A 116,231-nucleotide genomic window follows, 5' to 3' on the forward strand; every position below is an offset into this window, starting at 1 on the left:
CACGACACGTTTTGCAGTTTCCGAAGTGCTGAGTCTATGGGCTATCAAAATCTGTTCTTGATCAAACTGAGATAAACTGAGCGCCTTTCCCATTCCACATATGAACAACATGCTCACTGATACTACAGGGACCATGTGTTTGTCTGACTAGCAGTTATTCCTCGCCAGTTGGCATTGCTATCACCTGAATTGGCTTACAACGATAGTAGGTGGTTATCATAATGTTCTGGCTGATGTATGGTAACAGATAACTTCACTGTCGCTCTCAGATTCGACCTCAGGATTGACAACATTTTTGTCATCTGCAATGAACACACCTGTCCTATGGCGTCTAATCTATCTTTTCCATACATGTTCCAAGAATCGCCAAAGATCTCAGTGCTTCGTAGTTCAGATTTCAGCCAACTCTTGGTCCCAACAATAATTTGATCGCGCATAGTTCCCTGAAGGACAATAAATTTTGGGAACTTTAATAAATGTACTTCGACAACTAACTGTTTTGATTTTGACAGTCAGAATGTTTTTACTCAGAACGTGAGTCGTCTGGGAGACATTCATCACAGAACATCAACCTATCATCTGTCTTAAGATCCCCCATGTGCACTCCACGAGTCTCTGCTATCCGAGTAGCTGCCTCCTTTGTGGAGTGCACACATGTCCTATCAACGGGAGTCCTACAATTCCACACCCTCTAACGCAGGCCCAGAAATCGGCCACCGAGTCTATCACAGAGTCGATAATGATTTCGGTGAGACCTTCCACTTGGCTCCAGACGAAGGAACCCCGAAGAACTCTGGGAAGAAAGCTGCAAATTGCGAGTTCTGGATGCACCCCACAAGGGATGCCAGTAGCCTCCACTAACTACACCAAACGCCCATATGAACTCAGGATGCCCTCAGGACCCAAGCAACAGGCATCTTTGGTGACAACATGCAGATGAATGCACCCTTTACACTCAATAGCCACAAGTAATTCCTCCTCCACATCCTGGATGAGACCCCCAGCAGAAATATCAAGTGCAGATCTGACTAACGTTGAAGTTCCTCATGACTAGTAAATGCCTTCCTATGTGTGCCTGCCAAGCCTTGTTGAAGGGGCAGCCATCCGTCCACCCACAGGGTGAATGGATGAGGCCAGACAGCCACCCTCCGGATTGGCCCTCTGCCTTGAGCATCATGCACGTGTTACAAGCCCATAATCATCCTCCTGTGTAGGCACATCCACTACGAAAGGTACACTGGAAAATGCCTCGCAGGAGAGCCCATCTGCGAAACAAATTGGACCTGAGACGTCTGACTGCAATATGCCTGCACACCAAACTGGCCGAACGGCTCGAGGGGCTTCAGTCCGGAACAGCGCTGATGCTACGACTGCAGGTTCGAATCCTGCCTAGGGCATGGATGTACGTGATGCCCTTAGGCTGGTTAGGTTTAAGTGGTTCTAATTTTAGGGGACTGATACCCTCAGATGTTAAGTCCCATAGTGCTTATAGCCATTTGAATTTAGCAATATGCCTCATTATCTATCACTGCTGCACACCGAGGCAGCAGCCGGAAAACAACTGTTTCCAACCTTGCTCTTCTTGGCATGTAACGACTATGGTATTCTATAACTTACGAAAATTTTTTCATTAATTACGTGTTAACTATTCGACACGAGCTGTTTACCTGTCTATAACCGTTAATCCATAATAAAAATTTTGTTGCCAATATAAACAGACTCCGGCAGCTAGTAACATTTACTGAAATTAAAATCTGCACTACTAATATTTGTACCATAATACAATGTATCTTCTGCCAAAGACTGTTATGTAGTAAAGTGTAATATCTATCATATCCATATTTTTTAGAAACATTGAGATCTTCCATTCTGTGAATCAGTGTAAAACCAAATGTAGCTAAATACTGTGTATGTTTGTGTACATAGCTTGATACTGTAGGTTCCAAGAAGCAATCAGATATGTGGATACCACAAGGTAGTGCACTGTAAGAACCTAAAACATAAAAAAGCTTTCGTGTTCGTAAGCGTGTCGTCAGCGATTGCTAAATTTCCATCATTAACGCCAGCTGCACAAACATTGCATCTAGCTACGCTTCGTCAGCAACATAATATTCTTGTGACACCTTCATCTGATGATGACCGCCCCGGAGTGGCTCTAAAACTTGTTCATGGTTGAATGAATCTTAAAAAAAGCGAATGGTTGCATATTTATTAAAAGATAAATCTCCAATAAGAAAAATCTCGTAGGCAAATCACTACCGGTGCAAAGACTGTCATGGAAAATTTTTGGTACACCCCCGGACTGGAAAAGATAATATGCGTTGTCGATATACTGATTGATTAGCCACAGATGCTGATCCTAAGAACGCACTTTGTTACAATTACCTGCAGTCTAGAAGAATCTTCAGAAAGGAACGAAAGAAGCAAAGAAGGCAAGCAACGCTATAGCGTAATGTCTCAACGGTTGAAGATTTTCCATAATTGATTATGTCTCTGTCACGATAAGTAGTAGAGTAGGTTACGCTATATTGCTCGAATGAGTGGATAATAATTTTATTAGATTAAACATATTTAGCAAATGTTACAAAATGTGTTTTTTCCTGTTTGTTTCATTTAAAACACGGGGCCCTGACGGCAATGCTGGGATCTTCTGGTTGGTGTTGAAATGACAGACCAACGTGCTTCCAACGCAACAGCCGTGCACCGCAAGAAGATGCTTCCTGCTGTGTTAAGACGTCGTTGAAAATTACTATAAAACTGTGTCAACGAATATATTTCATGCCTCAAAGATGTGTTATCAGCTATGCTCAAGGTCAGCAACGTTTTATTGCACTCCTATGTCAATTAACAAAAAGCACATTACGTGGCCAGAAACGTGTGTAGTGTGGACACGCAAGAAATGTTATGAAGTATTCATCACTATTCAGTGGTCTAATTGAAGACTTTTTATGTGAAATGATTGATAAGTCCCTAAAGAGAGGGTTTTTTCAGATCATACTGTTCGATGGGGATTGGCTTATTTGTGTCCAGAGAAGAGATACCAATGTATTACTATGAGCTGAATTCTCAAATATGGTTATCTCTTACAGTAGTTGCAGTACTCAGTAATTAGCCGCTTACCTTACAGCTATACATATTTTCCAGGATTTCTAGACTTATGCGCATAGCTCAGTTGCAACGGGAACATCTTTTTAATAGATTTTACGTGGTTTTACTGCACACATACCACATTACTTGGCCTGAGCTTCTATGCCCTGAAAATTGTCGTTGCAAATATGTGATTTTACATGGAAGTAACTTTTGTTTGTTATATTTTTATCCAGTGACTTTGTACTCGTATATCCTTTGCACCTTGATAACTCAAATGAAAATGAATAAGTCGGTATGTTCATTTACTTCTGAAAACGACAATTCTACAGTTGTTGAAATTATGGTCATGAGTTATTAATAAAACGTTATACCTGTAACTGGTTGACTGATTTTCTCAAATCATTCATAAACTGTTATTATTTTAAAAGTAACTGCCCGAACTGTTAATAAATTTACCCCTTTGTAAGAGAAGAAGGTCGGTGCCTTCATGGGAGAAAATGTAAGGTGTCTATGAGACATGAACGTAGCTACGCGCGCATCTCTTTGTTCCAACCAAATCGACCGACGACCACGAATGTCTTGCTTCCGTGTTCCTAAAATATGAAAATCGCATTGGGAGAGATTGAGACTGCGTGAAGAACGCGTAGGGACTTCCCACTACAACCTCTGCAGCTTAATCAAAACAACATTGGCAACAAGCTTGTAGGTACTATCATGTAACAGAATGATACAAATGTTCAAGGTCAACGTCGTTTTATTGCACTCCTATGCCAATTAACTAAACTACCAACATCCCTGGGCATTTGGGCTAACATGTTGAAATTTTGCTGCGATACGCTTACACATCTTCTATACTGTACCGTTCTCTCACCAGTGATTTTTGTACTTTTGAAACACTGAAGAAAGACATTCGTGGCTTCCGATTTGTGTCGGACAAACTTTTGCACGTTGAGGTACAATCATGTTTCCATAGGCGACTATAATTATCCCATGGAAGTAATGACTGTCTCCCTTCACAGTGGAATGAATGTGTTCACAGTTATTGCGATTACTTTTCAAATATCAAGCAGTTTACTTACTTTTTTTAAGTGTTTCGTTTTCATTTGACTGTTCATTAAAAAAACAAGATACTTATTAGCTGCTGTGGGGCATCTAATACGCCAACGTACTGTGATGATTAAGTGCTGTACATGTCCGGATTCCTTGGTCCTTACCGTATGCATCTCTGACACTAATCGAAAAATAGTAGGAAGATGTAGGAAGTGGCTGGAGAACAACGTTTATTCTGAATCTGCGGCAATAGTTTACAATTACTTTAATTAGTATATTACGTGCTCTAAAAACACACAGCATTCAGTGACTTGGATTGAATGATCGAAGTTGGTTAAGCCGAATCCCTAACCACACTTCAGTTCATTTAAACTCTTTCCAGCGTCCACCGGACTATAGGAGCTCTATCAGTTTATTGTAAGAACTCAAGTTCATAGTCATTGACGATGCTAATGTTGAGACCCCTTGCAACAGGTAGTGGATCTTCAATGTACATTAAAAACAACATTTTAATCTTTCGAAAATACATCGAATTTGCTACAACTCATTAAACGTGTCATCGAAAATTCATTGTTGATATTACTTTCTCGCTTACAAAAAAAGACACAAATTGGAAGAAGGGTGGCTTACTGAACCGTAGGAATTTGGCAAAATACACTTTCAACTCCTGTCATCCCTATGCACCTTTATAATGTGGGTTCATTCAGCCCAAATTACTGAACTCTGCTCAAATGTACCCCTCAAGGAATGCGTATTGGAAAACGGGAATACTGATATGAATTCAACCATAAAAATCCCTTATTTGTTATGACAGTATCACATTATTTCCATACTTTTGGTGATTTTGGTTGATAAATTCTTCCACACACACACACACTTCGAAAAAAATCATAGAAAAAAATTGTCTTATACGAAGCAAATGCTGCCTTAGAACAATTTTTGGAAACACTTCTTTATTTCGTGGCGTTCGATGCGATTAAACTTCCTGTGGCTTATTTATATCAAGATCTAATTATCAATTAATTATCAATAATATTGAAACTTCCTGGCAGATTAAAACTGTGGGCCGCAGCGAGACATGAACTTGGGACCTTTGCTTTAAGACAAAGATCCCGAGTTCGAGTCTCGATCCGGCACACAGTTTTAATCTGCCAGAAAGTTTCAAATCAGCGCACACTGCTCTGCAGAGTGAAAATATCAATAATAGTGCCACCCATCGTGGTACTAGAAGTCTGGCGTAATGGTTAAGGTCACTGAGACGCCTGCTGCACGTCGTCAGTCCAAATCCGATCACCAGCAGTTAATTGTTATTTGGCAATTACCGTTTCTGGAGGGTTCTCTAAATATGTTACATTCGTAATGTTCTTATACTTCTGAACATTCTATGTTTGCACAAACAGCATTATTCCGGAATACTCAGTATTTGTGAATAGTAGCACTCTCCGTCCAGCTTAGTTCTGTTATTGCTATACTTCGGTGTCAGTTATAAATGTGTTTTCGTTGCAGAGCATTGTATCTGAATGACGACCCTGCTTTATTATTTAGACATGGCTGTCGTTTCGACGTGACAATATATCTAGATCCATTAGGCCGTCAAATAAAGTTTAAAAAATCCAGGGAGTTCCATTGCGCGTCTGTTGTCGATATTTGATACCGCATACATTCCCACATTGTCTTAGATGGACGCTAACATGAAAGCAATCAAATGAGACTGTACCGTACGCCTGCATTAGTGTCGCACTACTTAGCCATTGCATCAAGGTCCTCTGTACCCAAATCCATCTTTTCAGTCTGCTCCTTCACCTGATACCACATAAATAAAGGTACTTGTTATAGTTACAAAATAAATTTCATTATAATATACTCGAAAAAAAACGACCCACCACTATGGAGTTATGCGAGTGGGACTGATATTGGTGCATGTGATGTTTATGTACACAAGAAAATGATTATAATTCCAGGAAAATTGGATGATTTATTCAAGAGAAAGACGTTCACAAAATGAGAAAGTGCTTAACGTGTTGGTCCACTCTGACCCTTACGAAAGCATTAGTTTGACTTGGCATTAATTGACAGATATATTGGGTACCCTCCTAACGAATATTGTGCCAGATGATGTCCAATTGGCCAGTTAGATCGTCAAAATTCCGAGATGATTAGAGGGCCCACCTGTAAAGTTCCAAACTTTTTCAGTTGGGGAGACCAACCTGACTGTCGCCCGCCTTCAGTTTAACAACCAGCAGTGATGGTCTGGGATACAATTTTTTTTAATGGCAGGCCCTCTTTGATTGTCATCAGCGCCACCATTACCGAACAATGGTTCGTTGACAATATCCAACGCCCTGTTTTCATTCTCTTGACGGCATGCCATCTTGGTCATGTATTTCAGCAAGATAATGACCACCCACAGGCGCGAGAGGCTCTACTGCTTGTCTTCATTCTTTCCTAGCCTGGCCAGCAAGATCACCACATCTCTCCCCATTTGAGATCTTTAGGAGTATTTTGGGCAGTGTCCTCCAACTTCCTCGGGATTTTGACGATCTCACGAGCCATTTGGGTAGAAATTGTCACAATATCCCGTAGGAAAGCATCCACCAACTCTATCGATCAGTGTCAAGCGTAACTACTTGCATAAGGGCCACAAATGGACCAACACTCTGTCGACTTTCTCAGATGCCTTTCTTTTGAATAAATCATCCGGATATTGTGAAACTGAAATCGTTTGTTTGTTTTTTTACCTTTCTTTAATTTTGTCATTGAGTGTATTTCATCATTCTCGTCTACCGATAAAGTGTTAGCCGGACTACCCTCATCACCTCCAGAATCTACACATTCAACTTAGCTGCAGAACTAAGGCACCCGTAAGCCGTCAGACACAATGGAAGTGATATTCTCTGGTAAAGCAGGCAGAACTAAGCCTTTTAGTTTAATTAGTCACATGCTGGAATCACCTAAGGTTACCTGTTATTGATATGGGTTTCTATGATCACAACAAATAGTGCCTCATCCATTGCGTGCACCTTAATGTCTGATAAGTCACTTTAATTTTTCTGTAGCTGTACAAGTTCTTTGTAAAACAAGGTTTTAGCTGGTTTCTGTGAACCAGTTACTTATTCTCCTATTTGTGTCTGTTATAGACGTCTTGGGCCCATTCCCAGAATTCTTGTAACGGAAACAAACGTTACTGATCTACAATGTTCCAGGTAACTCATCTACAAGGATATCATCCAGCCAAGCACTGCCAGTGCGGGATACAGCGTTTTACATTTTCCACTCCAACATCAGTTTCATTCTAAGGGCCCCCTTTAATAATAAGACTCTTTGATTGTTAAGAATTTGCTTTGTTCTACGAAATTCTTTGTGCAAGGTATTTCGTCCAAGGTTGACATTATAAGGTTGACATTATAAGAACTTTAGTAATAATGCCTGTAATTCGTCCTTAAATAGTCATTTCAGTTAGTTCTTCAAATTAACAAAAGTACTTTTTCGGACGTAAAATACTGTGCGCTTCAGCTGTAGTCATGTTCGACATAATCTGGAGGAAAAGTGGATTCATATATGTATAAAGTATATTTAGATAAGAGTTAAATTTATCTTCTACTATGTGTCCTTGGTAAACTTTCTCCCAACATTCATCCTCCCATAACTGTTACTTGATCAGTGTAATTGAGTCAGGATTTATGCTTCTGTGATATCTCACTTTTCCTTTGAGGGCTACGTTTGGTTGATGGATATGCGTTATTGCTGTCAGTTAATCATAAAGGCCAGATATTCATTTACTATGGGGCTCGTATCTGTTTCAAGGGAATGTTATCTTGGGGACCAAACTGAAGCTGGACATTGGCATCTATAGTATTAACAGCGATTAAATCAATACTGAAGTCGCCACATTCAACTTCGCAATTAATTGTACAACGTATTATTAATACCCATTACAACTGCTTCTTGATATTCAAACTGCTTGCAATGTACATTGTTAGAACCGCTGTCAGGTATGTATTCTTAGATAAGAATACTGAAATATCTCACTCAGAGGCTTCCTCAGTGCGATACGTAGAGCTGTGGGGTAAATTTCATATCGATTTTTGTAAATATAGTGACTCATTTTTCTTATATAGTGTTTACAGTCGTAAAAAACATAGCCACCAAGTCACATCTCGACAATTTCTGTAATTTCTAATTAATGTTGTGTTATTTGAATGGCGTCTGGAGAAATAGCATCATATTTCATATCTGCGCCATCATACGAGCTTACATTTGTTATTCAAAAACTTCCTTACGTTTCGATGGAAAAATGAAAATGTTGCTAGGTTTTTTTGATTTGCAATTTTTTGTCTGTTGACTATTTACGGGATTTATGGTTATTCGGTAGCTCTATCTCTCGGAAACACTTACCCTAAAAAAAGCACTATCAACGAATGACGGAACTTCTTATAATAAAAGTATAGCGTTTGCTCATAACTGTGGCATAATTAACAAACAAATAGGGTTTCCTGCGATCTGTGTCTTTTGTAATTACAAACTTAGTTAATAATTTTAGCTATAAGTAATGGCGATTAGGCGCTTACGTCATTCACCCTTCAGCACTCTGCCATTAGCCAACGGTCGATCTCACGTTTTAGAGACATCACACAACACCCTTACCTGGCTAGCCGCCTTCGGCGACCTCTGCAATGTGCTCTCCTCTCATGGGGGAGTGCGAGAAGTGATGCCTTTAAAGCGATTTCGCACTACAACAAGAATACCTTCGACACTGCTGCAAAGGACGGAGGAAGGAAGATAAGAGTTAAACTTACTGTCGATGAATATGACACTATAGACTGAGCACGAGCTCAAGTTGGGGAAAGGTGGTCAAAGATATCGAACATGTCTTTTCGAATTAACCTTCCCAGTATTTGAAAAAAAATTTCGCTCTCAGCGGAATATGTGAATTCAATTAAATGCAACGGCGACATGTGAAAATATGTGCCAGACTGGGACTCAAACCCGGATCCAACGCTGATGTTTAACGGTTGCCTTAACCGCCTTTTCTGTCTCTGAAATTATTGACTTTATTGAACATTAACATGTATTACAATTAACTGAAAATTCATAATTCAGTTCAGCTAAAGCTTAATTCATCACAACGTCAATCATATAAATGCACTTTTACAACTTGGACATATTTATGTATTTTTCCCCTATTCTTGCCAATACTGTCAGGCTGCTCTACATAAATGCCCTGCAAATTACATTTCACAGTACTCAGTGCACGAACCACTCTTAAAGACGATAAATGCAAACTACATAACCCTTGCTCGCTAAGACACTTCTGTAGCTAGCATGGAACTTCAGTGCCAGACTAAGTTCTAAGGATGTTGTTTCACTCTGTCCAGTGAAGTCAAAGACACTGTTCATAGACGATTCTGGAAGAATTTCGAATCACTCTGTCCAGTGAAGTCAAAGACACTGTTCATAGACGATTCTGGAAGAATTTCGAACGGATCATTGTGTTTCACAACAGAATGTCATTTTGTTTTGTGAACTCTTGCAATTCAGGCGGTCGGAAGGTTACATTCTATTGTGCTAGACTTAATCTTTACCCAATTCTGATTCGCCTCAAAAAATTATATGTGTCCATATCACTGATTCCTGTAGTGTAGAGCGTCTGACGTTCTGTATAGTCTTCTAATTCTGTCCACATTACGTGAACCTTTCGAAGGAGTGTTGTACGTTCCGCTGAGCCGACGCAAATGATTTGATAAATCGACAGTGAGTGCGAGAAACATACTTTCCAGAGCTTCACAGTCGGTTTCATTCCTTGGCGATGAAACGAATACTTTAATGCCAAGTTTCAAGCTTTTTTTCTATCTTCTGAGGTGGTCCCCGTTTGTGTGTCACCATCAAGACGCTGAAGTTTTACTTTATCCACTCGTCTCTTGACGTTGTTGTGTACATTATATGAGACTGGAGACATACCGTGAGACTTTCTGAGAAACGGCCGAAGATTGCAAGAGCCGACAAGTGGGAGAATTATCGCACAATCAGCTTAACAGCTCACGCATCCAAGTTACTGATGTGAATGATATACAGAGAAATGGAAAAGAAAATTGTGGGATCTGCTGGATGACGATCAGTTTGGAAATATAAAAGCATCAGAGATGCAAATGTAGCGTTGCGGTTAATAGTGAATGCAAGACTGAAGAAAATTAAGACCGTAGGAACTGTTGACCTGAAAACAGCGTTCGATTAAGTAGAATGGTGTAAGTTGTTCGAAATTTTGAGAAAAATAGTGGTATACTATAGAGAAGGATGGGTACTATACAATATACACGAGAAGCAAAAGGGAATAAAGAGAGTAGAAGACAAAGGGCACAGTACTCCGAATAAAAAGGGTTTCGCCCCTAATGTTCAGTCTATGCATCGAATCTGTGAGGGGAATAAAAGAAAGAGTCAGCGTGAAGGAACGCCAATGATAAGATTCACTGATCAAATTACTATACTCAGTGACGGTGAAGCAGAATTAATCGATCTGTTGAATGGAATGAACAATCTAATGAGTACAGAATTCAGACTGATAGTAAATCTAAGAAAGACGAGAGTTATGAACGTAGTAGAAATGAGAACAGCGAGAAAATTAACTTTAGAATTGAGGATCAGGAAATAGACGAAGTTAATGGATTCTGACACCTAGGCATCAAAATAATCCATGACAGACGGAGCAGGGAAGAGAAAGATTACGGATTAGCGGCAAACAAGGGCAGTCCTGGCCAAGAGAAATGTGCTAGTATCAAACACAGGTCTCAATCCGAGGAAGAAATTTCTGACAGCATACGTTTGGAGAATAGGGCAGGTAAATGTGGAACATGCAGCGCAATCACCTCAGCAGGCAATCATTCAAGCCACTGACCCAAACAATATATGCCTCTGACACAAACAATATATAAAACACTGTAACGAAACCTATGCTACATAAAATTAAGACATCCGTTCAGCGTTGGGCGGTGGAGCTGGCGTGCGACTAAGTTCGGCAACCGCTCTGTGTGGACTGCCTCATCAACCCCCAGGTGCCTCAGTAGCGCGTCCATTTACTGCGCAACTGCTATCTCACGAACATTCTACTCGTGTGAACCTAGCCCAATGATGAAGTTTACAATTATGAAGTTCCAACACACTGGATTTGCTGTGGATAAGCAACTTTTGTTAATCAGTACAACGAAAAACCAGTCCAAAGATGCAAATTTTCTATTTCTGTTGTGTCTGATGTTGTTCCCATCTGGGCATACGTGGCAAAGGCTAGAACGTTTTATTTTACTTTTGACTTGAGCATAGCGGCCCCAGATTCTGACTGTTGTTTCTTAGGAGTGTAATTTTCCGATTTAGCAACATTTCATTCTGATGAAGACGCCTATCGGTCAAAGTAGTTACGGTTTATGCGCAATCTGTTTAATCCTCTGATGAAACTAGGATATGGTTGCTGAGTAACAGCCATGTTCAAAACTTTAAGTATTCTGATGTGTAGTTTCATCACAGACACTAGAAGTTTCTAACGCAGGTATATATATGTCTGAATATGATCCAGTGAAATCGAAACCAGCCACGCTGTAGGAAATTGTGCAGTTTGAACTTAAACATAAACGTTAAGTAAGGTCCTTTAATATATATGAGTTATTTTACAACACATTAAAAGTTACAGGCATTACTAAATGTGCATACAAATGACTTACCACATACAAAATACAGTTTCCATTTGACTTTCAGTCTTGCACAACGATTCTAACTGCCAAATAAAATACATAAAAATGCAAATATCTCACAAAGTGGATGCTTAATTACTATGAAACTCTACTAAATATATCACCTTTTACTGGTATTATTAAACTTATTCCATAAACCTTATAAATCTCCTCTAAAATGATTAAACTGCAGCCTGTGTATAACCTCTTTATTCTGGGTGCAGACATTGTAAGAAACCTGTGCTTCTAATTACTTAAGAAGCCTAGGGAAAAGACCATATTTGCTGCCCCACACCTTTAACTGCCAAATTAGTAAACTGGATTTGTAGCTGTATATTGCATTAATATTTTACAAGAGATAAGTGAAATGATAGCTTACTAACGGTGTGAAAATGGTGTTAATCAGATAATAACATGAAGTGCTTACACTGTTAATTCACAAAGCCTGTTTACTTCAATGGAATACTGAAAATTGTAGCAATAACAGCAATAACAATCATTTATATTCCAATTTAATCTCTCAAAACATAATAAATAGGTATAATTGCTCAGAAGTATTTAAAGTGACCAGATGGTCATACAAATTTTCATTTTTTCCATTATTTAGTCAAGTGTTGTAGTAAGTACTGTTTTTGTCCAATGAAATACAGAATATAATATTGAAGATTAACAGAATTAATAAAACTGAATGAAACATTTTCACATAAATCAGTTTTTTATACTTATACAGTAGAGAATAATATATTATTTCCAGTTTCATGACATAGCAGAAATGTGGACTAAGAAATAATTTAAAGCCGTGCAATACATAAAAAATTTGAATCTTTTGCAAAATCCATTCTTTGATGATGTTTATGCAGGTATGAAAACCAAATGATAGCTGGGAGTTCAGAATACAACTTGACGTTCAAGTATTGAGGTAAAGTTGAATAATTAAACTGAAATGAATAATAATAAATTGGTAATAGAAACTTTCGAAAAAGTTTAAAATTTAAAGAAAAGTGAAAGTATGTTCTTTGCAATGTCAGAGGTAAGGGACTGTCAAGGTTTCTTGAAGATTTTTTGTTCTTGTAAGGTGTTAATGAAGAATGTGACTGGAGATTTGCGAAAGAAAGTAAGTGGAACTGATACATGAGATTATTTAAAACACAATTATATGATCAAATTCAAAATGAATGAGCTTTTCAGAACATATTGCTATGTTAATGGTAAAATTCTTTTACATTATTCTCATGTTATTATTCCAATAAACATTAAATTAAAGATTCAAAGCAGGTAAATGCACCATCAAAGCAGTGACCACATCAAGAATGAACAGCTAGTCATATAAAATACCAAATTTATGTTTGACCGAGGAATAGATTCTTCCATTTCCAGTTCTTGCACGTAACTTAGAAACTTCTTTTTGACAAAAGGGCAAATAATATTGAATATAGTGACATAAAAAATAGGAAGGTGAACAATCTTTATCTGTAGAAGACAGTGAATAAGGTAATATAATAGCAAAAAAGAATAACTTCTCATCAAATGTGCTTGCAGTTTAAGATGTAGCAGTTCATTTGCAGCTGCTGGCTGCACTACCATACTTTTAACCTGCAGCAGCAATATTCAGGAATGCACTAAATTTGGCTAATAATTATGATGGCACTTGCAAACTGGCTACTTGTAATTAAAATTCAATATACATAACATTTTTGCAGTTATACAGCACCAACACAAAATGAGTAATAATACCAATCTAATGTAGCAACTCGCAATTTTTTTCTGAGGACTGTTACATATCACGTATAAATGTCCTTCTGAAATGTTAACATCAAACAATCAATGATTTAGAATATCCATGTTCCTTCAGCTTGTGTTTCCAACGTTGATTTGAATTCTAGCGTTTGTTTGTTTGACTCAAAAGCGCATAGTATGAATAAGATGCATTTACAAGCTGGAAAAGAGATGCAAATTGATTAGAGTCCATTAATGATGGTGTGAAGGACTGTAGTCAGTGTCATCAAAAATGACACAGGACAAATATTACTACTCTGTTCCATTATGGGATGAAGTTATGTTACTAGAGAACTATATTTATTTTCAGTAATATGTTGTAACATAAAACCACTGTAATTAATAGTGAGAGGTATCTTTAAGAACATGGAGATATATAGATTGATAAATATGCTATTTGGCAAATAATTTGTACTCTATCATCTAAATTTTCATTGGACATATATATCTATGATAAGATGAATTACCATAATGTACCATATCATATATATGAAAATTTTCAAAATATCACAATTTTCAACTACAAAAAACACAAATGAAAATAACATTGAAGAAAATAATGAAATATCTCCATCTCAACTTCATCAGTCTAAATTAATTAAGAAGTAATAGTAAGAACTGTGCCAAGTGCCACCATAATTTCTCGGTAGGAATTACAACATAATTGGTCTGGAATAAACTGATAAAATAATCGTAGTCCATGACTCAATGGCTGGATCAGATAAGAAATAGTAGCTCATTAGGACATGGACACGTTTTCCCTTCTTTTTGATTCATTCTAGCATATTTACTCACGATATGTATAGTACACTCAGTGGTGAACGCTAAGTCCTACATTTTCAATTCAATTTTGTGTTTCACAATAAGAACAATATGAGTAATCATATCTTAATGTGTTGATACATGACAGTATATTCATATTTTATACTCATTTTTGTGAATTACTATTTACATAACTAAAATGTTTGTGTAAGTAATAATCTACGTTTACAACGAATATGAAAATCATGTACCTCATTATCAATAAATAGGTATCCAATTTAGTGAGACCAATATTGAAAGATAATTTTAGAAATTGGGTTTTGTTTAGTAATGAGATTTTGTAATGAGAAAAAAAAGTGAAAGATCGGCAGAAGAGCCAATTTACAAGTGAGATATATACGTGACCATTTTCTAAATGAGAGACCATTTGTGTGAGTTGGAAAAGCAGCAACTCCCTCTAATATAAGACGGCAAGTTTTTGGTATTGTACAATAATTTGATACATTGGAAAGTTATCGATTGAAAATTCAAACAATTTCACATTAAAAAAGGAGCAACATTTGTAGTTTATTATTCTGGAATATGAACACTGTCTTTAACTGCAGAGTGTTAATTTCTTATGAGAAGACTTGCAGTGTATTTATCACGCAATAATGTATTTATTGGAATTTCAGATCATAGAGCACAGCAATCAGATGTCCTTCTCTTACAGGTTTTATCTGGCAAATCTAGATTTCGGCTAGTGCCCAACCATTATCGGTGCTCTATTTCATCGTCTCTAAGCATGTCCCAGCATGTTAGTCTCCTGTTGTGCGGCCTCCTCTCACAGATCTTTCAAGAATGCTGCATGATGAAGGTAGGCTTGTCTGCAAAGTCTACCTTCATTATACAATAGTCTAGAAACAACTGTGAGAGAAGCTCAAACCACATGTGACTAATGCACTAGAACATGCTTTGATATGACGAAATGGTGCATTGACAATTGCTAGGCGTTAGCCAAAATCTTAACACCTGCAAGAAAAGGATGACTGATTACTGTGCACTATCATTTGGAAGTCATATCACAGTCGTTGAATGCACTCGCACTCCTAATGGAAAGTAACCTGATTATAATTATTGGAATCTGAGCAGAGAAACCTATCTTTGCTTCTCACTGCATAGTATCGAAATTACGCACTTACCTTGCAAAACTAAATATTTCAAGAACATGTCTTTGATGAACAGAAAGCCTGCTGTAATCTCTCACTTCTGTGACCACAAATCAAAATGCGCCATAAGATTTTGATTATGCTTGTTACACTTAGTTTCTAATGTAATCTAAATTATGCAAATTAGTTCTGTTCATGAATTATTATATACTTTTTACTTTCTTCCTTCAAGCCTCTGTCATAGAATTAATATATCCTACACCCATGTTATATTTGTGAATTTATGTGCACATGTCATCTGTATGATATTAAATTATGTAAATAAACTGTACATGGAAGTAAATGACTTTTACAAAAATATATTTAGAAAGTGGGTCATGGAACATATCGGACAGATACAAAATTACATGGGAAAAACAATCGTACTCTCATTTCAGCTTATCTGTATCCATTCTCAAGTCAAGTCAAGACATTTCTTGCATATAACTGACGTGAAAGCCGGCTGTGTTAACTCTAGGAAAACGTATTAATATCACTCTGATGTGAGGAGCGAAGAACACCCCTGTTGTCACAGAGGTTTGCATCCAGAGCCATCGAGACAGACCACCAGTAACTCACTATGCAGCAAGCTAATCAGGAAACTCCGCAAAACTAGCTTTGTCGCAAACTGGAAGCTGTGTGCGTAATTCTACAAACCTGGGCAACATCAAATGCTGTAGTGCCATCGTTTAGTATGAGACCAGACTGCAATACTCCCTGTATCTCGCAGGAAACCGGCGTCAACTGGGGTTGTTAATGAGCATTTTGGCACACGTAATTTACATCCTACAAAACGCATATGATGTGATACCTCACGAAGGACGATCCACATCGTCATGATCAGATTCCAAAATGGATGGGACGTAAGCCTTCGTTGCCCTTATGATGTACCTTTTATGTGTGTAGCCAATTTGTACTCGTATGTGAATGGAGAGGTAAATAAGCACAACACCAGATATAGGCAGATGTCAACCATCACTGGATAACTCTATCGAAGTTCGTTGTCGCATTTAAAAATAATGGTTTCATGTTGGAGATAGGGTTCTGGTACTGTTGTCCCCTTTTACATTATGGAAACACTAACAGCAGCCAGTTATAAACATATGTTATGGGTTGTCGTCGCTGCTGTCGTGTCATTTTCATCTTTCAACCTGATGGACTACAACCTCATTATGGCCCAGCTGATCCGGCAAACGTCAGTATCCAGTTTCGTCTGAGATAGCCATGCCTTTGAGGCACTCCACAGCAATGACAGCCACATTCCCAGGATTTAAATCATTTAGACTGAGTATGTGGTGAAGATTAGAAACCTCCAGCAACTCAGAGACCAGACTGCGGATATTTCTGCTCACATTTAAGTACATGTGTCGGTTAAAGTCCGTGAGAAATGAACGAGGCGGAGGACAACGAGCCTACAACGTGTTGAACATCACATCAAGCACGCTATAGACTTCCTCACTACAAAATGGTATGCTGAAATGAAACGTATCAAGTTTTTCTTGTGTATCTCTACCAATCTGGTGAGCGCTTAAGGTTGGCTGTTACAGCAATTCTACATTCTATTAGTTTTGTAATCTGTTATTCAGTCTGTTGCACCACCAAGTAATGTGTATGGTACACCCTCCTCAGCAATGCAGAAAGCACAGGAAAGCAGGTGAAGCCGTGACAGCAGAGCAGCATTTCAACGTAGGTAGTCTGTTGGTATTGCGGTGTGTCTCACAGTGTCACCAATATGGGCAGCATGGACGCCAAATTGTGGACGCAACACAAGGGTGGAAAAACAACGACTCGGATGACCCACTTTCTCCATGCCCAGGTCACAGTGTGTTCCGACTTGGGACGTTGAAACGTAATAAGCTTGGGCCATTTCTCTGTGGAGATATCTTAACCTACAACTGACCAGTATGGAGGAGGGACCTATGACAATCCACCGTACGGAGCATCTAGCTTCATACGAATTCTTAAAGGTCAGAAAGCCCCTCCTGGGAGGCTGCAGCGCCCCATCGATACAGAGACCGACGGCAAACGTTTTGGTGCCTGCGACTGGTGAGGCACTTGGTGGCCGACCTTACAGAGCCAGACATGCAGCCGGTCTCCCGTCGCTGAAAGGGTGTATAGCCTTTGATGCCCACGTCTGCTCCAGTGGGCAGACTCCACTGCTGTTGGGCTCTCCTGTCTGCAAGCCACAGCGTGACTGAGGACTCCTTCTTCACACAGGGCTACCGCCTGCCACTGGCGTCATGGCTGATGCATTGAGTCATCTGACACACCTCAGCAGCCTTGTGCCATACCTGGCGTCATTGCAGCGTCCACACAGCGCATGTGCTGGCATCAGACGGTACTGGCAGGGTGTACGCTGCGTACACTGTGCTGCCACGGATAGCACAGTATATCATTGCAACATTTGTGTATTGTTGAATAACTGTTCATACTGTTTCACTATAGCCTGTGGGTCTCAGAAAGGCATCCACTCATGAAACTGCGACATCTTGACCTCGATCGGCTCTCAGTAGCCACACTGAGTAAAGCCTGAATTACAGGTGTTACAGACCCGAAGCTTTTAAGTAAATGCATAAAAACAGATTAACATGTTGTTTTCACACGTATCACTTTTCAAATCTCTGAGATAAGTAGTGAACTGTAAAATAGTAAGAGATTCAAAAACTGCGTGTCTTTCTAGAAACTATAAACTGTATTCAGCACAGGATACTTTTCATTTGCTTGGTTGAGGGCACTAGTGGTCTGACTGCCCGCAGAGTATATTACAGCCTGGAAAAGGTGCAAAGTCACGGGCTGATTGTATGTGCTGAAACTCTGATAACTCCGGTTGTATCTAAGTGGGAAACCAATAAACTTGAAGCTAGCTCCACCCAAATGGATGCATGATGCAGGATTATAGCTCAAACCAACCGAAACCCAAGCGGTACTGCTTGGTCTTTCCGGTCTCCTTAACCCCACATATCGGGAATCCTATCTTAAACAATAAATGGGACAAATACCAACTTCTCTCCCTCAGCAAACAATGTAGAAGTAATAATAGATCAAAATCACATTTGGACCGAGCAAATAACTGTAGCACGGAAGAAAGCATCAGCATGTCTCCATTCATTAAAAATATATAGAAAGCTTCTCCCTCTGTATCTGAAAAAGAAGTACAGACACTTACGTTTCTAATTATTGATTACATTGAGGAATTTTTCAGGAATGCTTAAGGCACCTGGAAGTAGTCATGATGGCCTATGTTCGTTATGTCACATTCGACTCTTTGATCATATTTCACCATAATATGCACAGCTATACTGGTTGCATGCAGATAAGCGCAGAGATTTCCATACAATTTGGCTTCACTAATGTGTTATCAACCTACACTGTCAATTTCTTCTCACCTAGATATTAACACTCTTCTCTGAAAAACGCAGCAGGACCATCAGTTCCCAACAGAATGCTTTCTTTCCTACTCCATCATTCATCCTTTTTCTCGAAGTCCGTCTCAGGGGACCCGACTCTACTGTAACCTCCCGTATTATATTAAGGAACTGAAGAACATCTTCAGCTTCAGAAGACGATTAGTGACATATCATTTAAAGCAAGAATGACTATTACCATTGTCCCTCGACGCACCCGTTGCACTTTACATCCTTTTTTCCAACCACATATTCCTCATTTTCCAGTATTCTTCGGTGTTCAGTCTCCTTCACTTTTTGTTTCCTCCAAACTCGCCCTGTTTCAGAATATCTATGTCCTAAACCTATAATTCTTTTATATCTGCCTCTTTTATTATTGTCATTATTATTATTGTCATTATTAGTGGCACCAACAGCAGTAGCAGAAGTACTGCCAGAATTATTACTTCATATCTGTATTACTTAACGATACTGACACTATAGAAACTTAAATCACTTTAATATTATTTGTTAGATTAAAATTGCTATTTCTTATGTAAATTAGAAAACTAAGTACGTATGAAACACTGGTCCGAAGTGTGGGAGTGCCTGGTGGCTTAATAAGATCAGTTTAAATAAAGAAACAAAAATAATAGTCTACAGACCTGTGTACTCAATCACACTGTGAGGTAAAGTACTGATAAAGATGAGCGCAAACATAGATCTTGTACTGAACAAAATTTGATAGTTTGTTGTTGTATTTGTTACATCAGTTTCATTACTCATGTACTTCTTAAGTTTTAGGATGTATGCTCTGCAAAGTATGTAATTATCATAATTGTAATTTGTTAGGACTTATGCTAAAGCAATGAAACAAATTATAGCTACTGTTATTACTACTACTACTATTATTATTATTATTATTATTATTATTATTATTATTATTATTTTAAAATCGTGTCCGACCTCATGTTGGTCGGGGTATGTGAAAACTCGACGTGGCACGAACTCAACAAGTAGTTGGGAATCACCTGAAGAAACACTGAGCCATGCTGCCTCTATAGCCGTCCATAATTGCTCAGATGTTTCCAGCGCTGGATTATGTGCACTAACTGATCTCTCAGTTGTGCCCCTTGTCGAGCGATTTGGGTTTCCAAAACATTCGCTGGAACTGTCCAGATATTCTTCAAGCAAGTCGCCAACAACTGTGGCCAAGGGACATGGCGTATCGTCGTCCATATAAATTCCGACGTTGCTTGTGAACATGAAGACCATCAATGGCTGACAGTGGTTTCCAAGTACCCCAACACAATCATTTCCGGTCAATCATCGTTTCATTTGGACCAGAGGACCCGGTACATGCCATGTAAAAGCAGCCCACACCATTATGAAGGCACCACCAGCTTGCAGAGAGCCTTGTTAATAGCTTGGGTCCATGGGTTCACGAGATCTGCGCCACATTCAAACCCTATCGTAACCTCTTACCAAATGAAATCCGGACTCATCTGACCAGGCCACTGTTTTCCAGTCTTCTAGGGCACAGCCCAGGAGAGGCGCTGCAGGTGAAGTCGTCCTGTTGGCAAAGGCACTCACGATGCTAATCTGCCGCCATAAGCCATTGACACCAACATCTTTCTGCACATTCCTACGAACCACTTTGATTTCTGTGGCTGTTACACACCGTGTTGTGTTGTCTGTTAGCACTGACTACTCTACGGAAACGCCGTTGCTCTCGGTCGATAACTGAAGGCCATCGGTCACTACGTTGTCAGAGGTACGACATATTGTCTTAAAATTGGTGTTGTCAGCACACTCCTCACACTGTGGATCTCAGAATTCTGAAATATCTAACGATATCTGAAATGGATGTCGATGTGATCTAGCTCTAACGACGAGTCTGCGTTCAAAGTCTCTTAGTTCCGACAGCGTGGGCATAATCACGTCGGACACGGTTCCCATTAATCACCTGAGTACAAACGGCAGCTCCGTCAATGCACTGCGCTTTTACATCTCATGTACTGGATTCTACCGCCATCTGTATACATGCATATGGCTATCCCGTGACTGATGTAACCATTTTTTTTTTCAACGCTCTTCGATTCTTCTTTATTCCAGTTTCCCTCAGTCCATGTTTTACCGTACAATGCTGTGTTCGAAATGTACAGTACATTCTTAGAAATTTCTTCCTCAGATATAAAGCCCAAGTTGGATTCTAGTGGACTTTTCTTGGCCAGAGATTCCCTTTTTATCAGGACTAGTCTGCCTTTTGTGTCCTCGTTGTTCCGTCCGCCATGGGATATTTTGCTGTCTGACCTTAAGTTTCTCGTTTTTACCATTTCTGCTGCTTCTCATTACTTTCGTCTTTCTCTGATTTAGTCTCAGTCCACATTCCGTCCACATTGGACTCTTAATTTAATTCAGGAGATCCTGCAATTCTTCACTTTCAATCAGGATAGCAATGTCATCTACGAGTCTTATCAGTGATATCCTTTCACCCTGAACTTTTTAGTCTTGAACCAACCATGTATTCCCGTCGTTGTATAGATCGAACTATTTGAGATCTTTAATCCGAGCACTTCGTTCTTGATCTTTCACTCTTATTGTCCACCCTTGGTTTTTTTACATATTGCTTATTACCCATCTTTACATAAAGTTCTGTAGTCTCAGAATTTCAAACACCTTGCTCCATTTTATATCATCGAATGCTTTTATCAGGCCGACATAGCCTATGAACGTGTCTTGAAATTTCTTTAGTAACGCTTCCATTATGGACTGCAACGTAAGGATTGCCTCTCTGGTGCGTTTACCTTTCCTAAACTCAAACATTATCATCTGACGCATTTTCAGTTTCCTTTCCCATTCTTCTCTACATTATTCTCGTCAGAATCTTTGATGCATGAGCTGTTAAGCTGACTGTGCGGTAATTCTCGCTCTTGTTGTCTCTTACAGTCTTCGGAATTGTGTGCTTGTTTTTCCGAAAGTCTGATGATATATCGCGAGACTCATATGTTGTACACACCAAAGTGAATAGTCGTTTCGTTGCCACTTCCGCTAGTACTTTAGAAATTCTGATGGAGTGTTATCTATCCCTTTCTGCCTTATTCGATCTTAAGTCCTCCAAAGTTCTTTTGAATTGTAGCACTGGATCCCCTCTATCTTCAAATGACGTCTCCTGTTTATTTTTCTATCATCAGACAATTCTTCCTAGTCACAGAGGCCTTGAATGTACTCTTGCCATCTATCCAATCTCTCCTCTGCATTAACATTGGTAGTCCCAGTGCACCCTTAATGTCACCACCCTTGCTTTCCGTTTCCCCGAAAGTTGTTTTGGCTTTTTGACACGCTCAGTCAGTCCTTCCGACATCGCTTCCCTTATATTTCTTTTCCGTTTCTTCACGTTTTTCATATCTTCATTTCGCCTTAGCTTTAATAAACTTCCTGTTGATTTCATTCGTCATCGATTTGAATTTCTGTATTCCTGCTTATCCCCGAATATTTTTGTATTTCATTCTTCCATCGATAAAATGATTGTCTTTTAGTTATGTCCACTGATTTATGTCAACTGATGTAATGTCAATTGAGCTGCCTACTGAACTGCTCTTTATGGAAGTGTCTTTAGCCTCAGAAACTTCATGCGTATCTCTTCATTCCTTAGTCTTTCCGTATCCCTCTTCTTTCGGCATTGATTCTTTCTGACTTGTTTCTGAAACTTCAGTCTATTCTTCATCACTAATAGACTGTGATTTGGGTCTATATCTGCTACTGGGTACGCCATACAATCTAGAATCTGATTTCGGAATCTCTGCGTGATCATGTTGTAATCTGACTGAAATTTTCTCGTATCTCCCTGACTCTGCCAAGTACACATCTTTCTCTTGTGATTTTTGAACAGGGTATTCGCTATTACAAGCTGAAATTTATTGCTAAACTCAATTAGTTTCTCCTCTATCATTCATAGTCCCAATACTACATTCTCCCATAACCCTTTCTTCTACTACTCCTTTACCATTAGATTTTCATCTCCCATTCAATTCTGAATTACCCGTTCATTATCTTCATCTAGTTTCTATATGTTTTCATCTTCGGCTTGCGGCGTCGACCTGTATGCCTGAACTATTGCTGTCGGTATTACTTTGCCGTCGAATCTGACGGCAACAAATCGATCGTTAAACATTTCATAGTAACTCACTTTTAGCCCTTTCTTCCAATTCGTAACAAATCCCACGCCGTTATGCCATTTTCTCCAACTGTTGATATTTCTCTATACTCACCTGACCAGACATCCTTGTCTTCTTTGTGTTTCATTTCGCTGACCGACATTACATCTAGACTGAACCGTAGAATTCCCATTTTCAGATTTGCTAGTCTCCCATACCACGTTCAAACCTCTGACATGCCACGCCCCGACTCATAGAGCCTTATCCTTTCGCTGGTTTTCCAATCTTCCTCTCATGGTGACCTTCTCCTTGGCAGTCCCTCCGATACATCCGAATGGGGGACCTTTTGCCAATGGAGAGGTCATTATTACACTGCTTCAAGTACAGACCACATGCCTTGCGGATACACATAATGTGTCTATAATGCAGCGGTTTTCATTCCCTTCTGCATCCTCGTGCTGTTGATCATTGCTGATTCTTCCGTCTTTGTGTGTACTTTCCCAGCCCAAGGGCAAGGGAGTGCCCTGATCCTCTGTCCGCTCTTGTACTCTCTTTTGGCCGGCTGTTGGCAGCTTGAGGGTGACTTTTTATACTGGAATTCTTCGGACACCATTTCTAATTATTTTGATTCAAAATTTAAGCAGTGCAGGGTTTGATCCCGAGACCGAAGACGTTTTGATTAGTAACCAATGATTCTACAATTAGACTCGCAAATCGTAGTCAACTCTATAACACTAAAATCTTAATGAGAATGTTAAAAACAAGGCTGATGGGAAGTTATATTTAGGTATGGGCCAGTAGTTAGCAACAAACTGTGATCCCCCACCCCTCCACCTCTCCACAATATCGAACCCTGAATTCGTTTTTGGAAGCTAGGTATAACTACAAACAGTCAGGCAAATGAACTTACTGAGACAAATGCCTTCTTATCGATGGGGTAGAGATGTCCAGCGGTGAGTATCAGCGGCTTCTGTGCGCGGCTGATAAGGATCCTCATAGCACGCTTGAAACGCTCACTCGCCTCCATCCATGAGCAGCTGTATGCAGCTGCTGACAAACCCTCCGCCTGCGGACAACGATACAAGATAAGGTCGTACGTTACCTGATTATAGGAAGCTGACAGTTGATGTCACAGTCTCATCGAATAAAGCGTGCTGGGGGAAAAAAGTGTTTCCTATTTCCATGCATATTTATTTGAGTCAGTTGTTCCATATGTTGCTCTACGTGATTCACATACGGTCTCTGAATAAGATCCTTAAGACCATAGTTGACCATCTCAGCAGCTGAACGGTTGGCGGAGCTGTAAATATTTTATGAATTTTATGGAGACTTTTATTTTTATGATTACCTGTTTCAATCAGTTACTGACCATCTTTAGACATTATACCATGTTACCAGGCGGTGGCTGTGAATGTAGCATGCTTTACGAACTCCACGAATGTCTCCTCTACTCTCTTTCTCCCCCTCTCTCCCCCCCTTTCTCTCTCTCTCTCTCTCTCTATATTCTTCTCCCTATTGTCAACCTCCTCCCCCTCTCCTTGTCTGTCCACCTTGCCCTCTCCCTCTCTCGGTCCAAATATTTGCCATTCTCACCGCAATCGGAGCTAGGTGGTCTTACAGTAGTACTTCTTTCAGGACAACAAGCTGTATGTCTAATAATACTCTAGTGTTGCCACTAGTTTTGGGCGTACCGCAGAAACTAGCAATTCATCCACAGTGGTGAAAAGTAGCTGGTGGACGCTGCGATGTCAATATGTTATCGCGAGCAATGGCTACAAGTTTATATGGGGTGTTAATCATGTGCAAAGGAGTATATAGAGGGTCTATACAAGGGCGATGTACTTGAGGACAATATTATGGAAATGGATGAGGACGCAGATGAAGATGAATTGGGAGGTACGATATCGCGTGAAGAGTTTGACAGAGCACTGAAAGACCTGAGTCGAAACAAGGTCCCGGGAGTAGACAACATTCCATTGGAACCACTGACGGCCTTGTGAGAGCCAGTTCTGACAAAACTCTACCATCTGGTGAGCAAGATATATGAGACAGGCGAAATACCCTCAGACTTCAAGAAGAATATAATAATTCCAATCCCAAAGAAAGCAGGTGTTGACAGATGCAAAAATTACCGAACTATCAGTTTAATAAGCCACAGCTGCAAAATACTAACGCGAATTATTTACAGACGAATGGAAAAACTGGTAGAAGCCGACCTCGGGGAAGATCAGTTTGGATTCCGTAGAAATGTTGGAACACGTGAAGCAATACTGACCTTACGACTTATCTTAGAAGAAAGATTAAGAAAAGGCATTTGTAGACTTAGAGAAAGCTTTTGACAATGTTGACTGGAACACTCTCTTTCAAATTGTAAAGGGGGCAGGGGTAAAATACAGGGAGCGAAAGGCTATTTACAATTTGTACAGAAACCAGATGGCAGTTATAAAAGAGTCGAAGGGCATGAAAGGGAAGCAGTGGTTGGGATGGTAGTGAGACAGGGTTGTAGCCTCTCTCCGATGTTATTCAATCTGTATATTGAGCAAGCAGTAAAGGAAACAAAAGAAAAAATTTGGAGAAGATATTAAAATCCAGGGAGAAGAAATAAACACTTTGAGGTTCGCCGATGACATTGTAATTCTGTAAGGGACAGCAAAAGACTTGGATGAGCAGTTGAACGGAATGGACAGTGTCTTGAAAGGAGGATATAAGATGAACATGAACAAAAGTAAAACGACGATAATGGAATGTAGTCGAATTAAGTCGGGTGATGCTGCCGGAATTAGATTAGGAAATAAGACGCTTAAAGTAGTAAAGGAGTTTTGCTATTTGGGGAGCAAAATAACTGATGATGGTCGAAGTAGAGAAGATATAAAATGTAGACTGGCAATGGCAAGGAAAGCGTTTCTGAAGAAGAGAAATTTGTTAACATCGGATATAGATTTAAGTGTGAGGAAGTCGTTTGTGAAAGTATTTGTATGGAGTGTAGTCATGCATGGAAGTGATACATGGACAATAAATAGTTTGGACAAGAAGAGAATAGAAGCTTTCGAAATGTGGTGCTACTAAAGAATGCTGAAGATTAGGTGGGTAGATCACGTAACTAATGAGGAGGTGTTGAATAGGACTGGGGAGAAGAGAAGTTTGTGGCACAACTTGACTAGAGGAATGGATCGGTTGGTAGGACATGTCCTGAGGCATCAAGGGATCACAATTTTAGCTTTGGAGGGCAGCGTGGAGGGTAAAAATCGTAGAGGGAGATCAAGAGATGAATACACTGAACAGATTCAGAAGGATGTAGGTTGTAGTAGGTACTGGGAGGTCAAGGAGCTTGCACAGGATAGATTAGCATGGAGAGCTGCATCAAACCAGTCTCAGGACTGAAGACCACAACAACAAAAATCATGTGCAGCGATCCAGGAGGTGAAACTCATTGGTTGTCGAGGAGTATGAAATGTTTTTTCAGAATATAAAATAAATTAAGGGAAGCCATCCAGGCACAGTAAGAAGAACTGTAATTGTGTTACGGTAAAGAGTCCTCCTCATAATATTTTATTCGCTGTTCTGTTGCATATGTTGAAAAGTATTGTCACGAAGGCAGAGTATTATAATTGCTTGGAATGTGTCTTTGTTTGCGCCGTTTGGTATGGGCATTCGTGTTGAGCAAGGAATACGGCTCGTGTGAAAGCATAAGAGGCAGTAACAAATGCTGATAGTGTAGAACGTTTGATTATTTGTTTACTTAATAAAGGGTAATCATGTCACAGACATTATAACAAGGTGCCGGTTTTCCGGCAGCACACGAGGCTACAAACTACTCGGTATTGAAAGTTGTAAGTGACGAGATAGAAAAGGTGAGAGACTGGAAGCAATTCAGGCTAGGAAGAAGGAAATAATCTCTGGAGTACGAGGAGAAATTGGGAATGAGATTCGAGGCTGAAGATGCGTCTGGACACACCCCGGACAGCGGGAGTGTACCAATCTGTCACCAGCGACACAGCAACCGGGGTGATGATCATGTACCATTCCATATCATAACAGGAGCCCTTTTATCGTCATCCGCGGCACCCTTAAAGCACAGCTGTACGCCGACGATATTCTATGACCTATTTTGTGGTCCTTCATGGAGAGCTGTCCTGGGCTTACATTTGTACTGGCACACAGCAAGATACTCTACTGTTTGTCTTCGTGCTTCCCGAACCCTATTTTGGCCGGCCAGACCGCCGGATCTCTCGCTCATTAATAGCATTTGGAACACTATGGCCAGGGTTTCAAACCAGCTAGGATATATTAGGATATATGGTGCCAATTACACATAATTTGCTACGATGTGCCCCAGGATTACGTTCAAAAACACACAAAGTCCAATCTCTTGTGGGAATCGGAATTGGCGAGTGTGGGATCCATCGGTAAATGATGCTACTCTAAAGTGCGCGTCATTTATGACGGCGGCCGAGTTTAGGTCCGTTCTGCGCATCTGACGTCACAAAACACACTCAGCCAATGAACAGAGAACGACGTTGCCAGAGCTCGACTGCAGTGCACAGCACAGACGAGTATCTTCAGTTTTAGAAACGTTCAGTCATAAATAAAGTAATTGAACAAAAACAATGTCTTGATAGCAGACTTTCTATGAAAGAAAGTTTGGAAAAAGCATTCTTTATACTAATTGCTTCACATTCTATTAATAAATTAAAGCAAACAAGCAGTATGCCTCCTAATTCAGGCGATAGGAAGGAAAGGTGTTCATATCATTCTCACTAACCGCTTTTTCTCAATAAAGAATAGCTTTATTTGTTTATTTCCTGTTGTACTTCGACGAAACGTGAGTAATTCACAGTCATACCAACAGTATTTGTCGGCATTTTGCGTGATAGTTTAAAGTCCTTCGGGAGATATATTGTATGACAAGCTGCGTTAGTGTAATGGTTAAAGTGTTTGAATGATAAGCAAAAGATTCTAATTTCAAATCTTGTTAGGCGCTTAATACTTTCTTTATTTAAAAACAACATCGAAGTGTCTTACTTCATGAATTTTATTCGTTTGAATGTAATTTTTTGAAATTTCTAGTGGCAACTAAAATCGACCATATGGAAAGTATACGCTTTTGACTTTTACCTCTGCAAACTCTTCAAAATTTCGTGCAATGCTTTACTACATCTAATGCTGCACAATAGCTGCGTTGAACATCGAAACAAAATTAAGTAAGATATGGGGGGAAGATATCCGTCAAGAAGATGTGTAAAAATCAAAATTTGGGGGCAAATAGTTTTTGTGAAATGATGATAAAACGAATGATAAAGTGTGTCAAAGCAGTCGAAAAACCATGTGTCTGCACAGGCGAGCAGTGCAATGATGACAAAATCGCGCACATCGCGGAATGCGGGGAGCACGTCTCTGTAGCAGCGAAAGGGTTAATGCGGCCGTGGTGGCTTTACTTCATAAACTGCGCGCTCACCCCTAAACGTAAGTTTGCGAACTATACTATGGCGCTGCTTCTCTTGGCGCGTACAACTGGCAACGCAGCAATCTAACGCGTCTGGGCGGGCATGCGCGAACCGCCAAGATAAAAGAATTGAACTATAGTTATCTAGAACTGCCTGGGAACTTCGGTCAGCTGGGAAGCGTTCTCGCATGGTTGAGGCTCTTAACGCAACCGCTGGCGTTAAGCGGAGAAGCGGGTTCGAGTCCCGATCTCGCACAAATTTTCACCTGCTCCTATTGATTCGTTTCAATGCCTAGATGTTGCTGATGTCACTGAAAACCTCAAACCAAAAGTGTCTACAATTATAAATTTTTTGAGAACCTGCAGTTCATACCGACAGCTAAATTGTCGCACATGTAATCGTTACACAAGTAGCCACACAAGAAGAAAAATCATGTTATATTGCAGACGTCTTTCATCGATTGGGAATTTAATTTTTTGACATGAGATATTTCATAACAATTACTGTAGCACCATTCGTGTGATAAATTTTAGATAATGTGTGTTTTACTAACTCCATTATTCCCTAGTCGTTACAAAGCGTGATGTGTCTATAGATTGGCGAAATCTAAGAATTTCCTAAGAATAAGCTCACAAGTAAAAACCTAAATTAATGCATTCGACAGTAACTACTATTCTACAGAATGAAATTTTCACTCTGCAGCGGAATATGCGATGATATGAAACTTCCTGGCAGTATAGAACTGTGAGCCAGATCGAGTCTCGAACACGGGACCTTCGCTTTCGCGGGCCAGTGCTCTATCCTCTCAGCTACCAAAGCGCGATCCGTCCTCACAGATGTGATTCCGCCAGTAACTAGTCTCCTACCTTCCAAACTTCACAGAAGCCCTCCTGCGAACCTTCCAGGAGTGCCTGCTCTGCAAGGTTCGCAGGAGAGTTTCTGTGAAGTTTAGAAGGTAGGAGACTACGTACTGGCGGAATTAAAGTTGTGAGAATGGATCGTGAGTCGTGCTCGGGTAGCTCAGATGGAGAGCAATTGCCATCGAAAGCAAAGGTCCCAAATTCGAGTCTCGGCTCTGGACACAGTTTTAATCTGCCAGGAAGTTTCAATTACTAGTTCTGTTTAAAGACAATTTGGATAGGGTAAGAAATAGTCGTGGTCGTTGATCTGCGAATTGTGTTGCGTACCAGTTGTACTTGATCATATTCGTTGAAACGTGGTGATGAAAGCTGGCAATGCACAAATGGCTTAAGTTTAACAGTACTGTTGCGCCGATAAACATGAAATGACAAACTGCTATCATAAATCCTACTGTCCCACAATTTTCTGAAAAATGCTCCAGACTGGTGAAACGTTTGTTTGTCGAAAGGCTGACTCACACTACTAATTCCGGACGGTATCCTCATTACGTTCAGTCTTTTCGTCATCCATATAAAGCTAGAAGTGTCGTTTCCTCCAAGCCAAGAGTCCAACAAAAGCAATTGATGGTTTTCTGAAGACAGTAAGAAGGCTTCTTGGATGTAGTATTGAAACATATTCTGCCGCATTTTGCCAGATTTTGCTACTTCGATTACAAAGGTTTTGCAGCTAAACAGTCTTCCTTTAAATTTGTGATCCTAATATCTTGAAGATAGGTGTAAAGCTCCTTTGTGCTTCAATCTTGAGCTACAAACTTCATTCATTCGGTCTGCACGCAGTTCTTGTCCGAAACTGACTGACTGGATTTATATACAGCATTGTAGAGGATAACACGAAGCTTCATTCTCAAGTCACCTATAAATTTCTCTACAGTATTACCCATTAGAGACATATCCTCTACACGTTTACTTGAAGTAAACTTCGTAATTTAGCGACTTCCTTTTCCGTGTAATTTCCTGACTGAATCCCTTTAATCAGTTCGAGGAAGCAAGGATGTTAGTAACGTTCATTTCATTTACAATTCACACGCCACGTCATCGTCGACCTCCTCAGCGACGGCACATTGACTCTCAAGGGCATGTCTAAATCTTTTGAATGTTTTTTTTCTTTCATAATTCGGCTTGTTTCATTTTGGCGCACATTTCGAGCTTTCTGTATATCTCTTTTTCACTTATACAATTCACGTCGATATTATGAAATGAAACTGGCTATACACACCGCTTGTGTTTTCTCTCCCTTTCGTTTAGCAAAATATTTACAGCCTTTCCTTTGTAGCTGAAAGCCAACAGCATACATGTTTTCTTTGGGCTGTAAGGCTACTTTATTTTTGTTCTGGACTTTAATTAACACAACAATCATCGGTCTTTTTCCACAGTTTCTAACGATATATCAACATTATTCGAATGAATGTCAAGGAAATTAACGAATAAATAAAACATTTGTAGGTTTCCAAGAGAAATGGTTGATTTTAGTTGTACAGCACGTTCTTCGTATTTCATCTTTGCAAGGTTGAGCGTTAGCAGGATTCGACATTACTGTCCAACTCTGAAACCTGCACATAGACAGATGCCATTAGCAAGCATATACGAATGAGACCCACAGAAAATTGATTGAGTTTTATCCCCATTGTTAACACTTAGTGATACCACACTGGGAACTGCAAATTATTATGGATTTTAAATGAGTTGCGTATTCGGTTGTGTGGCAACTGTGAACAATCGTCTAAGACGAACTATCAGTTGAGACTGAAATTAGCTTTCCAAACTAAGATCGCGTTGTCCCGATGAGGCGTCAAAGAAAGCCAGGCGCCTACCGTGTTGCACGTGAGCTGCCTATACAGCTACGATGCTTGTGTACATTTCTTTAACGGCCTGGCGAGCTGTGAATTTGGCAGTTTTCGAAACTTTTGGCAGTTAAAACTTTGACAGTGCTTTTCTTATGGTAAAATCATCAAGGGTGTAAAATTTCTGTTAGGTTTCGAAATGTTGTAGCCTACCGTTCCATTGTAAGATTTAATCTTTTGGGTTAAGTTTAAAAAGAGAAAAAAGTTAAAAAAATCTGGTATAGGAAATCATTAAAATTAATATTTTTTAAATCTTAAATGATAAAGTACGCGACTAAATTAAGCTGGGCGTAAAGTACCTGCCCCCCAACCACCTTGGTACTGCGGAGGTTAACTTAAAAAGTGGATTGTTTCGGGCATTAAATCCGAGGCTATAGTTTCTAAAACTATATATTTTACCTGCATACTCTGCTATTGTATTTACGCAGTCAATACAAGGTATGAATTATATAAACTTTTATGAAATGCAAAAGTTTCTCAGCGAAGAACTCTCATCATATATATCCTAAAATTTATTTCCTAACGTCATCTGAGGCACAAAAATTGAAGCATAATACTTTCTCTACCAGTTCCCTCACAGCATGGAAGACGTTAATGAATAGTCATTTAATTAATGCCATAGTCAGCAGCAACAACTAAAAAATGATATTTCATGTCGTTTCGCATTCCAACATGGAGAGAGGTTGGACATACAAGAATATGCATAAACATCTCAAGGATTTCATACGACATCTGCACAAAAACTACATGACATGCAGAAAATAGGCACACATCCGTGTTTAGAGTATCTTTCCGCGTTTTTAAACCGCATTATACATTATCAGCAAGAACGTCATGACCAACGGCCTTCTATCCCTAATAAGCCCGTCCGGGCGAAAGCAGCGTCACCTGGCGAGGAATGACATCTAGTCAAATACATGCACGGTGCACGTAGTATCAGTGAGCACGCTGTCCGTGTGTAGAGTGGGTAGTTGAGCGATGTATCTGAATTTGACCAAGGACAGTTTGTGATGGCGCGGAGACTCCGCACGAGCATTTCGGAAGCTGCACGACTTGTCGGGTATTCTAGCAGCACTGTGACGAGTGTATTCAACGCTTGGCGACACCAGGGTGAAAGCACGTCCTGACGTCGTGGGTTTGGGTGGCCACCCCTTATTACAATCGTCGCCTGGGCAGACTACGAAACAGAACAGGAGGTGAATTTTGACGGAACTATCATCAGACTTTAAAGCTGAGCAGAGAACAAGTGTGCCTGAACACACAGTGAACCGAAAATTCCTAGCGATGGGCCTCGGCAGCCGACGACCCATGCATGGGTGCCGATGTTATTACCATGGCATCGGCAACTACGACTGAAACAGTCACGTGACCATCGACGTTGCATTTTGGCGCAATGGTGTAGCATTGCATAGTATGATGAATCCCGATATCTTTTTCAACATGCCGATGGGAAGGCGCGAATCCGTCATATTCCAGGGGAACAGCTCCCTGACACCCATATTGCGGGACAGAGACAATCTGGCGGCTGCTCTGTTACGCCCTGGGGCCCGTTCACATAGGCATCCATGAGTCTAGGGTGTTAATGTGTGGCACCATGACGGCCAAGGAGTATCGTGCACTGGTTGCAGATCACGTACACCTCTACATGACGATCGTGTGTCCCGACGGCAGTGACTTTTTTCGGCAAGATAATACTCCAAACCACAACGCCAGGAGTGTGAGGGAGTGGTTCGGGGAACTCAGTGGTGCGTTCCAAATGACGTGGTGGCCCTCCAAGTCGGTAGATATTAACCCGATCGAACACATCTGGGATGTGACCGAACATGGCGTCAGAGCTCACCGCCCCCCTCCCCAGAATTTATGGTATTAGGTGACTTGTGTTAGTGGGGATGTGATTGCGGCTCCCTCCAGCGACTTACACAGGCCTCATTTCCTCCATGCCACTATGAGTCGCCGCTGTTATCCGTACCAAAGGTGGACATACCGACTATTAGGTAGGTGGTTTTAGTATTCTGGCTGATCACAGTAGGTTCTCAATACGTGTCAAACGTCAAATCAATACGTACGCGCAATTTATTGAAGACACTGACGCGAAATGGTTGCGTGGACGTCACTGTAGCTTTCTTACAAGATTTTCAAACCGATTCATTCTGTTCCCTATTCACAAACGCGGTTACGTCGATGTGACAGTATGTAGCATAGCTGAGCAGAGGGTTAACAGTGAACTAGGCACACAGCCCAAGTTACAGTTGCAAGCTGAATTAAAAACAATTCTGCAAATGGTAAGCAGTCGTCCCTTCAGAAGGGGGCATTCATTCATAGTAATAATGTGCAGAAAATTCCCACAGGTTCTCTGATAATCTGCCGTGCCACACTTACACCCAAATAGTAGTAAAAGGATTAAGTAGTAATCGTTGTAGAATAACAATGAGTCTATATTTCCTGCATATTGCTCACTTTTTTTTGATTGAAATTATCTAGAAAATTGGTTGAGGTGACCTCTTGCAACAAGCGGAAAATCCGGGTTCGATTCCCAGTCTGGAACAAAATTTCATTTGTGCTGAAGTATCCGGCAGCTGATGCGGAACCACAGTCGCAGTTTGTGAGTTTATTCTAAACTGAATGCGGCTGTTGATCGTCTACACAGTGTGTCAGACACTGCACTGTAGATCATTTGTTTGTTTGACAGAAGTTCAGACATCGAGAATTCTGGTTCCGTTCTGAAAAAGTAGGTGCAAGTCATGGCAGGTAAAACACTCATAAAACATCACAGAACCAACTCCGGCCTGAACTACACTCTTCACGCACTATGGCGTAAACGCATCGATCCAGTGAAACAACCGAAAGGAGGCAAAAAGGCGATTCGTCAGACTACACCACGTCTCTCAAACCAGTTGCTGTCTGGTTTCTGTGTCGTCTGGCACTCTGAAAAAGTGCAGCGGTATGTGTCACTGTGACCAATGGCCGTCTGCCAGATAGCCGTTTCCTAATAGTCATGAATGATGTTCCGTGTGGAACGTTTGCTCAGAAACTGGATGAGACGAAACGGCATTCCTCTCGGCAGCAATCCCTCTCTGGTTTGAAACCATTTTTCACTGACTTGAGCATATTCAAACACGGCAGCTCCTTCCCGCTGCTCTGTAAATTATATGATGTTCTGATTCCATGAAACCAGTAGGGATACATATGTATTTTCCGCTCAAACGAAGCTGGACACTTATTGGTATTTATTAATGTGAGTCGTAGCCACCCTTCATCTTTATAATAGCTTTAACCTTACTGGGGACACTGTCAGTTAAACGTCTGAACATCTGTGCAGAAATTCTTGCCAAAGGGCAGAAACCAGAGAAGGTAGGCATGTTGGTTGCTGGGCTCTGGAATGAACATAACGTTCTAACCACTAATTCCCGAAGGTTTATCCCTGGGTCCAGTCCGCGAGTCTGCTAGGCTTATGTTTAAGGAATGCTATTGTCCACAATGGAAGCAAGACGGAAGGAAATTCAAAACACGTTCATAGGATTTGTCGACTTGGTAAAAGCGTTCAGCAACGTAAAAAGCTGAAAAATATTTGGGAGTCTGAGAAAAATAGGGATAAGCTATAGGGAAAGACTGGTAATAGACAATAAATACAAGAGGAAAGAGCGCACAATAAGAATGGCAGACCAAGAACGAAGTACTCCGATAAAAAAAAATGTGTAAGAGAGGGATGTGGTCTTTTCGCCCTACTGTTCAGTCTATACATCGAAGAAGCATTGACGAAAATGAGAGAAAGTTTCAAGAGCGAGACCAAAATTCAGTCTGAATGGATACCAATGATAAGACTCGTTGCTCACATTGTTATCCTGAGTGAAAGTGTAGAATAATTACAGAAGCTGTTGAATGTAATGAACAGTCTAATGAGTAAAGAATTGGGACTGGGAGTAAATGGAAGAAAGACGAATGTAATGAGAAGTGGCAAAAATGAGGACCGCGAGAAACATAAGATCAGGATCGATGATCACAAAGTATATGACGCTAAAAAATTTTGCTACCCAGCCGGCAAAATAACCCATGATGGACAGAGCAGGGAGTACATCAAAAGCAGACAATCTCTGGCAAAAATAGCATTTCTGGCCACGAGAAGTCTACTAGTATTGAACATGGAAGTAATTCCTGAGAATGTACATTTGGAGCACAGCACTGTATGGTAGTGAAACATGGACTATATAAAAATCGGAACAGAAGAGAATCGAAGTATTTCGGTTGTGCTGTTACAGAAGAATATTGAAAATAAGATGGAATGATAGGGCAAAGAATGAAGAGTTCTCAGCAGAATCGCCGAGGAAAGGAATATATGGAAAACACTGGTAAGAAGATGGGACAGGATGATAGGACATTTGTTAAGACTTCGGGGAATAGCTTCTATGCTACTAGAGGGAATTATACAGGGTAAAAATTGTAGAGGAGGACATATATGGGAATGCTTCCAGCAAATAACTGAGCACCTATGTTTGCAGAGTCTACTCTGAGATGGAAAGGTTGGTGTAGAAAAGTACACTACTGGCCATTAAAATTGCTACACCAAGAAGAAATGCAGATGAGAAACGGGTATTCATTGGACAAATATATTATACTAGAACTGACACGTGATTACATTTTCACGCAATTTGGGTGCATAGATCCTGAGGAATCAGTACACAGAACAACCACCTCTGGCCGTAATAACGTCCTTGATACGCCTGGGCATTGAGTCAAACAGAGTTTGGATGGCGTGTACAGGTACGGCTGCCCATGCAGCTTCAACACGATACCACAGTTCATCAAGAGTAGTGACTGGCGTATTGTGACGAGAAAGTTGCTCGGCCACCGTTGACCAGACGTTTTCAGTTGGTGAGAGATCTGGAGAATGTGCTGGCCAGGGCAAAAGTCGAACATTTTCTGTATCCACAAACGCCCGTACAGGACCTGCAACATGAGGTAGTGCAATTATCCTGCTGAAATGTAGGGTTTCGCAGGGATCGAATGAAGGGTAGAGCCTCGGGTCGTAACGCATCTGAAATGTAACGTCCACTGTTCAAAGTGCCGTCAATGCGAACAAGAGGTGACCGAGACGTATAACCAATGGCACCCCACACCATCGCGCCGGGTCATACGCCAGTATGGTGATGACGAATACACGCTTCCAATGTGCGTTAACCGCAATGTCGCCAAACATGGATGCGACCATCATGATGCTGTAAACAGAACCTGGATTCATGCGAAAAAATGACGTTTTGCCATTCGTGCACCCAGGTTCGTCGTTGAGTACACCATCGCAGGCGCTCCTGTCTGTTATTCAGCGCCAAGGGTAACCCTATCCATGGTCTCCGAGCTGATAGTCCATGCTACTGCAAACGTCGTCGAACTGTTCGTGCAGATGGTTGTTGTCTTGCAAACGTCCCCGTCTGTTGACTCAGGGATCGAGACGTGGCTGCACCATCCGTTACAACCATGCGGATAAAATGCCTGTCATGTCGACTGCTAGTGATACGAGGCCGTTGGGATCCAGCATGGCGTTCCGTATTACCCTCCTGAACCCATCGATTCCATATTCTGCTAACAGTCATTGGATCTCGACCAACGCGAGCAGCAATGTCGTGATACGATAAACCGCAATCGGGTATAGGCTACAATCCGACCTTTATCAAAGTCGGAAACGTGATGGCACGCATTTCTCCTCGTTACACTAGGCCCCATAACAACGTTTCACCAGCCAACGGCGGTCAATTGCTGTTTGTGTATGAGACATGGGTTGGAAACTTTCCTCGTGTCAGCACGTTTTAGTTGTCGTCACCTCAGCCAACCTTGTGTGAGTCTCTGAAAAGCTGATCATTTGCAAATCGCAGTATCTTCTTCCTGTCGGTGGAATTTCGCGTCTGTAGCACGTCATCTTCGTACTGTAGCAATTTAATGGCCAGTAGTGTATTTGCGGCGGGTCTCATCAAAACAGGCAAGGGACAGATGACTAAAAAGTAAAGTGCTAAACCATTGCTTCATGGATACTGCTAGTTGGTAAGGTCAATAGTCTTGCTGATACAAACAACAGCCGTTAGTGAACTCCCCTTCTACTGTACACAGTACAAAAAGTGTTGTGACTATCCTGAGAACGCAAGACGTCGGGTGGCAGTTGAGAGCCAGTCACGACTTGATGACTGGATGCCTATCTGATGCCCGAGGGCGTCAGTAAAACTTAACTGTAGAACAAAACATGTTGCTAAACAATTCGCAAACGTTTCCGTGAGGTGCCATGCTGCTTGGGGCCCCAGGTCTGCAGCAGAGTGCGCGTTATCAAGGATGCACCGACGCCAGCGCGCAGTCTGTGTCGACGCTGGAGTGACAACGGAGACCGATGTGGTGAGACTGATGAGGTGAGACCATTCCGATTTGGTGAGACTGATGTGGTGAGACCATTCCGAATGTCAGCTATGCTGCCAGCGGCACTATTCTTGAATAGAGGCTAATGTGTATGAACAAACCGTATAGTTTAGATGGTTTTTCCAAATGTGCTTGGTTAACAAGGTGTAGTGTACAGTTGTGTGCATGACACCGCCTTCAGGGGCTTAAACCAGACAAAGTACTGTTTCTTTTCTTAAGTCTGATTGTTTTGGTGTACGCTCTCAGTGTCTGGAATTCCAGGAGGAAAATGGAGAAAGTTGATCAAAGAAAGTGTTCATCTAAAACGAATAAAGCTATTTCTACAATGAACAGAAGTTTGGGTTGGAAGAAAACCAGTAAACGCTTTGATGTTCGAAAAACAATACTTACGAAGCTGTGTATCATGAACTACGGTACATCTGAGGAAGCACGAGAAATAGTTAAGATGTAGATTTGCAGTTTACGATAAACATCTTGAAGAAGAGCGTTCAGTATTGTTTTGTTGTCGAAGTTTCTTTCTTTGATCTTACTGTAAATGTCTAGTGAAGATTGGTGTGCAACTGGTAGAGAGAAGTGAAACTGAACACCATTTCAGATACTGAATTTCTGGGAGAGAGTGAGTCAGCATTTTTTCTTAAATGCCACAAAACGTAACTGTAAGAAAGGAAACCTACATGGGCGTCGTATAGCTGGGCTCTTCAGCCCACCTCAGAAAGTATTAAGAAATTTCACGGTACAGTCACATTAATGTGAGCACCACCTATGCTCGACGCCAACCACTCAGAAACAGGCAGTGAAGGGTAGATAAAGCATGTCGGGGGGGGGGGGGGGGGGGGGGGCAAGTAAAGTAATACAGTCGCTATTGTAATAGGGAAACGGGGTGATCTATCTGACGTCCAAAAGGGTACGTTCATTAGCTTTCGGGCTAGAGGTGGAAGAATTTGCGAAACGGTTAAGTCTGAAAATTTGGAAATTGTTCGCGTGCCGTCGTGATTAAGGTAGGCCGTGCATTACCGAACGGAGCTTTCGAAAACCGGTTCCAAGACAACCATAATACAACACGAGCCGTAGATTACACGGGTGAACAACAGCTGGGGAGACCTGTTGGGGCGACTAGACGTGCAACTGTGGAGCAACTGACCATCCAGATGAACCAAGAGGCTACCAACAGTGTCTCCTTAACCACTGTTCAAAGAACGCCGCTGCGTACTGGCATCCGCAGAAAGTGCCTTGTTCATGTAACCATGCTAACTTCAGTTCATCGCCGACGAAGGCTGCATACGCACGCCAGTACCGCAAATGAAGTTCTACAAGTCGCGACAGTTGGCCACTTTGGATGAATGACGTTTTACGCTCCATCGGAAAGAGGGCCATTGATGTGTACGGGCTGAAATGTCTGAAAGCAAACATCCTGCGACAAGGAAGGGAGCATTATTGTCTGGAGACTGTTTTAGTGGTATTCCCTACGTGATCTGCTCATTCTGGAGGGGATATTGGATCAACACAAGTATGCAACTGTCCTTGAGAACCACGTCCACCCCAAGATACTGTTTGGTCTTACTCGTCACGATAGTAACTACCAGCTGGACAATGCAGCTTGTGACACAGCTCTCAGTGTACAGGCGTCTGCTACCATACTAAATCGCAACTAAAACCGTAACTAAAGGTGTAAGTCCAGCGTGTCTAGCACTGAAACAGGTCGTTTACAAGTGGCCTGCTTCTAAACAACACACCGCCATCACTGTCACCGAAGCAGAAAAATCTTTCTCCGGAAGACACACAAATCTCGACACTGCTCTCCAATGAGCTTGACACCGCTGAAGTCGCAAAAGGCGCTGGCTTGCGGTCAGAGGAATGGATGTTAAACGGCGTCTCGCCCACAGTTGTCTTCAAGTAAACGATTTCTGACGGGTGGTTGTGTCACTGTGATGTCAACTGTTTCTCAAATTACGGCTGCAGATGCAGTACGATGCACCAGAGCCACACGCCGAACACAATGGTCTTTCAGTAGTGCCACATTGCCGTACGGAGACCTCCTAGCGACCTTACGATCTCGTGAACACGGCTGCCTAAAATCATGTGCAGAGGCTACATTCATGCCAAGTCTCTCTGCAATACAGCGGTAGGAACAACCAGTTTCTCGTGTTCCTATTATACGACATCGTTCGAACTCAATGAGGCGCTGATGATAGCGGCGTCTTTGTTAACATCAACTCACCATGCACAATCTCAAAGGTAACTAATGCTCATGACCGTTGTAGTGTGTATGTAAAGTAAATCTGACATGCATTCTCATAGTGCTCATAATACATAATTTTTAAGTATTTGTTAATTTGTAAAAATGAAAAAAAAAGACTTATGTCGTTTTGTGATCGACCCGTGTGCGTCCCGGCTTTGTTCTTCATAAACTTTCCAGAAACACTCTGAAGTCAGTGAATTAGTTGCGTCAAAGCGGCTATTAAGTGCTTTCATAGCGACTTTCTGTCATTAATCTGACGGCTTCATTGGAGCTGCTAAGTCGAGTCGTGTCAGGTTAACTGCGAGTACTGTTCAAAATGACTATCTCATTTAACTTAAGTCAGCCGGTGATGTTGTATTTGAAGCCTTTTGTACTATAGTACCCTGTGCGGACGAGTTCTTTAATTCCAAAGTCGTCTCTTCCCTGTGTATATAGTTTCTAAATATGCCGGCCGCGGTGGCCGTGCGGTTCTGGCGCTGCAGTCCGGAACCGCGAGGCTGCTACGGTCACAGGTTCGAATCCTGCCTCGGGCATGGGTGTGTGTAATGTCCTTAGGTTAGTTAGGTTTAAGTAGTTCTAAGTTCCAGGGGACTTATGACCTAAGATGTTGAGTCCCATAGTGCTCAGAGCCATTTGAGCCATTTTTCTAAATATGTTATTATCGGTTCAAAAATGGTTCAAATGGCTCTGAGCTCTATGGGACTTAACATCTGAGGTCATCAGTCCCCTAGAATTTAGAACTACTTAAACCTAACTAACCTAAGGACATCACACACATCCATGCCCGAGGCAGGATTTGAACCTGCGACGGTAGCGGTCGCGCGGTTCCAGACTGAAGCGCCTAGAACCGCTCGGCCACAGCGGCCGGCTGTTGTTATCGGTGTCTCACATGTTACAGGAAGGAGATATCGTAATTCCGTCTGTTAGTTTTGTCTGTTTATGGATCCCCGAAACGAAGCGTATAGAGAAATAGATGGATCACTTGCTGCTAAAGCCTTTATTATCCGTAAGCAACGACGAGTGAGCTGAATTAAGGACCTAGTTAGGCTGCCCAACCATTTAGTCAAGAGATCCTAAGTGATTCTTGTGTTCTGGCTTAGGTTCCGTGACCTCCTGACTGTCGGAATCCTACAGACGGAATTAAGTGTTCTCCGATTGAAGGTGTGTACTGTTTCGTTTTTCATTATGTAAAGAAGGCCGTGCTGGTTCGGTACTAGAAAACGTGTTTGCTCCAATACTTTGGTGAACTGTAAACAGTAAGATTTACCTTTCAGTTTAATCTTTTGTGTTATGCTAAATTACATTTTCACCAAAATTTCGTCTTTTTAAGTAATTGTCTGCCTGGCAGCCCTTTTTTTTAATTCAGTGGGTTACTGCCGTATTTTCCTTTCTGTGAAAGATAATACTAAATATGGCGGGCAGTTGCTCTTTTGCTTTTTGCATTGACTGTTATTTTAAATTCTACAACCAGTGGTTTTCTGTAAATGATAATACTCAATTTCGTTGCCATTTTCTCTTTCACTGATTGAATTTGTTATTATTTAAAATTCTACAACCAGTTGGTTTCTATAAATGACAGTGCTGAATCTGGTGAGGAGTTGGTCCTTTACGGATTGGATTGGTTAATCCTTTACATTCTGCCGCCATTTGCTTTCTGCAAGTGATAATACTAAATCTGGTGGGCAGTTGCTCCTTTATTTATTGCACTGATTATTCGTTTCAATTCTGCCACCATTTGTTTGCTCTGAAGTATTATTCTGGCGGTCAGTTGATGCTTGATTCATTTGGTTATTCTATTAAATTCTGCAACCAGTTGCTTCCCGTAAGTCGTAACAGTACTCTTGTTAGCGGCTGCTGTTTAATGTTTTGTTATTTAAATGCTGTCAGCAGTTGTTTTCCTTATATTGAAATTGATCTGGCTGGCAGATTTATTAAATATGGAAGACTTTAAAGTATATTTTAGCTTTTGGTAATTTTTCCCTCGTTTCTCTTGGTAAAGTATTACTATAAATGTTGGAGGTAAGTGTTACGCTTGTGAGATTTTTTGTGTGAATAAAGTAGTTTGTTTAACTATGAATAAACTTTTTTGATTCAGAGCCTTGCCACTCAACACCAACTCCCTACCGCTTTCAGAATTTGCTACTCGCGAGTTTGTAAGTTATTCAGCGTCTTACCGAGACACTGACCGCAGAATGCGAAACACGAAACTTATAAAAGGAAAGCACAACAGTTCACAGAGATACGTGTTCTCACAGTCTAAGCCAGTGGTCGTCAACCAGCGACCCACGGGCCGCGTGAGTTTCAAATTTTTGTGCGGCCCAGGGTTCTCATCATGTATTTTTTAGTAATATGCGTTTAGCAACTAACAGCCTAATCCAAAACCGTCAACCAACTTCGAGAATAGTTAATAGTGCACTTTCCCTGCTTAGTAAAAAAAATACTTACAGAGACAGTAATATTTTGAGGTGCGCATGGTTTTAATTGACATAGGTGAATTCGGTTGTGAGCTAAGTAAAACTAGCCGCTTACGACAGGGGAAAGGGATAAATTGCTTAGCAGTTTAAGACTCTTATTTCCTTTTGGAGCAAGTGCCCAATAATTTTATTCGACGAAGAAATCAGGAACAGCCAACAGTTGTGAATGGTACTTATTTATTCATTAGCTGTTTCGAATTTCCATTCCCATTCGTAACAGCTACTAACGTTTAATAGCTACTGATGAAGGATAACGGAACTGTATCCAAAACTACATCTGTATCTACATGATATTCCGCAAGCCACCTAAAGGTGTGTGGCGGAGAGTACTTTCGGTACCACTATGTGATTCTTCCAACCCTGTTCCACTCGCGAATAGTGCGTGGGAAGAATGATTGTCTGTAAGCCTCTGTATTGGCTCTAATTTCTCGAGTTTTCTCCTCGTGGTCAATACGCGAGATGTACGTGGGTGGAAGCAATATGTTGTCTGACTCCTGAAAAGTGCTGTCCCGAAATTTCAATACTAAATCTCTCCGTGATGCACAACGCCTCTCTTGTAATGTCTGCCAGTGGAGGTTGTTTAGCATCTCCGTAATGCTCTCTCTCCAGCTAAAAGATCCCGAGACGAATCGCGCCGCTCTTCGTTGGATCTTTTCTATCTCCACTATCTGTCCTATCTGATAGGGATCCCAGATAGGTGAACAATACTAAAGAATCAGCCGAACAAGTGCCTTATAAGCCACTTCTTTCGTGGATGAGTTATATTTCCGTAAGATTCTTCCTACGCATCTGAGTCTGGTGTCTGCTTTTCCCATTATGTGTTTTATATGTTTATTCCCCTTCAGGTTACTCTGGACAGTTACGCCTGGATATTTCATTGCAGACACTGTCTCCAGCTGTTTGTCATCAATAGTGTAGCTGTACAGTAGTGTGTTTCTTTTCCTATGTATGCGCAATATGTTACATTTAATTACGTTCAAGGTCAAGTGCCAGAGTCTGCACCATTCATCAATTCTCTGCAGGTCGTTCTGCAATTTGTTACTACTTTTTGGCTTTGCTTCTTTGGTATAAACAACTGCTTGATCTGTGAACAGCCTTAAAGAGCATCCGACGCTTTCTACTAGATCAGTTATATACATATCGTAAACAGCAACGGTCCTATCACACTTCTCTGTGGTACGCCGGATATTACCCTTAAATCTGTCGATTTTTTTCCATAAACATTTGGAACTGTTGGCTAAGCCTGTCTCCCTCACTGAATAAAAATATGCTAGAGGAACTATAGTAGGCGAGTTAAAAGTGATCGCCTCAGGGGCAAACCTTACTGCAGGGTGAGTTAGATTTATCGTTGTAGGGTGAGGGGAAGTGGCAGGGGGAATGTTTGCTTGTTCGTCTTCCAGCACTGACAACTCATGGATGCGTGTATCTCGTAACGATCAATTGCTATGGTATAAATTTAAAACACAATAACATTGACTGGTCAATGCACTTTATGTATTATTAGTAAAAATTTGTAGCTAGGAATACGAAATCATATTAAGTCTGTTGTAATACAGTGCGCTCAGCAGGAGAAAAATAACATTCAAAATATTTATAATAGTAAACATTTGTGATCATGTATCATATAGCGTTGTGCATTAAAATAAAAGTACAGTTATTCTTGTTAAAAAAAAATTAATCATCCGCTGACACATAACAACACTTCTTCAGGCAGTTACAGTGTCAGAATTTTTGGGGTCGCTGAGGGTGGCAGCAATCAAACAGAGAACAGTCAACATGATGCAATCTGAAAGAAGCGACTTTTAATGATCAGAATTTGGGGGCAGCGGCAAAGTTACCCCACCATTAATATAGCTAGTCAGTTAAGGGTGGGGGAGGTGAGGCAGGGTCACAACATACTAATTAATAATAAGACCTGTATATGTACAGCACTAGGTCTGCCTATCTGTTTTGCAGCCTTTGTCCCGCATCAGCGAGGTGTCGACCTTGTTGCTATTGATTTGGCAGTGTTAGTTCCAGAGGGTGGCCGGATGCCCTTCCTGCCATCACCCCGAACTCCCTGGGATAGAATTAGTGCACCCCAGCTGTCTGCGTCTGGTGTAAGCCATGTAATAGTGCGAACGTTTTCAATTGTCTGCAAGACGTGTAACTGAGGCGGAACGCGGGGACCAGCACGGTATTCACCTAGCAGGATGTGGAAAACATCCAGGCGGAGCGGTATACCGGCCTTCGTGGTTAAACCGCCGGGCGGATTCGACCCCGGGCCGGCGCGCCTACCCGAGTCCAGGAAGCAGCCTATTAGTGCTCTCGGCTACGCTTGCTGGTGTATGTGCGGCGCTAGGTGCTGCCCGGAAATGTCAGTATTGGCTATTGTGCTAAAATTTTTGACGACTACAGTTTAACGGTTCATTAATTGGTATATTGTGAAGAGACCCATACCGAAAATTATCTGTGTCTGGTCTTGCTTGACCCTGGTACTTACCTGAACAGTCACACTGTTGGCTGCCCAGCAGTAGAGAAAGACGTGAGCGCACGGAATTGGCAGGAAGGATGCACACTCAAATACGGCTCCGAAGTCCTCGTTCTGTAAAGTGAATGCCAGGTGAAATAAATCTTCTTCGTCACTATTGTTTAAATTCTATTGTGCCATACGAAATTATGACGCACAATTGAGGAGGAGGAGGAGGAGGTTAGTGTTTAACGTCCCGTCGACAACGAGGTCATTAGAGACGGCGCACAATTGAAGAGTGGAAATGGAATAAGTTGTAAGAGCCAAATGAAAAAGAAAAAAACAATGTATCCTTGTTTCTGTATAACTGATTTACATTCAGAAAGTTAATTCTGAAGGTGGCAGGGGTAAAATACAGGGAGCGAAAGGCTATTTACAATTTGTACAGAAAGCAGATGGCAGTTATAAGAGTCGAGGGACATGAAAGGGAAGCAGTGGTTGGGAAGGGAGGGAGACAGGGTTATAGCCTCTCCCCGATGCTATTCAATATGTATATTGGGCAAGCAGTAAGGGATACGAAAGAAAAGTTCGGAGTAGGTATTAAAAACCATGGAGAAGAAATAAAAACTTTGAGGTTCGCCGATGACTTTGGAATTCTGTCAGAGACAGCAAAGGAACTGGAAGAGCAGTTGAACGGAATGGACAGTGTCTTCAAAGTAGGGTATAAGATGAACATCAACAAAAGCAAAACGAGGATAATGGAATGTAGTCGAATTAAGTCGGGTGATGCTGAGGGATTTAGATTAGGAAATAAGCCACTTAAAGTAGTAAAGGAGTTTTGCTATTTGGGGAGCAAAATAACTGATGATGGTCGAAGTAGAGAGGATATAAAATGCAGACTGGCAAAAGCAAGAAATGCGTTTCTGAAGAAGATAAATTTGTTAACATCGAGTATTGATTTAAGGGTCAGGAAGACGTTTCTGAAAGTATTCGTATGGAGTAGCAATGTATGGAAGTGAAACATGGACGATAAATAATTTGGACAAGAAGAGCATAGAAGCTTTGGAAATGTGGTGCTACAGAAGAATGCTGAAGATTAGATCGGTAGATCACATAACTAATGAGGAGGTATTGAATAGAATTAGGGAGGAGTTTGTGGCACAACTTGACTAGAAGAAGGGATCGGTTGGTAGGACGTGTTTTGAGGCATCAAGGGATCACCAATTTAGTACTGGAGGGCAGCGTGGAGGGTAAAAATCGTAGAGGGAGACCAAGAGATGAATACACTAAGCATATTCAGAAGGATGTAGGCTGCAGTAGGTACTGAGAGATGAAGAAGCTTGCACAGGATAGAGTAGCATGGAGAGCTGCATCAAACCAGTCTCAGGACTGAAGACCACAACAACAACAACAACATTCACAAAGTTGCCAGTATACACTGATAAGCCAAAAAGTTATCACAGCTGTCCATCACGACGTTGGATGCCAACTAGTGGCGTTGTGGGTACGTGACGCGGTGGTGAAAGTATGTAAGCGAAGCAAACACGGAAGGGAGATAAGCCTAGCGAATATATGGGCTGCAAATGGGAAATCTACTGAGATCGACTTTGACAGAGGGCCGATTATTATTACGCAGATGCTGTGAACGAGTATTTCAAAAATGGCGAAGCTGCTCAAATGTCCACCTGCTACTATCTTGAGCATCTACGGAAAAGGTACAAGGGTACTGAAACTACCACTAAGCGCTAAATGGTTGGACGTCCACGACTCTTCACAGAAGGTGGAATTTGGAAGCTTGTCTGCTCTGTAAAGTAGGACAGATGGTGTTCTGTACCACTTCTGCTGAAATCGCAAATTGATAAAGCACGCACAGGTGTTCATCGTACACTGTTGAACACGGAGCTCCGCAGCAGACCAGCCCTATGTGTTAACACGTTGACCAACGACACCGTCAATTACGACTGCAGAAGGAAGAGGCCATCTGTATTCGACCGCCTGTCAATAGAAACGTGTCGGTTCTTCGAGTGCATCACATTTTAGCTACACTAGGTCGCTGGTCGTGAACGGAGGCTTGAAATGTACAGCGCCCCACGGATGCAGGGTGGTGGGAGCATTAAGAGCAGTAATACGCTGTGGGAAATATTTTCTTGTGCTTGCATGGCACTTGTGATAGTACTCTAAGACTCGCTGACAGCTGCGAACCATCTGCGTCCCTTAATGCTCGATGTCTTCTTCGACGGCGATGTCATTTATTCAGCAGTATAATTGTACGTGTCTACGAGACAGAACCGAGCTACAGTGATGTGAGCAGCATTACAACGAACGCACATTGGTGTCTCGGCAATCAAATTCGCTTGACGTAAATCCTATGGAAACTGTCCGGTTGCTATCCAGCGCCATCACCACCTATGCAAATCGGTGCCCCGTTATTTTTGTAAATTACATGACCTGAGCGTGGGCATTGAATGCACATCCCTCCACAAATTAATAACCAACTGTCGGGTCCCTGATATGCAGAATCAGCAATATATTTCGTTCCGATGGCGGGCAAACAAGCTATTAAGCCGGTTCTCACGATATTTTGGTCCATCTGTGTATTCTAAGGCCACAGCATTATGTTGCACGCCACGATACCACAAAAACTAATGAGACAAATTAGAAAATAAATACTTGTTCAAGAACGCTCTAATTACCATACTACAACTAACACTATGCCAGTAAGATTGTTTTTATGATACGACTATTGAAAAAAAGAAAACGACATCCAGCCCCTGTTAATGATGCTATTCATTTAAATATATAGTGCCTTTAACCGGTTCGAACCGACAGGTCCATCTTTAGATGGCTGTTAACGTTTTTATTACATTTGCAGTTCTTTAAATTAGTTGCAGTGCTCTGTTTCACCAACAAATTTAAACAAAAGTAAATGTAATACAAAAGTGAACAGTTTTCTGAAGATAATGAACCTGTCGGTTCGAAATCGGCAACTGCACTATTTGAGTAAATAAATAGTATTTTTAACTGTGGCTGCTTGCTAGTTTCTTCTTTGTAAGGATGAACTTGTGTTACAGTCTCTAAATGTCCGTTTTCGACAAAATAACAGAAAGAGTATTTTGTTCTATTTTCCTATTGACACTGAGACACTACGTTTTATTTCTGATGATATAAGTACAGAAATACAGCATTCGGTTTTTACCTCATAGAAGTCTAAAAAACCAAAACTAAACAAAAAAAAAAACACTTCACGTGTATTGTAAAACCTCGAACGCCAGAGGTAAGCACAGCTTGGCACTAGCAATGTATTCCATCACTCAGTGCATGTTCGACAGGCGTTCTGCATCTACATGTACACTCCGCAAGTTATCGTACGGTGCATGGCGTAGAGTACCCTGTACCACGACTATTAATTTCCTTTCCTTTTCCACTCGAAAACAGAGTGAGGGAGCAACGACTGACTAATGCCTTCTTAGGAAACTAAATTTATTTTCGTGGTCCTTCCGCGAAACGTATGTTGGCATTAGTGAGATCGTTCTGCAGTCAGCTTCAAATGCTGGTCCTCTACATTTTCTCAATAGTGCTCGTCGATTAGAACATCGCCTGCCCTCCATTGACTTCTATTTGAATTTCCGAAGCATTTTCATAACAATTGCATGTTCTTCGAACCACACGGTTATGCATCTACTTCCCGCCTCTGAATTGCTTCGATGTCTTCCTTTTATTCGACCTGGTACGGCTCTCCTAAAACTCCAGCAGCACTCAAGAATAAGTGGCACTAATGTCCTTTATGCCGTCCCCTTTAGACATGAACCAAACTTTCCCAAAATTCTTCCAATAAATAGAAACGACCGTTCGCATTCACTACCACAATCCTTAAATGGTCGTTCCATTCCTTATCGCTTTGTAACGTTACACCTTGATATTTAGACGACGTGACTGTCACTCAGGACATTACTGATGCTGTATCCAAACATTACAGGATTGTTTAGCCTATTCATACGCATTAACTTACATTTTTCTACATTCAGAACTACTTGCCATTCATAAAATCAGTAACAAATTTTGTCTATATCATCTTGTATCCCCCTACAGGCACTCAGGTTCGACGTCTTCTCGTGAACTACGTCATCATCAGCGGAAACCACTGACTGTTGCACGCACTGTCCGCCAGATGATTTATGTATATAGAAAGTAATAGCGGTCCTGTCACACTTCCCTGGTGACTCACACAAGTACCTTTGTCCCCGGTGAAAACTCGTCGTCCGTTAGTTAAGAATTCATCGAGCCACTCATATCTGGGAACTTAAGCCATGTGCTAGTATCCTGGTTATGAATCTGCAGGTGGAAGTGGTGTCAAGTGCCTTCTGAAAGTTTAGATACATGGAAATCTGCCTGTTTCCATTTATCGGTGGTGGAGTCAAAACTAGGACAAATTGAAGGACATGCAACATAATACCGAGAATACATAGTCATTTAAAATTTGTTTTGTAATAAAAACCATCCTTAGAGCGGTTTCCATTTCCTCTTTTCAGTGCAGTACTTATAGTCGAAAAGAAAACTTTACTGCTGATGGAAAACAGGGGAAATCAAATGCTGAACAAAGATTAAACTGTAACGTACAGTCGACGCTGTTCTCCTTAGAATCTCAAGATAAAACCAGACCAGGTCAACTGAATGACATAAATAACGACATTGTATAAGGAAATGTTCCCGTATACGTTGTTGAATCCATGTCTGTGCCCAGTAATGAGAATTTCTTCAGTACTTGGCTCGGTCTCACAAGGAGACGGCACGACCGTGGGGTCGGGGATTTCTCCGAAATTTTGTGTGGTGAAAGAGGACCCCTAATACCTCATGTGGTTGATATATTAGGACGCACTACCCGGAAAATCCCGGGAAAAATCGATCCAAAGATTCTTAGGTGTCGTATGAGTATAAAATGATCCACTGCCGAGCCGCCGTCTGGCCTAGATGCCAACGGCACGGGAAAAAAAAAAAAACCCGTGGGGCCGGGGATTTGTCCGAAATTTTGTGTGGTGAAAGAGGACCCCTAATACCTCATGTGGTTGATATATTAGGACGCACTACCCGGAAAACCTCGGGAAAAATCGATCCAAATATTCTTAGGTGTCGTATGAGTATAAAATGATCCACTGCCGAGCCGCCGTCTGGCCTAGATGCCAACGGCACGGTAAAAAAAAAAAAAAAAAAAAATTATGCTTAGGGCTCGGATTCTTACGCCAGAGGTCTCGAGTTCGATTCCACTTCCAGCACTTTTTTCCTTCTGTTTCATTTTCTTTTGTTATTCCATCAACTATTCAGAATGTTTCCCAAACCTACATTATCTATAACAAATTAGTTACATTATTGAATAAAAATTATTTTCCTTTTGTCCAACAGCACAATTCACGGCGGTGGGTTTTCCATTTTTCATTGTAAAGTCTATGAGGAGAAACATTGGGTTTTTAATCAGAATAACAAAGTCGATTGGGAAACATTCAATGTTTATACATATAACAATTATAAACAAGAACCGCAGTGGTAATTATCGTAAAAACAAACAAAGCAATAATTTTTCCGATATCTTACGCAACATATAAAAGCGGATTCACAGGGCGTTTGCAATAAACCTGTACAAAAACACGCCCCATTAACATTTACAAAAATGTTTCTAGTTCCTGATAAATTTGAGGCAAACCAGACATACTGAATCATGTCTCGGAATATTGGTGACGATAATTGATGGTGAATTATGGAATGAATTTTTATACGGTCTTCCCGGGTATTAATTTCACGATTCTCCTGTAACAATGCGCTGCAATTTTGCAAGCGCTTTATGAAATTTGTAACTTGCCTGTAAAAGTAAACATCACAAGGTTGCACCAAAGAAGTGCATTTTGGAGGTATGACTTTTACAGACCAAGTTTGCATATTTTCGTCATCTTGAAAAATTGCATCATATATCTCCGGATTCGTTTGACCTCCCCAAGACTCAATGAGAAGTAAAACTTTATTCTTCCAGACGTAACATGTTAAACATTTCCGGAGAAAATCCATGTATAAAACTGTTGTTAATTTTCCGGAATTCGATGATGTTACGATGACGATCGTATACGTATTGGCTTAGCCATGTATTAATTTGTGAATACGAGGTCCGAAATGACCGGTCGCTTCTTGTAAGCATATGAAGACATGTGAGAGCAGTTTTTACAATTATGTTATTGAATATCGTGTGGTGTACGAATGCGTCACTTTATTCAAATCCGACTTTTTCACGAAAACTGCTTTACTCCCTTTTTCAGTGAGAGTCCTGTTGAAAACAGATTGATATTGGCATCCTGAAACAATAGTATTTTTAATATTAAACAATATTCGAATGTGTATGTAAATATCTTTTTCTATAATTAAATCTGAATTCATATATTTTAAATCGGTAAAAACATTTTGTACGCAGAAAACACGTATTTACCTGTTTGGTCATTATTTACCACATAATCCTTATGGTATTGAGGGATTCAACGGCACGTCTGCCGACGAAAGGTCTCCGCAGACGCCTGGATGTCCTCCATTGACGCCGCTTCCTTTTTCGGAACCAGTTTCGTGATCTTGCGTAGTGAAATTCTGTGCTTCTGTTTAAATGCCGTGACCCATCGATCAGACGCATTGAATTTGAAATCGACGAATTCTGCAGCCGCAGCCAATGCCCATTGCTGTAAATTTCTTGTCGTGACTTGCTGATATTGCTGTCTTATTTCCACAAAACGGTCGTAGGTCCACGAATCTATCGCCTCAAATTTATCCATTTGCGTACCACCACTTTTAATATCTTTCCCCCATTGTGAAAGATATTCTTTTCTCTTCAATTGGCGGCATCCTTTTTTTTTTTTTTTTGCAATGTCGCCATGGACCATGTGGGGTGCGCTTTAGCAATATTCACGACTTTGACTTTGTAGGCAATGGGAAACATGTCACTTTTAAATCTTTTCGGTGACGGTTTATATTCGTCTGGAGAGGACTCACTTTGTGACACTTCGAACTGTTCGTCGTTCTCCTCACATTCTTCGCAATCCTCATGAGCGTGAATTAACTCCTCTTCAGTTACGAATATTTTTTCACTCAAAAGTTCCAGTATATAATTATAAAGTTCTCTGGCCAATAACATAGCATCGCGAGAGATTTCTTCCGAAGATCTCGATGCAATTAAATAATTTTCCGGCAACAGCTTTCCATAATACACCACTGCGTCCTTCAATGGTAATTTTGATAGGTCACTATGAATGGATTCTTCAGGAATTTCTTCTCATATTCCAGATGAGCCAGTAACTTCTTCAGTCGACCTGTTTAACCTCGGATCGGGATAACACGTTGACATTTGAAACAGGCACGTCTGTTGACGACGAAATCGAAAAGCAAACTGCCGTTCACGGCACGCGCACAGTCCTATGCGCAGATGACCGTTATAATCCCAAGGGGACCCTTACAAAGCCCCTTTAAACCTTAAACCCCATAAAACGAAACAGAACAACGAGCACGAATATTTTTCAGTGAATGAAAAACTTTACGTTCTTGAGCTAAAATAATGTTTTAAAACTAATGTAGGTTTGAGAAAATATCTGAAAAATTATTGGAATAACAAAAGAAAATGAAACAGGAGGAAAAAAAAGTGCTGGAGGAGGAATCGAACTCGAGACCTCATATGTAAGAATCCGAGCCCTAAACATCTAGGCCAGACGGCGGCTCTGCAATGGATCAACATTTTATACTCATACGACACCTAAGAAACTTTGGATCGATTTTTTCCGGGATTTTCCGGGTAGTGCGTCCTAATATTTCAATCACGTGAGGTGTTAGGGGTCCTCTTTCACCACACAAAATTTCGGACAAATACCCGAACCCACGGTCGTGCCGTCTCCTTGTCAGCCATTTAGTAAATCTGAATACAAATCATGAGTAATTGCGACCGACGGCTTTCGGTATAAAGAGTCATTCTCGTTGCGCCAAAGGCCTTGTCAAAGAGGTCGAGGGTGCTCACAGAGGTCCGGAACGCGCCCTGGTCCATGGAGTGAGACACTGCCATTAAAGGCGGTTGAACAACTCTAACCGCAGCTTAACAAACGACGATGAATTGTTCTCAAAGAAAAGTATCCAGATACAACAACAAAAAGACAGGTAAATTCTTAGTTCCTGCGTCTATTCCCCTGAGAACGACTAACACCAGAGGAAAAACACATCTCTAACCGGCAAACGTCAGTGACCGGAAGCTAATCAAGATAAACCTTGATCTTTAACTACACAACTCCTCAGAATGAAAAAAAAAAAAAATATAAATTTAAGGGGGATGGGGAAGGAAGCAAAGGAAGTGGAAGTAACTAATGATATCAGCTGTATCACTTTGTGTAGTATCAGCGAGGACGAGTAAAAATGTGTGCTGGATTGGGATTCGAACTTGGACTATTTTGCTAACACAGTGTTAGCTGAAAATGGGTGGACATCTCGGCAAGCTGCCCACCCGACTCACACTCCCACAGACGTCTCCTGTTTGTAGTTCTCATCCATGCCATCTGAGCTCGATTCTTTCAGATTACTGTTGGAGATCGAACGTTAATGAGCATCTCTGCTGAACGTTGTGGTTTAATTGCCCATCATGGGGAATCAATTTTATGATTACGTGGTATCTGTTCTTGTAAAGAAAGAACAGACACCACCGATTCATGTAAAACAAAAAACCCCTTGTAGTATCTCTGAACATGTCCATGGCCCATCACACACTCTACCTTGAAGGCTCTGTCCGAGTCACTAGACACTGGCGGGACACCACCGGCACTCCATTCGCCAACGCCAGATAGCATTACCCGATTACCCGGCACGCAAGTTTAAATTACACGTAGGCCACCATTACCAAAGGTGAAAGAAAAACTCGCGGGGAGAGCCATATGGCTCAAAGTCCCCCTCTCTATTTACGATGCCACAATAGTCAAGGACTCTCGAATTTACTGATTCACATACCCCGACCAGCAGCACCCATTTTCAGTTGTAACTTATGGGACCTAATAATTACATCACCTTGCTTTACTCTAACCAACGGAAGCGTGACAGGTGTCGAGAAACTGGTTAGACGAAACGGTCTCTTCAACCACTGTAGCAGCTTCTACGTGACCTTGTGGACAGCTCTACTCGTAGCTTGAGAATTCTCGATGAACACCACGACTCTTACACGATTTGGATTTACCTGAGCCCCGAACTGTATTTCTTAGCTAGCTGTCGATGCGCTCTACGGAAGCTAGCCCTAGCTGCCTTCCACTATTGTGCAGTTTTTCAGTTCTAATCCGATACGGCAGCAAATCCTCTGTGTCACAAAGATTACTGATGGTCAATTGACTATAAAAATAAAACAAACTGAGCAGGACTTATGCGTGGCTGTGTTAAAAGGTAAACAAGAGCCAGTGCTACGGCTGATGCCAATTACGTTAACTATCCTGCTGATAAGTGATCAACGTGGGGTGAGTGTTCTGGTTAACTGACATGGGTTTGACCGGCAGGAAGTGGTTGTAACGTGGTTAATGGCCAAAATTATTAAAAACTTCCTGACAGAATGCGAACAGCAGGATGTTGCATTATCACTGACGATAGTCTTACTAGCCCCAATCATAGATAAAATATTTGTTGGAAACATCGCATCGTTGCTTGTGCGGTGGCACCCCTAGTGAGGAACAGTGCAGTCGATCTGGAAAACGGGTCGACAAAGATCAAAATGTATTTGTTAAAACTGTGAGTTCTACACAATGGTACTATAAAGTACACGTGGCTTCCAACGATACCAGGAAACTGATCTTTGTGTTTTGCACTGGCTTCGCACAGCACAAACTTGACAATTCCTCGCTCTGCCCTTGACGTTTCTTGAAAAAATAAAATTCCTACAAATTACTTACGGGTTTCTTAAATAACCAAGATACCGAAACACCAGACATTCATGAGAAATTGTATATAATTACGAAATTAGCACGACTTTTGACTTTCCATCAACTTCTGCATTGCAGCAAAACACTCATTCCTTAAATTAACAGCGTCCGTCATTCAAATTTGGGTTTCCTGTGATTTCCCTAAATCGCTTCACGCAAATTCCGGGTCGGTTCCTTTTAAAGGGTACGGCCGATTCCCTTCTTCGTCCTTCCCAAACCAGAGCTTGTGCTCTAATGACCTCGTTGTCGACGGGACGTTAAACACTAATCTCCTTTCCTTAAGTTAATATGGGGTTACAAACTCTCCTCTATTTAGTAGATCCTTAAAGGCCGTAATGAGTAAATCTTGGTTTTGACGCTGCCTAAAATCTTTATACAGTGGTGGACAACTTTAACTTCCTACACTATGTGATCAAAAGTATCCGGACACCCCCAAGAAACGTACGTTTTTCATATTAGGTGTATTGCGCTGCCATCTGCTGACAGGTACTCCATATAAGCGACCTCAGTAGTCATTAGACATTGTGAGAGAGCAGAATGGGGCGCTCCTCGGAACTCACGGTCTTCGAACGTGGCCAGGTGATTGGGCGTCACTTGTGTCATACGTTTGTACGCGAGATTTCCACACTCCTAAACATCCATAGGTCCACTATTTCCGATGTGATAGTGAAGTGGAAACGTGAAGGGACACGTACACCACAAAAGCGTAAAGGCCAACCTCGTCTATTGACTGAGAGAGACCGCCGACTCTTGAAGAGGGTCGTAATGTGTAATATGCAGATATCAATCAAGACCATCACACAGGAATTCCAATCTGCACCAGGATCCACTGCAAGTACTATGACAGTTAGGCGGGAGGAGAAGAAACTTGGATATCATGGTCGAGCGGCTGCTAGTAAGCCACACATCAAGCCCGTAATTGTGTGTGGTATGAGGAGCGTAAACATTGGACGACTGAACAGTGGAAAAACGTTGTGTGGAGTGACGAATCACGGTAGCGAATGTGGCGATCCGATAGGAGGGTCTAGGTATGACGAATTCCCGGTGAAAGTCATCTGCCAGAGAGTCTAGTGCGAACAGTAAAACTCGGAACCAGTGGTTCTATAGTGTGGTCGAATTTTTCAAGAAAATCTTATTGTTTTGCATGACACTATCACAGTGCAGGCCCACATTGATGTTTTAAGCACCTCCTCGCTTCCCATTGTTGAAAATCAATTCGGGAATGGCGACTGAATCTATCAACACGATAGGGCATCTATTCATAATGTACGGCCTGTGGCGGAGTGGTTACATGACAATAACATCCCTGTATTAGACTGGCCTGCCCAGAGTCCTGACCTGTATTCTGTAGAGCACCGATGGCATGTTTGGGAACGCCGACTTCGTGCCAGGCCTCATCGACCGACATCGGTGCCTCTTCTCAGTGCAGAACTTTGTGAAGAATGGGCTGTCATTCCCCAAGAAACCTTCCAGCATGTGCCCGAACGTATGCCTACGAGAGTGGAAGCTGTCATCAAGGCTTAGGGTGGACTAACACCTTACTGAATTCCAGTAATACCGATGGAAGGCGACACGAACTTGTAAGTCATTTTCATCCAGGTGCCCGGATATTTTGACCACATAGTGTAAGGTTGAGATGGTTTGCTTTGTAGCATTTCATTTTTTGCAGCATTTTGCTAGTTAACCAGCGTACTAAGACCATCGGCAACTCGATTTTCGGTGCCCTTAAAGTGCACAGCCTCAAACATTGTCAGTATTCTGGTAGCCCACAGAGTTATTCGCCTGATCTTACTAGCCTGTATAGCACTATGCTCAATGCCTGGTAATCAGTCTCGAACTGAAAGGTTTATTGTGTTACCACAGACATGTCAGCATCAGCAACTGTTTTCGTGAACTGAGATCAACAATTTATGCAGAAAGGAACAATACGATGTAAGGCGCATCCTCACGAACTTGACACTTGTCACACCAACAGAACATTTTGCACCCTTGAAATCGACAAAGATACAGGACAGTGGTAAATTTCATAGACTGTAACTGTCAACGGTACGGCTATAGTCATTTAAAACGTATCATTACATCAAAAACAAAGTAACTGAGTACACCCAAAACATTCCGAGAAGATCAGAAGGTGTGGGCAATGAAGCAATTGTCTGGTTGTTAGAAATCTTCCATTTGTAATATTGTGTAAAGATCTTTCACCTTTATCGTATTACGTTTCTCAAGCAAATACATTTTTATCGTACTTTGTCTTCCTTCTGAGTTTATGTTCGGTCTGTGGGGCACTTAGCTGTGGGGTCATTAGCACCCGGAGAAAGTCTCAGTTTTTACACAGTCCAATGTTTGTACACAGTCCGGTCTAACAACTGTCACGAATGATTGTGATGATGATGGCAACGCATAAACCGAGCGTCCGGGCAAAGAAAATCCCCAACCCGGTCGGGAATGGAACCCGGGCCCCCTGATCTACAGACAGCAACGCTAGCCCCTAGACCACGGACTGCAGACGTTACCTTTTTTCTGACAGACGAGACTTGTATTTGTGTCACCTTCTGTATTATCTTTCTGTATGATTAGGCAAAATGTTAGGAAACATGCTGACAGCATAACAGTACATCTACATCTACATGACTACAATTTATATTTAAGTGCTTGGCAGAGGGTTCATCGAATCACAATCATACTATCTCTCTACCATTCCACTCCCGAACATCGCGCGGGAAAAACGAACACCTAAACCTTTCTGTTCGAGCTCTGATTTCTCTCGTTTTATTTTGATGATCATTCCTACCTATGTTGGTTGGACTCAACAAAATATTTTCGCATTCGGAAGAGAAAGTTGGTGATTGAAATTTCGTAAATAGATCTCGCCGCGATGAAAAACGTCTTTGCTTTAATGACTTCCAACCCAATTCGCGTATCATATCTGCCACACTCTCTCGCCTATTACGTGATAATACAAAACGAGCTGCCCTTTTTTGCACCCTTTCGATGCCCTCCGTCAATCCCACCTGGTAAGGATCCCACACCGCGCAGCAATATCCTAACCGAGGACGAACGAGTGTAGTGTAAGCTGTCTCTTTCGTGGACTCGTTGCATCTTCTAAGTGTCCTGCCAATGAAACGCAACCTTTGGCTCGCCTTCCCCACAATATTATCTATGTGGTCTTTCCAACTGAAGTTGTTCGTAATTTTAACACCCAAGTACTTAGTTGAATCGACAGCCTTGAGAATTGTACTATTTATCGAGTAATCGAATTCCAAAGGATTTCTTTTGGAACTCATGTGGATCACCTCACACTTTTCGTTATTTTGCGTCAACTGCCACCTGCCACACCATACAGCAATCTTTCCTAAATCGCTTTGCAACTGATACTGATCTTCGGATGACCTTACTAGACGCTAAATTACAGCACCATCTGCGAACAACCTAAGAGAACTGCTGAGATTGTCACCCAGGTCATTTACATAGATCAGGAACGGCAGAGGACCCAGGATGCCTCCCTGGGGAACACCTGATATCACTTCAGTTTTACTCGATGATTTGCCGTCTATTACTACGAACTGCGACCTTCCTGATGGGAAATCACGAATCCAGTCGCACAACTGAGACGATACACCATAGGCCCGCAGCTTGATTAGAAGTCGCGTGCGAGGAACGGTGTCAAAAGCTTTCCGCAAATTGAGAAATACGGAATCAAATTGAGATCCCCTGTCGATAGCGGCCATTACTTTGCACAAGAACGATGTTTTCTGAAACCATGCTGATTACGTATCAATAGATCGTTCCCTTCGAGGTGATTCATAATGTTTGAATTCAGTATATGTTCCAAAACCCTACTGCAAACCGACGTCAATGATATAGGTCTGTAGTTCGATGGATTACTCCTACTACCCTTCTTAAGCACTGGTGCGATCTGAGCAATTTTCCAATCTGTAGGTACAGATCTATCGGTGAGCGAGCGGTTGTATATTATTGCTAAGTAGGGAGCTATTGTATCAGCGTAATCTGAAAGGAAGCTAATCGGTATACAATCTGGACCTGAAGACTTGCCCGTATCAAGCGATTTGAGTTGCTTCGCAACCCCTAAGGTATCTACTTCTAAGAAACTCATGCTAGCAGCTGTTCGTGTTTCAAATTGTGGAATATTCCATTCGTCTTCCCTGGTGAAGGAATTTCGGAAAACTACGTTCAATAACTCCGCTTTAGCGGCATAGTCGTCGGTAACAGTACCATCGCCACTGCGCAGCGAAGGTATTGACTGTGTCTTGCCGCTTGTGTACTTTATATTCGGATTTTCTACCAAATTTTAAGACAATGTTTCGTTGTGGAACCTATTAAAGGCATCTCGCATTGAAGTCAGTGCCAAATTTCACACGTCTGTAAAATTTAGCGAATCTTCGGGATTTCGCGTTCTTCTGAACTTCTCATGCTTTTACCATTGCCTCTGCAACAGCGTTCGGACTTGTTTTGTGTACCACGGGGGATCAGTTCCACCTCTTACCAATTTATGAGGTACGAATCTCTCAATTGCTGTTGCTACTATATCCTTGAATTTGAGCCACATCTCGTCTACATTTGCATAGGCAGTTCGGAAGGAATGGAGATTGTCTCTTAGGAAGGCTTCTAGTGACACTTTATCCACTTTTTTAAATAAAATTATTTTTCGTTTGTTTCTGGTGGATTTGGAAGAAACGGTATTGAGCCTGGCTGCAACGACCTTGTGATCACTAATTCCTGTATCAGTCGTGATGCTCTCGATCAGCTCTGGATTGTTTGTGGCTAAGAGGTCAAGTGTGTTTTCGAAACCATTTACAATTCGCGCGAGTTCGTTGACTAACTGCTCGAAATAATTTTTGGAGAAAGCATTTAGGACAATCTCGGAAGATATTTTCTGCCTACCACCGGTTTTGAACAAGTATTTTTGCCAACATATCGAGGGAAGGTTGAAGTCCCCACCAGCTATAAACGTATGAGGGGGTATTTATTTGTTAAGAGACTCAAATTTTCTCTTAACTGTTCAGCAACTATATCATTGGAGTCTGGGGGTCGATAGAAGGAGCCAATTATTAACTTAGTTCGGCTGTTAAGTTTAACCTCCACTCATACCAATTCGCACGGAGTATCTACTTCGACTTCACTAAACGATAAACCACTACTGACAGACACAAACACTCCACCACCAATTCTGCCTAATCTGTCTTTCCTGAACACCGCCTGAGACTTCGTAAAAATTTCTGTAGAACTTATTTCAGGCTTTTGCCAGCTTTCTGTAGCTATAACGATTTCAGCCTCTGTGCTTTCTATTAGCGCTTGAATCTCAGGGACTTTCCCAGCACAACTACAACAATTTACAACTACAGTTCCGACTGTTCCTTGATCCAAGCACGTCCTGTATTTGCCATGCACCCTTTGAGATTGCAGCCCACCCCGTACTTTCCCGAGGCTTTCTAACCTACAAAACCGCCCAGTCCACGACACACAGCCTCCCCTACCCGTGTAGCCGTCAGCTGAGTGTGGACCGAGGCTGTTGTGATTAGGTGGGACTGATAACGCTTGCCTCAATCAGTAACCTTAACATAATACAGTCACACAGCACCTGCACCACAATAATTATCGTAACCGAGTCATTTCCTGGTGATGAAATCATTTTTGAAGGTTTCTGAAATACAATCCAAAACTGCCTATCTTGTCCCATAACTCCTGGCTCTTGAGCTGATCTGATCACTTTTTGCAAAGTTCTGCTCGTGTCTTCCGTTCGTGCCACAGTATCGTTCTATGCAAACACCTAATATTTAGTCAGGGGTGAAAAATTTGACTAAGAGGTGTCTGTAATCAACAAGTATTTCCCACATTTATCTGAAACACCGAATTCGCTTTGTGTTCATATTATAACACCTATGCTGCAATAACAAAATAAAAGTTCCGAAAAAAACATCTGGTGTTTCTTTGACAAGCTTTTCTATTATCGATTCTTTCTTGCTATTAAGTAACGTCACACAAAAGATATATCTAATATCATCATCATTCACCACCATATGTTGTAGGCTAACTAAATCAGTTAGTAAATACCTCTGAATTCATTAGCTTTTAATGTATATCACTAATACTTTAAGGACGTATTTTAATTAACTTACGAATGTTGCTTGAAATAGTCCTAAACATATGACAAGAACGCTGAAAAAGAACTCCGACATGGCGATAGGGCTCATTGTGTCCTGCAGTTGATTGACGAAACTGTAACAGAAGAGAAGAAAGCTGTTGTTGCGCTGCAAGCAGAATGCTACTCTTATTCTTATTCACTAATCAGCGAACTATCAAGTATCTTTTTGTTGGAATGTAGCTTATCTATGAAAACAGATCGCCAAAAATGTAGTAGAATAAATGCAACATTTTGGAGTACAGTGTGTTATTGTTATGGCGTAATCTGTTATTTCCGCACATGGTGGCCCAAATAGGCAAGTGATGACTTATTAGCTCATCTATTGCTGTGTTAGTACCGGAAAGATAAGATGTTCAATTCAGTAGCTGTTTCTTTCAACCATTATCCAATGGGAAATCTTGACATGATCGACTGAATCATCTGCATTCGAGGTCGATGAAAAAAAATGACCTACCTTCTCCATAACGATCATGAACTCATTGTCATTCCGAGCGAGTTGGTAACTACTGAACATCCTTTAAAAAATACGAGCAAAAGAGTGACCGCTGTCGCTCCAAACGAAGTCGTAAACGCACTGGCAACAGCGGAAATATTCGAAGATTATAACTTAATTTCCCAATGGCAACTAGCTCATTAGCAACGGATATAATCCCAGTGAGAAAGAGGTGGGCGGCAAATGCAGCAATAGATTCGGTTTAAGAATCATGGCCGAATTTATCAACAGCTGAAATGTAAACGGACTGACATATGTTCTCTAGTGAACTGATAAATATGGTCACTAACACAGAAAAGCAAATTTTGAATGAGAAAATATCATAAATTGTGGTAAAAGTATTTAACAGGGTATGAAGATTCACACGGGTGTTACCGAAAGATATTCCCACTGCTTCTCTGTAGACAATGACCAACACAAAACACAACTTTGTGTCCTGCAGCTTGGTCAATAAACTTGTCTTCATGTCATAACATTTGAGACAGGGACTGGGTCATAGAAATAAATAACGGTTTCAACTACAAATGTTTATTATGGAACAGAACACTCGAGGCTACAAATAGTGTCTAGCTGTAATGGAATTGAATCAGCTGTAAAATAAAAGGCGCCACGAACTGTGCTCAACATCTGTCGTACAGGTCGATATTTTTATCTCCGTGTACACACTTTAGGAATTAATCGATGAGAGGATACGGGACAAAAAATGTCTAACGAACTTACGTCCGGAAATGCATGGTTTCCATGCTAGAGGACATTTATTCAATCATGTTTTATTACAGAGAGTGTGGTCTAATATACATCGTAGCACGCAACCAGAGTTACAGTACGCATGGTTTAGGATGGTACTGTTCCTCATACGGCAAACCCCTAGCGCGCTCTCCTGCCATAGTAACTGGTAATGTTGTGTGCGATTCCCTTCTCTTTCTAACTCATCTTGTAGTGGAAGTGATTCAGTGTTGTGCACAATGGTCCCGTAATCGAATCGAGAGCTTGCCAACACGGAGTTTGCTTACAGAAAGGCCAATGGCAATGGGCGGCGGACAGCAAGAATGTATCAGGAAACTTATCCCCGCCGACAACCATCATAACATTCAATGTTTGCTATAGTGTTTCGCCTTTTGTAAGAGAGTGTCTTTTCAGGAAATCATGAAGAACGTACCCGAAAGGTTGTGACACCAGGCGGAGGAAAATGTGATTAACACACCAGGCAGTTGGCCCGCCAGTACAGCGTAAGCCAGACGACCGTGTTGAATATTCTTCATGGCAAATGTTGTCACCCTTATCACTTATAGAATGTGCAGGACTTACTAGCAACAGACTTCCCACATCGGGAGCAGTTGTGTCGTTGGTTTCTTCACGAGGCAAACATGATTCTAGGATTTGTCATCCATCCTATTTACAGATGGGGCCACTTTTACGCCGAGTGGTATCTTCAATGGTATCTTCAACTGTATTTTCAACTTTCATAACAGTCATCTGTGGGATAGTATGCAGAACCCGCATGGTATGGTGACAGCGAATAATCAGCATCGGTGCAGCCGAAATGTATGGGCCTGGATAATGGCGATCGTATTTTGGGACCAGTCTTCGTTCCGTTTCCTAACAGGCCGGAACTATCGGCGTTTCTTGCGAGTAATTTTGCCTCCTCTGCTGGAAGAAGTTCCAGTGATGATTCGTAGGCTTATGTGGCTGCTACATGATGGTGCTGCAGCCTACTAAGCCATTAACGTTGGACGCATCTCAGTAATGTCTTCCCTGGTTGATGGATCGGACGAGGAGGTCCAGTTGCATGGCCTACTCGTTCACCGGACCTCAACCTGTGTGATTTCTGGTTATGGGGCCATCTCACAAGTACCTTTTATGTACAGCCCGTTTCATATGTGGAGACACTGGAACAACGTATTTATGCTGTCTTTAACATTGTTCGGATACAGCTTGGCCGATGTAAGCTTTAGGGACACAACACGCTAAGGCGCGTACACTCATCCTTTGAGCCACATAGAAACCATTTTCAACACATACTGTAACTCTGGCTGCGTGGTATAGCGCATATTAGACCGCAGTCTGTGTAACAATGTATGATTGAATAAATGGTCTCTGACGTGAAACCATGTCTTTCCGGACATAGGAAGTTCTTTAGACTTTTTTTGTTTCGTATCCTCTCATGGATCAATCCCTAGAGTTACACGGTGAAAAAAATCACCCTACATAATACGGACAAAATGTTTACAGTATCTAAACAACATTTTACACGAATGGAGTTTTTTTTCCTGTACCTGGTTTACTTCCTAAGTGATGTGTATATTAAATCTAGTTAAGTTTCGTTAAATAGAACGATTATTTTCTTTTCGTTAAACGTCATTACAGAGGTCATCGTGAGAGACATAGACGTGACATTTTATTTTATACGTTCGTAATGGTTAACGAACAAAATACATCCAATATCACAAATTAAAAAAGCGGGGAGATGAGGTAAATGAGAGGTTCAAAACCTAGCTTTGTATTCACGTTTATGCAAACACGATGTATTGGCAGCCTAAGAAATCTGGCTTCGTTATTAGTTAAACAATTATTCATCTACTTCAGCGAAGACTTCTGTGCAACTGTTGAAAAGAGAAACTTCAAAGAAGTTTAGAAAATGTCCGTTAAAATGTAATAATGGTATTAGTATCCCGGATGATAAAAATGTACCTGTTCCTAACAAACAGGGAAATATTCATCCGTTGACATACTGTTATTAGTATAAGACTCCACTCTAACGTATCGTACAGTTCGTCGTATAGTACGTGTCTCCACATTACAAATCTGAAGCAAGAAAGTGTTGCATTACGTACCTAAGAATTTTTTGATGACTTTCGACACAAAGGCACAAATCATTGTACATTTTATCACCGAATTTCGCCATTGGCCTCTTCTCAGAATGTTCGACTTTTTCCTTGTAGGTATCATACTTCAGGGCCAGAATACGCCCTGCGAGAATATCCAGTTGCGCAGTCACCAGGATCATGGCCGACGCGAAGAGACAGTCCAAGCCGAAGCTTATCTGCGTCGTCCACAATCCCGCCGCGCACTGGGCGAAGTACGAGAGGCCGTACAGGTTGGAGTTATTGTCCCAGGCGTGCTGAGCGAAGGGCAGGCGCCTCGTCTCTGGGTGTGTGTACAGCGGCATGGGGAACCACACGAAGCACTGGGCGAACATGAAGAGCAACAGCGACAGCGTGAGGCGGAAGGCGTGCCTCTGAGAGCTGTCCACGATGGCCGCCATTGGAGACTCCCTGCCGCAGACGTCGCTCTGGACCGAGAGCAGAGAGGCCACGCGGCGAGTCAGCGCATTATAGCGCCGTCTGTCGTAGTGGAAGAACATCATCTTGATCAGGCCGTTCAAGTGGGAGGCGGTTGACATGATCACCAGGGTCACTTCGTCCATGTATCCCCATGCGAAGTAAACGGTCAGCAAGCACTCTGTGACGTTCCACAGGGCTAGAATGTAAACATAGACTGTGTACAGTTGGAATGCGCTGGACTCGTACAGTGGCCAGAGGCCGAACAGCCACAGGTGGCGGATGTTCAGCTTGAGGACGGACTGACCGCTTTCAGTCCAGGTCAGAGCCTTCTCCAGATCTTCTTCCCACCCGTCGGCCATCTCAGTGGTAACTGGCTTTTAGATTTCCAAGCAGCTCTTAACTACTCGCGCCTGTGTTTTGTTTCCGATATGAGTGAAAAGACCTTCTGAACGATTCTGCAGCTCCCTCGTTCTTCGGGAAGCTTATGAACGTAGCTGGTAGAAAGTACCGCAGTTCTGTTAAATTTTTAATAATCGGATAATGCTTCGCTATTACAGTGTAATTTATTCACGTTGTTTGCCACCTAGTTATGTCCAAGTTATATAATATAAACAAACGTAGGCCATCATTTGAAGTAAATAATGGAAACCTCTCACTTCCTTCATGAAACAATTAATAAACCCGTGAATCGGGAAATGTAAATTTATGTCCCACTGCACTGCGTGACTGCCCGTGTGTTACTTAGCAGAATCTATTTGACATGCACGGAGGAGGTTAGCTCGATCGTTATTTAACGTGCTTGCTGCACTTCTGCACTGGAATATTCTAATGTTTGTAGGACATGAAACACACGTGGAAATAGCATTAAGCTTAAAGAGGTAAGTAACGTGATACAAAAACCCCTGCATCGAGTTTTTGGGCCATTACTTTAGACATGTGCCGGGATTTCAACTGAATTGCAACTTTCGGTTGATTGTTTCGTATCTGATAAAATGATGTTATTCGCCAATACGACTGAACTGCAAATCTGGCGTGTTTGTTAAATATCGTACCGATTGAACGTTTAAGTTGGAGACACGGCACGTATAAGAGAAAACAAATATTATTTCACGCTCTCCTTAAGAGATTTTCTAAATAACGTTTTGGTTCTTATGAGTTGCACTGGATGATTTTCCTACGAATCTGCGAATGTTTAGAGAGGACACCTTTCAGTTATTTCCTGAAAATGAGTAGAGTGCTAGATAATAATTGCCTTAGTTAGAGTATTGTCATTTGACGAATTTATTAATATCCTCTCTCCTCAAACATATCAACGAAGATGTTTGAAACTTTTTGTTCTGCCAGTCTACTTGTGTAAGGAGTACATAAGAATTTCCATGGAATTTTACGTTGATCTCAATTGGAGTTTAAAGTAATTCACAGGTTTTTCTCTATGCGATCGGCATTCAGGTTGAGGATTTGTTGATAGTTTATTTTATTTGTAGCAAACACCAAATTAAGCTGTCGTATTTTCAACACACAATGGACCGATTCATGTACGAACATCTCTGCCGCTGGTTTTCTGAAATATGTTAGCCTCATATGAAGTCCAGTGGATGGATCCCATTGTTTAAGTTGTCGAAGAAAAATGTGCGCCTAATTGTGTTTACTGTTGTCTAACAGCAATATTGTGATATAATACAGTTTTTGTGCTATTTTTCTTTGTGTTCTTGTTTTCACTTTACTTACGTTATCGGCTTCTGTTTTAATTATTCCAACGCTGGCGCAGGTAGAGTTCTTCCTGGCGATGAAATTCGTGAATTAGTCGAAATAGCTTGAGGTTGGAGTGAAAGTGATGTTATTGCCGATGTACTGAAGGAAAGAGAATACGATATTCAACATGCACAGTACACCGAAGTGATGGCACTTGGAACGCAACAGCTTCCACCACATTCACTCAATGAGCGGCCTGGACCAAAGCATATGCCGCCAATGGGATCTTCTGCAACTGAATATTTGAATTAACTTCTCACTTCAGCGTTACTTCACCGAAAAAAATCGCTCAGCTAAGCAGTTTGTGTCTAAAAGTGCTACTACTTTGATAAGCCCATATTAAAAATGGACGAATCTCACAATAGCTTAGGTAAGACGTTTTACAGCATGCCTACAGAATATACGACTCAACAGAAGACGTACAATACTTACATAATAGAGTACAAAACATCTCAAGCATATATTTTATTTGCCAAAATGTATTTTGCTCATCGATTCGGACACCTTGTGTAAAGCATCATCTTGTTAATTATGAGAAGCACAAGGTCATGCTAATTACAACCCACGTATCAGATACCAGCCATCGATATCGGTATGTGCCCAATAATACATTCAAACATCATTGCACACCACATTAACATATTAGCATTGACGAAGCCCTAGTTGGTACTAAGTGTCACACTTTCTTGTAACAGTATTTGTCAATCACCAACGCCGCTGGAGAGCTAAATTCTGGACTCTTTGTGACTCAATTGTCTTGGGATGCTAAAGTGCTAAAAGTCGAGAAGATAAGAATGAAATGGCCAGACGAGGCTTAGGATACTGTGCTTCTCAGCTATTACTGTGCCTAGGTAATTATTTGAAGAAAGTTAATCACATTTTTGCAGACAACTTATTCATGTGGGTAGCACTCGCAAAAAGATTCCTCTGTTTAGTTCCCTACATTACTGCACTGAGAGGAAAAACAGAACTTTTTAACTAGACCAATTTAAAAAGCAATATGAAGGTCAGTCATGTATACACTGCGTACTATGTTGTGCATTCCGAGACAAATAAGTTCAACAAATCCATCCCCTCTTATTATTTAGTAAATCTGGTACTGGTGATCAAACACAGAAACGAAATAGGCAGGTAGCCAGAAATAATACACGGATACAACAAGTAAATGGGTTGTAATAGATGCTTCGGGCATGATGTTGCATGCCTTTTTGAATTATAGGAGAACTTTTCATTATTGGAAGAAACTAGCTATCAACATTGTGTCAAGAATTATGGCGTACTTAATAAAAGAAAAAAATTGACTCCATTTATTTATTAATTACTTTATTGGAAAATGAAGCTTTGTTTGTAGAATGGTTACAAGAAAAAATGCAAACAATAATCCAAGTGTACGAATGCATGGTTCCGATATACGCGATACACGCTGATAAAGGTCTCTCGAGCTTCCAGCCGCGTCAAGTGATTTAAAATCGAAGAGCCTTCGGCCGAGTAATTTTCGGCTTTAGTCACGTGGCGACTACTTTTACCGTTCTGATACAGGCGCGCTGCGTTCTGTGGCGTCAGTGACATTCGCTCTAATGCCATATGAGATAGTGTTTTTGTTGAGGCCTATGAAAGACGGTCAACGCCTCAAAACGCCAGGAGCATATAAAATACCGCGTGCGTGCCGACAGTTTTATGTCAGATAGACTATGCGTGCTATGGAAGAGCACCGTGTAGAAAACGAGATACGCTTTAGCCTTCGGTGCCCAGAGAAATGGGCGGTAACAGCGCATGTTCTATAAAACGTACAACCTAGTGCATTCGAAGAAACAAGTGTTAATACCCGTACTAATACGTGGAGTAATAGTGTCTCGATAGCGCAATAAAAGAAGGAATTGATGTAAATTGAGGCTGTTTTTATAGCCTTAATAAAGATAGCGGCCTGCAGCAAAGCATGGCTTAGAAACCTCCCCTCGGAAGGAGGGTGGGCGTGCAACGAAGTATTACCTTATATGGCACTGGAAGGAGCACCAGTGATGTCACAGATGGAAGCGCGGCTGTGAAAGGACGATAGCAACAACCAAAACACAGTTACCTTTTGACAATGGGCGACGAGCACTCGGCCGAAAGCTAGTGGATTTTAAACCACTCGACGCAGATAGAAGCTTGATAGGTTAGGTTAGGTTAATTAAGGTGAGGTAGAAATTTGTCAAAGATTTGATGACATTCCCAGACAGGAGGGAGTCAAGATATTGTGCGTGTACTAGCGAAGGAAGGCGTAACAAGGCAGTTACACGTGAATGCTTTCCTAACACAAATATTAGTTGGTGTTGTTGTTGTTGTTGTGGTCTTCAGTCCTGAGACTGGTTTGATGCAGCTCTCCATGCTACTCTATCCTGTGCAAGCTTCTTCACCACCCAGTACCTACTGCAACCTACATCCTTCTGAATCTGCTTAGTATATTCATCCCTTGGTCCCTTTTTACCCTCCACGGTGCCCTCCAATACTAAATTGGTGATCCCTTGATGCCTCAGAACATGTCCTACCAACCAATCCCTTCTTCTGGACAAGCTGTGCCACAAACTTCTCTTCTCCCCAATCCTATTCAATACTACCTCATTAGTTATGTGATTTACCCATCTAATCTTCAGCATTCTTCTGTAGCACCACATTTCCAAAGCTTCTATTCTCTTCTTGTCCAAATTATTTATCGTCCATGTTTCACTTCCATAAATGGCTACACTGCATACAAATACTTTCAGAAATGACATCCTGACACTTAAATCTATACTCTATGTTAACAAATTTCTCTTCTTCAGAAACGCTTTCCTTGCCATGGCCAGTCTACATTTTATATCCTCTCTACTTCGACCATCATCAGTTATTTTGCTCCCCAAATAGCAAAACTCCTTTACTACTTTAAGTGTCTCATTTCCTAATCTAATTCCCTCAGCATCACTCGACTTAATTCGACTACATTCCATTATCCTCGTTTTGCTTTTGTTGATGTTCATCTTATACACTCCTTTCAAGACACTATCCATTCCGTTCAACTGCTCTTCCAAGTCCTTTGCTGTCTCTGACAGAATTACAATGTCATCGGCGAACCTCAATGTTTTTATTTCTTCTCCATGGTTTTTAATACCTACTCCGAATTTTTCTTTCGTTTCCTTCACTGCTTGATCAATATACAGATTGAATATCATTAGGGACAGGCTACAAACCTGCCTCACTCCCTTCCCAACCACTGCTTCCCTTTCATGTCCCTCGACTCTTATAACTGCCATCTGGTTTCTGTACAAATTGTAAATAGCTTTTCGCTCCCTGTATTTTACTCCTGCCACCTTCAGAATTTGAAAGAGAGTATTCCAGTCAACATTGTCAAAAGCTTCCTCTGAGTATATAAATGCTAGAAACGTAGGTTTGCCTTTCCTTAATCTAGCTTCTAAGATAAGTCGTAGGGTCAGTATTGCCTCATGTGTTCCAACATTTCTACGGAATTCAAACTGATCTTCCCCGAGGTCGGCTTCTACTATTTTTCCCATTCACCTGTAAAGAATTCGCGCTAGTATTTTGTAGCTGTGACTTATTAAACTGATAGTTCGGTAATTTTCACATCTGTCAACACCTGCTTTCTTTGGGAATGGAATTATTATATTCTTCTTGAAGTCTAAGGGTATTTCGCCTGTTTGATACAACTTGCTCACCAGATGGTAGAGTTTTGTCAGGACTGGCTCTCCCAAGGCCGTCAGTAGTTCCAATGGAATGTTGTCTACTCCGGGAGCCTTGTTTCGACTCAGGTCTTTCAGTGCTCTGTCAATCTCTTAGCGCAGTATCGTATCTCCCATTTCATCTTCATCTACATCCTCTTCCATTTCCATAATATTGTCCTCAAGCACATCGCTCTTGTATAGATCCTCTATCTACTCCTTCCACCTTTCTGCTTTCCCTTCTTTGCTTAGAACTGGGTTTCCATCTGAGCTCTTGATGTTCATACGAGTGGTTCTCTTTTCTCCAAAGGTCTCTTTAATTTTCCTGTTGGCAGTATCTATCTTACCTCTAGTGAGATAAGCCTTTACATCCTTACATTTGTCCTTTAGCCATCCCTGCTTAGCCATTTTTCACTTCCTGTCGATCTCATTTTTGAGACGATTGTATTCCTTTTTGCCTGCTTCATTTATTCCATTTTTATATTTTCTCCTTTCATCAATTAAATTCAATATGCCTTCTGTTACTCAAGGATTTCTACTAGCCCTCGTCTTTTTACCTACTTGATCCTCTGCTGGCTTCACTACTTCATACCTCAAAGCTACCCATTCATCTTCTACTGTGTTTCTTTCCCCCATTCCTGTCAATTGTTCCCTTATGCTCCCCCTGAAACTCTGTACAACCTCTGGTTCTTTCAGTTTATCCAGCTCCCATTTCCCCAAATTCCCACCTTTTTGCAGTTTCTTCATTTTTAATCTACAGGTCATAACCAATAGATTGTGGCCAGAGTCCACATCTGCCCCTGGAAATGTCTTACAATTTATAACCTGATTCCTAAATCTCTGTCTTACCATTATATATTCTATCTGATACCTTTTAGTAACTCCAGGCTTGTTCCATGTATACACCCTTCTTTTATGATTCTTGAACCAAGTGTTAGCTATGATTAAGTTGTGCTCTGTGCAAAATTCTACCAGCCGGCTTCCGCTTTCATTTCTTAGCCCCAATCCATATTAACCTACTTCGTTTCCTTCTCTCCCTTTTCCTACTACCGAATTCCAGTTACCCATGACTGTTAAATTTTCGTCATCCTTCACTATCTGAATAATTTCTTTTATTTCATCATACATTTCTTCAATTTCTTCGTCATCTGCAGAGGTAGTTGGGATATAAACTTGTACTACTGTAGTAGGTGTGGGCTTCGTATCTATCTTGGCCACAATAATGCGTTCACTATGCTGTTTGTAGTAGCTTACTCGCATTCCTATTTTCCTATTCATTATTAAACCTACTCCTGCATTACCCCTATTTGATTTTGTATTTATAACCCTGTAGTCACCTGACCAGAAGTCTTGTTCCTCCTGCCATCGAACTTCACTAATTCCCACTATATCTATCTTTAACCTATTCATTTCCCTTTTTAAATTTTCTAACCTACCTGCCCGATTAAGGGATCTGACATTCCACGCTCCGATCCGTAGAATGGCAGTTTTCTTTCTCCTGATAACGACGTCCTCCTGAGTAGTCCCCGCTCGGAGATCCGAATGGGGGACTATTTTACCTCCGGAATATTTTACCCAAGAGGACGCCATCATTATTTAATCATACAGTAAAGCTGCATGCCCTCGGGAAAAATTACGGCCGTAGTTTCCCCTTGCTTTCAGCCGTTCGCAGTACCAGCACAGCAAGGCCGTTTTGGTTATTGTTACAAGGCCAGATCAGTCAATCATCCACACTGTTGCCCTTACAACTACTGATAAGGCTGCTGCCCCTGTTCAGGAACCACACGTTTGTCTGGCCTCTGCACAGATACCCCTCCGTTGTGGTTGCACCTACGGTATGGCTATCTGTATCGCTAAGGCACGCAAGCCTCCCCACCAACGGCAAGGTCCATGGTTCATGGGGGGAGGATTAGTTGATACAGAAATCAATTTTTTCTGTCATTTCACTCGGAAATTTATGTAGCTGTTATGCCCGTTCACGAGTTTTCTATTAAGTGTAGTGTTAATTACAACTGTTCTTGTGATCGTCAATCCGAATATTGTTTGGTGCGTATCTCCACGCTACTCTATACCGAAGAAGCCTCTTCATCTCCGAATGCCTATTGCAGCCTACAACGTTTTGAATCTCCTTACTATTCTATTCTCTTGATTTTCCTCTGCAATCCCCATCCCTCCTTTCCCCTCAACTTCTCATCAACACTGAATCGACGAGTCCTTCATGTCTCACAATGTGTTCTAATAACCGATCCCATTTTTTATTCAAGTTATACTACGAATTTAAAGTCTCTCCAGTACCTCCTCATTGGCATGCACTCATCTAATCTTCAGAATCAAACTCTAGCATCACAATTGAAAACTTTCTCTTCTTTTCTTGTCTGAACTGCTTATTGACATTGCCTCTCATCTTAAATCCTCCCTACTTTCGCTATTGTGCATTAGTTTAACACTCAAATAGCAAAACTCATCTGCATATTTCAGTGTCTCATTTCGTAACTAAACTCCCTTACAATCGTCTAATTTACTATGACTACATTCCATTATACTTCTTTGGGTTTTGTTGATGTCCATCCTATATTCTCCCCTCAAGGTACGGTCCATTCCGTTCAACTGCACCTTCAAGGTCATTTTACCCCAGTTGGCTGAAACACACCCTCTAATTTTCTTTTGCTTTCAGAAATTTAGAGGGTGTATTCCAGTCAAAACGGTATAAAGCATTCTCCAAAACTACAAATGCCAAAATGTTTAGCACTCACCACACAAAAGATCTGACTGCAGAAAGGATAATGTAATATATCTGTCCCCACCTTCGTTATACTGATGACACTGTATTTACTTAAGATAAATTTCGAAGAATGGAAGTATTTATTATAAAAAATTGTGTTTGGTACAGGAAGTAAATAAAATAAAACTAAAACTGCAGACAATGGACGCACTGAAAATAAATTGATGTAAGTAAGCTTCACAATTTTAGACGGCTATGAAGAATTTTTTGTGTTTGAACTAGACTGAAAACATTAGTGCAAAAGTGGTTTAGTTTAGAAAGCTGTTGTACTGTGAGTGTTTTCCGTAGATTCCTTTCCTCGCCGTTTCTGCGGAGAATCTCCTCATTCCTTACCTTGACAATCCACCTAATTATCAAAATTCTTCATTAGCAGCACATCTCAAATGTTTCGATTCTCTTCTGTTCCGGTTTTCCTGAGTCCATGTTTCACTACAACGCTTCCTCAAAGTAAGGCCTACGTTTGACGCTAGTAGACTCCTCTTGGCCAGGCATACCCTTTTCTGACATTGCTAGTCTCTTCTTTGACGTCCTTCTTGCTCCGTCCATCATAGGTCACATTACTGCGTGGGAAGCAATTACTTAACTTTGTCTACTTCGTGATCTCCAATTGTGATGTTACGTTTCTCGCTGTACTGTTTTTTGCTACTTCACATTACTTTTGCTTCCATTTACTCTAGGATCAGTGTTCATTAGACTATTTTTTCCACTCAGGAGATCCTTTATTTCTTCTTCACTTTCACTGAGCATAGCAATGTCATCAGCGAATCTTATCATTGATATCCTTTAACCTTGAAATTTAATCGCATACTTTCAGTTTTTATTCTTTTCCGTTACTTTTATTCCTTCTTCGCTGTACGGATTACACAATAGGGACGAGTTATTCCTGTTAGTAACTTGGATGCATGATGTGTTAAGGTGATTGTGTGAAAATTCTTGCAACTTTGGGCTCTTTCTGTCTAAATGGAGTTTTGTAAGCGAACATGCCGAAGTGTCTGAAACGGAACATTTGAAGTCAGTGTGAGTGATATAACTAAACTGTCATAATTCAGTTTTAACCCGCCTGAATTGTGAGATGGTCTTCATTAAATGACATGTAGTTCCTTCTCATAGCTATATTAATTACAGCGATATTAGCATCAATTTCTGTTCTTCAAATTTACCCACGATCATCTCTGCCGGTAGTATCATAGTTATAAAGGAGACCAATTCATGGGAATATTATTCTTCAAAACCCCATTAGGTTTCGGAGAAACCGTAATGTTTAAAACTTAGGATTTATCTCCTTTGGACAGTAAACCAGCTGCTGTCTGATGTGGATGTTAGTGTTGTAATACGAAACTGTCCTACCTGGCTGACGGAGAGCTCTAGCTTGACACATCTGAGATACGTAGTAGAGAAACTAATTTAAAACTGATTCTAATGTAAGAACTATGATCTTGTTCTGCCGAAGCCCAACGACATAAGAGCACATCAGAAAATACGTGCATTAGTAAAAGAAAGAAGTGAGTCATAAAAAATTGTGTCTATCGTCAACGCTGCCACCCCATGCCTGTCTACAACCACATTCCACATTATTAGTCTCGAAAATAAACTTGGAGGAAATGGAATAGCCTAAGCAGTTATATTGAATGGACCTATATTCTTCTGTGGATGCAGGGTTCATTTTACTCTGGACGCTGCTAATGGAAATTCTGGTAGCGGTTGGTTTACCCCAGCCATCGTTCGTTGTGAAAACGCCTCTCTTCCTGGACTTGAATCTTTCGCCGATCGGGATGTCATCGCTTACAAGACGTGGCATTGCGATATTGATCCGAAGACCCAAAGTAGACCTAGCTATATTTATAGTAACATGCCATTTACATTGTATACACGCTCGTGTAGAAAAGTTAGTAATAATGAAAAATGCATGTATGGATGAAAGGACTTGGTGTGCATGCTGATATGTAATTGTAACTGGAGACATTACTTTGTTCTATAATTATTAATAAAGTGTGATCCCTGACCTCTGTAACCGGGGAGCGTACATCGCGAACAGGGGCTCAAGGATCCAACAGTTCGAAAAAATTTCAAAACATAGTGCCACACTGCCCGCTGAGCGCCTAGCGAGTCGGTGACGCAACCCGCCCGACTTATCTCGGCGCCACACAATAAGGTCGCCGCACCACGTCATGTGTTTGATGTCAAGATACACTTTTACATAGCAAAATTACATATATTACAGCAAGAAAAATGAAATCATCAACAAAGGTCGTCATAAACACTTCTTTAAGATTCCATTTATTTCGCCAAGTATTCTAAATTCCCTCCGACTGTCGAAATACACGTTTTTAAACGTTGGTGCGAGGACTTTTAAGGGACTGAAAATTCTATATAATTGGAAAAATTTAAAAAAAACGTGTTTCTTTTGTCTCCTTGGGTTGTCGGAACTCGTACGTGTACTTCATCTTTTAGTTTGTACCAGGGAAAACGGTCTCGTGGCGTCAAATCAGGCGAACTCGCTGACGAGTTGGTTGCGCCTGCACATCTGGAAGCAACCGGGCACTCATCGTGTTGTTATGACGTAGAGACACTTCCACCTTAATACTATTAAAAGCATATGTGCCATGAAGGAATTATCCGAATGGGACTGATATCGGTGGAGGTGATGTACAAATACAGACAAACAAGTTATTATAATTTCAGAAAAATTGGAAAAGTCAACAGGGCGTTCATCAACCTCTGGCCCTATGCAAGCAGTAATTCGGCTTCTCATTGACTGATAGTGTTGTTTAATATACTCCTGGGGGACATCGTGCCAAAATTCGTCCCACTTATGCGTAAGATGGTCAAAATCGTGAGCTGGTTGGTGGGCTGAGCCCATAATGCTCCACGACCTTGCTGACCCAGGTAGGCCTTATTTCTAAAACATCTGTCACCTACCTAATGGGTGGGGTGGGGTGGGGGACCTACATCTACATCTATATGGTTACTCTGCAATGCACACGTGAGTGCCTGGCAGAGGTTTCATCCAAACTTTTTGATACTACTTCCCTACCATTCACCTCTCGAATGGCGCGTGAGAAAAAGGAACACCTATATCTTTTCGTTCGAGCTCTGATCTCTCTTATTTTATTATTATGATCATTTCTCCCTACATAGGTGGGTGTCAACAAAATATTTTTGCATTCGGATAAGAAAGTTGGTGATTGAAATTTCGTAAACAGATCTCGCCGCAAAGAAAACCGCGTCTGTTTCAGTGACTGCCATCCCAACTCGCGTATCGTATCAATGACACTCTCACCCCTATCGCGCGATACACGAAACGAGCTGCCCTTCTTTGCACTTTTTCGATCTTATCCGTCAATCCTACCTGGTAAGGATCACGCACCGCGCAGTAATATTCCAGCAGAGGACGGACAAGTGTAGTGTAGGCGTCTCTTTAATGGGTTTATCGCATCCCCTCTAAGTGTTCTGTCAGCAAAGTGCAGTCTTTGCTTCGCCTTCCCCACAATATTATCTATGTGGTCTTTCCTATTTAAGTTGCTCGTAATTGTAATTCCTAGGTATTAGTCGAATTGATAGCCCTTAGATTTGTTGTATACCCAAAATGTATCGGATTTCTTTTAGTACAAAAGTGGATGACCTCGCACTTTTCTTTTTTAGTGCCAATTGCCACTTTTCGCACCATACAGAAATTCTCTGTAGATCATTTTGTAATTGGAATTGGTCGTCTGAAAATTATACTAGACAGTAATTTACAGCTTCATCTGGAAACAATCTAGATTATTGCCGCTCGGGATTAGCCGAGCGGTCTCAGGCGCTACAGTTAGGGACTGTGCGGCTGATCCCGGCGGAGGTTCGAGTCCTCCTTCGGGCATGGGTATGTGTGTTTGTCCTTAGGATAATTTAGGTTAAGTACTTTGTAAGCTTAGGGACTGATGACTTTAGCAGTTTTCACGCACATTTTTTAAATCTAGATCATTTATGTAAACCAGGAACAGCAGATGGCCTATGACACTACCTCGCGGAACGTCAGATATCACTTATGTTCTCCTAGGTGATTTACCGTCTATCACTACGAACTGTGACCTCCTTGAGAGGAAATCACGAATCCAGTCACACAACTGAGACGATACTCCATACGTACGTAATTTGATTAATAGTTGATTGTGAGAAACGGTATCAAAAGGGAGTAGATGGGATCTAGAAGAGAATGTTCTTGCTGTTTCAGAGTGGGTCAGTGTAATCTTACTTTTTTGTTTAAGATCTTAAAAACTGTTATCTCTCTTTATGGACTGCTCTGTGCAGCTCCTCTGTTTTCAGTTGTATGCATTTATTTAAAGGTGTAAGTCTCCCTTAAGGGTTGCCCAAGCGTGAGAAAATATTTTGAAATTCACTTTTGGAGGCACATCAAGATAAAATACTTCTATTTGAAGCCCTTCTTTAAAGATACTTGAGCGTGATTTTTATCCCTGATTTCGGAAAGGATTGCTATACATCCTTTACAATAGGTCAGTCTTAATTCGGCTCTTTGCAACCATTAGTTTAAATCAAGGCTAATGTTCGTCTTGCGCTCTTGTTACTCGTGTGTTAAGGTTAGGAATAAATCTCGATCAATTGCTACCATATAATCTGTTCATTAGTAGAACTCCCTGTATTATTGTTTTGGTCCAACGTATCTGAGTAACATTCCTGGAAGTTACTCCATGGCTAGCCTGGCACCTAAGCCAAGTAAGGGGACCGGCTCATGGTTGCCATGTCATATATTGTTCTTAATATGGTAAGGAACTTGCCTTCCAATCTGAACTTTGAGGAAAATTATGGATGTACGTGCATATACTTTTCAAGTACCTGAAGTTTTTTCAGGTTTTACTGACCTACAATTTTTTAGTTAAATTATGTTTACGTAAGATCTGTTCAAACATTGGCTTGGAGTCTGTTCACGAGCCCTATGGGACTTAACAACTGAGGTCATCAGTCCCCTACATATTAGAACTACTTAAACCTAACTAACCTAAGGACATTACACACATCCATGCCCTAGGCAGGATTCGAACCTCCGACCGTAGCGGTCGCGCGGTTCCAGACTGAAGCGCCTAGAACCGCTCGGCCACAACGGCCGGCGCTTGGAGTTTGCTTAGCCATTCAAGTTGTTGAGCATACCTCTAGAATCAAATTTTGCTTAATTGCTTCAAATAAATTTTGTTTTAATCAAAGTTTTTCTAAACAATTGTTTTGAATCTCGATTCAGCTACTCAGAATGCTGAGTTTGTCTGTAAAATCATTAGTTGCTTAACTGCTCTATGCATGCTATGAAGTATTGTGTACCTGCAAATAAAACGAATAAAAATATTTTTACTACATCCTCGAATTGGATTTGTCCTTCCCGTGTCCTTCTATCCTACTATGTCATTCATATTGTAAGAATTAACTTGATTGATACCCAAGGATCAGTTTCTCCTGACATACGAAATACACTGCAAAACACCACCGCTGCTCCAGACGATACACCTTCCTACGAGGGTTGCATGATGACTCCTCGATATCATGAGCTCCAAAACTGCTCCACGTATTCAAAAATTTGGTCATCTCTTCAATCAGGAACATCAAATTCAGATATTTCTTTCTGGCCGTTTTGCGCACCAGCTTGTAGAGCTCCTGTAAAATGCTGTTTCATGCAAGTCTTTAACTACTTTTTCTGAAACAGGTTTTGGAAAGACTCGCCCGTCGTTAGGAACCGACTCGCCCTAAAAATTTGCCTAGTGGTCTACGACTACAATCCACTTAGGAGGATTAGGGCAACAGCGACCCATCATTTTAAGGCCGACCACAACCCCCGTCCCCCTATTGTCAGAAACTTGCCGATGTGATTTCATTACCAATCAGAGCTAACACATATGTTGCCCAGGAACTGATGTATCTCACAGATTCCTATTTTTTTCTGACAGATAAATTTATTCTCGAAGAAAATTCGTAATACTGAAGCCGAAAAATTTACGCAACATGACGGTGCAAACAGTATCAATAGCAACAAATGTTTGTTTTTAAATGATAATTACATCAATACTCTACGCTGTCGACAGGCATTGATATACATCAACGGGGACAGTTGAAAATGTATGCCCCGACCAGGAGTCGAACCCAGGATCTCCGGCTTAAATGGCAGACGCTCTGTCCATTTTCCGTTTAAATCTCATTTTCTTCGTTTCCGTTCGTTGCATATGCTCAGGGCGGACGTCGTAAGCCACCCGTTTAATTTCGTTGTTGATCCATTAGCTCAGTTTCTTTTATTACAGACAGCAGCTAACCCTCTGAGCGATTACGCTGAGCTACTGTGCCGGCAGCCAGCTGAGCCACAGAGGGCGCAGAGGATAGTGCGACTGCAGGGATTTATACCTTGCACGATCCCCGTGAGACCCACATTCCCAACTTAATGTCCACACACTACATTCGAAGTGCCCCTACCCACTACACTCATTACTCGCGTCAGACAACCATATCGTCTCCCGTAAGAGTTCGGGTAATGCGTGTGCATCAGCACAGAAGAAGGAGGTCAATGGCAGGTTAGCCTTAACTATATGAAGATGGTATCCGTTCTTGCGGACATGTCCGACATCTCCATAGACGAGGTGCATTCAAGTTCTAAGGCCTCCGATTCTTTTTCTCCGGACTGGAAAGAGATAGAAACATGCGCATTGTCAATACGTCCCAGAGATGGCAGCACCCTACGGCAGATGGAATTTTACCGCCAGCGGCGAGAATGAGAACTGTTTTAGGTACTTAAAATGGCGACGTTTTCCTTACTTGAACAGCGTGCAATCATTTGTTTTCTGAATTTGCGTGGTGTGAAACCAATTGAAATTCATCGACACTTGAAGGAGACATGTGGTGATGGAGTTATGGATGTGTCGAAAGTGCGTTCGTGGGTGCGACAGTTTAATGAAGGCAGAACATCTTGTGACAACAAACCGAAACAACCTCAGGCTTGCACAAGCCGGTCTGACGACATGATCGAGAAAGTGGAGAGAATTGTTTTGGGGGATCGCCGAATGACTGTTGAACAGATCGCCTCCAGAGTTGGCGTTTCTGTGGGTTCTGTGCACACAATCCTGCATGACGACCTGAAAATGCGAAAAGTGTCATCCAGGTGGGTGCCACGAATGCTGACAGACGACCACATGACGGCCCGTGTGGCATGTTGCCAGGCAATGTTGACGCGCGACGACACCTTGAATGGGATTTTCTTTCCATCGGTTGTGACAATAGACGAGACGTGGATGCCATTTTTCAATCCAGAAACAAAGCGCCAGTCAGCTCAATGGAAGCAGACAGATTTACCGCCACCAAAAATATTTCGGGTAACCGCCAGTGCTGAAAAAATGATGGTGTCCATGTTCTGGGACAGCGAGGGCGTAATCCTTACCCATTGCGTTCCAAAGGGCACTACGGTAACAGGTGCATCCTACGAAAATGTTTTGAAGAACAAATTCCTTCCTGCACTGCAAAAAAAAAAAAACGTCCGGGAAGGGCTGCGCGTGTGCTGTTTCACCAAGACATCGCACCCGCACATCGAGTTAACGTTACACAAAAGTTTCTTCGTGATAACAACTTTGAAGTGATTCCTCATGCTCCCTGCTCACCTGACCTGGCTCCGAGTGACTTTTGGCTTTTTCCAACAAAGAAAGACACTCTCCGTGGCCGCACATTCACCAGCCGTGCTGCTATTGCCTCAGCGATTTTCCAGTGGTCAAAACAGACTCCTAAAGAAGCCTTCGCCGCTGCCATGGAATAATGGCGTCAGCGTTGTGAAAAATGTGTACGTCTGCAGGGCGATAACGTCAAGAAGTAACGCCAGTTTCATCGATTTCAGGTGAGTAGTTAATTAGAAAAAAACTCGGAGGCCTTAGAACTTGAATGCACCTCGTAATGTTTAAAATTTGGTTGGTAATCGGGTTCGATCTATAATCTAGACCACCTTGAGGCCGAAAGCACTACAGTAGAATAGTAATACGTATTCGGAGTGGTTTCTATGCACAGAGATGTTAATACGACTAAAGAGATCTAAAATAAAAGCTACAATAATAACAAAATAAGAAGTTATAAAAATGACGGCAGGTTATGGGGGTAGGTGGAGCAAGATCCGTAAGAACACGTGCGTTAACAGTTGAACAAGTCGAGAATACATACTGTAAACTCCGCTCATCGCATACGGCGTTACGTCATTGACCACCAATCCTGTACTCATTAGGTGAGGCATGTTATATTAAATGGTATAGTTCAAATAGGCAAGAGAAAATATACAAAAACTGCATACATAACAATTCACAAGACCACCTACGGCAATACGTTTGAAATAAAGAAACACAATAACAGACATAATTTGTTCGGTTTTGTCTGTAGATTGCCCTCTATGGGCATACGTTATCAACTCGTTAGGCGGCGGATATCCGATGACTTTGAAGTCGATCGTCGTATTTCAGCTTTCATAGACGATAGTACGAAAGAAACTGACCGCCACAGTTCGGTCTCCAGTTGTCACAAGAACATTATTGAAGCGATCACTCTCAAGGATTGTATGCTAGTGACAGTGAACCTACTTATAAAGCTTTGTGTCAGTTAAAGTTAAACTAAATATACACTTACGAAATCGAAACTGATGACGGAAGGAAGATTGAGGACGCTGTATTTATCAAAACAGAAAGCAAGGGTCCCGAGTTTGAGTCTCGGTCTGGCACACAGTTTTAATCTGCCAGCAAGTTTCATACCAGCGCACGCTCCGCTGCAGAGCGAAAATCTCATTCTGGGAACATCCCGCAGGCTGTGGCTAAGCCATATCTCCGCAATATTCATTCTTCCAGGAGTACTATTTCTGCAAGGTTCGCAGGAGAGCTTCTGTGAAGTTTGGAAGGTAGGAGACGAGATACTGGCAGACGTAAAGCTGTGAGTCGTGCTTGGGAAGCTCAGATGTTAAGCACTTGCCAGGGAATGGCATAGGTCCCGAGTTCGAGTCTCGGTCCACCTCAAAGTTTTAGTCTGCCAGGAAGTTTAATATCAGCGCCCACTCCGCTGCAGAGTGAAGATCTCATTCTAGAAAGCATTTGAATTTAATCTCTCTAAGGTATATCAATAAAATGTAACAAAAACAGGAACATGGGATAAAATCAAAACCTGTCCAGTCCCATTGATGTGACCACATATCAGATGCCAGAACAACCACAATTTTGCAGCGTGGATCTTTGTGAGAAGTACAGAAACACACCCACTGAGGTTCTGGAAATGTACCGAAGTGGATGTAAGGATATGACGCCATGCCGACTCCTCTGCCGTGATCAGCTACGCTAGGTTTCTCGTTTGAGGATACAAGGCGCGAACAGCCTCATCGAGATTTCCCCACAGTTTTGATGGCCAGGGGGGTACGGTAAGCTCATCCTTGTACTCTTGGAATGACACACATAGACTGCAAGTTGTGTGACACGTTACCTTGTCCTGCCAGTAGATGCTATCGTACCGAGGAAAATCAAACCCCGCGTGGGGGTGGACGTGGTCCCCACTGTTAATCCATTGCGCCTTTCACAATGACGATATCACCCAGTCCATAACACTCCCTTCTCCGACCTGGACTCTTCCGACAGTTGAAGCAGTGTTTTTGCTTTCAGACGTTTCACGTCGTCCACACCAAAGGCCATTTTTCCGATGGAGCATAAAACGCGATTCATCCCAAAAGGCTGCCTGGCGCCACCCAGAGTACTTCCAAAATGCAGCCACCGTTTGCTAAACAAACAATCGGCATTGGTGCATAAAGTAGACGCCTGCTGCAAAGGCTCATATTCAGTAAGATTTACTGAACATACTGGGGCTACAACTTTACTTCTGCCGCTTTTTCTCAAAGGTCGAGGCCTTATTGTGAGAATCTTACTACAAATTTACGTTTAAACGTATTGGCCATCGCTGGTCACCACTTTCTCCCATCTTTCGGGCAGCATACGAATCCCGTGGCGGAAGAACTGGGCATCATTCCAGAAGATCCATGCATCGATCCAATTCTGCAATTGTTTATATCACAGGGAGCGCTGGGCAGCCAGGTCGTGTGTCATTGAACTAAAAAGTTGTTAGGCAAAAGGAACAATGTCTGGAGAAGATGGCGGGTGAGATAGCACATCCCATTTCACCGTTTCCAGGTATGTTTTGGCGGGTTTTACGACACGTGGTCGAGTACTGTCATGCTACAATATCACCGTTTCATTATATCGTTGTACTGTGGCCGTTTGTCTTTCAGTGCTCGGCTGAAACACATCAATTACTTTCGATAACAATATCGTGTGTTTGTTCCCATCGCTTTGACCACCATGCCGGTCTTCAACGTCAAAATCACCGTTCTTGAAGTATGGAAACCATTTTCTGCAAAGTTCTGTCACTATTAGGCGTTTCATCATAGGTCTTACCCAGCTTTTAATGAGCCTCAGCCCCAGATTTCTTCACATCAAAGCAGAAAATTAAAACCTCCCGCAGATGACGAGAATTGGGCTCGTAAGTTGACATATTCAGCCGAGAATATCTTTAAGATGCCATCAAAAATCGACTGATATTTTGATGGCGGTATGTTCTCAAATGCCTAAGCTTACTGTATGAAACTTACTACCTACGACTTGCACCACTAATGCCGTCTACTGAAAAACGGCAGAAGCAAATTTGTAGACCTAGTAGGTCTACTGGAACGTGTATGACAGTAGAGCTACCATTAACAATGTCATCTCCGCACCTTAGTAGCTCACAATGAAAACACTTCCATCGCGCCGTTTACAGAGGACTGCCTCTCACCCCATCTCCAGTCCCTCCTCTCCACTCTACGTCAAACATATGTGAAACTACTGGTAACCCCATCACTTCTTTTCTCCTTGATTCTCTTGGTCGGTTGCTACTACAAACCATACACGAACTAGTTGCACAAGAGGGTCAACAACGTAGGCCGATGGAACACTATTAGAGCGTGGGTATGCTAGACTGCTCTCAGAGGGAATAATTCTGCCTGTAATGGACAAGGAACGATTTGTATGATCTGCTGATCGGCTTGCCTTCATTCTCAGCTGTCTCAGTCGTCCGTCCCTTGCGCCTCTAACAATTTTCTAACGTGTCTGATTCTCATCGTCGTATTCGTAAAAAAATGTTCAAATGTGTGTGAAATCTTATGGGACTTAACGGCTAAGGTCGTCAGTCCCTAAGCTTACACACTACTTAATCTAAATTATCCTAAGAACAAACACACACACCCATGCCCGAGGGAGGACTCGAACCTCCGCCGGGACCAGCCGCACAGTCCATGACTGCAGCGCCTAAGACCGCTCGGCTAATCCTGCGCGGCTCGTATTCGTATGTTGAGTCTTTTCGCTAATATGCCTTTCCTCGGGTATCCTGTCATTGTGTTCCCCCCATCCCCTCCCCCCTGAAAAATTTTCGTTTGTTGACTGCTTATGGTTCCCATGTGCCTCCGTCAGCCAGCTGCCACTAACAGGGATGGAATCAGCAACCCGTATGTTACCAGAGTATGTATGTGCCATAAACAAGTCACAGTAAACTTGCTGCGATAACTTTCCTTCTTTCTCAAGTGCATTCAGAATGTTTATTTTTGCATCAACGAAACCCTCCGCTTCACATTCTCTTCTCGGATTCAGTCACTCTCATGAACGTTCCAACACATTGCTCCCGCTGTCCACTAATGCAGTTGTGCCTCTAACCACCAATCTCACTTTCAGCAAATGCGTTGATATTTGCTTACCCTTCCTTACCTGTCTGCTCCTCAAAATCATCCTGTCAATGATCGAACTTTTATCTTCCCGTCACTCGTTACGTTATTGCTGAGTTCCCTACTTCAGCCGTTTATATAAATCCATGGCCAGTCGCACCTATTCCAGCTCCCGAATGTTACCCTTTGGGTTCCCCAGCTTTCACATGTTGATTCCCAACTTCGCAAGGCTTCGTCAGCTACAACGTTTGTTCCGCCCGCACCTCGAAGCTTCCGTTGCTTTGCGCGAAGTCATATTCGCGGTCGCAGACAAAATCCATATCGTCTTGCAATTGAGACAAACGAGAGAAATTGCGCGACATTATGCTCCACAGATTTAATCGTAAACTTATATTGGCGGCCTCGAATTAATTTTCTGCACTGAAAATCAGTCTAAATACTGCTTCAACTCGCATAACACAATTAAATTTCTCATAAGCGTAATGTTAGTAATCAAGGCCCTGTAACAGCCCCATCCAGATTCAGAAAGGTTTGGGTTCCTCACTGAATCAAACTGATGTGAGAGCAGTTGAATGAACAAAATCATGATAACATGATGCAATAGTGAGGTGTGCTCACTCAGTCACTTGTAAGTTAAAACAGCTGACTGATGAGATCCTCGCTACTACAACGTTGCAGCGTTGTCTGCCCATTGAATCACGCGGAAAACTGGTCATTTGAAACCCAATGTTCCAGAATGAGAATTCAATAACATTCTAGTGCCAACTTGATCAGTAATCAGATTCATGCCTTCGCCATTTTATGAGAGGTGATCAAAAACTTTCCATTTGAAGGCCACATTAGCCCCTTGTCGGTAATTATACACTCCTGGAAATTGAAATAAGAACACCGTGAATTCATTGTCCCAGGAAGGGGAAACTTTATTGACACATTCCTGGGGTCAGATACATCACATGATCACACTGACAGAACCACAGGCACATAGACACAGGCAACAGAGCATGCACAATGTCGGCGCTAGTACAGTGTATATCCACCTTTCGCAGCAATGCAGGCTGCTATTCTCCCATGGAGACGATCGTAGAGATGCTGGATGTAGTCCTGTGGAACGGCTTGCCATGCCATTTCCACCTGGCGCCTCAGTTGGACCAGCGTTCGTGCTGGACGTGCAGACCGCGTGAGACGACGTTTCATCCAGTCCCAAACATGCTCAATGGGGGACAGATCCGGAGATCTTGCTGGCCAGGGTAGTTGACTTACACCTTCTAGAGCACGTTGGATGGCACGGGATACATGCGGACGTGCATTGTCCTGTTGGAGCAGCAAGTTCCCTTGCCGGTCTAGGAATGGTAGAACGATGGGTTCGATGACGGTTTGGATGTACCGTGCACTATTCAGTGTCCCCTCGACGATCACCAGTGGTGTACGGCCAGTGTAGGAGATCGCTCCCCACTCCATGATGCCGGGTGTTGGCCTTGTGTGCCTCGGTCGTATGCAGTCCTGATTGTGGCGCTCACCTGCACGGCGCCAAACACGCATACGACCATCATTGGCACCAAGGCAGAAGCGACTCTCATCGCTGAAGACGACACGTCTCCATTCGTCCCTACATTCACGCCTGTCGCGACACCACTGGAGGCGGGCTGCACGATGTTGGGGCGTGAGCGGAAGACGGCCTAACGGTGTACGGGACCGTAGCCCAGCTTCATGGAGACGGTTGCGAATGGTCCTCGCCGATACCCCAGGAGCAACAGTGTCCCTAATTTGCTGGGAAGTGGCGGTGCGATCCCCTACGGCACTGCGTAGGATCCTACGGTCTTGGCGTGCATCCGTGCGTCGCTGCGGTCCGGTCCCAGGTCGACGGGCACGTGCACCTTCCGCCGACCACTGGCGACAACATCGATGTACTGTGGAGACCTCACGCCCCACGTGTTGAGCAATTCGGCGGTACGTCCACCCGGCCTCCCGCATGCCCACTATACGCCCTCGCTCAAAGTCCGTCAACTGCACATACGGTTCACGTACACGCTGTCGCGGCATGCTACCAGTGTTAAAGACTGCGATGGAGCTCCGTATGCCACGGCAAACTGGCTGACACTGACGGCGGCGGTGCACAAATGCTGCGCAGCTAGCGCCATTCGACGGCCAACACCGCGGTTCCTGGTGTGTCTGCTGTGCCGTGCGTGTGATCATTGCTTGTACAGCCCTCTCGCAGTGTCCGGAGCAAGTATGGTGGGTCTGACACACCGGTGTCAATGTGTTCTTTTTTCCATTTCCAGGAGTGTATATCCGCAGCGGAGTCGCGTTGCGTTGCGTATACGCTGCAGCAACATTCTGAAACAGATGACATCCTTATACTATAAGCATTGATGTTATATGTAATGTAAGACTTAGCATATAATGTAACACTCACTCCCTTCGCTTTTCTCACAGTGCAAACACAAAACGAGCTGTTCGTAGCAAAAAACTCAGAAATCACTAAGGATAGAACCTGAAAAAACTGCATTACATTACTTACTGATTTGTCATGGTAATTAAGCATGGGAACAGTGCTTGGGCTGCCCTAAGTCAGTGGGTCCCAAACTTTCTTAGTCCATTACCCTTGACTGCAATCAGACATTTGCTAGCATCCAAGCCCTCAACGCTCTTGCATTCTGTTGCCCTCTGTCCCCCATATTACCCCAACTTTAGCACCTACACTGTGAGACCAAAAGTATCCGGACATCCCCCAAAAGCCAGCAGGTGTGGCCCAGCAGTTCTAGGCGCTTCAGTCAGCAACCGCGTGGCCGCTATGGTCGCAGGTTCGAATCCTGCCTCGGACATGGATGTGTGTGATGTCCTTAGGTTAGTTAGGTTTAAGTAGTTCAAGGTTCTAGGGGACTGATGACCTCAGATGTGAAGTCCCATAGTGCTCAGAGCCCTTCTAACCCCCCCCCCCCCTCATAAACGTACGTTATTCGTATTAGGTGCATTGTGCTGCCACATACTGCCACGTACTCCATATCACCGACCTCAGTGCTCATTAGACATCGTGAGAGAGAAGAATGGTCCGCTCCGTGGAACTCACGGACAACGTTCCTGGTCAGGTGATTGGGTTTTATTTGTCTCATACGACTGTACGCGAGATTTCCACACTCCTAAACATCCCTAGGTCTACTGTTCCCGATGTGACAGGGAGAGGAAACCTGAAGGGACACGTACAGCACAAAAGCGTACTAGCAGACCTTTGTCTGTTGATTGACAGAGACCGACGACAGTTGAAGAGGGTCGTAATGCGCTACGACGGTTAAGCGGGAGTGAGAAAACATCGATATCATGGTCGAACGGCTGCTCATAAGCCGCATATCACGCCGGTAATTGCCAAACGACGCCTTTCTTGCTGTAAGGAGCGTAATTATTGGACGATTGAACTGTGGAAAAACGTTGCCTACAGTGACCAAACACGGTACTCAATCTGGCGATCCGATAGCAGGGTGTGGGTATGGCGAATGCCCGTTGAACGTCAGAGTGTGTAGTGCCAACAGTAAAATTCATAGGCGGCGGTGTTATGGTGTGCTCGTGTTTTTAATGGAGAGGGTTTGTAACCCTTTTTGTTTTACGTGGCACTATCAGAGCACAGGCCTACATTGATGTTTTAAGCGCTTTCTTGCTTCACAATGTTGAAGAGCAATTCGGCGATGGCGATTGCATCTTTCCACACGATCGAGCACCTGTTCATAACGGACGGCTTGTGGCCGTGTGGTTACACGACAATAATATCCCTGTAATGGACTGGCCTGCACAGAGTTCTGACCTGAATTCTATAGAATACCTTTGGGATCTTTTGTAACGCCGACTTCGTGCCAGGCCTCACCGACCGACATCGATACCTCTCCTCAGTGCAGCACTCCGTTGAGAATGGGCTGCCATTCCCCAAGAAACCTTCCAACACCTCATTGAATGTATGCCTGGGAGAGTCGGAGCTGTCATCCAGGCTAAGGGTGGGCCAACGCCATACTGAATTCCAACATTACCGATGGAGAGCGTCACGAACTTGTAAGACATTTTCGGCCAGGTGTCCAGATACTTTTGATCACATAGTGTAAGTAAACCGTAGAATGAAAGACATTTCTTGAAATCCAATTATTTTTAAAATGATGGGAGATGAATGATACTTTGTTTATCGTTTTCTCTCTCTCTCTGAATGACAAAGGAATTCGTGGAGCAGCGCAATTGCTACCCACAACTCCTTCTTCTCAGATAAGAAACTTGATTTTCCACAGTGAGGGTAGACACTTGTTACAAGCCATACTTCCCCTGCATTAGTCCTCTCCATTGCGACACTTGCTTGACCTGCACACTGCAACCCCATTTAAAATATGTTCCCTGTACTTACCGTTCGTAAATCACATAACTGCTACACTCTTTACTTCAGAAATGACAGAAATTGTAAGACTTCACGCTGTTAGTGCTATGTGTCTGTCCACAACCACTAACAGTAACAGTAGTGATAACAATAATAATAGTAATAAACTGTGTGGTGTTTGTCAACCTCCAGCTGGCGCGTTCCCAGGCGGCGGATAGGGGAATTTTCGGTACATAAAACGGGTAGATCGGAAATAAAATATCACCCTGGACCAAAATGACAACTAGAAACCATGCTGCATCTGACTTGGAGCAAGCGGCGTCTGTTCACAATAAGGTGCGGCTGTAAACATGCACCAGGAACTCACAATCCCTGGTTCCACGCAGTTAGCAAACCTAGGCAACTGATGACAAGCAAACATGGCTCGGGAAAGTAATGACAAAATTACCCCAGTGGGACAATTTGCTCACTCCAAACAGGTATTGGGATTCTGTGGAGCTTGGACTTATACGAAAGAGCAAGTCGGAGTGCTCTGGTAAATTTCCACGAAATAACACGTATATGGGCACTTTCAATATGCAGGCGCTTATTGAAGCAGGAAAATTACACAATCTCACAACAGAATTCACGAAGCAGAAAATCAAATTCTCGCCTTGGAAGAAATACGCTACATGGATTCAGAAACGATAGACTACAATAATTACAGAATCTTCAAACGTGTAACAAACAAGAAAATAGGCAAAGGAACAGCACTATTTAGAATGACATTTATTGTAGGTAAAAAGTGCTGGAGTCAGTAGCAAATGCGAAATCCATCAACAATCGACTAATGACCCTAAGAATCAAACACACAAACAAAAACTACACCTTTCTTTAAAAGCAACAAATGGTACTAATAAAAAAGAGCCTTAAGAAACAGAAAGTTTCTCGGAAGAACTTAAAACAGAGGTGGCCAAAACTCCAAAATATAAAGTAAAAATTCTACACTATGACGTCAAGGCACAAATTGGTGGGGAACACAGATACAAGAAAACAGCAGGAAACTATTCTGCACACAAATTTACCAATAGAAATGACACAAGACTCATTGAATTATGCCAACAAAACCACCTAAAAATTATGTCAACCTCACTTCGGAACATCCCAAAAAACAAAAGAACGTGGCGATCACCCTTCCATCATTTGGGACAATTTCAGACTGATCGTGATTCAATATCATATGACTGCCAAACAGAAATTCTTCATGTGCAGGTACGTAGAGGTGTAAATATCGATTCGTATCATTATTTAACCAGTATAAAAATTAAATTCACACCCAAGAGGAAATTCAAAAGAAAAACACCGCTGATCCAAAAATTTGATTTGTACAAAATCAGAGACCCCACAACCACTGAAAAAATGGGAAGAACAACACGCGGAATATTGGGAAAAACTTCAAACTAAAATCATCAAATCAGCAAAAGATCTGATCCCTCCTCACAAAATAAATAAATAAATAAATAAAATATAATAAATAAATAAAATAAAAAATCAGAATACGAGAACACACTAAAAGAAAGTATTTCAAAATACAACAGCAAGAAGACCAAAAGAAATTTTTCGAAACGCGCAAAGAGATCTCAAAGATTTTAGACAAATTAGAGGAAAATATGTCAGTTAGCAACTGAAGTCAATTGAGGAAAACTTCAAAAACTACAATGCACACGAATTGTATAAGAGCTTCGCAAACCAGATCAAAGGGTACTCACCACAAAACTTTTGCTTTCGAGAAGAAGATGGTAAATTGGCCCTGACAAATAAAGAAAACTGCCAAGTACTGGCCACATATTTTTCACAGCTTTTAGTTTGTCCAGAACTCAAAAAGAGATTCCAGAAAGTGCAGCCATAAATCTCACAACAGAATTCTTCGATACACGCACAAGACGAAATTTATGTGCACATCAAGAAACTTGGAAGCAATAAAGCATCACGGGAGGACGGAATTGTAGAACAACTCTTGAAGAAATTAGGCTCAATTTCATTCAAAGAAGTTACTCAAATAATCCAAAACATCTGGCAAACCGAAAAAATCGTGAATGACTGGAAGATTGCTTCGATTCATCGATTACAAAAATAAGATAGTAACTCAAATGTAAACAACTACAGGGGGATCTCTCTATTACCTGTCACCTATACAATTCAATCAGCTTGTCTCTTGAATAGAACACAACAGCAATTAGTACCCAAAGCAGCAGAATATGAAGCAGGATTCAGACCGAACAAATCATGTCCGGAGCAAGTTTTTAACCTCAAAACCATACTCAAATTGCGAGCTCTCAGACAAAATCCGATACTATGCAGATTTCTATATTTCAAAAAAGCGTACGATCAATAGACAGTTCCTCACTATTCCTACTTTTAGAAGAGAGGAGATTACATCCCAAAACACGAGAAATCATCAAATAAATACTTATTAGTACAAAATCTAAACTAAAATTTGTGGGGGAGATCTCACAACCCTTCGACATTCAGATAGGTGTGAGACATGGTAATGGACTATTTACTATTTTGTTCAACATAGTTCTCGACAAAGTTGTGGAAGAATAGGAGTAATAACTCAAGAAATGTAGGGTTCGGAAGCTAGTCCGACTGGGCGCTTGCAAAGACAACGTCTACATACAATACTTTACGCTGCTAACAGAGGATGAGCAGGCTACAGTTACACAGCTGGAAATACTCAAAGAATGAGCAGAAAATGTAGGTTTACAAATTTCATTTGAGAAAACTGAATTCTTTTGTTCAGAAACAGAAGTTGCAAGATTGTTAACAAAGTATGGTAATATTAACAGGGTTCCATACTTTAAATACCGTGGAGAATTCATCGAAGTCACAGGTATTGAAGAAATCTCATTGCTTCATCACCTTCAAGAAACTGGAAAAGGATTAGGGTTAACGCGAAACCTCTACAACAAAAAATTAATGTTAAGAGGGGCAAAATTCGACACTACAATACTGCCATAAAACCAGCAGTCCTCTACGCAAGTAAAACACTAACCCTAAACAGAAAACAACAACTTGAAAACATCAAAAAAGAAGAGAGAAAGACCATCAGGAAAACTCTAGGAGGAAGACATACCCAAGACGGTTACAGGCTACAATCAATTAAAACAACAGAAAAGTTTTCAAACATCGAAACTGACACCTTCGGGTACGAAGTGCACAAATGGCAAGTTATATTAGAGCAAAGAAAAGGAAAGAAAACCAGTACAGACCAAAATGGTTGGATGAGCGTAAACAACGCTTTTTGGGAAGAACGAAACCTATTGGAAGAACAAGAAGAACTCAAAGAAAAATTGATCGAGTTATTTGCTTAACGTCTTCCATGTCTCGGGAGAATTCGCCAACAATAATAATAATATGTGTAGCACTATAGCAGGTCTTACGTACTTACTGGTGTATCGTGCTGTCAGTTTATTTATCTGATTCGAATCAAGTAATGAAGCAATTTATTGATTACTCCAGGTACTATCTACAATTTGAGATGTTTCGCATTTCTTACGTATATGTCTCACTTTTATTATCAGCGGTGCTCGGGAGAAAGCAAAACATTTGTGTTTAGTGGGTGGGCTATGTGAGGAATCTATAACCTCCACTGCGCTAATGCTACTAACTGAGAAACAGCAATAGTTAGTAATTTACATATAATCAACATAAGAATATTACAAAATTGTGATTATAGTAATAATATTTTGAAAGTAATTTACTTTCGTGACTGAAACAGAATCGAATCGTTTAGTTTTTATCCATCATGTCATTTCACCCCTCAGGAGGTAATTGCCGCCAGGTTGCAAACCACTGCTCTAGGCACTTAAAACATATTTTCTTTGGCTGTGTACAGTGTCTGGTTTGAATACTCTTCGTCGATAATATACCAACTGTGAACAAAAGATTCCAAATGCAAGTGAATAGCAGCTTTACCCCTTTAGTTAGAGTCAATTGGGTAGATGCAGGTCAGTCACTATTATACAGTTCTAAGAACTAGTCACTAACCACAATCCCGGCGTACAAAGTGGTTAGCAGGTTCCTTCAGTAAAGTTTTACCAGCACTATTGCCATCTTCAACTGCTAGCTTTTGGTGATCAACATCTTATTTAAATTCACATTCAACTCAGTTTGTAACTAGGCCGTTGTCCACTTAAGTAAATAAATTTTTTTTTCACTTGGTACTCACTTTTATCTACTTTCTCTAAACATTTGATCACTTTTGATGTCTGGAAAGAAACAATTGCACAATACAGCTGTTTTAGAATTGTAACTAAATCGCCTCTCAGTAGTCAGAACACATAACAAAATTTCCCACTGTTTCACAGGTACTCACTTCATATTTCTCCTGACTGGAACAACGTCTGCTAAATGTACGATTCGTTATAAACTATAAAGAGCTGGTTTTGCCTATGTGTTCAGAAACATGCTGATGATGCCATCAAGTAGCGTAAATTACATGTTCTTGGAGATTAATAGGAAGCTCCATATAGACAACGGTCCAAACATAATTCACATTTAATCGAATTAGTTTAGCAGCGGATATTGGTCCTGTGCACTGGGCAGCGAGAGAGTGATGCTCAGCCGACTTCTCACGATGTCGCGACAAGTGCGACATTTGTTGCACATCGTCACCTGAGAAAAGCGAGACGCAAGTAATTCAGATTAACAGGAGACGGCTATTCGTGTCAACTCCTTTCATGAGCGCACAACTACGCCACGCCCTTGTCTTCTGTTTCCGTGTCGAAACACCGCGTTTCTGAGAGGCAGCAGTACTCTGACCAGCACCTGCAAAATCTCTGGGCATCCCGTACTGTACCTCGAGGAGCTCACAGTCTTCACCTTTGGAAAAGCAGTCAGTGCTCTGTCACTAAAATTGGGTTAAAGACAACGTCGTTGTATAGGTAGGCATCCTTTGGGTGGCTTTTGTGTTGTGTGGCCGTTCGGATCGTAATTTGCAGTATCAACATACTTTTTCACGTACTCGTGTGATACTACTGCGTTCTTTTGGAATAATCTGTGCATTTCATGAGTATCACTTTCATTTTTTGCAGAACACGTCGCTTTTCAATAGTATCGTTGTAAAAAAAAAGGAAAAAAAAGGGAATTCCCGTGTCAATTGCTTGTCAAATAGTAAAAAGAACGAACTCTCGTTCGTGATGAGTTCTGAACCATATAGTCAACTAGCTAATGGTGCCCGTTTGGTGTTATCACACCCGTGAATACCAATGATAAACTCTTTCTCAAATAAAGACATGACGAACGCTATTACTCTATTATTTTATGGTCATGCGGCATACAGACATTATTGGTAATTTCTGTGTGGTATTTGAAACCAATTGTAAAGACACACACGGGATTATCTATCTCGTACCAAATTTTTCAATGTTTTAATGATTTTCCTATAATTTACGTACGTCTTTCATTTTATTAAAAGGTTTTCTTGGCGATACCTTGCAACCATGTGGCTTTATATAGTTGCATAAGAGAAGCATTTGACTATGGAGTCTATTCCCGTGTTTATTGATTTGTTACAGCAAGCCGGCCGCGGTGGCCGTGCGGTTCTAGGCGCTTCAGTTCGGAACCGCGAGGCTGCTACGGTCGCAGGTTCGAATCCTGCCTCGGGCATGGGTGTATGTGATGTCCTTAGGATAGATTGGTTTAAATAGTTCTAAGTTCTAGGGGCTGATGGCCTCAGATGTTAAGTCCCATAGTGCTCAGAGCCATTTGAACCACTTTTTTTTTTTTGTTACAGCAGGAACTAAATTTGCTGTACTTCACAACACGTTATCCTGCTATCTTTCTTAGCACCTACAGCTATCAGGTAAATTACAGAGTTGGAGTCTGCTAATACATGCAGTTTGCAGCAACGGCGTAGCCATACTAGTCTTCGATCATAAATGTCAGCGTTGTTAAGAGTTGAAAGTTTACTCTGAGTGTTTACTTTCATGGTATATATATGGCAAATGTAGAGTCTTGCGCGCAAGGAGTTACTCAATACACTGTTATGCATTAACGTAACAGCGTTCCTGGTCGAATCCTATCAACATATTTTTTTGGAAACTTTTAGAATCCCATTGTTACAATTGTGAAAGACTTACTTCTACAGTTAGAATTTACGATTCGAAATATCTTATCAGGGAAAAAATAAGATTAAAAAATTCTTCAGTATTTTAACTGAACATTTCAATTGGCTATCTTCTCCGGTATTTATTGTGGCAGTCTTCTGATCATTTATGTGTAGATTGCAACGCTCATTGGATATTTGGCGTATTGATATGTGCAATCACGTCAGTATTGTTTCAATTGGCGTACGGTTGGATTTTTTATCTTCCAGGCGTCTTCTGATTATTTATATGTCTATTCATCAGCTTCAATGGAAACTGGATAATTAAATATTTAGGAATTTTGTTTTTCACACGAGGCACATTTATTACAAGTTCAATGAAAATGGTTTATCATGTTTAACTTCAGATAGTCTCAGAATTAAGTACTTGCCTCATGTTCAGCATCGCTGGACTGTCTGATATTACAGGAATATACTGTACCTTGAATAGACTGATTTAAAACCTTTCTTAAACCGTGTTAATCAGATGAATTGTCATAGCCCACATCTTTCCTCATTGTGCAGTTTCATTCTTAAGTAAGTCAGGTGAGAACATTTTGTGTGTGATTATTTATTCAGTGTGTAAAATACCACTACATTTTCTTCAAAACTTTATGTTGTGCTTTCGCCAAGTGTTGCAGCGTTGTGTTCTGAAAACTCTGACCACCGCAATGTCATTGGTGGGAATTCAAGCTGCTGACCATCTCATTACGTAAGTGATGGTTTTAGATGCTACTGTTTCAGCATATTTGAGGGACCAGCAAAGCGAATCTCGTTGCACCCTTGTTCACAATATGAGCAGCCTTTAGCGGCTCGCCATCTCACAACTGATCATGACTTCGCCTTTCCGGCTTAGATCTTTTTTAATATGTGACTTGTAAGTGCTGCATCTTTCCAGTCAGTACAAACTTTAATTTTATTGATGTACTATATATCTAATATGTTTTAGAACAGTTAGTCTAATTCTGAAGACGACGCTCATAGTAGCGTCGCAACCAGGTCAATTTTGACTTAATATTTGTGACCGAGGGCTTATTTGTTCCAATATGAATTTATTTTCTTTCCTTCATTGTGTTGCGCCCACATGTAGTACGCGTTGCTTCATGCAGTGGAGAATGGCAAAACAGAAGCACGCCAGCGACCGAGGCGTTGCGAAATAGTCAGGCATAGATAGCCTTGCTGACAGCAGCAGTCTACCAGAAGGCTGACGCAAAGACACACACAGACTGAGCGCCGAGCGAAGCCTGGATAGTGCTGAGTAAGGGGAAGTGAGGACAGCACGCTAAGTTATGCTTCAATATACTGCGGGAGTAATAACAAAAGCTACCACCGAGGGTAAAAAACGTCCTCCTGCTGGATATAAATAGTGGGACGCTGGCAGCAACAGACAGAAGCCATTAGGAAGCAGTTCGGATCTGAGGACGGACGTGATCCATGTTCGAATGTTCAATCTCCGTAGGTGACGATTCCAGAAGTCTGTTCCAGCTTGCAGGTGTCATCCGTTCGCCGCCAGATGTCAGCTTCAGCTCTGGAGGTCGGTCCGAGTTCGGTCGGCCCCATGGCTGACTAACTACAGCGAGAACTTCCAGCAGGACCGGCCGCAGCGTGGTCTTGGTCACAGGCGCCGCCAGGGACTGACGCCCGGACTTCACGGCAACGCGGCCCCACGGCGAATGGTCTGTTCATGACGGGACCTCGCGGACATCGTGACTGACGGCTTCCCAGCCGCCGGTGCAGCAGGTTCCGTGGGCGTGCCGTACTGCGGCGCCGAGCGGCGACGAGTTCATCTCAACCACAAGGCATCCTGGCTTCAGCGCAGCACTGGTGGCCTGAGGCTCCCGACTGCGATCAGCGGCGTGAGTTGCGCGCATTGTTGGAGAATCTACACAGCAGCAGCCAGGTGGAAGGATCCGCAGGGCTGGGCAGCGACGACGAGGGAAAATTTGTAAAGAAAGTTCAATAGACAATTGTAAAACTCCACGCCGTCTCAGTCTTTGGCGCAGCCACTGTGTCTGCTACTAACAAGTGGTGCAGAAGCCGTAACAGTTGTATGTAATTTTAATTACAATGGATTGTTAGTCTGTCACTACCGAGACAAGTGTAATGATATTAATTTTGAATTATGGGACGGTAATCATCGAATACTTATACATTTCATATAGTTGGTGTTGAGCTGTTGGTAAGTTTAGAGTATAATATCTGCTGTGCACTTTTAATTTCTTGCCTTAACTCTCATATGTGACAGTAATTCTGTGGGAGTAGCTTTGAATTTGCTTTTTGTGGTATAGTCTATATGCAGCCAGGATTCCTCTGCATTTTCTGGAGAGGTTGTGCTTCAGTTTGATAGAATTTCTGTCGGAGCTTCTGGAAATGGAAAATAAATAGCAGGACGAGCTTGTTGGTTTTTCTGAAATTATAGCGATGATTAAATTTGAGCTGTAGATGACTGTTGTAATTTTGTACTGCATTTGCTATTCATTTTGAGACTTTTCATATATTACTGTATGTCATATCCCTAAATTATTGAGGCACTTCCCAAAGTGGATTGTGCTACTCATTACTTGGAACCATGTATGTTCACTTGATTTTTGTTCTGGTGTTGCTGTGAACTTAGTACCAAGTGGTGTGGATATATTTGGTGGTTCTCATTCTCGTATCTGTGTGGCATGTTTACACATATTGTATTGTGTCTTTGTCCATAATTGATTCTAATTGTCAGTTGTAATTCCATGATAAACAGGTGGAATCATCGTGTACCTGGAAAACGTGTGAGAAAATCCTTCACCCGTTACTCATCTTAATGAAGTGGGACTACTTTATACACTACAGTGCAGAGACGATTTCAACTGTTTCCAGGATGAAAAAATCAGTGGAACTAAACATATTTGATCATTATGGCTGATTTTATGAACTATAAACTTTGGAAATATCCTGTAGTTTGATCATATCGATTGTGTTTTTCCGTCACGAACATGTGTTCTCTTGATTGTTCCCTGTTGCTCTTGCTAGTTAAATGTTGTTGATGATTAGTGGTGATGACGTGGCGACATTTTCTGTTTTGTGTTAATCTTGGACTAGCATCCTACTGCTGACATTAGCTAGGCCTCTCTAGTGATTAGCACATATATAATTTGGTTCTGAGTGTACCGCAAATATGTTCAATTCTTGCGAATTATTTTTGTTAATGTCATTTAATGTTGTGAATAAATGGTGAAGATGCTTTTTAGCTTTATGGGACAACTGGTTTATGGTTCTCGTAATTTATCTTTGTGAATTTTTTTTATGTTGTTACCAGACAGAGATCATGTGTAAGAAAGGGACCGAATGCAAAGAGTGAACCAAGAATCTTGTACCTGGGCCATCGTTAAAACTAGTGGAAGTATGACTTCCTTCTAGTCTCATGAAAGTGGTCCCGTCATGTTTAGTGCTGCACTTAGGGCAGTGTCTGGTCAAGCAGAAAGTGCGGATGTGAGTGGCAACAGTGCTATATTTGAGATGATAGGTCGTGCCACTGCCACTTTCAGCGCAGACCATTGTGGATATACTTCTCTGCTTCATTGAATTAGCAATCATGAATACTTGTCAACAGTTAATTTCTTCCATTTTTCCTTCAAAAGTGTAACTTTAGCTCCTTTTGCCGCGTTGTGGTGCGCCAACTACTGAAAGCCATGAATCAGTTGGAAGATACATTAGTAGCTACTTCAGAAGACGCTCACCAACAACTGGGCGCCAGTTCAAGAAAACACAGTGCTAGCACTAATAATTTAAAAGAATGTCAAGAGCAGGCGTATGTTACCTGTAGAAAGACTGAAGAACAACAGGAAGCTAGCGGTGAGAGCTTACAAACTAACCCACAGTAATTCGGAGAGCAATGAAAAGCTAGCTTTTGTGCGTTACAAGTATAAATTACTTAAAATCTGATATATAAAATTTAATGTAGGTTTGTTTGTTCGTTTGTTTGTATTTTATGCGTAACCATACCGTTCGTGCGATTGAGATAAATTTTTGAACTTATTGCATGCACTTTCGTGAACTTTATAGGCATAGATCAGCGTTATACTGTGTGTTACTAATTTCGATAGCGGTAGAGGTCAATTATGTCTAATCGAAATTTTCGGGTACAAGCAGTATGTTTTCTTTTCTTTTTAGTGAATTGACGAACGATATTTCGGTTATAGAAGCGTATATCTTGTTATTGGTCGCTCTTGGGCGAAGGTTATTGTCGTATTTGACGCGCGTGCCGTATCGGCAAATGTATTTGAAAGAGTACTGAAGTAGCGAGTTTTTTGAATACAATAGAAACAGACATATCAACTTTTGTTGTCTTACGCATTTGAGATATATCTAAACGAAATTTGGCAGTGCAGACTGTAATTTTGCTACTTTTTCAGTGAATCAATAGACGACATTTTCGTTATACAAGCGTATATCGTGCTAATTGATTCGTCAAAAAATGTTGCTCCCAAATGTTCATCACTTAGCAGTTCTACCAGCGCAGCATACAAAAATATGCGAATTCGAGGTTCTTAGACAAACCAGGAATGACAAGCGAATAATGAAGCAGATCGTTTACGAAATGCGCATTCACGTGCTTCATAATCTCAAGGCCAACATGAAGCGAGAATCAAAAATGAACGTTCACGAGTCAATCTACCTCGATGAAAAGTACATATTGATTAGAATCTTGTTGCAGTTCAATTTGATGTTAACTAGGATTGGAGTTTGGATCCCAGTGTAAATATCGGCATAATGGATAAGATGTGTCGGCATTACTGTTCAGTTAAGTTCAACAATGAGCGACCAGGAACGCTTTGCGCGAATGGCAAACTTTAATTGCCGACATTGCATCTACCACCTGATCCTCTGTTGTCACTGGCGTCGGGCGACCCATCTGTTTCCAAACACTTTGTGCAGAACATCCACAAATATAATTCAGTGTTTCAAATTACATCTTTTGGAGTCGACAAAGTTTGCCAAGATGAGTCCACGCCTACTTTCTACATTTAATTACAAATATATCGCCGCGTTGCTTCATTTCTTCCCGTTTTTTACGCCTAAAATAAATTTCTAAAAAAATCTACGTTATGTGTGACGATGATGCACAAGTTGATCAACACTGCGATGCAATTTCAGGTGCCAAACACCACATTGTATCTAATTTTCAAATATTTTTCCACAGACAAAGTGAATTGACAAAAAGGTTCTATATTTCAGTTGACAATGTACCGAGGTATAAATATGCACTTCAAATAAGAGCCGACAAAACACCGCTAGGACAGCATGCTGGTCTCTAGAGCACACCTACCATCTATGATGTTTGGATTGTCATAATTGGTGAAGAACGTGATAAACATCTTCAGCGACGAAATAATACAATTCAAAGCGTCGCTGAAACACATCTATCATAAAATGTACTACAGTATCGCATAATTTTTGGGAGGGACTGGGTGGATATCATTCAATATTAAGCAAACTAATCCAGTTTCAAGTTAATACCGGTATCTTTATTTCGTTTTGTCAATTGAAAATATTATTTCCATTTTAACTTTAGGACATTCGTAAGTGAAATTTATATGTTTTCTTCTCGTTCTTTTACAGGTTTCCAACGTAGTAACCAAAGTATCAGTGATGAATTATTACTCATACCAGACAATAATACCTCCGAATGGAGCAAACCAAATTCTGCAATGTGTAATCTTCCCCCTCCTTCCTTCTTCCATAATTTGTCCACATTAAACAATACCCAGTCCTAGTAATTAACAAGCGAAGTCTTTTCTGAAGATTTGAGAGGAACGAAGAGAAAAATATACATTCAAGTTTACTTAGCTTGTTATGTTGAGGTAGCTCCAGTTCTTCTCATCTAGAGGTCTGATTCCTGAAGCTGAAAATCTAACATCAGGTTCTCATGATTTGTTTGAACCAAATAAATTGGAAGATTATTGCTGCCGAATTTTTTACATACGTATATTTTCCACTGATTTTCTCACATTTTAGTGAATCATGCAGCGTTTGGGTTTTTCACATTAACAAAGCCGAAATTGCATTGTTTGCATGTAGTACACAAAAATAGGCCCGATCACATCAGAGGCAAACTTTTAACTCTCTCACTCTACAGAAATAGCCATATTACAAAGGATTTACTATTTTCCTTAGCAAATTAATTCCTACTAGTTTCCGTTACATTATTAATTTCGATTATTATTTCATAAATGAATAGAGAAATACAGTAAACAATACAGGATTGTGTAATTAATGATAGAAATTTTAATTGTGCAAATAATTCGTAATTTCAAATGCTTCTAAACAAATAATTTTAACTGTATATTCAGAACTTATATTGTCGATTATAACAATGAGACTAAAGTGTTTTATAAAGTGACACCCTCTCATAAATTTTAGCTTGAAATATAACATACTGTTGTAACACCATAGCTCTAATGCTCTACTGATTTATTTTGCCTTTTGTTTTGGTATAATGTTTTAACATTGAGTATCTGTAAATGTTGTTGGATTGAATCGATATCATAAGAGTGTTTATTCTCTTCTGTGTAAAAAACTTTGATGCTATGGTTTTATTCTATGTAGTGTAGTGTATCTATCATTTAAATTCTTTGTCTCCTTTGGAGGAAGACAAAACTTACTGTATATAATTGTAATTTTGTTTCAATATTTTTTAGAAGTTTTAATACGTGCAAATGTTCTGCTTTATTTAAAATCTTTGTTTGCTGTTAAGCAAACTGCTGACTTTCGCTTAGGATTCTTAGTTATGGCATACGCAAAAGGTGTTGTAGTTCCCCTCGGGAATGGAACTGAGTAGCGCTCGCAAATTTTAGTTGGCATAGGAAGAAAAGTTGGAACCAAGAGTCAGCCGGGGACGAGGTACCAAACTGTCAATTGCTCATGTAAAAGCTGAATACTGTGCTGGTGTCGACAGAGGCTTTCCATGCCACTTTCCAATGCCTGAGACGGATGGATGAAGAGCTGGAATTTTTCTGAAATTGGCATCTATCGTCGCTGAGTCCACCAATTCTACCTGCAAATCTACCTACTAATCTGCAATCGCCACCACATTGCGCAATCACTGTAATGGAACACTATAATAATGTACAGTGAAGGATCAGCTTATTGGATATGTTAGTGTGCTCAAATATAATGTAATTTATACCAGAATTTATGTACCTACCTTGCTTTTTTTCCTTATCATAACACCTCTCAGGTTCGTCTCCGTTTGAACTAAAGTGATTACCGAGTGTCCTTACTGAAAGAACACTAAAGCCCAGAATTTTGCTAATTAATGCCTCTTGAACGTAGTAAAAAGAAAATTAAAGTTAATGTGGCAAGAGAGTGAGTTAAGGTAAATGATGTTTGCTGAAAATAATTTTCCTATTAAATCTACTTATTAATATGTTGTCACCAACTTCAAAATTAAATGTTCTTAAGACTGAGGCTTATAAAGTTTTGCTTAGTAAATGATCACATTGCCGCCTGTTGTAAACCGCAGAAGGTGAGTTAGTATCTTACAAATAAGTTTGTGTCTCACTGTAGTAAAAGTGGAAAACTTGTTTCTTTCGGGTATTGAAAGTGTGTTGATAGTGCAATAGGATCCACAGTTTATCCTTTATCCTCATGATAAATAACAACTAATAGAAAGACCACTGTTTATGAAAACAATAATTTCTTTATTCAAAAGACACTGAGAAGTAAACTGATAGTGAATTCCAATTAACTTTCATTCTAAACAGAATAATATTTAGTTGAGAGAGATTTAGCCTGTGATCAGTTCATAATTTTGCAGTGAACTAGATTTACAATTTTATGTCTGCTAGAAAAATGCGTGAGAAGTAATCCTGGGCCTATGTCCAATTTATGATTCTATATTGAATATTAATAGTAATGTTATGAAGACCATTCAGTTTGAATAAGCCATGAAAGTAATAGTGTGTATTGTTATCTGTTATATTTATGCCAGTAGTTTGTTCTGATCTGTTAACTCCAACCTTAACCTGAACACACTGTATTCGGTTTCAGAGTTCATTGCACTCGCGTGTGGGAAAGTATAGGTTGTGTTTGTCCGTTGAAGTTACTCATACCTATTTTCTTAAACAAGAAATTTAATGATTCTCTTGCCTAATTAGGCTGGCGACTGTTTTCTTTATTCTTTAAACAGTGTAGCTAGGTAAAATATTAATTGTTACTGTTTGAATATTTACGCAATTCTGAATTTCACTTCCGATAAGCCATCTCCGTTAGGTACAACACCGTCAATAGAACAGAATTCCTCTCAGAGGATAGCACTGCTCTGTTGCGTTAAACCATAATTGCTTTAATATGCCTCCAACTTTAAGGTTATGGTAGAGCAGTAGCAGACGAGAGTGTTATACTGTGTGTAAAATCATGTGAAGGTTTTCAGAGAAGCTGCTGAGATAATACTCACCTGTTCAAAATTCGAAAAATAGTACTGGTATCGACAACTATTGTTGAGGCAAAGTAGTGCTAGAGGAGGATGTCCTATTACAAGTGTCATCAACTGTTTTATCAATACATGGTAGAGATGCACGCCAAAATTTAAGTCGGAAGTATGTTAATCATTCGCTGAAATCAAACATTATTGGGTTCGACAGAACACTTTCATTTTTGAGATGCAGTAGCAAACGACGGAAAAGTTTACGGCACTGGCAAAACTGTGATACAGCCAGCAATGTTAAATGGCAGCCCATAGCATATGCAAGAATACGCGCAAGACGCTATTACATACGTGCATTTATATGGTCACCCTGCCGTTTTCATCACATTTACATGCAATCCATCATGGGACGAGACAAAAAAGCTTCTGTTACCCAGTTAATGTCTGACTGATCAACAAGATTTGACTCCACGAACATTCCAGCAAAACTCACTAAACTGATGAACTTAATTGTGAAGAATCACATTTAAGGTGATGCTCGCTGCTCGATGTATACTATTGAATGGCAGAAGAGACATGTTCCCATTCTCACATGGCTCAAAATGAAAATACATGCAGCTCATTTGTGTAGAAAATCCTAACCCTGAAGAAGATCCACTGCCGTTCGATACAGGGAAGAAAATCGTGGTGCATGATCCATGCGAAATAACGAATCCACAATTTCCTTGAATGGTACAAAATTAATGCACAAAAAATATCCGAAAGACTGAGTTCATGAAACGCACACAGGTTCTGGAGGATCTTTACAATACAGACGCTGAAAACCAGGAGTCTGAGGTCATACAATAACAACAATCATAATGAGAAATGGTGACATCGAAATCGGCAACATATTGACTGTGGCATATTCTTCTTTGTTAATGAAAATACTCACAGCTTATACCAACGTCGAATATTGACATTGTGCTAAATTCTTGAAATGTATATGCAAATACGTCACCAAAGGCAGCGATATGGCAGTAGTCAGCATTGATAGACCTGACGATCACAATTATAAATGACTCAATTCCAAACAGGTCGATGTATCAGCAGCAACGAGGCCGTTTAGTGTATTTTGAGGTTCCAGATTCACAATCGCTCTCCCTCTGTTGTCCATCTAATTATTCATATTGAAAATGCATAAAGGGGCCATCTAGTGGCTGACACTGCACGAAATGTTGTTCCTTAACCAGTGCAAGCTACACTATCAGCGGCATGCGTGTTGAAGGCTATCAAAATCTACTCCCTTTGTCAGAAAAGTTCCGCGACAGGAAAAGTTCCATGACTGGAAAAGTTCCACGACAGGTTTATTGAAAACAAATAGAAAATTGCACTTATCAAGAAATGGTCCTAGCTCCTATCGAAGTAGTCCTCTAGTCTGTCTGTACACAGTTGCCCACGTTTCTGGTCTTTGAAGCAAGCAGGGAAATTTTCAACTATGATATTTGTAAGCTCATTTCTCACAGTGCGTTGGACTTCTTAGATGCTTTGATGAAGCTTCCTTTTCAGTCAGCTTTTCACTCCCGGAAACAAGAAAAAATCGCAAGGTTAGAGGTCGGGCGAATATGATCAATGTGGGACGGCAATAATAACACAATTTGGACAGAAAATTTGATAACAGATAAAGCATTATTTTCGTGCAGTCGGAACCAGTCCTGAGAATGCCACAAATCAGGGTGGCGACGTCGAATTCGTTGTTGTAAGCTTTCAAGTCTTCCATGTAAAGAGTTTGATTCACTGTTTGACCTGAAGGAACATACTCATGGTGATCTAATCCTTACAAAGAAAGCAATGAACATTGTCATTGTCCTCGGAAGATTGTCATTTGACTTTTTTCGAGGCTGGTGATCAACGACTATGGCATTCAGCTCTATCATGCTTCGTGTGAGGATGATACTGCTTGTACTAACTTTCAACCCCAGCAATGATCTTTGACAGAAATGTGGGATCACGTCTCGCTCTGTCCAGTAGTTCAGCAGACATTCTTCGAATTTCCCCTTCTGTTCGTCTATTAGTTGTGAAGGGCTACTTTTCCATTAACTTTCCGTTTCCCTAAATCTTGGCGTGGAATCTTGTGGCACACATTAGCATTCAAGTTAAGTTCTTCTGATATAGCATGCACATTTGTATGACGTTCTTCTAACAGTAATTGCCTTACACGCTCCACGGTTCCATCGGCATATGCTGTAGACTGGTGATCAGCTCTGGGATCGTCTTGCACTGAATCTTTGCTTTCATGAAACCATTTGAGCTAGTCTAAAACATGACTTCTTGAACATTCCTTGCCTGTAGGAACTTACTTAATCATTGTCCACGTTCCACTAGGGGATTTTTCCGATCTTAACGCTCGCATTTTGTTCACATTCAGTGGCCAGTTTGTCACCGTAACTATTGCGGCAAGAACCGAACAGAGCGTTGCTAAGCACAGCCTTTCTACCTAGCGAGTTTGCACGGAAATACAGCCAAGGTCATTTAAAGGATGCACATATACCAGGTAATATAAACACAAAATTTGTTCCGTTTAAGGGTTGCAGACTCAGAAATTAGAAAGACCTGTCCTGGAAATTTTCTTACGAAAGGAACCTATTCGTCTGACGTATTGGACCGTATTTCCACAGTAAATCAAAATAATGCAGAGTGTAACTATTTGAGAATGTAGCTCGCTAGTGACAAATGCCCTGCTTCACTTCCAGGAGATGCTTACCAAAATCTTCATTTGCTCGAAAATCACCAACAAGTCAAACAACATTAACGGACGCATGTGCCAGCTGTCATCTGTGACAAATCCGAACATCATTGGCCATCATATTAACCACTTGCTCGCCATCCAACACGAAAGATTTGTAGGAAAAATTCAGAGAGGATTTAAGCGGAGACATTTTTCACAATGCTCGTACTCTTAGCAAAGACAGTTCAATTGATTTTTGGAATAATACATTCAATCAGTCGTTGACATATGCTTAACGTCAACAACAAAGAACTCATTTATCTTGGCATGATTGCGCATGAACTTCTTGCACTTGATTTTTATAACCGTCATTTAGTGAGAAAACAACAGTACAACGCTAATGAATTGTGTACATTTGTCGAAAAAAAAGAACAACCTTTGCTTCCGGAACAAAAGTTCGCCTACGACACAGTTACAAATGGAGGGTCAAATAGCAAAGGTGGTCTGCTGACGGTATTTAGAAAGCGTCCCTCAAGAGTTTGGTGTTAGCTCACATTCGATCTCAAAATGGAATGGCTTTGACTCTTAATTCAACACGTACTGTGGCTATAGTATTAAATGGTGGATGAACAGTGTATTCGGTGTTAAAATTGTCATTCGATATGCATTTCTGGGAAGCTTTAACATGTAACATTTCAAAAGGATCTGGAATGACTAAAGTTATGAAACTTTGCTAGTGCGTCGTCTGGGATGAATGCACTGTGATTCATGAGAAGTCGCTTGAAGCACATGGTCGAACTCTTAATGACTTACAATTCAATGCATAACCGTTCGATGGTGTCCTTATCATATTACTTGGCGGCTTTAGACAAACTCTTCCAGTGGTACTTCCATCTACACCAGCTGATGAGCTCAATGCTTGCTCAAATCATCGCATCTTTGGAGAGATGAGTAAAAACTCACGCTAGTAAGTGCTTACAATTCCAATGCCATGGGTTGGTAGTCACATTTTCAAAACTGGTATTGAACACTGGTGATGGAAAAGAACCAGTTTATGCTACCACAAAATGTATTTCATTTACATTGAACTTTTGCGTAATGGTGCCATCAATCGAACAACGCATTCACAAAGTTTTCCCGCAAATTGTCACCAGTTATAAAAATCACAAGTGGCTCTGAGTATGTGCTATTTTGGCAAAAAAACACCGACGTCAGTGCAGTCAGCCACGGAATTTAAAAACACATTCCATGCGATTTTGTTCCCTACAAATGGATTGGCAGTGTCATGAATGCAGGCAAAGTTGTTAACTATCCAATCGAGTTTATAAATTGGTTTGATCTTTCCAGTGTCCCACCGCACAAATGGTCACACAAAGACGACATGCTAACTATTCTCTTGCAGAACATTAATCCAACCTGACTGTGAAATGGAGCAAAACACTCTCTGAAGAAACTGATATCGAATATCACCGAGGCAACTATTCTTGATAGAAAGTGGAAAGAAGAAAATCTGATCATTCCACACCTTCCCCTCATTTCCACCGGCACTACATTTGATCTTAAACGACTGCAGCTCCCCATTCGACTTGCGTTTTCAATAACTATCAACAAGGCACATCATCAGTCACTTCAAGTGTATAGATTGTCTCTAGAAAATCAATGGTTTTCTAATAACCACTTGTTCGTTGCATGTTCTTGAGTCAGACAGCCCAGAAATTAGTTTGTTCTTGTTGAAGAATGAGAAAAACTGTAAATGACTCGAGTAACAAATTCAATAAAATAGAATGGATATCGTGTATAAAATGGATATCACTTGTAACTCTGCTTTATATAACAGTCAGTTCCAATAAAGGTATTCACTAGCGACAATGAAATAAATATAATTCTTTTTATCATTCCTTATTAAACAAGATAATGTTTTTTTATAATTACAAACGATATTTGCTCCGTTATTTCATACGATATGCAACGTGCCGGGCACCAACTAGTAGAATATAAATTCACGTCAAGATATTTCCTGTCAAGGTATTTCTAACAGCTTTGTTGACCGTGCCAGTAAAATGATAAGAGACGTGCAAAGTCAATTGGAGGAACAGCTGGCTACTATTGCTGATCGAATAAGGATAACTGAAGGCGACCAGTATGTACTGAGGGAAAATGGTGAGTCATCTGCAAGCATTACAGGGAGGGTTAACTGCTCTGAGAGTAGAACAAGACAAGGAGCAAAACAAAGAAGAAGTTTTACTAGGAAAGATTTAAACAAGATCCGTAAACAAGTAGCCAGTCAAGCAATAAACCTGCTCTGTTATTGAGCTCTATGAAAATACGCAGGCAACTCGAATCACTATCAATACTATTGATTAAGGGAATCCGATCGTGAATGTGGAACAATTCTAACGTTCTTTTCTCCCTCACAGTGCTTCCGATATATAACACTGAGATAGTTCAAAAACTGTTCATACAAGGTTACTAGTTAAAACATTTCTGAAAATATCAGTAATGCTTTTATTACATCGTGATGTTAGTAACAATATTTATCAAAGGCTAAAAAGCTGAACGCTGTTTAACTGAGGTACCATTCTATTTGATAACATTGACTGCACAGCCTAGAAAAACAGTCAGGCTACATACAGCGTTTAGAGAAGTATGTTATGCCTCCAAATTTCTTTTCTAATGCTGATTGGTGGGAAACGTACAAAATTTATTTTACTGTGAGAACTATGAGAAATATGTGTAAAGATTTAGATTGACGATTACATACATTATCACCATATTTTAGAATTATTCGAAAATATCAGACAAGTGAGGTAGAGAAGGTCATTCCATTTGTAGCTGCCAATTCTGGTGAATTGAACTTCATCAAATTAGGTGATACTTCATCTCAGTGGTAAAAATTTAAATGTCCAATAAGTAGAGAAAGAAGATTTATGAACTACGAGGCTTTATAGCACTGAAGTAATTACTCGAAAATATCAGGCAAGGGAGGTAGAGAAGGTCATTCCATTTATATCTGCCAATTCTGATGAACTTCACTAATTTATGTGACCCTGTATCTGAGTGGTAAAATAATTTAAATTTCCAATAAATAGCGAAAGAAGATTCATGAACTACGAGGTTTTAGAGCAGTGAAGTTGCATGTTTCCGTTGGTCGCCTCTTACTTGTCTGCCCCCGGTTCCTGAGTGGTCAGCGCGACAGAATGTAAATCATAAGGACCCTGATTCGATTCGCGGCTGGGTCAGAGATATTCTCCACCCAGGGACTGGGTGTCGTATTGTCATAAGCATCATTTCATCCCCATCGACGCGCAGGTTGCCGAAGAGGCGTCAACTCGGAAGACCTGCACTCGGCGAACAGTCTACCCAACGGAAGGCCCTAGCCATAAGACATTCAATCATTCACCTGTTACTTTATCCTTCATACGCTCTCTCATTCTTGTATTTATCCTAGCCTCCTTGGTGGTAGTTCCTGGAGATCTCTGTGCTTTGGCTACTACAAGGCCATCACCAACAGTTAGAGGTGAAACCGTATTCCATCCAGACTGGGTATCATATTTTCTTCAAAATATGAATCCTAAAATTTACACTATCATTGAGAGTTATTATTGCGTCCATTACACTTGTCTTCAATATTGTCAACCCAACAAATTAAATTTTTGGTATTCGTTCCCCCGTGAAACTGTTGAAGCTTTCCTTGGGGTTCTGTGAGAGGCCGTGTAGATATCTCCTGAGAAGAATTGTATTTTCCAGATCCATTTATTGAGCCTTAACTGCCTCCATAACAGTGAAGAATGCTTGTTAGCAATGTATGACTGTACACACAAACCCTGTAGGTGACAGTGGAATCAAATGATGTGTATTGTTCGAACTTGCTTTGAACTGGTTGCATCGAAACCTCAGTTTGTAGTTAAATTTCTGTATTCTTTGCATCTGTAACACAGAAACGTATACATTGAAACAGAACAACACATTAAATACAAAGCACTAAAGAAAAATACTGTCTTAAGATCTTTTGTTGCAGGTAAGCCACAGCCTCCTAGATGCGCTTGTATTTAGGTTCCGGCATTGAGAGCCTTCAGCAGCACTCCTGTGTCTATGATACATATGTAAAATAGGAAAAAGGTAAGGAAAAGAAGAATATGTCACGTATTCTGACACACTTTAGCAAGAAAGAGGGCAGTGCCCCTTTGCAACATTACATTCATACTAAACCAACAACGAATGGAAGATGGAAATGACCATTCATTATACATTTTTGTAGTCGGTATGATATATTCTATTCTGTATAGCGTCCGCAGCTCTGTGGTCTCGCGGTTGCGTTCTCGCTTCCTGAGCACTGGGTCCCGGGATCGATTCATGGCGGGGTCAGGGATTTTCACCTGCCTCGAGATGACTGGTTATTTGCGTTGTCCTCATCATTTCATCATCATTCTTGCCAGTGGAAAATTGGACTGAGAAACGGATGGAAATTTGTACAGGCGCTGATAGCCGCGCAGATGAGCTCCCCACAATCCAAACATCATGGTCATCATTTTCTGTACAGCAGAATTATTTAATTTGTGAATTTTTTTCTTATTTTCCATGAGCAGGACCTCTTAACTATAATGCAATGTTAGTCACTGTTATGCCTTTTATGTTACTGACTTATAGTGATCGTGTAACTAAAGGGTTAAAGCACTCGGACTCTGAATTTTATTTCCCGACATACCGTTACATGAAAATGAGAGAATGAAATATGAAATGGAATGCAAGCTTTGGTTCCTTAAACAATAGTACCCTTGACTAAAACACCAAGAACTGTAGCGGGTTCATAAATAACTGTTAACAGCCTTCCTAAAAATCAGAAACGAAATATAAAGCCTTAACATTCTTTGTCTTACGAATGCAATATGAAAATGGAATCAGGCCAGAACACACTAGCAGCGTCAATCATTTACAACCTCCCTACTGCTGCCCACCGTTAACCATGAAATAATGTAACATAGTTTGTCTCACTATAAAGTTTACCAACTGAACAGCTAACTAAACACAATACTCTTTAAAGTGAATTAACTGGTTGCTGACCAATGATGTGTCTACCACATGAGAAGACTCTGAAACTGTTATTAAATTCATCAATATTTTGAGAAACCATTTCCTTTACATAAATATAAAGAACATAATCATAATACTCTTTAATAAAAATAAATTACCCATTGGACAACACAATGACTGTAATTGAGGGACCTGAAATTGTTTTGCGATTCAAAATACTTTTAGGAGCACTTTATATGCATAGAATGTCATCACACATAAAATTATCTTTATATAGGTAGTATAAGCGAAATTAAGAAAATTTATTTTGACTGTGTTCTCGGGTTCTCTAGTTATACAACATTTTGATCAGAAGAGGCGATTTAAAAATTGTAGTATCTTTCATGCTAACTGAAATACTTAAGTGAAGTTTTTAAACAGTATAGTAATTAATGTGCTCAGAATTTCAGTAATTACTTTTAACTGTTCATAAACATAGGGACTCTTAGGATCAGGAACAGGAGTCTAAAATGGGTTATGTCACTTAGGTCAAAGATGTTCTAACACACATTCTACTATGAAGTAACTCCTTCATGTACTAACACAGTTCTAAAAATTGTTATACATATACACTCCTGGAAATGGAAAAAAGAACACATTGACACCGGTGTGTCAGACCCACCATACTTGCTCCGGACACTGCGAGAGGGCTGTACAAGCAATGATCACACGCACGGCACAGCGGACACACCAGGAACCGCGGTGTTGGCCGTCGAATGGCGCTAGCTGCGCAGCATTTGTGCACCGCCACCGTCAGTGTCAGCCAGTTTGCCGTGGCATACGGAGCTCCATCGCAGTCTTTAACACTGGTAGCATGCCGCGACAGCGTGGACGTGAACCGTATGTGCAGTTGACGGACTTTGAGCGAGGGCGTATAGTGGGCATGCGGGAGGCCGGGTGGACGTACCGCCGAATTGCTCAACACGTGGGGCGTGAGGTCTCCACAGTACATCGATGTTGTCGCCAGTGGTCGGCGGAAGGTGCACGTGCCCGTCGACCTGGGATCGGACCGCAGCGACGCACGGATGCACGCCAAGACCGTAGGATCCTACGCAGTGCCGTAGGGGACCGCACCGCCACTTCCCAGCAAATTAGGGACACTGTTGCTCCTGGCGTATCGGCGAGGACCATTCGCAACCGTCTCCATGAAGCTGGGCTACGGTCCCGCACACCGTTAGGCCGTCTTCCGCTCACGCCCCAACATCGTGCAGCCCGCCTCCAGTGGTGTCGCGACAGGCGTGAATGGAGGGACGAATGGTGACGTGTCGTCTTCAGCGATGAGAGTCGCTTCTGCCTTGGTGCCAATGATGGTCGTATGCGTGTTTGGCGCCGTGCAGGTGAGCGCCACAATCAGGACTCCATACGACCGAGGCACACAGGGCCAACACCCGGCATCATGGTGTGGGGAGCGATCTCCTACACTGGCCGTACACCACTGGTGATCGTCGAGGGGACACTGAATAGTGCACGGTACATCCAAACCGTCATCGGACCCATCGTTCTGCCATTCCTAGACCGGCAAGGGAACTTGCTGTTCCAACAGGACAATGCACGTCCGCATGTATCCCGTGCCACCCAACGTGCTCTAGAAGGTGTAAGTCAACTACCCTGGCCAGCAAGATCTCCGGATCTGTCCCCCATTGAGCATGTTTGGGACTGGATCAAGCGTCGTCTCACGCGGTCTGCACGTCCAGCACGAACGCTGGTCCAACTGAGGCGCCAGGTGGAAATGGCATGGCAAGCCGTTCCACAGGACTACATCCAGCATCTCTACGATCGTCTCCATGGGAGAATAGCAGCCTGCATTGCTGCGAAAGGTGGATATACACTGTACTAGTGCCGACATTGTGCATGCTCTGTTGCCTGTGTCTATGTGCCTGTGGTTCTGTCAGTGTGATCATGTGATGTATCTGACCCCAGGAATGTGTCAATAAAGTTTCCCCTTCCTGGGTCAATGAATTCACGGTGTTCTTATTTCATTTTCCAGGAGTGTATATAAAGCAAAGGAAGACGCATGACCAACGAGGCACACTAAAAGGAGTCTGGCGCTTATCTGTGCGGAAATAGAGTAATTTTAAATAAGAACCTGTTTCTAATCATCACAGTCTGGCTGACACATGCGCAAGAAACGGTACTAAAAGAGCAACATGCGATTTCAGATCAGTAATCCACATGCCATGGCAGTTACCGGCTGTGGACCTTCCCCTTATGCATGAGCACCCAGCCGTTTCACCAGAACCAATTTATACCTTTGAATCTTTAACAAAAGGTCTCAAAAAAGTGCTTCATAGGTGTAGTCGGTTGTAGCTCTTTATTTGAGTAGGCTAAACAAACTGAACCTTATCAGGCAGCTAATCTGCACTGACTTGCCATGGCAATCGTTTATTTCAATGCACAATCAGCCAGGTCACGTCTGATGATGGACAAGAAACCAAGGTAAAGTGTTCTATCAGGGGGAACCGAGGGTACACATACACCACAATACGAAATTATATATATATATATATATATATATATATATATATATATATATATATATATAATAGGGTATGATTACACACACACACACACACATATATATATATATATATATATATATATATATATATATATATATATGTGTGTGTGTGTGTGTGTGTGTGTGTGTGTGTGTGTGTGCGTGTGTGTGTGTGTGTGTGTGTGTGTGGAATCATACCCTATAATTAAGACCATGCATTTTGCAGCCTGAGTAGGTTCTTAACATCTTGCTCAAAGGTTTAGTAATTCTCTTTCTTTTCATAATTGATGCCTTTCATTAACATTCTTAAAATATTTGTCTGGAAATTGTAGAAGTATTGCACAAAATTAGACTGCCTCCGGTTACATGATGTCTAGCCCCTCTAAACCCTGCATGGGTTCCAGTTGTACTGCAATTTGCATTGCCATTCAAATCAACTGGACACTTGATGAACTTAGGATTCAACCATGCAAACTTTTTATCCAGTATACATATTAATACTGTAAAATTTATATTTGTTAATGTTTTCTTTTATAGTGAGGGTGCTAGTTGCAGGCTTAGTCCTTCAACTTCCTCATAACTGAGCATATGTGTTCACATTTCAGAGGTTACTGAATAATCAAGGAGCTTGTTTATTGTATATAAAATACATTATCCTGTAGAATTCCAGCCTTCTAGCTCCATTCTCTCTCAAATAAAATGTATCCAAGAAATCTATATATCTCAAGAATTAGGTGTTTAATTTCTATGAAATTGTACAGAATACGCCTGTAAGTAGTAACGGTCTTAAATTTATTTAACAAGCTTTTTGAGTCTTCTCTAACATGTCAGCATTACAATTTGTAACATCATCAATTTACTGTGCATGCAGAAAGCAGAGGGAAGTACTGCCTGAGATTGTAGACACTTGTAAATGACTGACTTCCTACTACACACTTTCAATTGAACACCTAGAACATCATATTTATGGTTATGTATTGTACTTACGTTATTCAAAACGTAAGTCAAAACAATAGCTTACTAAGGGATGTGAAGATGTTTACAAGTGGATAAGAACGTGAAGTGATTGCAATCTGAATTGATAAAGTATGTTTTCATCAATGAACTACTGCAAATAATAGTAATAATAACAAAAATGTATAATTTAATTTTCTGTTTGGAAACATAAATAAAATCTTAAGTGTACAGAAATTTTTTACAATTGATCAGATGATTGCAGTACTGTTATTAATCAAGCCATGAAATAAATACTTATTTATCCTTCTACACTCAATTCAAAATATAATATGAATGATTAACAGAATAAGTAAACATGTTTGCAACATTTTCATATTTTATTTTTATATTTATATAACAGAGAATCGTAAGATGTTTCAAGCTTCATAACATTGCAGAAATTTGCTTATTACATTGTCAGCATTGAGTAAGTTATAATTTAAATCAGAGTGATGAATGGAAAATTTGAATCCTTAGAAAATCCCGACTCTCATGATGATTACAGAGACATATCGACAAAATGACACTCTACATGACTCTAACACAATTCAAAGTTTCGATACAGTGGATCAAATTGAAAAGTAAGACTGAACTGAATGATATAAGTCTGCAACAGTACTATTTTCAACAAAGCTCCCAGTTTATACATGGTATTCAATGGACTGTTGTTCAAGATATTGTAGATAAGGGGAGATAACTCATGTGCTCTGAAGACATTATGATGCTCTCAAAATGTATTAAGGTAGAACATGATGAAGAGTTGTGAAACAAAATGACAAATCTGACCCGAGTCATAAATTTATGTCAAAAAAATCCTGATGATGAAATTCCACATGAATAAACCTTATAGAACCTCATTTTATTTTCTATGATGAAGCTCTGTAGCTTTATTCACATGTTATTATTGAAGTAAACAAAGTGTCTTAAAATTAAGAACAGGTAAATGCGCTGGCAACATCAGGGGTGAACAGCTAGTCACACAATATAGCTAATTTATGTTTCCAGGACAGGTTAAAGGTCAGAATTGGTTATACTGTCATCCATATTATTTCTACATCACTGCCCACGACCTACTGAGGATTCCTGCATTGTATATGAAATCTAGGTCTGCAATAAAATACACATGATATTACAACCAATGCTGACCTTTCCATCCCAGACTACATCTCTTTCAAGGGGCACAATTATTCTCATAGTATCAGACTAGATAATTTACGTTTGTCTAAGAAATGCAGTATTATATTTCTGGTTGTAGTACATAGCACATAAAAGGCTTGTTAAAAATGGCAAAAAATATTGAAGATCGTATTACAAAAAATTAGGAGGCCAAATTGTCTTTCCCTGTAGCACAGATCAAATAAACT

General features: G+C 41.3%; 1 protein-coding gene across 1 annotated transcript; it reads right to left on the reverse strand.

The window, feature by feature from the left end:
- Window positions 1-13,734: 13,734 nt before the first annotated feature.
- On the reverse strand, window positions 13,735-65,135 carry LOC124545813 (odorant receptor Or2-like). Its single transcript, XM_047124760.1, has 5 exons — window positions 64,327-65,135; window positions 60,974-61,073; window positions 44,914-45,015; window positions 24,031-24,186; window positions 13,735-13,791 (listed from the first exon to the last, which is right to left on the reverse strand). Exons 1-5 carry the CDS (start codon window positions 65,133-65,135, stop codon window positions 13,735-13,737), a joined length of 1,224 nt encoding a protein of 407 aa, XP_046980716.1.
- Between the last annotated feature and the right edge of the window lie 51,096 nt (window positions 65,136-116,231).

Source organism: Schistocerca americana, chromosome 8 (genome assembly GCF_021461395.2).
Source record: "Schistocerca americana isolate TAMUIC-IGC-003095 chromosome 8, iqSchAmer2.1, whole genome shotgun sequence".
Lineage (NCBI taxonomy): Eukaryota > Metazoa > Arthropoda > Insecta > Orthoptera > Acrididae > Schistocerca > Schistocerca americana.

Bases quoted from the DNA above. Each gene is read 5' to 3' on its own strand.
- LOC124545813 (XM_047124760.1), bottom strand. From the start codon at position 65,135: ATGGCCGACGGGTGGGAAGAAGATCTGGAGAAGGCTCTGACCTGGACT. The intron at 61,074-64,326 runs GTACGTAATGCA...CTTCTGTTACAG, and splicing joins AGTCATCAAAAAATTCTTAG to TTTCGTCAATCAACTGCAGG. The intron at 45,016-60,973 runs GTAAGTTAATTA...TTCACTTTACAG, and splicing joins GACTATTTCAAGCAACATTC to AACGAGGACTTCGGAGCCGT.